The sequence below is a fragment of the Schistocerca piceifrons genome, chromosome 5, assembly GCF_021461385.2.
Source record: "Schistocerca piceifrons isolate TAMUIC-IGC-003096 chromosome 5, iqSchPice1.1, whole genome shotgun sequence".
NCBI lineage: Eukaryota > Metazoa > Arthropoda > Insecta > Orthoptera > Acrididae > Schistocerca > Schistocerca piceifrons.
In genome coordinates, this window is record NC_060142.1 from 650,245,422 (window position 1) to 650,389,600 (window position 144,179).

The 144,179-nt window shown below is 42.6% G+C and overlaps 1 protein-coding gene across 1 annotated transcript; it reads right to left on the minus strand.

The window, feature by feature from the left end:
• Nucleotides 1-19,657: 19,657 nt before the first annotated feature.
• LOC124798681 (ejaculatory bulb-specific protein 3-like) lies at nt 19,658-70,892 on the minus strand. The gene is made up of 3 exons (XM_047262182.1): nt 70,776-70,892; nt 33,033-33,224; nt 19,658-20,899 (listed from the first exon to the last, which is right to left on the minus strand). The coding sequence occupies exons 1-3, from the start codon at nt 70,828-70,830 to the stop codon at nt 20,703-20,705; spliced, it is 444 nt and encodes a 147-aa protein (XP_047118138.1). The 5' UTR covers nt 70,831-70,892; the 3' UTR covers nt 19,658-20,702.
• Nucleotides 70,893-144,179: the final 73,287 nt, after the last annotated feature.

Sequence of the window (144,179 nt, forward strand, 5' to 3'; positions counted from 1 at the left end):
TAAAACCAAAAACTCTAAGATAAATGAAATTCATATTACCTGCAGAAACCAGGAACTGAAAGAATTAGATTGTGTTAAATTTTTAGGAATACATTTGGACCAAAATTTATTCTGGTCTTCACATATAGAATACTTAGCAAATAAGTTAAACAGCCTGACCTTTGCTATGAAGATAGAGATAAGAAAAGTAATTTATCAGAGCTATTTTGAAGTTGTTCTAATTACTTGCAATAAGCTGTTTATTCAGTTGTAGATGTTTGGTTCAAATGGCTCTGAGCACTATGGGACTTAACTTCTAAGGTCATCAGTCCCCTAGAACTTAGAACTACTTAAACCTAACTAACCTAAGGACATCAGAGACACCCATGCCTGAGGCAGGATTCGAACCTGCAACCGTAGCAGTCACACGGTTCCAGACTGTAGTGCCTAGAACCGCACGGCCACCCCTGCTGGCTGTAGATGTTTCTACTTAGTAAGATAATTTAATTATTGTATCTTATCTATATTCTGTCTGTATCTCATATATGTATTCTGCTATGTGAACTATGTGCCACAATATTTTAATTACTTGTAATAAGCTGTATATTCACTTGTAGATATTTCTACTTAGTAACATAATTTAATTATTGTTTGTTACTCATATTCTGTCTGTATCTCTTATATGTATTCTGCAATGTGCAGTATGCACCACCATCATCTCTCATCACACACCACCTTTTTTATATTTTGTCTATATATCCTATATGTATTCTGCTATGTGAGTTATGTACCACTACTGCCATCTCTCGTCATATACCATTTAAACATAATTTTTCAAATTGACTTGTCCTATATCATGATGTGCTTTACTGTACAAATTGTATGATCTACAGGACCAATAGTAAATCAAATCAAATCAAGGTATGGCATTATCTTTTGGGTTAATACAAGCAAAATCATTAGAATATTAAAATTACAAAAAGCAATTGATAGAAATATGTGTAAAGCAATGTTCTTACTCCATAGAAGAATTTATGAATGATGATGTGAAAGTCTGAGCAAGGGAACATCACCTGTAAATTAAGCTTTGCAGTTTTGTGTCAAATAAGTGATTGTAAAAATATGTTCACTACGTAAACGCTGTTGTTATATATTACTTTGTAAGACATGGTTCAAATGGCTCTGAGCACTATGGGACTCAACTGCTGAGGTTATTAGTCCCCTAGAACTTAGAACTAGTTAAACCTAACTAACCTAAGAACATCACAAACATCCATGCCCGAGGCAGGATTCGAACCTGCGACCGTAGCGGTCTTGCGGTTCCAGACTGCAGCGCCTTGAACCGCACGGCCACTTCGGCCGGCTGTAAGACATGTAAACTGGGGTGTTCATATATTGTTTTTGTAATACTGTATATACAAATTGTAATTGTAATGTAAATGTAATGTTGACGAGTCCACAGTACATCAGATCTGTGATTTGGCTTTGTATGTTATGGGATAGTAAGAATTCTGATTCTGATTACTGCCCTGCCCCCCAACTGAAACCCAAACATCATGGCCAAAAGTTCCTTTTCTGAGATCCCATATGTGATATCACGTTTTTTATAATATTCGACTTGTAGATCTTGTTGTCCTCTGGTGCACTACTCCATCTCTCATCTTCTCTTGGAATGGCACAGATCTCACACCAAAATCTGAGCTGGTACAGCCAAAAGGGGAGGGACATGTCTGGCTAGTATATTTTGCTATTACAAAGGAATCCTCATCACACTCAAGTGTCCATTTCCAGGAAACATTTTTCGTTACTAATTTCCACGAATTTGGGGAGTTAATAGAATAATCCCTGTTAAATTTCTTATAGAAATTACACAACCAAATGAAATTTTTCAACTGTTTTTTGCTCATGGGCCTCATCCCCTCTCCAGTGGCCTTGCTCTTGTTCCTGTTAGGCAGTGTTCCTCCTTTTATCAACTGATGGCCTAGAAATGTTAATTTTGTCTGCATAAATTCACATTCACTAAGTCTGAACGTCATTTCCCCGTTCTGCAATGCCTTGAACACCTCTTCTAGCAACAAACAGTGTTCTTGCCTTGTACTGCAAGTGATCAGTATATCGTCTGCATACAATGTAAGCCTTCTCATCAATTCAGACCCAAGTACAAGACTCAGTGCTCTAGTAAACACAGCAACTGGTATCTATAGACCAAATGGAACAACCCTAAACATGTATGCCCTTCCCTCAAATAGGAAAGTTGTGTACTTTCTACTTTCCTTGGACAGTGGCATTTGCGAGAACTCATAGGTCAGATCCATACTTGACATTTGCATTACATTATTAAATTTCAGCAATAACTCATTCAATAACTCATTTATGTTTTCTGTTTGGTCATTTTCTCTTACCATTATTTTATTATTCAGTCTCCTGGCATCTAGCAGAATCTGTACATTTCTGACCTTCTTGTTAACCACTACAATTTGATTATATTAGTCACTCATTCCCCATTATAAAACTTTTCATTTCACCATTTGTTGAATCCTGTCTCTGACTGCTTCTTTGCCCCTCACTGTAATAAGGAAAGGCTTTACCCAAATGATACTATGAGGTGTCACCTTCAATGAATTCACTACCTCACATGGCTTACCTGAAAACAAACATTTATGTTTATGCAAAGGTTCACCCAGCTGAACCCTTAAATCCTCTAGTAAGTACTGCACCTCTTTCATCTTATTATCTATTTGCTCAAATATATCTAAAAACAAAGATGATGTGACTTACCAAATGAAAGTGCTGGCAGGTCGACAGACACACAAACAAACACAAACATACACACAAAATTCAAGCTTTCGCAACAAACTGTTGCTTCATCAGGAAAGAAGGAAGGAGAGGGAAAGACGAAAGGATGTGGGTTTTAAGGGAGAGGGTAAGGAGTCATTCCAATCCCGGGAGCGGAAAGACTTACCTTAGGGGGAAAAAAGGACGGGTATACACTCGTACACACACACATATCCATCCACACATATACAGACACAAGCAGACATATTTAAAGACTGTCTGCTTGTGTCTGTATATGTGTGGATGGATATGTGTGTGTGTACGAGTGTATACCCGTCCTTTTTTCCCCCTAAGGTAAGTCTTTCCGCTCCCGGGATTGGAATGACTCCTTACGCTCTCCCTTAAAACCCACATCCTTTCGTCTTTCCCTCTCCTTCCTTCTTTCCTGATGAGGCAACAGTTTGTTGCGAAAGCTTGAATTTTGTGTGTATGTTTGTGTTTGTTTGTGTGTCTGTCGACCTGCCAGCACTTTCATTTGGTAAGTCACATCATCTTTGTTTTTAGATATATTTTTCCTACGTGGAATGTTTCCCTCTATTATAACCATATCTATTTGCTCACCTGCACATGACTCCTCATACCTTTCATTTTCCTTCTGCAAATGTACCATCACTTCTTCTCCTTTTAATTCCTCTTTAAATTTTATTTCCTTTCTGTACCCCCTTAGCATCAAGACCCAAATTTCTATCCTTAAACCCAGTATCACAATTATACCATATTTATATAGAAAATCCATGCTCAAAATAATATTCATTGACAACCCTGAAAGGATAAAACAGCATGCACTTAAACAACAATTATTTATCACAAACACTAAAATGATCTCCTTTCTGATAGGCTACTGCATGCCACATTTGCAGTCCTGGTCTTTACCACAGCTACAGTCAGCTCCACTAGACTGCTACTCCTTATTTGTTACCAAATGGATTCGGACACAGCTGACCTCAATGTGCTACCTACTCTCTTTATACATCATACATACATCCCAACACCTATTCCCATAATCAGTTTCCATATCCCCTTTAAGTAAATCATTGAACATTTTACTCACCTTCTCACCATTCAATTCCTCTACCTTTCTAGCAACTTTATCAATGAAAATAATCAATTTTTGAAAATATAATGTGCTTGGATAGATACAAAGGTGGCAAGAGAACACACATATAAAAGATATTATAGTTTTCAAGCTTTTAGAGCTGATGGTTGCATCTTCTGGCAGAAGAGTTGATGGGGAAGGGAGAGGGTTGAAGGAAAAGGCCTGATGAAGTTAGGAAAAGGGATAGAGTTCAGAAAAGTTGCCCAGAACCCTGGATCAGGGGAGACTTACAAGACTTACCAGATGGGATTAGAATGAAAGACTGATCGTTGGAGACTGCATGGGATGAGATTTGAAAACCTGAGAGCATAAAGATGGAAGATAGGGTAATACACAAGACAGAGATTACTGTCAAAACATTGTGCATAAGTTAATAAGAACAAAAGCTAAGTGCATTGTGTCTGATAGAAGTGGGAGGAGACAGCAAAAAATAGACAGGTCAGAAAATGAAAGATGTAGAAAACTAAAACTGAGTGAAGAAAGGAATAGTTAATGTGAAGAAATGCTGAGACTGAAGAAATTAATGTAAATTAAGAGGCCAGGTGTTGGCAAAAACTGGGGACATGCTGTAGCTCCAATTCCCATCTGCAGAGTTCTGAGAAACTGTTGTCTGGAGGAAGAATCCAGATGGCATGTGTGGTGAAACAAACACCGAAGTCATGACAGTCATGTTGTAGAGCATGCTCTGCAACCGAACATTGTGTGTTGCCTGCATACAACTTCTGCCAGTGCCTGTTCATCCTAACTGATAACTTGGTTATTTACATAGCAACTCACCATATAGTGGAGATGCTGAGTCACAGATAGGCACAACAAAAAGACTGACACAAAATAAGCTTTTGGCAAACAAGGCCTTTGTTAAAAATAAACACAAGCATACATTCACAGTCACACAAAAGCAACTCACACACATATTGTGATGAAGCAAGCTGGGATGTTTTTACATCCCCTCTTGTTTTGCCATCTGCCTCCTTAAAATTCGTTTTTCACTTTTAACTAATTACCATTAACACACATGAATATAATCTGCATTTTCATAAAAGAAAAAGGTTGGTCCCCAGTTTTAAAGAATGTAACACCAGATCTAATTTTTTGCTTAGTTTTATGTGTGTAATTGATTTTTTAATTTATTTCGACTATTCCTTGTTAGTATCTTTTATTACAGGCTGAGATCAGTAATTGTTTTGTAACTTAATTTCTCTTGTTGACTAATAAACAAATATAAATTCTGTACTAGTTATAAACATTTGGAGGAACAACTAATAGTATTCTTAAAGTATTTATTTGGCTCTATTCAGAAACATATTAGCAAAGCCAGCCTTTAATTAATTCCAAAGTAATTTGGCTAACCCTTGTAGTAGAAGAAACTGTTAAAAAGAACAAATTTGTCAATGTATTCAGTTAATTTAATGGGTTAAGCTTTAATTGTAATTTCTGTAAATTTAACTTCAAACAATGTGTAGTTTCAGTACCTATTATTGTTATACATAAGGGCCCGATTTTTGGTAATGAGACAGTCTGTCCACAGCCGAGTTTCAGACGAGGAATTTGTGTTGATTAGAACAACAATGCGTCAACTTAACAGTGAAATAAGTGTTACACCTGTAGGGTGTGTGTTAAACCAATGATAGTGTCTGCTCCATACGCATCTTGTTATTCTTCAAGAACTGTGTGGTTAGGTTTTTACTGCTCATTGATGTTCAATAGTAAATTATTGTAGCAGTATGTGGATGTTCGCCTGCAACCTATTAATGAGGCTTATCGAAAGTTAAACAATAGTGCGCTGGCCATATAACTGTGTAATATTGGGGCGTTGTGAACAGTGAATGTAAAAGACTGTGAAACGCAACTGTACATCTGTTGGCTACATCATTTACAGTAGACAGTAGTGACACTCCCACACGCCATTTTTCAGCCAGTACATCGATATGGAGGGCAATCAACAAATGAAGAGACAAAGATGGCAAGCATTGTCACAACATGACTGTGACTACATAACAACTGATGCACAACATGTGTCATTTCACATGTGGCTCTCCCTTTGATAGTATTCAGTATGTTTTGCCAGTTACAGGGCTGGTATAGGTGATGGCAGGAAGGTGCATAGGACAAGTCTTACAGTGGGGACGAGCACAGAGGTAAGAGCCATAGGGTATGGGGATGGATGCAGAAGGAATTTAGTGTCTGACAAGGATATTGCAGAAATTTGGAGGGTGACAAAAGCTATTCTACATAGGTGTGGTAGGAAAATTTGCCTGCCACAATGGACCTCATTTTAGGGCATGATTTTAAGAAGTCTTTGCCTTGTCAAAGAAGCTGGTTAACACATTCAAAACCAGGACAATACTAAGTGGCAAGTGATGTACTCCTTGGTTGTTTTTTTGTAGGGATCAATGATATCATGACTGGATGTGATGACCTGGGAAATCTCCTTTTGAACTAGGCTGGTGAGGTAATTATGTCCAGTGAACTCGTGCGCAATGTTTTGGCAGTAATCTCTTTCTTGTATATTATTATATCTGCCAGTTTTAAACTCTCAAGATTTCAAATTTTGTCCAGTGCAGTCCCCAACATTCAGACTTTCCTTCTCATATCCAGTAAATCTCCCATGATCTAGAGTTCTGTACGACTTCTCTGAACCTTACCCCTTTTTCCTAATCCTCACTAATCCTTTTCCTTCATCCTTCTGCCACCGCTTGGTTGAGCAGATTTTTTATCTATCCAATTATATTCCCAAAATATGTCAGGCCATGTGTCTATCGTTCCTTCTTATGCAACCCCCTTGTCATGCTTTTTTGTCTTCTATCTTGTTCAAACTGTCATTTGTTTTCTACCATGGGTACTAGTCCGCTCATTTATTTACCTGTACCACCTATATTACTGAGTCTTTTCTAGTACTGATTTCTGTGTGTTTAGTGGGACAACTGTTATTTACAAATTTGCATTTAACAATTTGTTCATGGTTCACTAGAGTGTAGGGGTACACCCAATCATCTTTCGCCAATTTATTTGTAAATTTGATAGCTATTATCTTCCCCATCCTCCACTTAACTTGCTTATACATAATTCTTTCATGTTTTTTGTGTGTTTGTTTTTCGTGAAACTGCTCTGATCGCCTTTTGCTGTCATCTGCTACATTACTTTATTTGATAAACACAATGAATTATATTTTCTCTTTCTGTTTGTCCAGTTTTTAAAATTTTGTCTTTTTTCATGACTGTCCCAGTCGAATTTCTTTTCCAGTCACAATGTTTTCGTATTGTATAGGTTATGCTTCATGCAAGAAATTCTCGCCCACTCATTACCTCTTTTTAATCCTTGTGTGTTCTCGCACTTTTTGTATGAATTTTTCCAATCCTTTTCCTTGCCTTTCTCTCTTTTCCCACCCTCTGCTTCTCTTTTTTGCCACTCCCATCATCCGTAAGACTCCAAATCCTCCTCTCTTGTCATGATGAACCTCATCACATGTTACTTTTGAAAATATGCTTTTCCATTATCAAACCTAAGGTCCCACATTGCGTTTCTTGAAACCTGCTTGTCCCTGGTAGTTATTCCCAAAGACCTAAAACTAAAAGCTCCTGTTTCTGAATGTAATCCTACTTTACACCAGCCTCTTTTACAGTTTCAAATACAGCAATTTCTTGTCCTATATCCCTCATCTGCCAATTTCCATTCCACCAGACTTCTCTCCTTGTACAAAATCCTTCAGGTATCTGCTCCACATGTTTCCTTGGTATGTATCATCCACCAAGCCAACTACAAACTGTAACAACATGCCAGACTTCACCTCAAAAAGTTACCCCACCTTTTCCAAAATTACCTCAACAGTGGTGCTCCCCTTTGTGTCCCTCTACAGCTCCCTAAACAGCCACACCATCAGCCACTAGTCCCCTCCTACAAACCTAGCTTGATCAACATCCTTCACATCCCTCAGCCTTCACCATTACCTCCCAGACCAGTGATAACTCATGATCACAAGAATCAGTCACAACAGTACAATGTTTTCAACCTCTCATCTACAGCACTCTCCCCTCCTGAAGTACCTGTATTTTTCAAGAGTCTCTCTTTCACTCCTAAACATGCATGTAATCATGCTGCATTAGTGAAGGACCCAGTTTCCTTCACACATAACACCAACTGGAAATATCACTTTGAAACCCAATCTCAGAATCATTGCAACAGCAAACCTGACATTGAGCTCTGTCTCTAGCAATTCTGACAGTGGTTCCAACTTGATCCCACAACCAATACCTCTAAATCATCCCTTTCAAGCCTTCCTCACATGCAGCACTGCTTCACAACCCTTCCTCAGGTCTCTACAACATGACCCTAACGTGTCCTCTGGAGAATTACAGGTTCTTCATTCCCTAAAAGCTGATGTCTCCATCATTAACCTCCCAGAAGACAAGGGATCGACCACTGTGTTATTTGATCGATGGGAGTATGCAAGTGAGGGTCCATGCCAGCTGTCTGACACCTCTATGTACCGCATCTCCCATCAAGATCCCATCCCACTGATTCAAACTGACCCGCAGTTCCTCCTTAAAACCTCAGGGCCCTCATGAGGACTAACACCTCATTCCATAGAACTTCTTACACCATCCGAACAATGCATCTTCACCTTTTACCTCTTTCCAAGATACACAAATCCAATCACCCTGGCTGTCCCATAGTTGCTGACTTCACATCACCCACCAAACGTATACCTGCCTTCGTCGATCGACACCTGCAACACATAGTACAAAGACTTTTCTCTTGTATTAAAGAAACCAATAATTTCCTAGATTGTCTGAAATCTGTGCTCCTCCCACACTAACCACATAGCTTGCTTGTCACCACCAATGTCACCACCGATGCCACCTCCATATATACCAACAAATCCCATGTACATGGTCTATCTGCTGCTAAATATTTCTTCAACCAGTGCCCATCCGGTTCCAAACCTTTGATATCCTAGTTGCTCACCTTAATCAATTTCATACTTACCAACAACCATTTTACCTTTGAGTGGCAGACATCTAAAAAGGTAAGAGGCACAGCTCTGTGTAGATAATCCTCACACCACTGTACTGCATGTGGTGGAGGGTAGCCTGTACAACTACTAGTCATTTTCTTTACTGTTCCACTCACAACTGGAGCAGGGAAAAATGATTGTCTGTATGCCTATGTATGAGACCTAATCTCTTTTATCTTATCTTCATGGTCCTGACATGCAGTGTGTGTTGGCGGCAGTAGAATCATTTGGCAGTCAGCTTCAATGCCAATTCTTTAAATCTTCTGAATAACATTCCTTGAAAAGTATGTGCCTTTCCTCCAGAATCACCTTATGAGATCCCGAAGCATCTCCACAAAACTTACATGTTGTTTGAACCTACAGGTAACAAATTGAGCAGCCACTCTCTGAATTTCTTTGACGACTTCCTTTAATACAACCTGGTTCAGATCCCAGACATTTGGGGAGTACTCAAGAATAGGTTACACTGACATCCTATATGCGATTTCCTTTATAGAAAAACAACACTTACCTAAAATTCTTCCAATTAACTGAAGTCAACCATTTGCCTTCCCTACTAAAGTCCTCACATGCTTGTTCCATTTCATTTCACTTTGAAATATTACACCCAGATATTTAAACAATGTGACTGTGTCAAGCAGGACAATACTAATGCCATACACAAACATTCATCATCATCAGTTATCTGCTAAATTAGTAGGTCCTTTGCCTCTCCATTTTTTGCGATACATTGAGTCCTTCTTAAGGCTGCTGTATGTTGTACCGTCCATCATGTCATCCAGTATCTGGAATCTCTTCCTTCCTTGCTTCCTTTTCCCTTCTACATAACCTTCTAGAACTGTTTTTATCAGTCTGTCATATGCGTTTGTTTTTCCTACTCATTCACATTAACTTTCATTTTTATATGTTTAGAGCTAACTGCTATTCGTCACACCAACTAGAAATTTCCTCTAAGTCATCTGTATCCTCATACAGCCAGTTTACTTTGACATCTTACCATACACCACAGCATCATCAGAAAACAACTGCAGATTGCTGTCCATCCTGCCCAACAAACATTTGTGTGTATAGAGAATAATAGTTGTTTCATCACACTTCCTTGGAGCTTTTCTGATGATCCCCTTGTCTCAGATGAACATTCACCTTCGAGAACAGCACACTGGGTTCTATAACTTAAAAAACCTTTGAGCCACTTGTATATCTGTGAATTTATTCCATATGCTCGCTCCTTCATTACCACCCTGCAATGGGGCACAGTGTGAACTGCGTTCTGGAAATTTGGAAACATGGAATGGATGTGTTGCCCTTCATCCATAGTTTGCAGTATATCATGTGAGAAAAGGGCAAGTTGATTTTCGCACAAGTGATGCTTTCTAAAACCATGCTGTTTCGTGCACATAAGCTTCTGGGTCTCAAGAAAATATATTTAATTATATTCCAATTGAGAATATGTTTAAGGATTCTGCAGCAAACAAATCTTAGGGATAGTGGTATGTAATTTTGCAGGTCCATTCTTTTGCCCTTCTTATGTACAGGAGTCACCTGCGCTTTTTTCCATTTGCTTGGGACTTTATGCTGGGCGAGAGATTCATGATAAATGCAAGCTAGGTGAGGGCCAATTCCATAAAGTATTCTTTGTTAAACCAAATTGGGACTCAGTCTGGACCTGATGACTTATTTGCTTTCAAGTCTTTCAGTTGTTCCTCTACACCTGGGAATCTTATTACAATGCCATCCATGCGGGCATCTGTCTGGTGGTCAGATGATAGTATGTTTGATTCTCCTCCATGAATGAAATTTAAAACTTTGGCTTTTAGTTTGCTGTCTTCAACTACCACACCAGACTGGTCAACAAGGGACTGGATGGATGCCTTAGATCTGCTTAGCAGTTTTACATAGGACCAGAATTTTCTCGGGTTCTCTGCTAGATCTTTTGCTGAGGTGTGATGGCGGTAGCAGTTGTATGCTTCACACATAGATCTTTTCACAGATGCAACCTTTGCTTGTCATCATTTGTGTGTTCTCTTTTGAACTGAGAATGCTACATCCACTGCTTCCTCAGCATTTTCAAAATTTCATTGCTAAACCATAATGAATCTTTTTGATCCTTAATCCACTTACTAGGCACATAACTCTCCAGACCACAATTTGCAATCTGCTTAAACTTTGCCCATAATTCCTCTACATCTACCTTACTGAACTAAGTGATGTCAATTCACTGTCTAAGTGAGATGCTAACAACTGCTTATCTTCTCTTTTTAGCAGAAATACCCTCCTAGCCTTCTCAACAGATTTACTGACTTTTGTACACATAGTTTCTATAATGACATCATGATTGCTAATCCCTGTTTGTATATTGATTTTGTTGATTAAGTCCAGCCTATTTGTAGCTACAATGTCTTAAGATATTTCCATTGCATGTGGGCTGCTGAACTAGCTGCTCAATACAATATTCAGAAAACATGGTCAGAAGTACATTGCAGAATGGTCTGTCTGCAAACCCCCCCCCCCCCCCCCTCCCACACACACACACACACACACACACACACACACACACACACACACACACACACACACACACAGTGAGTCCATAGCCATCCCGGTCCATGCTTGGTAGGTTAAAGTCGCCTGCAACAAGTATTGCATGATCTGGGTATTTACATGTTACTGACTGTAGACTTCCTTTGAATGACTCTAAAATTGTCACAGCAGAATCAAGTGACTGGAAAAATATCCAACCATTAACTTGGTTTTGCTTGCACCTATGATATGTGACCAGATAACTTCAGTGTCACACTCAACTTTGACCTCAGTAGAGACAATATTTTTGTCAACTGCTGTGAACACTCCCTCTCCTATGGCCTTTAATCTGTCTTTCCGATATACATTCGATAACTTGCCAAATATCTCAGATCTCAGAGCTTTGAACTTCGGGTTCCAGCCTGCTGTTGGTCCCAAGAAAAAGTTGAGTGTGGGAAATTTCCTGGAGTGCAGTAAATTTGGGAACCTTTTTATGAATACTTCAACAATTTATTCCTAATATTTTGACAGTGACAGTCGCTTTACTCTGAACATGTTCTGACTTCCCTTGCTGCATATCAACAGATGATTTGATCATTGGAGTGCTTCAAACTACAGCCTAGTCTAAAAACCCTCATGTGTGTTCCACAAGTACCCTGCTACATGCGTAGCTGCTTCCTTTGTGTAGTACACCCCTCACCTATCAAGGGGAGTCCAATAATGTAGGTCTAGAAATATGCAACCAATACCATCACAGAGTTGATGAGGCCTCTGGTTGATACCCTCCACTTGGCTCCAAACCAAAAGATTCTGATTGATTCTCGGAACAAGGCTGTAAATTGTGAGCTCTGCTTGCATCCCGTGCATGAGTCCAGCAGCCCTCACAACTTCCTCTGGCCATCTGTATGAGTTGAGGATGGCTCAGAATCCATATGACATACTTCATTAGTGCCGACATGAGCCACAACTTGTAGACAATTGCACTCTGCATGCTTTTCAGCTGCAGGCAGGGCCACTTCCACATCTTAGATGATGCCTCCCCCCCCCCCTCTACCCCCCTCCCTCTGGCAGATATACCGAGTGCACTTCCACTTTCTTTCTAGCCCTAAGGGTCTCCAAAACACCCTTAATGTTGGAGCTCCTGATAACTGTTAAATCTCTACCCTCACGTGCCTGCTCATAGCCCGCTGAAGCAGGGACCCCCATCTCCACTCACAGGGTGAGTGAGCAAAGCCAGGCAGCCAGTCTCACTTTGGCCCTCTGCCTCGAGCAACACGAACATGTTACCACCCACTAGTCAACCTGCTGTGAGGGTGAATCCACCGTGTTGGGTACACTGGGAGATGCCTTGGCAGCAGAGACCATGGGTGAAACAAGCAAAACCTGAGGCGTACCATGTGATGTGCCAGATTCTCCACCACCACTAAGCCCCGAAGCAGCAGCCTGAAGGTTACTGCCCATAGCTAAAAGTGCATTCAGTTGTTTGCAAACTGTGGCCAGTTCCTCTTTCATCTGCACACAGGAAGTGCCCATCCTAGCAAGTCTAACTGAAGAAGTAAAGTGTAAAAGCAGACAGACTCTTAGATATGCAACTTGCTACCCACCTGTGTCACCAGTCGATGCTGGTGCATTAATGGGCTATGTAGCTAACTATTCAGAAGAAATGAAAACTATGTTACAGATTGAATGAATCTACACTTACAAAAATGCAAGATTAAGATTAAACATCTTAAACAGAAAAACATCCACAAAATTTAAAAATGTACTATGAGGACAACACAGGAAAAGATAAACACTTAATTGCCACTTTGGAGATGTGTATCAGCCGAGATCTGGGGCCTGACTGACTGGCTTACTAAACGAATGGACACTTGTCTCCAAAACAAAACAGATGAGCAACTACTGTGGTACATGCTTAATGAATTTACACTTACAAAAATGTGAGGCTAAACCGCTTAAACAGCCATGAGAACCAGAATGGCTCCCCTGTGCCAAATTTTTCTTAGGTCTCTTGGAGGGTGCTTTCTTGGGATCCATAAGCCTTCAGCCCCTGATTTGATGACATACATTGATATATTGATGACATCTTTCTGGTATGGACTCATAGTGAGGCTGACCATTCAAATTCTTGGAATCTCTAAAGACATTCTCCCAGTTAAATTTCATATGGATCCTGTTCCGAATCCCATGTCACTTTCCTTGATGTTGGTCACATACTCACCAAAGGTCAGCTACGCACTTCCATTGACATTAAACCTACTAATAAAGAGCAGTACTGACATTTTGACAGTCACTATCCTTTCCATGACAGACATTACCTCTCATACAGCCTTGGCATTTGAGGCAAATGTATTTGTTCAGATGTTGACTCCTTAGAGCAATGCATCACAGTTTTCACCTCAGCATTCACTGGACGTGATTACCCCACCAGGCTAGTTCAAAAGCAGATTTCCTGGGCCATCACATACAATTATGGTAGTACTGATCCCTACAAATAACAACTTAGGAGTTCACCACTTGTCACACAGAGTCTTAATCAGTTGTGGTTCTTCAATTTCTCCCAGCATACTTCATCACGAAAGCATTCATGGGTGAACACCCAGATGATAGTGTCCAACAGGTACAATATTTTGGCAAGCAACCACGTTGCCATCATCAGGTGCACTGACGAACTGACTGCCAAAGTATCGGCACTGTATTTCATCTCCTCCCCTCCTCCAGGCATTCGAACGTGGTCCATGCCCAGGTGCAGAGTGTCCAGCATCTGTTCCATTCACGCTTCGCACCCAGGGGCCTGTGCCGGTGCCATCTTCTTAGTATCTCTGCCTGTTCTTGAAGTCAGTTCATGATGGGATGTCTTCTTTCTCCTTTTAATCTGATTCCAAGCGGGTTCCCAGGCCTTCCTAAGAATGTAACTGCTATCTTGATTGATCAGCAGTTCCCGTACTCAAATCTTGATAGATTCTTTAATGACACAATCCCAGTATTTGGACGTCTGTGGCAGAACCTTAGTCTGGTCATAATTCATTCTGTGTAATTCCGAGAGGCAATGTTCAGCAACCACCGAATTGTTAGGTTGCTGCAGTCTAGTGTTCCATTGATGTTCTTGGCAACGATCTTTGGTAGTACACACCATTTGGCCTATGCAAGTGATGCCGCAGGGGATCTGGTAGACTCTGGAAGGATATACTTATTAGCCCTTATGTTCGAAAACGCCCACATTATATTCGCAACTCAGTGGATTTTGTCGGGCGTCTTAGCAACTTCAGACTTCGTGATTCAGACATCCTTGTGAGTTTCGATGTTGTCTCTCTCTTCACAAGGGTGCCTATGCACAAATCCTTGGAACTTATTAATCAGAAATTTGACACAGAGACGACCAACTGTTTTAGGCACATCCTGACATCAACATACTTTCTCTGTGACAGTGGATACTAAGAGCAGACAGAAGTACTACGGAGAGTCCACTTTCACCTATCGTCACCAACTTTTTCATGGAACATTTTGAGGAGGAAGCCCTGAAGACGGACACTGACCTTTACTTACATGCAAACAGCTGCTTTCATCCAGAAGAGGAACAGTGTCCTCAAAACATTGGTTCACAGAGCCCCTAGCCTGTCTGACAATGAGAGCCTTAACCAAGAACTTCAACATCTGAGCTCAGTTTTCTGGAAAAATGGTGACACAGAAAGCAAATTCGAAAAGCACTACGTCCCACACTGACTGTACAACTGGAGGAAACAGAAGAGGAACCTAAACAGGATGGGGGCATAGCATTTATTCTGTTCTGTGACACCTTATTGGAAAAGATAGGTCGAATTCTTCAAAGACATCAAGTGAAGACTGTCTTTTGCCCATCAATTAAGACACAGGCACTGCTTGGTAACCTCAAGGATGAACTAGGACTATGGAAATCCGGAGTCTACTAGATCTCCTGGAAATGTGACATGACTTAGTATGTCAAATGGTGCTTACTACTGAAGATTGTTGCCGAGAACAACAGCATACCAGAAGACAGCAGCCTAACAAGTCAGTGGTTGCTGAACACTGCCTTGGAATTACACAGAAAGAATTATGACCAGACCAAGGTTCTGACACAGATGTCCAAATACTGGGACTGTGTCATTAAAGTATCTATTGAAATTCGAGTACAGGAACTGCTAATCAATTGAGCTACTAGTTACATCCCTAGTAAGGCCTGGGAACCCACTTGGAATATGAATAAAAGGAGACAGATGACATCCCACCACAAACAGACTTCAAGAACAAGCAGAGATATTAAGAAGTGTCCCTGGGCTCTGACTGCAAACAGAACAGATGCTGGAGGCTCTGTGCGCGGACCGTGTTTGGAACACCTGGAGCAGAGGAGGAGATAAAACCTCAGCAGTCAGTTCATAAGTGCAAGTGATGAGGGGAATGTGGTCGCTTGCTGAAACACTGTGCCCTTGAACACTAACACCCGGCTATTCACCTGTGAACTCTTTCATTATTAATCAGTTACTTTGACAAGTCTATGACTTCCTAAAACAATGTCTTGAAATAATGTCCATACTGTCCAACATTATCCCCACCACACCTAGAATAACTTCCCATCACCCTCCCAATCTCTGCAGTATCCTTGTCAGACTCTAAGTTCCTTCAGCACCCATCTCCCTACCCCGTGGCTCCTACCCCTGTGACCATTCCCACTGTAAGACTTGCTCTATGTGTCCTCCTGTCACCACCTATACTAGCCCTGTAACTGGCAAAACATACTGTATACTATCAAAGGGAGAGCCACCTGTGAAACAACATGTCATATAAAAGCTGTCATGTAAACACAGTTTAGCCTTTTACATAAGCGTGACTACCACCAAGTTATCAGTTAGGATGAGTGGTGATAGGCAGAAGGTGCATACTTGGAACACACAGTATCCTGTTGCGGAGCATGCTCAACAAAGTGCCTGTTTCACCACACTTACCATCTGGATTCTTCCCCCAGATACCACTTTCTCAGAACACTGCAAGTGGGAAGTGGCACTACAGCATGTCCTCAGTTCTCGCCACACACCTGGTTTTAATTTACGTTAATTTTTTAGTCTCAGCATTTCTTCACAGTAACTATTCCTTCCTTTACTCTCTTTTAGTTTTCTACATCTTTCATTTTTTGACCTGTCTGTCCCCCCCCCCCCCCCCCTCTATCAGATATGATACACTTAACTTTGTAAGCAATGTGTTAGCAATCTCTGTCATGCGTCTCACCCACTCTTCCACCTTTAAGCCCTCAGGTTTTCAAATCTTGTCTGGTACAGTCCCTAACATCAGTCTTTTGTTCTCTTCCTGTCCAGTAAGTCTGCTCTGAACCTGGGTTCCAGGTAACTTCCAAACTCTACACCTTCTCCTAAATCTTACCAGTCCTTTTCCTGCACCCCTTTTCCTTCCCCTTCAGACCTTCCGCCAGAAGAAGGAGCCACTGGCTTCAAAAGCTTGCAACATTTAATATCTTTTATATGTGTCTTCTCTTGCCACTGCATGGTGAGATTTTTTTTATACCTATAAAATTACATTATATTTTCTACCATCTCTGAATTTTAATATCTCCTGTTCCTCTGGCACCAACACCTGATGCACATTTTCGTGTGACACCCAATCATTTATATTACACTCATGCTCATCCTTCCCCATCCCCTTATGTTAATATAACCACATGATTTCCATCTTCCCTGAACGTAAATGATTTCACTTCATTTACTGAGCAAATCTTATCACACCTAATATCTGCTTCACTACATCCTTCCTTTTCCATTTCATTATTAACCCTTCAAGCCGGTAGCTTCTGGGTGTGTGCCTAGCCTACTGGCTGGCTGGCCCCAGAATGTAGCGTTTCAGTGAAATTGCTCTAGGATGGGAATTACTTGTTCAAATGTTATGAAAATTTCAGGAATTGGAATCAATACATGTTTATTATAATTAAAACATACATTGTCACTTAAAATGAATTTTGAGTGTGGTATATTTTGAAAAATCTTCAAAACGAAGTCCTACACCACAGTCCTTGTACCAGAACGATGTTTCCTTATGTTTCCCCATCTTCTTGCAGCAGACTGCACATCTCTTTGTAGGCTTACTCTTCTTCTCTGTGGGTGGGATCTTCTCAATAAAATGCCTCGCTGTGAGCCTTTCAGGCACAGGAGTTTTTGAAGGTCGCCCACATCGAGGTGAAGTTACATTCTTCCCGTGAATTTCCAGCAATTGTGTCATAAGCAGAAGCCTGAAATTTATATGCGTTTCTTCCGTTGTTTTTTCGCTAGCATTGTAAACAATAAAAGCATTGTGCACTGCAACATTCATCAGCCTTCTAAACATTTTCATATACCACTTTACACCTTCCTTCCTTTCCACGAGAAAAGGTTGTAGTTTCTGATCCTTCAAATCTACACCGCCCATAAAACTATTGTACTCTTTTATGCACTGAGGCTTTCTTACCTCTTTGCCCCTTTTGGTTGCCATAACAACTGCATCATTATGAAATGTAGAAATAAAGGCAACCTGCTTTTTATCCATCCATTTCAGTACCATTATGCCATGTGAATGGGTGTGCTACAAGTTCACCTTTCTTCAGTTTTGCACGTCTCCAGGCATCAGTTACATTCTTCCTATTCAGTCGAAGTGTGCCAGCTACATTCATACCTCTTTCCTTCAAAAAGTGGCACAAAAGGATGCTGTTATAATTGCCCAACCAAAGCATATGGCCTAAGTTGAAAAGAGGCTCAACAAGCTTCACTACAATCTGACTGGTTTTCAGGGTATCTGCAGTAAGAAATTTTGTTTCTATTTCTGTGGAACTGTTGCATAAATAATAAATTGCCATAAATAATCTGTGGAAGATTCGCAGATCTCATAGGACTTTTTACCAAACTTTGCCGATTTTAGAGGTAGACAGGTTTTTATTGCAGCCTTTCTTTCCATATTGTAAGAGATTCATCAACAGAAATGTTTTCTCCCATGTTGTATGTATTTCTAAATGTATCATTCAAGTGTTGAATGATGGAACCCAACTTGAACCATCTGTTACTGCATTCAAATGTATTCATTTCTTCTTACAAAATGAAGGAATCCGCAAAGTAGCTCAAACCTGTCTCGTTGCATACTCTGGTAAAAAATCGGGGTGTTCAAAAGCGGATGCTTGCTGAAATACAACTTTATGGATGGCTTCTGAATAATTCCCATCAACATCTGCGAAAAACATCTTTGCTTGCTGAAATACAACTTTATGGATGGCTTCTGAATAATTCCCATCAACATCTGCGAAAATCATCTTTGTCAGTACCTATCCAGTTACATAGCCTAGAACAAGGTTGTAGAACAGTCTGTTTTTGTATACAATATACAGCATAATTGTATACAATGAGGAAAGAGCTACTTGACTTCTGCAATTCCTGCTTGAAAATATCACTATTGAGAAAATTTAGATGACTGGCATTTGAAGTTGATTACAAAATGATCCTACTGCTGCAAACATACATTTCACATAATGACCATGAAGATAAGCTACAAGAATGTAGGACCCATATGGAGGCATATAGACAGTCATTTTTTCCCTTGAACTATCTGTGAGTGGGACAGGAAAGGAAAGAACTAGTAATCATACATGGTACCCTCTGCCACAGATTGCACAGTGGCTTTGGGAGTATTTATGTATATGTAGAGGGGAAGTGGTAAGCTCTGCACTAATAAAGTGTTGCCAGTGTGAGGAATGGAATGCAGGGGTAATGAACGCCTAGATATGTCATATAATTAAATTTTAAACTATTTTATTGTGTAACAGTAAATACCACTACATCTTTAAAATCACTTATCAAAACACTGCAAAACTGAAAGTAAGTGTGTGAGTTTCTTACCTGTAGCTGCCTGTACAAAATATTTGAGGTGAAGATTTGATAGCTGATGATGCAGTCTGTGTATGCTTTTGGATTGAAAGGGAACTTTGTAGGATTTTTTAAAGTCTGGGTTACAAATGATAATAGGAAGAATACCAGTACCAGTACATTGAAACAAATGTCTAATTTCTTTTTAAACATGTAATTATTTAAACATTTCACAGGTAATAAATATGAAATGCTTTTCTGGAACAATGGATAAATGATTGTAATGTATGCCTGACGTACTTAATTCCTCTATAAATCAAGTGATTTAGACTAGTTGTAAGGGAATTGGATAGTATTATCACTGTGTAAAACTGACATACATCAACTGAATTTTGTATTTTTACTGTAGAAAAATCCCAGTCATGAATACATTCTTTTCATATGAACTACCACAATAAAATGATTTTCAAATTTATGTATATGTATGGTCTTTTCCTTAGAAAGTTGGCCATTTCCATTTCAGAGTAATAAGGACACTAATTGCTAACCTTTAGCTTCTTCAAATATGGCCACAGTACCATCATTTCCCTTAACTGTAAACCAAAATAGCTTTTACACAACCTCATCATATTTTTCAAAGAATTTTACTCTGCTATATCACTGATATACTGTATTAGGATATGTCTAACTACATAGATTCCTAGTTAACTTTTAATCCTGTAAATACAGAAAAAATACAAAGAACTGCATAGTGTTGTGATCTGTAAGTGTCATGCAGTAATATTCCACAACAGATCATTTTATGTTCAGAACAAGCATTACATTATCAGACAACCTTCTAATAGAATATTTACAGCATACAGCACAGCAATGAGCCACAGTTTCAATTTTGTTTACAATGAAAGAGCACTATACTAGTTTCAAATTTACACATTCATCATTTACACTTTATAAAAGGCAATGCAGTGTGTTGCGTTTTGATAAAAGCATAAATGGAACCAAGCCATTTGGGAATGAATGTGTAAATTCAGAACCAGTAATGGTATTTTTCTATAATGTAAACCAAATCTAAATTGTGGCTGATAGCTGCAGTATGCTATAAACATTATGTATCACACAACCGCCACAACTCTCCAAGAATGTCATTACACGACAAAATTAATTACACTAGATTTTTTTAGTTCTAGGAGACTAGCACACAATTCATCACTTTCTTGCCAATGAGTATTCTTTCTGAGAAAAACTATAAGGATCACTGTTTCTTATCAGAAGCGCTGATGCATCTGAAAAGGTAAGTATCAATGTTGTTACAAAAGAATGGGAATTTTCTATTACTTCAAAAGACCTTTTGAATCTTCAAACTGTGATTGATTGGAGTGTTTCCTTTCCTCTTTCACCACTTGTATTTATATTACTTCTCCTCTTCATCATCATCCTCATCATAGCCATATTTTTTGCGGAAGTTGCCTTCTGGGTCATACTTGGCAATAAGTTCATCCCAGTAATTGCGCTTGTTCTCAAGTATCCAGGCCATGACACGGCCTGCTTGTTTCTTCTGAACAGCACTACATTTAGAGCACTCTGTTTGCAGGGCATCTGGAATCGCCGCTGGAAAAATAATAAGAAAAGACATGTATAGCTTCAAAGGGTAATTGCTTTGTTAGTTTATAAAAACATGAGGCAGCACAATTTTTGGAGGAGTGCTGTACATGAGAATGTAACCAACATCATTCCCCTACTATTTTTTTGTTCAGGTGTAATTTTCTTAAATTACTTGAAAACTGGAATGTAGGACATCCAGCAGACACCTATGAAATTGTGAGAACATAACTGAATGATAAGTAGTAATATTATGTAAAGGAGACTCTGTAATTACAATTGTAGGTAACTGTTTTCTTTGAGAACATCAGTGTAATCAAGTATATGTTAAGATGTTTATTAAATTAGCTGAATTAGCACAAATAGGACTACACAGTGTAGCTATCAATACAATGTACAGAGTAAGCTACTATGAACTGCAACATGACAATGCCTCACCAGGAAAGCCTGAAGAATTACATTAGAAGACTCTACGGGGAGGAAATGTATCTGAATATTAGAAAGCTGGGCAAGCTTTGACAAAGGAAGGGGAGACTGCTCAGCTCTCCCTGTTTCCTACTGTGATGCCAAGAAGAGGACATGGCTCCAGTATCTGTTAGAATTAAACATCACATCAATTCCAGAGTGGCCGACAGAATTAAACATCAAGCGAGCTTAGCATTTGTCAGGGAGAGAGTACGTGACATGTGCAACCAACTGATGTGACGACCAGAGAGTTGCTGGTGCGGCCCCTTTTTAAAGCAAATTCTCTAACCAGACAAGACTGGGACCCAGTTGATGGCATGTCCTGGGCCCTAGTGAAGTGCACAAGGAAGAAATCGGTGTCCTGTCAGCTAGCCATGTTTGAACGTCTTAACAACAAGGCATAGCAGAACAAGGATGCTCGCATGCTTGTCAACCTGTGTGAGAAGGATTTCAACACGACCACCTTGAAAGTATTGAGAAAGGGTCTTAATTTTGCAGTTATCCCCGGAAATGTTCTTTTTGTGGCCTTTGTCAGTGCAGTGGAGCAGGTGGCCCTGAAATTTCCTGCCAGTAAGGCTGAATAAGTCCAACGAGAGTCACGTAGGCACTCACTAAAACCAAGGTGCCAAAATCAAACACCCGGTGACGAGAGGTTGGCCCTCAAAAACCTATATGACAGCATTGTGATGTTACCAGCAGATAAGGCAGGTAAGGGAAATACTACCGTTGTCCTACAGAAGGCAGATTATGACAGTAGGGTGTGACAACTTCTGGATGACCTGGCATATAGACCAATAGAAAGGGACCCACAGACAAGGTGGACAAGAAGACCAGGGCTCATCTAAAGAAACCAGCCTTCCAGAAAAGATTATTAAGCAACTAAGGGCTAAAGCACCAGTACCACCCAGACTTTATGGCCTGTTTAGGGTGCTCAAGGAAGGGGTTCCTCTGCATCCAATAATTAGCAATATTGATGCAGCCACCTACCTCACTGCTCAACACTATAACAAGATGCTTTTGCCATATGTGGGGATGTGTGCCCATCACCTTGGCAACTCAGAGGATGTCCTACAATGCCTTAGGCAGCTACAGATCACAGACTCTGACATTATAGTCAGTTTAGACGTGGTTTCCCTCTTCAGCTGATGGGAGAGAAGGTCAGTGGTGCTCTCCTGGACTTATTCAGTCACATATTGACCTTGACGTACTTCTTTTATGGGGGTTAATTCTATGAGCAAACAGAAGGGGTGGCAATGAGCAGCCCTCTCTCACTGGTGATGGCCAATCTCAGTATGGAAAGATTTGAAGAGGAGGCACTTACATCAGCCCCAGATCAACTGAAATGCTTTTTTAGGTATGTGGATGACACCTTTGTCATATGGCCCCATGGGAAGGAAAAGCTCAATGCTTTCTTGGATCAACCTAACCGTGGAACTGGAAATGGACTACTCCCTTTCCTAGCTGTACTAGTTAAAAGGAAGGCAGATGGCACCTTCAGTCACAATGTGTACTGCAAACCCACTCCCACTCACTTGTATGTGCAAGCCAGCAGTTACCACCACCTGCCACGAAAAAGTGGTGTACTCAGAACTCTGGTTCACCATGCACGAACTCTGTCAGATCCTGATAATTTGGCAATGGAGACAGAACATCTACAATCGGTGTTCTACAAAAATGGATACTCTTCTCGAGATGTTCAAAAGACACTGTGTCCTGTTTCCCCACCAGAGATTCCTGAAGAGATACAAGAAGAAATGCAGAAGGTTGCATATTTGCCATATGTTGGGCCGATTTCTGCCAAAATCAAGTCCTCCTACATAATGCAGTGGTAGAATTACTGCCGACAATGCAAGGGGGCCTGGGTTCAATTCCTGGCAGCGGATTGGGTGTTGTGTGTCCTTCATCATCATTTTCAACATCATTGACATGCAAGTCACCAAATTGGCGGTAACTAAAAAGACTTCCAGTACGGTGGCTGAACCGCATAGGGGATATCTCGGCCAATAAATGCCATATGATCATTTCATTTCATTTTTCCTCAAACATAAAATTAAAAGCATATTCCATCCACCCACCAAGATTAAGGGTCTGACAGGGTGTGTGAAAGATGATCTGCATCTAAGAAGCCAGGCATTTACCACGTACCATGTGAATGTGGTATTGCATACATTGGGCAGACAACCATGACCACTGACATTGGGTGCAAAGAGCAGCAAAGGCACACAAGACTGAGACAGGCAACTATTCTATGAAGTATAATGATGCCCAGATTTTAACACAAACATTGAGATACTGGGACAGCATCATTAAAGAATCTATTCAGATAAAAGTCGCAAAGAATCTCATTAACTGGACACTGATTTCCAGCTGAGCTCGGCTTGGAACCCGGCACTCAATCTTCTGAAAAAGCAAAGGTGGAAACATCAAGACCTGAAGGGACAAAGTATCAAGATGGAGTTAGAGATGACAGCCCAGTACAGGTAACAAAGGATGTGCATAAAATGGTACTACAGACAACAGACTCAATACCTAAGGATGTTCTTCTGAGTTGTGAGCAGCAATTTGAACACTGTCGGCCTGAATATAACACTGCAGCCATTCCTGGGAGACAAGGTCTGCAGACGGAGTGTCTAACGTGCCACACCACAGTAATAGAATGCCCTAAATCACAGAAGGACTTAAATGATGACAGTCAGAAGATAGAAAGTCTAGCACAGGTTGTATGTCCTACAGAACTTAATTCAGCAGTATTGACAATGGAGGATAACCACTAAGTACATTCACAGCATTTGGAACAGCCGCAATTGGAAGAAAACACTTTAGCTGCTGCTATTGGTCAGCACACACTACAGATAGCAAGCTGGATGCAGTGTGGACTGCAGAGGGACCACCTAGCACAGCATAGGCATAAATACTGGACTCAGTCCACACTGGAATCAGTATCAGACAGCACCTGAAGAAGACTGTGAGCCACACAATTGAAATATTATCCAGGAAAGATGCGAATAATAGGCAGAAACCCAATTATTCAACATGACAAAGGCTTGCCTGGAAAGTCTGAAGAATTACAGTTTTGGTGTTGTTTTGTTTGTTTATGAAAGTGCCCCTCAGTGACTCTATGGGGCACACCGGTTCCATTTTCCCACAAGACATTGCATTGCTCGTTCATGAATGCCTCACCACAAGCTATTTCATGTGGAATGGTAACTTCTACAAACAGCTGGAAGGTGTCACTATGTTTAGCCCTCTTAGTCCATTGGTGGCCAATCTCTTCATGGAACATTTCGAAGCACAGGCGCTGGACTTAGCACCTTGTAAACCTAATATGTGGTAAATATACATCGATGACACCTTTGTTGTTTGGAGCCATGGGGAGGAACAGCTCAGTGACTTCCTAAGACACTTGAACAGCCTCCATGCCAACATAAAATTTACCAAGGAAGTAGAAAAGGACAAAAAACTACCATTTCTAGATATGCTGGTTACAAGGGATAATGAAAACCCGAGACACAGCATGTATAGAAAACCAACACACAAGGACCGATACCTGCACAAGCTATCAGATCACCACCTGATCCAGAAAAGAGGCATGATTAATGCATTCATAATGCGAGCAAGTTGAATATGTAAGCTGCAGCACCTCAGATATGAAATGCATCTGGAGAGTGTTCTGAGAAGCAACAGGTACTCAAGTTACGTTAGAGTTGTAACTGAGTCAAACACTCAGTGAAGTGATACATCAGAAAAAGATATGCCATACACTCCCAGAGTGACAGACAGAATCAGCCATATATTGTGCAAACATAGTATAAAGGCTGTTTATAAACTGACAAAGAAGGTCTCGTATTGGCAAAGGATAAAAGGGACCCACTTGCAATGCCGGTAATATATCGCATACCATGCACATGTGGAAAAGCCTACTTTGGAATGACAGGGCAATTAATCAGCACCAGGATCACGGAACGTAAGTGACATTGCAAGTTGGGGCAGGTGGAGAAATCGGCTGTGGCAGAGCATGTGTTGTGTGAGACCAACTACATAGTAAAATTTGCCGATGTGTAAGTTCTGGTTATAGAGAAGAGCTGTCACACTCGCTTGTTGAGAGGCTATAGAAACACACAAACATAAGAATAGCTCCAACGACAAAGAAGAAAGACTCAAGATAAATGAAACCTGGCTACCTGTGCTGCAGCGAGCAGCCGTAGAGAAGAGCTATCACACCCGCTTGTTGAGAAGCTATAGAAATACACAAACACGAGAATAGTTTTAACGAGAAAGAAGAAAGCCTCAAGGTAAATGGATTCTGGCTTCTCATGCTGCATCAAATGTCCATTGTTGGTAGCACCACGAAAAAGCCCTTGAACATTGGCGTGCCATGTACATATAGTCTGCGGGTGTGAACTCGGCTCAAGTCTACCACCATCAATAGAGGGTGAAACTTTGATGATCCAGCCACGCATGCTGGCAAAATGTCAGAAAAATCATCAGACAAATGTTGGCTGAAGAACCTGAGACAGAAGCCAACAGGCAGTTTGTCTCAAAAAGGAAACTCTTATCAGTCAGTCTCAAATAGCTTTACTGTTGATGCTACAGTTCATTACATACAAGACATGCTGCAAAACATTAAAGATAATAGTAGTGACAGCAAAGCAAATGCATTAAAAACAGAGATAATCCCATCAGATAACATAATAAAGACAATATGGAATTTAGGGAAGGAAGAGAATAAACATTTTAATGAGCATTAACTGTTATAGAAAATATGTGGTTGCAGGGTTCAGTACATGCTGCCATGGATATAACAGATCAACCATTACAAGTAACTTCAGTGATATGAATATGCCCTTCACTATGCCAGTAGAAGTAATGTCAGCCATAAAATCTGTAAAAACATAACATTCTAGGGGTTATGATAATATATCAACAAAGTTAATTAAAGAGTGTGCTTCTGAGTTTAGTAACATTTTAAGTGATTTGTGTAACAGGTCAATTATCAGAACATTTCCTGAACAGTTGAAAAATGCTGAAGTTAAGCCTTTGTTTAAGAAAGGAGATAAAGAAATACCAAAAAATTTCCATTGAGTTAAACTTTTTCCAGCATTCTCAAAAAATTTAGAAAAGATAATATACCATATGTTTATTAAAGATCTGACAACAAATAATATATTGTCTGAATCACCATTTGGATTTATAAAGGGTTCTGATATTGAGATGGCTATCTACACATTTAACAAGAATGTACTCAATTCACTGGACAATAAATTACAAACTACTGGTATGTTTTGTGATCTGTCAGAGGCATTTGACTATGTAAATCACAGTATTCTGTTGAGTAAATTTGAATATTACTGTGCTCAGAATTGTTAAAAATCCTATATCTCTGACAGAAGACAAAGGATGTCAGTAGGAAAGACAAGTGTACTGAGCCATCAGACCTAGTTACACATGGTGTCCCACAAGATTCAATCTTAAAGATCTTAGTTTTACTTGTGTATGTCACTGACCTATCCTCAGGAACATTGGCAGAAGTCAAGTTCATTTTCTTTGCAATGATGCAAACACTGCAATAAATAATAAATCAAGTGTGGTCTTAGAAATATCATTTAATGAAATTTTTATTGACATTAATAAATAATTCCTTGCCAATTCTTTATCACTAAACAATGAAAAAGCACACTCATTGCAGTTCAGAACTTTCAAGAGGTCTCTGGCCAGGGCGGGCTGATTTTTTCCAACCATTTACAAACTCTAGGGGTTGATCAATGGCGGGATACAAAACAAAAAAGGTCAAATGAACTTACGTCCAGAAATGCATGGTTTCCATGCTAGAGACCATTTATTCAGTCATACTTTGTTACAGAGACTGTGGTCTAATATGTGCTGTACCATGCAGCCACAGTTATAGTATGCATGGTTTCCTCCTAGAGGGTGGTACTGTTCCTCATATGTCATGCTTTCATGCCCTATCCTGCCATAGTAATTCACTTCTCTTGCTGACTCACATTATAGTGGATGTGATACAGCATTGTACACAATGGTTCCGTATTTGAATCAAGAGTTTGCTGACGTGGTGTTTACTTATGGAAAGGCAAATGGCAATGAGTGGCAGGCAGGGGGACCCTATGGACACTAGACTTGGAGGAATATGTGATTAACACTGTGGAAGGTGACCACCATGTCAGTACCAGGTAGTTGGCTGGCCAGTACATGTAAGCCAGACGACTATGTAGTACATCCTTCATGACAACTGCTACTACTCTAATCACTTACAGTGTGTGCAAGGCTTACTAGCAACAGACATGCCACATAGGAAGCAGTTTTGTTACTAGTTTCCTCACCAGGCAAGCATGATTCTGGGATTTGTGTCCTCCATCCTATTCACAGATGAGGCCACCTATATGTGGTGTGGTACCTTCAGCTTCCATAACAGTCATCTGTGGGATGTTATGCAGAACATTCATGGTATGGTGACAGTGAATCATCAGCATCAGTGGAGCCAGAATGTGTGGGCCGGGATAATTGGCGGCCGTATTTTGAGACCACTCTTCCTTCCATGTTGTCTAAGAGACCGGAACTATTGGCATTTCTTGTGGATGACCTAGCCTTCCCCGCTGGAGGAAGGCCATTGATGATTCAGAGGGTTATGTGGCTGCTACATGATGGTGCTCCAGACCACTTTGCCATTAATGTCTGGATGCATCTCAGTCATCTCTTCCCTGATTTATGGATCAGACGAGCGGCTCCAGTTGCATGGCCTGCTCATTCACTGGATCTCAACCCATGCAATTACTGGTTATGGGACCATCTCAGAAGTATCATGTATGCAGAGACCATTACAGATGCAGAGACACTGGGGCAGCATATTCATGCTGCCTTTGACACTGTTCAGATGCAGCATGACCGATGTGAAGTTGTGGGGCAGAACATGCTGCAGCACATACACGTACACATTTAGGAACATTGAAACGATTTTCAGTACATTCAATATATACTATAACTGTGGCTGCATGGTGCATCACATATTAGACCGCAGTCTCTGTAATAATGTATGGTTGAATAAAGGGTGTAAAGGGTCTCTAGTATGGAAACAAAGCATTTCTGGACATAAGTTCATTAGATCTTTTATGTTCCATATCCTCGCATCGATCAATACCTAGAGTTGTGGTAAAAAATCATCCTTTTATGCCTAAAAAACAAACAGATAGAATAAGTTGAGAGTGTAAAATTTTTGCTATTACAACTTGGTAATAAATCAACAGGGAGGTGCATACCACAGAACTGCTGAAGCATCTGAACAGATCTCCACTGAGTATACAAATGTTGTCAGATAAAGGTGATATAAAAATAAAAAATCCAGCTTATTTTGCATACTTTCATTCCATAATGTCACACAGGACTCTTTTTAGGTAACTTATTAAAGCCAAGCTAAAGTTATTATCTGAAAAAAGGTGTAATACAAATTATTTGTGGTGTGAACTGATGGACATACTGCAGAGACATCTTTAAGGAAATGGAGACATGAAGTACTGCTTCCCAATATATTTATTCCTTAACGAAATTTGTAATTTAAAATATCTCTCTTTTCCAAACCAACATCCGAATTCAAGGAATCAGTACCAGAAATAAGAGTAATTTTTACAAAGATTTAGAGTGACTCACTTTGGTCCAGAAATGTGTCCCATAATCAGGAACACACTTTTTCAATAATTTGCTTGCAACCATGAAAAGTTTAAATACCGTATTTACTCGAATCTAAGCCGCACTTTTTTTCTGCTTTTTGTAATCCAAAAACCCGCCTGCGGCTTAGAATCGAGTGCAAAGTAAGCGGAAGTTCTGAAAAATGTTGGTAGGTGCCACCACAACTAACTTCTGCCGTCGAATTATGTAGCGCTACACAGGCATGCTTTGCAGGCACAAAGATAAATACTGGCGACAAAACCTCTGCCTCAGTAAATTAAAAAAAGGTGGAAGACGAGCTTTTTTTTCACCGCCCCGAGTTTCGACCACTGCATTTTCATACATTATCCAATGAAGTAAATACAAATTCCTTATTGTTCATCTTCGAATGTAGCAGCATTTCAACATACTACGAAAATCCAACTGGCAAGATAGTTTGGGATGTTTGTCAATATGGCCAAATCTACATTCTGAATTTTTTCCTACCTGTGACAAGAGATTGTTGCTAATAAGAACTTTTATGAATTGTGAATCGCATGCAGTATTCTTTTCACCATAAGAATAATACCGTACAAATATAAACATTTTGCCATGTATTCTTTCGTGTTTGCTGCTATCTCATTTAAATCCTGTCTGCCTAATAAACTATGAAACTAGAGTAAGACAACAGCAAATGCGGAATAATATACATAGCATGCCATGTTTATATGCGTATTGTTCTTATGCCTAATAGTGATACAGTCAGAAATGAAGCACGACAGTTGACAAGATTTTTAAATCTAAGATTACCAATTTCTGTGCAGAATGTAATGTACTACAGAGGCGTCTGCAAAGATTTTCAACCGGAGAAAAATTTTCGCTATACTCTCGTTCAGAACATCTTCTATCATACGCAGTCTATTATTTGGTTCTTGTTGATCATCATCAAAGAAAGCAGCAGTGTAAGTAACAGCAAATAGCAAGCAGTCTCTTGCCATTGTTTCACTAATGAGACGATTCCTTTTTTTAAATTTTTTTTTTCTTTTTTCTTATTGTAAGCGGCGGTAGCGCGCACAAAAGCAAGCCATGCCGCGAGCGGCGACAGGTCGTAAACACTCACTATCAGAATGCGACGAACAATGCATGACACAGTACAGTAATGCATCTTCGGCTTAGAGTGAAGTAAACATCTATAACAAAGAGAACGGCACTTACCAGATCAAAGAAAAATAAGCAATCAATTCAAACCAGACGAAGCACGTGAAAAAGGAATGGTACCCGAATAAATACGGACGGAGCACCTGACGCATAGCAATGGCTACATGGTAAAGCTTAACTGCTAAGCTTAAGACTCGAACCAAACTACTGTAGCTGTATAGTCATTCATTCGACCTAAATTGTGTCTCATATTACAGTGGACCAACTTTGTTTCGATTTGGATGTGCGGCCTAAAACTTTTCTGTCCCTTGGAATTTCGAGTCTCAAATTTCAGGTGCGGCTTAGATTCGGGAAATTTTTTTTTTCCTTAATTTCGAGTCTCATTTTTCAGTTGTGGCTTAGATTCAAGTGCGGCTTAGATTCGAGTAAATACGGTACTAATAAATGCAAGTTTGAGAGGAGCTTGCAGGAAACTCTTTACTCCACTGGTGAGTTTCTTAGCAGAACCAACTGATGTGTATATGTTAATAACATCAAGTAATACAAGTATTACATGCAATCTGCATTGTGTACAACTTCGGTGCAGTAATGCAATCACTGTATGTAAGTATTGAAAATGATTTCTCTATCTGATGCTGTGTGGCTACAATAGCCTAAGAATTAATTATCATATGCACCTATGTGCATTGAATATTTACTTATTTTGTGACATGTGTTAATACCTTTTAAATGAAAATCTGTATTTTTTTTTTTTTACCTATTCCATATCCATGAGGTCCATTTCACTTGGGATCTGTGGATGGCACATTAGCAGATCTGTTTTTCTTTGTAAATATTTATTGTGTTTCATTGTTTTCTGACACATTCTACATCCTGGAGGTTTTCCTTGCTATGGATCAACTGGAATGAAAGTACATCTAATCTTGAAGCTTTGTAAGTAGGTTTTAGTGAGACAATTGACATCTATCTTTTTAATGTCTTCAAGTTCAGGTTTTTCAAAATTTCTGTGACACTCAGGAGTCATAAAAGTATGTGACCACATGTGCTGCCCTTCTCTGTATACATTCAATATCCCCTGTTAGTTCTTTTTGGTATTAGGTCCACACACTTGAGTAATATTCTAAGACGGGACAGAAACACGATTTGTTTGCAGTCTCCTTTGTAGTCTGACTGCATCTTCCCAGTATCCTGCTGACTAGCTGAAGTCTGCCAACTATCTTACCTCTATCTGAGTCTACATGATCATTCAGTTTCATATCTCTACATGTGCCATTAACCATCCTTTCTTCTGCTAAAGATTTTCCTTACATTTCTTTCTTCATGTTTTCTTTCTAGTAGCTTTTCATTTCATACTCTTAATGTTCACTTGCGTTTTTAACATCCTTGAATGTCACCTATTATATTCCGTTATCACTTTTTTGTAAGTTAGTTTCATAAGACCTTTGAGTATGCTAATCGCAACTGGAGAAATTTAAAGTTTCTGATTTTTCAAGGTACAATGCATAAGTGATTCACTTAACATGTAACTTATACAAAAGGAAGGGTCATGTTGGTTAGCTCACGTAGTTTTCGTCTGACATGTCAGATACTGTTGTACGGAATGGCATAAGGATAAATAAATAAATAAAGAAATGTGTAACAATATTAGAGAAGGAAAGTTGCTACTCACTATAAAGTGGAGATGCTGACACACACACACACACACACACACACACACACACTCGCAAACGCAACTCTCACACATGACTGCAGATTATTTTACTGAGTGGTGGTAATTATTTCTGTTCCTGCACAGAGTTCAGTACTGCTTGTTTTTGCTATGCGTGAATGGCCTTGAGTCTTACACTGTAAAGCATGTATAGTTTTTTTTTTCCCTGATAACACAAGCATCATAATCATGCTCAAGAGATATAAAAAATAGAAAAAAATAATAAATGAAAGATTTGGTAAAATACTGATTCATTCATGATAACTGATCTATTACTTCACTTAAAAGAACAGTTCTTCAATTCTATACAAGACAAGAGATATAAAAATAAAAAGAAAAATAAATGAAAGATTTGGTAAAACACTCATTAATTCATGATAACTGGTCTATCACTAAACTTAAAAGAACAGTTCGTTCAGTTCTATACAAGACTGAATATATCGTCATTAACAACAGTGAATCACAGGGGAAATGAAATATATAAAAATGAATGTTAAACATTCTTGATAGTATGTTTTGATCAGAAGTTGAATTGAAAATTATGTATTATAGATCTTTTTGAACTTTCCAGTTCAGCAACACTTTCTTTGCATATCATTAATAATTTTGTTCATGAAAGGATCACAATGCTGGATTATTTAGCTCACATTCATTCATTAATGTCATAGGGAATAATTTGCTAGAACAATTTTACACACAGACATGAAGTATTAGGCACACATAGCCTCACAACAAGTTTACTTTCTTATGAAATTGTTGTGAAGGACACATCACAATTTGAAAATAACAGTCACATTCATTCATGAATGTAAGACAAGGAACGAAAATGGCCATCACTCTCCACAACCTAAGCTTGATTTTGAGTAGAAATGAGTGAAGTTTGCAGCTGTAATATTTTACCGCATTACTTTGAATTAAAGGCAATAGCAGAACCTGAAAATTATTTTTCAAAACAAACTGGAATCATTTCTGCTCAACAACAATTTTTACTCGATAGGTAATTTTTGGAATGGATGAATGTCTCAAGTAGCCTAATTTTCATTGAGAAACAGTAAAATATTTATAAACCCACTGACGCTTTCCACATCATATCATGCTGTCACGAATATGATGCATGCATGGAGCATGCAAATAACTAAACTAACAATAGCTTACCTTTGAGGAGGCAGCCCTCTTGAGTGCAGGGTCCACGATCCATCAGGCAGTCCATGTAGCTCCTCAGCAGGCGGTCGCTCTTCAGGATGCTGTCAATATCGATGCTGTCATAGCGTGTGGTGTATTTCTTATCATTTGCTGCTATGGAAGAACATCTCTGAGGTGCTGCTGATGTCACAGTCACCATACAGGCTGCAGCAAGGATAAAATGATATGTCAAAACTGAGCCCTCATATACAGTTTGTTTTAGTATCAAACAGTCTGCAGTGATTAAGCTGTAAAACCAACAGTCTGATTCATTTGACCATAATGGTCAAATGTTGACAATAAAATTATACTGAATCATGAACACTAATTCTGCCTTGGAATTTAGAAATAAATTGTAGAGAAAATGCTGGGGAGAAATTTATGTAATGGGGATGTAAATGGAAAATTAGATGATAAGTTAAGGGATAGATAACTTCTGCGATTAAAGTTACTTCCCTAATTCAGAGAACAAGCTGAAGTCAGAAGATGAATTACCATTACCACCTGCTATAGTAAAATCCTCAAGTCTGTTACAGAGAAAATGAAAAACAAGCATTAAGGTAATAAAATAAAACACTTCCAAGAATAAAAAAATGTAATATTATTCAGAATTAAACAGACAGGGACAGTGATCCAAATGAAACTGAGCTTCTAGAAGTCCAATACTGCAACTGGCTATTGTAGTATGTGTCTGCTGGATGAGATAGTTCCTATCATCAAAAACAAGTTGCAACACTGTCATTGACACATTTGTGTGTGCTATTGAATTGTCCTGCAAGAAATAATCTATGTCTATATTTATACTCTGCAAGCTACATTAAAGTAAGTGGCAAAGGGTACTGTGCATACTACTGTAACTTCTCCCATTTGCTTTCTAGTCATGCATGGTTGATGGGAAGAATGATTGTCGGTAAGCCTCTGTGTGGGCTCTAATCCCTCTCCTTTGACATTCAAGATTTCTTTGGAGATAGGAGGAAGCAATATACTCATTGACTCTTCTAGGAATGTACACTCTTGGAGTTTTAGTAGTAAGCCACACCATGAAGCAAAACACCTATCTTGCAGCTATCATCCACAGAAGTTGGCTGAGCATCTCCATGATGTTCACATACTTACTAAATGACCCTGTAACGAAACAGGCTGCTCTTCTATGTTTCTTCTCTGTTTCTCCTACCCATCCCATCTGGTACATATCCCATACTGATGATCAATACATAATTATTGGCCAAATGAAGATTTTGTAAACTATGTCCATTGTGGGTGGACTACACTTCCTGAGGATTCTTCCAATGAATCTCCATCGGACATCTGCAGTACCTGTGATTAGCTTCATGTGACCATTCCAGTTTAAATCACTCTGTATGCATACTCCTGGTTTTTTATGTATGCGAGTGGATCCAATGATTGTTCCACATTGGTATAGTCATACAATAATGGATACAGTATTCCTGCCTATTTATTCACAGTACTAGATGTTTGGCCACACGAAAAGTTATAATATGTGAGCATGAAACATGTTACAAAACTCTATGACAGACGTACATCAAGCGACATAGGCCTATAGTTTCATGCATCTGTTTGATGACCCTTCTTGAAAGTGGAAATGACCTGCACTTTTTCCAATGGTTAGGAACCATTTGCTCCTGCAGTGACCTATAGTAGACTCATGTAAGATGAGATGCAATTCTTTTGCGGCATCATCAGTGTAGAATCACATTTATGTTCAATCAGGTCCAGTGGCCTTTTCTCTGTTAAATGATTTCAGTTGATTTTCCATTCCATGGTCATTTATTTTAACATAGGCCTGTGTCATTTTGATGTTCATGTGAGGATTTAAATGAGGAACCACAATATAATCTTCGTCAGTGAAATAGTTTGGAAAGAAATGTTTAGTTTTTCAGCCTTCTCACTGACATTCTCCATTTCGATACCACTGTTGTCACAGAATGTCTGGACAGTTGGCTTTGATCCATTTACTTATTTAACATAAGATCTAATCCTCTCAAGATCTTCTGTCACAGGATAGACAATTTTACTTTCAAATTTGTGGAATGCATCATTCATGGCTCGACTTACGATAATTTTGATTTCTTTCAGTTTTTGTTTGACGGTGAGGCTCTGGTTATGTTTAAATTTGCTGTAATGCTTACTTTTCTTTCATACCAGCTTTCTAATAAGGCTGTCAAACTGTGGTGGATCTTTCATATCCCTCTGGAACTTTATTTCTTTATTTGTTGCTTATTTAGCCTGATCAGAATAGGGCCTCAAGTCCCTCACTTACATCTGACCAGGATAAACACACAACGAATAAGTAGGAAGGACATAGGGCTTCTGATGCACTTTCTTTACTCTTTAACTTCTAGCCCACTTTGTTTAAATAGTGTGACGCAGGTCATTAATCTTTGAGATGGCATCATAGGAACATGCCCTTGTGTATGATGTCATCATTGTGAGATCACAACCACATCCCTTTCTTTGAAGACATCTTCAGTATAGTAGAAAATTTAAAATTCTAAGAAATTTGAAAAATTTGCTGTATATTTAAAAATATTAAACACACACACACACACACACACACACACACACACACACACACACACACACACACACACACACACCTTGCACGGTTAAAATAATATCCAAGTATAATTACGGACCTCTACAAAAATCAATCAAAATAACTTTATATTGTTTCTAGAAATATTTATGATTTTACACATGTTGCAAGTACATTGAGGCTTTATATTAAATATTTCGACTTCTAAATTATCTGTTATACTTATTAAAATAGATCCAGATCGATTATTGGCACCGTTTAACTAATAACACTCACAACCCACAATAAGCTTTCATGCACTTTGCAAGCACTATAAGGTTCTATATGCAATATTTCCGCATCTAAATTATCTGTACTACTTATAAAAATACATGCAGCGTGCTTACTGGCACTATGTAACTAATAACCTACAACCTATAAAACTAAGCCATAACCTGTAACCCATATGGCCCAACAAGGCAAGAGTATCTACTGCTTGTCTTCATGTTTGCCAAACTCTGCCTTACCAGCAAGGTCACCGGATCTCTCCACAGCTGAGAACATTTGGAGCATTGTGGGCAGGGCCCTCAAACCATCACCAGATTTTGACAATCTAACATGCCAGTTGGAGAGGATTTGGCATGATATTCCACAGGATGACACCCTGCAACTCTATTAATCAATGCCAAGCTGAATAAATGCTTGCAAAAGGGCTAGAGGTGGACCAGCATGTTATTGACATGCTCAATTCATAAAACTCTTTTTCTTGAGTATAAGATCAGCGTCCATCTCCTTTGGATAATTCCGTCATAGTGCAACATGTTTTGTTGTTTAGAGAATAAAAGGAAGACAGAGCAAGCTAAATGGACTGCAGAAGACAATGATGAGAGACGATCTTGGATCACTGTCACATCTTTGAACAATCCAATGATCGTCATTGAACACTGATCATCATCATTGACTACTGACAATCACTGATTGGTCCGATTATCATTATTGATCACTGATCATTAAATCTGTTATGGATTACAGGTTATGTGTTCCCTGAAATGATGAGTAATGATCTTTTGTGGGTAAAGATTGCTTGCATTTTAGATGAGCTAAGTTTCAAACCTAAATTCAGCACCCACTCTGATAAAGGAAGTAAATCAGTGTAGACATACTGTAGTGTTCTGCATAGGTTTGTTGAACTTGCACTTAAGTATAACTGAAGGTCATCGAATATAAGTGATACTCGGAACAGGAGAGAATAGTAGAATAATTGGCACGTCATTGTGTAATGAGTAAGTTGTGGGCCCAGTACTGATCATTGTGGGACCCCTGGTACTACACTGCTCCATTGTGAACCTTTTATTCTCATCATTACATGCTGTTGGCAGGTTGTAAAGATAGGAGTGGGGCTATTGTGCAGCATTTGAAGAAAAAAATACTTTTAAGAGTTTCACAAGTAGAATGTCGGCAGAGTCAAAAGCATTCCTGAAATCCAAAAAGCACAAAATAGTTGCCTCTTGTCTGACAGACTATTTCAGTTACTCACTCACTTTTGTAAGAGCAGTTGTTGTGCTGCCACACTGGTGTTCAGCTAAAAGGTTATTTGATGTTAAGTAATTAATAAGCTATTTGTGAGCTATGTATTCTAAAACCTCATATAATGCTGGTGGACTGCAAGTGGCGTTGTAATCTGAGGCTTGTTTGGTAGATTCCTTCTTGGGTAATGGCTTTACGAGTACTGGCATCCAGGCTGTTGGGAAGATACAAGAGGCCAGAGAATGGATAAAAATGCCCATCAAATTGGAGAGTATTGGATCAGTGAGGAAACTAATCATTTGCACAGTTATGTCTTCGGTCCTGCAGCTGCCAAATGAATTTGTGCAGCTGCGCTCCTGTGCCTTATTTATAATAAGCAGAAATACAGGTCGCAGGGGAAACTGCTATTTCTGGAAGGTGAGGTAAAGGTCTCTGGGAATAACTGGAATTTGTGGGATGAACAGTTTCACACCCTCCCTACCCTATTAAGATGACAGCATCAGTCACGTTGGTGATTAGAGAACCAATGGATTTGTCTAGTTTTGGGAGTAATGGAAGCCATGATTGATTATTGCCTGTCAGCTGTGCACAGTGTAACTTTGATGGCCACTCAGCTCCATGTACAGAACCAGTTCCAATAAAATGTTGTACATTTAATCATTGGGGGCATATGGCTAGGCAATGCCAGGAGCCGAGATAGCTCATGATTAGACGTAATAATCAAGGTAATGTATTTTGTTTTCCTGTCTTGTTTGTGTTAGTTCTCAAAATGAGTATTGTCAAGAACAAAGCTTTGACAGAACCAGAAATGTAATGTTCATCAGAGATGGAAGCAGTATGCATATTGTTAGAAAAGGTAGCACATTTAACAGTGGATAATAATGGAGAGTTGGTACACTCATGATTGTCACAATGTGGTGTAGATTTGTCAGTCAGAAGTTTAACTGCTCCTTTTTCTGGTAGGGCAACCAAGAATGTGCAGGCCTATGTGGGAGACCTTGGAAAACTGGCTGAGATGGAAGGCTTGTCTGATAAGGAGACGAAGAGGGGAAGCTAAAACTTGTATATGGTATGCAGAAGCTTTTAAGGGAGTCACAACATTTGAAGAATTTAAAAAAGGGTTAATTCAGAGATATACAAAACAAACTAGTGCCAGACTCTATAGAGCACAATTAGGGGTAATAACTAAGAGAAATATGGAAACTGTGGAACAATTTGCAGATAGGTTAAGAGAAATTAATGGATGTACCTATGAATTAGGACAGGCTGCTGCAGTTGATGAAATTATTTTGCAAGAAGCTGAGCAGATGGTGCTTGATGCTTTTTTTTAAGACGGTTGCACATGGACATGTCAAGATGTGCATGGGCAGGGGGTGTCCAACAGATTTGCGTACAGTAATGCGGTTGGCTACAGAGTGTGAGGAGACTGATTTGTGACTGGGATGCAGTGTAAATAAGGTAGGAGACGAGGTACTGGCAGAAGTAAGGCTTTGAGGATGGGGTGTGAGTCGTGCTTGGGTAGCTCAGTTGATAGAGCACTCACCCGCGAAAGGCAAAGGGTTCAAGTCTTGGTCCGGCACACAGTTTTAATCTGCCAGGAAGTTTTAAATAGACAGTGTTTACAGGTAGTATAAAATGTTTCAGATGTAGACGAATGGGGCATTTGAGGAGGCTGTAGGATTTGAATAAAGTAAGAGGAATTAATAGTTTTAGAAGTAGAGAACTGGGGAATAATAAGGTATTAAACGTCAGTGGGAACCCCAGATCCACCTACTGTCATTCTCAGTAAGATTGGATGCTACAAAGTCATGTGCAGAGATGGATTGTATGATGAGAGGAATAGTAGGAAAAAACAGTTGCAGGATATTATTGGACACAGGGGTACATGTGTCGGTCGCTAGTAGTGATATGGTGAAATGTAAGCAACAGGATCCACCACGGTACAGGTTGTGTGGGGTGGGTGCTAAAGATGTCACACCAATAGGATCAGTGGACATAGACTTTTGCCTGGATATGGTTCAATGTGAACAATGTATAGAGATTGTGTGACTTGTGATTGAGGGCTATGACACGATTCTAGAATTGTTGTTGTTGTTGTGGTCTTCAGTCCTGAGACTGGTTTGATGCAGCTCTCCATGCTACTCTATCCTGTGCAAGCTTTTTCATCTCCCAGTACCTACTGCAACCTACATCCTTCTGAATCTGCTTAGTGTATTCATCTCTTGGCCTCCCTCTACGATTTTTACCCTCCACGCTGCCCTCCAATACTAAATTGGTGATCCCTTGATGCCTCAGAACATGTCCTACCAACCGATCCCTTGTTGTGCCACAAACTTCTCTTCTCCCCAATCCTATTCAATACTTCCTCATTAGTTATGTGATCTACCCATCTAATCTTCAGCATTCTTCTGTAGCACCACATTTCGAAAGCTTCTATTCTCTTCTTGTCCAAACTATTTATCGTCCATGTTTCACTTCCATACATGGCTACACTCCATACAAATACTTTCAGAAATGACTTCCTGACACTTAAATCTATACTCGATGTTAACAAATTTCTCTTCTTCAGATATGCTTTCCTTGCCATTGCCAGTCTACATTTTATATCCTCTCTACTTCGACCATCATCAGTTATTTTGCTCCCCAAATACCAAAACTCCTTTACTACTTTAAGTGTCTCACTTCCTAATCTAATTCCTTCAGCATCACCCGACTTAATTCGACTACATTCCATTATCCTTGTTTTGCTTTTGTTGATGTTCATCTTATATACTCCTCTCAAGACACTGTCCATTCCATTCAACTGCTCTTCCAAGTCCTTTGCTGTCTCTGACAGAATTACAATGTCATCGGCGAACCTCAAAGTTTTCGTTTCTTCTCCATGAATTTTAATACCTACTCTGAATTTTTCTTTTGTTTCCTTTACTGCTTGCTCAATATACAGATTGAACAACATCGGGGAGAGGCCACAACCCTGTCTTACTCCCTTTCCAACCACTGCTTCCCTTTCATGTCCCTCGACTCTTATAACTGCCATCTGGTTTCTGTACAAATTGTAAATAGCCTTTCGCTCCCTGTATTTTACCCCTGCCACCTTTAGAATTTGAAAGAGAGTATTCCAGTCAACATTGTCAAAAGCTTTCTCTAAGTCTACAAATGCTAAAAACATAGGTTTGCCTTTCCTTAATCATTCTTCTAAGATAAGTCGTAAGGTGAGTATTGCCTCACGTGTTCCAGTGTTTCTACGGAATCCAAATTAGATTTCTTATATCAGCATTGTGCCATAATCAATCTTTGGCAACATCAGATAGGTACTTGATGGAAAAATTTTTTAGTTAGGTGAAGCCATTGCCAGTGCAACAATGTTGCAAGGGGAATCTGTCAAGTGGAAATAATCACACTAAGTCTCAATTCACATGATTGTGTCCCCTTGGGTACTGGGAAATCACTCTTAGCCAGTGTTGAGTCTAGCTTGCCACTAGGATTTTTGTGTGCGGTGGAACCATTAGAAGAGAATGGAGTATTGGATTAGATGGATTGCTTAGTTAAAAGAGGTACTGCATGCATACAAGAAATAAATGGTGAAAGAAGGCACCTATGTCTATAGATAAGTTTAGTGCAGAGGACATAGGATAAATAAAGGGGTTGGTAATCGCTAATGGATATCATGGAGGAAGAAGAACATAACACGAGGGTCATCAGCTATGGACAATTGCCAGATACCATTAAAAATGCATTATGAGGAAAAATGAAGCACCTAGAGGAAAGTAATAGGAAGTAGATGGGAAATTACTTTTGGAATTTAAGAACTTATTTTTTTCCAAAAGCGCCACTACCAGCTAGGGATATTAAACAGCACCACATACCAACAGAAAATGAATCACAGTCTACCGCAAACCATACATAATACTTAGGTACTTACAGCCAATTTTGGAGGAATTTGTCAATCAACAACTGAAAGATGGAATTATTGAAGGAAGTAATAGTGCATGGGGAGCAGGAACAGTCATTGTGCCAAAAAAATCAACAGATGGAACATGAAAATTTAGGTTTTGTGATAATTTAAATAAATCTAAATGTGATGATATAACAGACTCCTACCCTTTGCCAAACATCACAGAAACCTTAGATACTTTACAGCAATGCATTCTAACAATGGATTTGAAGAGTGGTTGTCACCAGATAGAGATTGCACTGCACGATCAGTATAAAACACCATTTTTAGTGCCCTGGGAACACTACCAATTCGGAAGAATACCATTCGGATTAAGAGGTACACCTGCAATGTTTCACAGATTGTTGGATGGAGTACTACCACGGGAAACTCCACATTGCATCCCCCTCAGATTTAGTGGTACAATGGCCCATGAATAGCATGTCAAAAACTGAACACAAATCAAGCATGAAAACAAGAAGAAAGTGTACTGAATTGTGTAGAAAGAAGCAAAATCGAAACAGTGAGCAGTCCAAGCTCAAGATGTATAAAATTAAGCAAACTGCAAGAATCATGGCATTGTGGTTATGCAGTCACGGTGTTGGACTGCAAAGCAGAAGATATGTCTTCAGATCTCTCTCTGGACCCACTTTTTTTCTCACAAAATTATGAACTTCCTGTCCAGTCACTGACATGACTGTACTTCTTCTATAGCCTTGGCAATTGTGATACCATACATTGGTTAAGCAATATGAGAGTTATGTGGCAATAATGTACTACCATCACAAGTAAATGTGATTAATAGTGAGAGTGGGCGAGATGCTGCATAGACCTCTCACAGAAATGGAAAACAACAAATAAACAGGTGTGAACTATGTTACAAAAGGAATTCAAGGGTCAAAACTTCTAAAATGGAAAGCAAGATTCAAAACAAGTGGTACTCGTGTAGAAAATAGGAGATACATACATCTGAATCGCCCTTTCTTACACCTTGCTGTTGCAGCCGAACGGTACACCAAGACACAGACACAAATTTGAATACAGCAAACAGACCCAACAGACAGTTCATAATCCTGTAAAAAAAAAAAAGGGGCGTGGGAGGCCATGAGGGAGATTTGAACACAGATATCCCTCTTCACAGTCCAACACTGTGCTCACACAACCACAAAGCCGTGATTCTTTCAGATCACTCGATGTTGCACATATTGAACTTGGACTGTTCACTATTTTGATTTTGCTTCTTTTTTCACAATGCAGTACACTTTCTTCCTGTTTCATGTTTGACCTGAGTTCAGTGTCTGATGGGCTATCCACTGGCCCATCTTATCACTAAATCAGAGGGGGTGTGATGGGGAGTTTCCCTTAACATAGATCCAAAACCACAGCAATGCTCAGTGTATCTTGATGACGTAATCATTTAAGGGAGTCATATGGGACAGCATGTGCAGCTAGTAAGGGAAGTGTTCCTAAGGTTAAAAGCAGTGAAGTTAACACAGAGTACAGGAAAGTGTAATTTTGTGATGGAAGAGATATCATACTAAGGACATATCATAAGTAAAGATGGAGTTAAGACATATCCAAGATTAATTAGAGCTGTATGTGAATTTCGAATACGACAATGAGTTGCATTCATTCTTAGGAGTCACAAACTATTACCGCTAGTTTGTAAAAGGATTTGTGGATATTGCCAGACCTTTGACACAAGTGTTATAAAAGGATACTAAATTTGTGTGGAGAGAACAGTGCCTGTATGCTTTTGAGGAGTGAAAAGAAGTTTTAACATCTAGTCTGATGTCGGTATTTCTGGACTTTAACATAGAATTTGTTTTATCATGTGATACATCAAACCATGCACTTGGCTGCATGTTGTCACACGAGGTAGAAAAAAAAATTATTCCTCAGTGTAGAAAAAGCTGTTAAGCCTTATTTATGGAATCCCATATTTGAAATGTTATCTGTACGGTAAAAAGTTTAGAGTAATAACAGATAATTCAGCATAATAGTAACAGATCATGTGGCATAGTAGTAATAGATCATACAGCATTAAAATGGTTGTTGGGGTTAAAGGATCCTTGTAGTAAGTTGACACTATGGGCAGTAAGACTAAGTGAATTTTATTTCGAAGTCATGCATAAACCAGGTCAGAAGCATGGAAATGTGGATGGCTTAAGTAAAAAAAGTAGCAGTATTACTTATTGGGGGTGATGAGCATAAGGAATGGCAAGTTGCACAGGAACAGGATGACAGATTTAAGCAGTATTTGAAGAGTCACAATTTTGTATGCGCAATGGGTTGCTATGCGAGAAACCAAGTTCGGACTGCAGGTAGTGTTACCAGTGAAGCTAAGGAACAGAGTGCTACAAGAAGCTCATGATCGTATATTAGCAGGACATGGAGGTCACAGACCTACCAAAGAAGAGTAGCAGAAGGGTATTGGTTAGGAATAGGCAGACAAACATAAATCAGTATGTGCTTGCAGAGGTTACCTGAAGCATTGGTACCATTCAAATTCTTGAGGATTGATGTTTTAGGTCCATTCAGTAAAATACCTGCAGGGAATAAGCATGTACTCACAATCATAGATCATGTTTTTAGATACGTAGAAATAGTCATGATGCCAAACCAGGAGGAAGCAACTTTGTCACAAGCACTTGTGAATAATTGGACACCAAAGTTTGGAGTGACTGAAACAATAATAACAAACCAGGGAATGAACTTCATGTCAGATCTATTCCAGGATTTATATAAGTTACTGAGAATGAGGAAGTTAAGGTTGAGTCCTCTCCATCCACAAGCCAACGGAAGAACTGAAAGAGTACATAGGACAATCAGGAAGATGCTTGGATATGTCACTGACTCACATCACACCAACTGGGATGTTTTTTTAAGTACGTCGTCTCTGCCTACAACTCAAAACAGCATACGAATACAGGATTATCACCATATGACATAATATATGGTCATAAAATGCCATCACCATTTGACACATTGAAAATGAAGAAAGAGAAGAATGGAGTGTCTGTTAAGGAATTTGTCAGAGATTAAGAAAATCTGGAATAGAGTACAGAGGGCAAATACACAAGCACTGGAGAAACAGGAAGAAGTAGTGGGCCATACTGCAACAATGCCACAGTATATGGTTGGTCAGTGGGTGATGCTATTGACTATGTATATGCTGAAGAGAAAGACACAAGCTTTTTGCAAAGTACCAGGGGCCAGACCAAGTGATAGAGACTATGTTGCCACTAAATGTCAGAATTCAGTTGTTGATGATAATGACAACTGTGCATGTAGGGTGGTTGAAACATTTTCAAGTCCGGAAGTTGTTCCAGCAATAGAAGATGCCAACTGGAAAGAGACAGTGAGAAGAAAGGTATCAGAAGATAAACAAGACATTATGAATGAAGTGGTAATGAGGAACCCAAATGGATTAAGACCTAGGAGATACTCATTTAACATTTTTTAAGATTAGGTATAGATTTATTTTAATTAGTGTAAGCAACTGCAGAGCAGCAATGAATTTAAGGGGGAGGAAAGTAATAGGTATTTCTGCCCATAGGTGAGGTTCAGACAAGGCAAGATGATTCAGTTCATAGCAGGGCTACTGATCTTTGTCAGGGTGGAAATGTTACAGGGCCAGCCCTAGAAGGGGGAGCACCGCTCACCAAGCAGGAAGAAGTAGTGATTAATAGTCATTGGTGGGTGATCGAGGTATTATTCAGTGCTTGGGAGATGCAAAATGAGGTGAGAAGATCGGAAGAAGCTTTCAACAAATTCCGTCAGGGAACAGAAAGGCACAGGATACTCAAAGGAAGTGTCAGGGTACATGGGAGAGGACACTGAGTTTATGAGAAGTTAAGGAGTGAGTGGGTCCAGGTATTGGAAGTTATTCCACATACATGAAGGAAGACGGTTTGGACTGCTGCTGGATGTTGGCTTATGAAAACAATATTTGGCACTGCTGATGAGGAAGACATTCAAAGGGTGATTGTCACACTAAGCAGATTGCGAGTTTAGAGAAGGACATACTGAATGACACACAACTGCTACAGCAACTAACTGGAGAAGTAATGCGGTGTGCCAGAACTGCAGGACAGGCAGTTAATCAGATTATCAGGGAACTACAAACCAAAGTAGAAGTCTTAGATAGGGAAGCAGTAATGATAGAATGGTTGCAGTCTGTATTAGATAGTGTTTGGGAAGCAGGAGGGAAAGTAACAGAACTGCAGGAGCCTATGCAGCAGGCTCTAAGAGGTCAGCTAGGGCAAAGCTTGTTGTCACCAGAGTTGTATTTAGAAGATATGAGGAAGATATAGAGGGAAATACTGTGAGCGTTGGGGTTGGTTTTAGAACCTAAATACACAAATTTACCTTTTTATTTCAAGGCAGCCACAGTATCAGTGAGAACTGATGAAATGAAAGTTTCCATTTCTGTAATTATAGCAGTAGCAGGGAAATGAGCATTTTACAAGTGCTACATAGTTAATGCGTATCTTGTCAAGTGGGGGATATTGAAGAAATTTGTAAGAGTAAAAACACAGTGACTATTATTAACTGCAAAATACAAGGGAAGATATGTGGAAATGGAGGAAGCAGTTACAAAAATGCTACCGAAGGGAAATCACAATCTGTCCATGTATGGTAATAAGAGAGAGGTGAGATTTGTGTGCAGTGAAATTGCTAATGGGACAAATGGAGGGAAGAGAATGCAATAAAGAAGTGATCGAGCTGCAGCTGTACTTTCAGCAGGTTGAAGTGCCATGGTTGAACTCCACCTTTGACAAGATGGTAGTAATAGCGTGTTGTTTCAAGCATGGGAAGCTCACGTCAGCAATGAGGCTAGATTTAAACGGGAGTGGTTGGTCATTAAATGCAACAGTATGTGAGACAAGGGGGCCTACTTTCCATCTGCCCACTACAATTTCAGGGACAACTCACCTGAATATTTCGCAACCAAATTTGTGTTGGTCAGAGGAACCCATGGAAGTGCTACATGCTGCAAATCTAACCATGTTAAATCAAACTCTAGGGATGGAATTAATGCAGTCTGTAAACATGCTTCTGAACCAGCAGGAGGGACGAGTCTCCCTGGAAAAATTATTGCAGCATACAAAATTTATATCAGGAGCATCAGTACGGGAAAGAGACAACGTTGACTACTGCCATACCAACCACTGTGTCAACACTTGTTCTGCTGAGCATAGTCCTTGTTTTGTTTCATAGGAGACAAAGCACAAGACTGGATTTGGACCCAGATGTCATTCAGATTCCAGTGGATTGGATACCCAGAGTATAAAAGCAAAAGAAGGGGCTAGTATTAAGGGCAATTGATTCATTTTAGCTTGTAAGTTTGGGGTAAAAGGAAATTATTTTGCAAGAAGCCTAGTAATAAAATAAGTTTCATGGTGTTTGAGTTAAGGAGCAGGGCAAGGAGCCCTGTAGAAATATGTAAGATTAAATGATAGGGTTATGGAAACCAAGTACTAGAATAATTCTTCAGAAGTGAAACAGGAACTCTAAAGGATAATCTAGTTTGCTCGACTCAAAGGATGGGGCCTTGATAAAAAGGAGGGCAATGTAGAGTATTGACTGTATTTGGTTAAAAAGTATGCCAGAGAGGAAGTGAGTTGCAACAGAGACAGACAAAGGTTGTCATGCGTTATGAAGCAAAACAAAGCCTACAAGCATTGCGAAGCAGAACCAGCTTATCGGGGTATGGCAACAGCCAACACAGCAATACGCTAGCAGAAGGATGGAAACCTTTCCTCACTTGCCACCACGGAAGTGTTTCAAGTATGTGTCTTAAGACGGGGTCCGCTGTTTGTCTACGGGACAAGGCAGCCTGCCCTGAGCCAGGAGAGAGCTGCCGCCGGGGCAGAGAGCCGCCCGCTCGCTGGGGGGAGGTCACGACCGCCTCCGTAGTATTGTCGAGTGCGCTGCCACACTCATCGTGGTCGCAGGCGGAGATGTCACTGACAGGGGCGTTCGAGTATGCTCAGTTTACACTAGCAAGTTATTGCAGCAATTTACTTGCGCGGAGGAACTTGCCGCGCAATTTGCGAGTGTAAACATATCGCCAAGTCGACTTGCGACTGTAGCAATTTATTGCCAAAGTGACTTGCTGCACGTTTTTCGCTTCCAGTCTGAACACCACGTAAGAAGTATCTGCAAGTAACTTGCAGCTTTTAGGATTTATTTCTATTTCCTGCAAGTAGGAAGCGCAAGTTATGGTAATTATGTCGTCTGCATAACACTCGTATTTGACATTTTACTTAATGCGGTGACTTAATTTTATGTAACCATCTTACGTATTATATATGCAAACAAATTTCAGAAATGGAGGAGAAACGGGAATGGATGAAGCAGGATACAGAACATTTTACTGAAGCTGTGGAGAGCTACCCCAAAATACAGAACGTGCATAACCGAGACTTCAAGGATAAAGTGAAGAAGATGAGCGCATTAAATGAAATTTCGTCGATATTCGACACATCTATAAAAGAAGTACATAGAAAGTAGTATAACTTGAAGACACAACCACTTTGCCACCTGCATCCACTCACTTGTTGTTTTAGGAGTCTAGAAAAAGACGATGTGTAATTATTACATGTTCTATTTACTTAGCTTGTCACTTTCCATTTCATGAGCATTAGAAAAAAAAACATTTTTATAAGCATATCATTCTGTAAACTGCAGTTTATTTCAATAAAAATTTAATTTCATTGTTGTGTTTTCACATACCTTCAAATAATTTTCCCTTTTCAAGGCGTTAAAAATGGCTCTACGTACATCGGGTACGATCAGAGAAATCGTGCTGACGGGAATATGAAACAAGTACATTAGGGACTTGTATGAGTCTCCTACAAAGAACAGATTTCAAAATTCAAACTTTTTTTGGTTATATGTTTCACATAAATAAATGAAATGCCTATTTTATTCGTAGCTCACCGGTAGCTATAAATCATAGAGTGACTAGCAAACGTTCCCTTGCTGAAATAGCAGTACCGAAGTTTGTGTCTCGTTTTGATATGGCGCTATTAACATCAACAAATACTCCAAATCATTTGAGGGCATTCTGAAAAAGTATCCATGCTCTCGATACTAAGTTCTTGCAAAAGGTTATTACAGGCACCATTTTGCGATTTTCTCATTATCTACTCTCTAACCCAAATACTTCTCTTTTTCTTTTTCACGTTTTGCATTACAATTACAATAGCTGCAGCATACCTCACCCGCCTACTTCTCATTTTACACTTCGGCTGACACTCGTAGTGGTACTGAAAGCGTATGTAAACAGTATCAGCAAGTTGTTGATGCAAGTTTCTTGCCAAAGAACTTGCGGAAGAATCTTGCTTAATTCTTGCGCTGCTGTGTAAACACAGGTGCAAGCAGCTAGCAATAACTTCTGCAAGCGACTTGCTAGTGTAAACCCAGCTTAACGCCAAGCTCGGCCCCGCTCTTTTCGCTGTCACCAATGTCTGACGTCTATTGTTTTGCATGAGAGGCAAATGGACGCCTTCACCAAACTGTTCCGGACATACTACGGCTAAGGGCTGGAATAAAGAAGCCAGTTAAACAAAGGTACTGTCGTTTTGACGTCTCCTTTGACTCTCTGTGGGGTGACAATCTATTGGTCATCTAACAATATGTATCACTGAATGTACCTTCAAAATGAGGTTAGGTTACATTGTATGACACACAGTTCAGGAGAGATGATGTCATGAATATTGAGATGCGTGAAAAACTAGCTTTTGCCTAAAAGCTAAATAGCTTGTAAGACGGGATTTCATAAACTAAGTCTATTTAAAAACTTCAGAAATCATCATGACCAATAATAGTTTGACAATAATGGCGAAATGCCTGACAATTACCTTATAAGTAGCAATAATGGCTGAGTACCAGATTAACAAATTCTTTCAGTTTCAAAGTTGCATTAACATTTAATAACCACAGCATATTTATGGATTGCACGTGGAGAATAATAATTATTGTTTGGAGGATAAGGAGGCTTTTATAACTGACAAGCAAAACATGGGATTTTTGCAAACTCGGACTAACGTCCACGAGCCTAACCCTGGTATTGCACTTCACGCTATGCTTGCGAATTTCACCTTGAATTCCATCTTCAAGCGTAATTAAGCCATCTAAATCTCTTCTGGCCATATAAATGAAATCATTCCTTGAGTGTGGTAAGATCTGCTATCACCGACATGAGGGCAGCGTGACACGTCTTCCGTCTCAAAGCTCTCAACCAACACTACTAAAATTTTACTTTCGGAGACAGACCTCGTCTCACAACAATGCTTAGAATCGCGATCCCGTGTTTCGCCCTCAGATTGTTACTATAGAAATCTGAGTGCTTATTTATTTCCGTAGAGAACTGCAGAATCTTATACAATGCAAAGAATAGCCTTAAGTTGTCTATATTGTTTCCGAAACTCAATCTAATCAATATTTAATCAATGTAATGGAGAGTTCTGACACGCTCCTTAGAATGTAATTAAAGAGGAACTTGAGAATGGCTTTCTCACGGGCATATAGTCTCATTATTCCGTGGGCTAAAGTTACTGGTTCAGATGCCTCTGAGAACCATGGGACTTAACTTCGGAGGTCATCAGTGCCCTAGAACTTAGAACTAGACTATATGTCACTCACTGTTCGTAATGAGAGCACTTAGCGACTTGCAACAAGCAAACGTTTCCTAAATTTTCTCTCACTTATACAGTTATATAAGTCAAATTTTTAACATACAACTCATTTCTAAAGTAACCGGTAAACCCCCATTTATTTGAAGAATCGAATTCCTGTCTAGAAACAGCTTGATAAGTCTGATTTACAAATGAGTTAATGTGTTAAATATTTGACATTAAGTATGCTGTAGCTAGAAAAAGTTTAGGAAACGTTTGACGTTGTGCTTAAAGTTTGTTGTAAGTCACTAAGTGCTCTTATTATTAAACACTGGATAAACATAGTCTGCGTAATTTGCGCCCCATTTTACGTAAAACCTAGTTTTTCACTATCTAAATTTTTATAATGTCATATCTCCTGAACTGTGAGCTGTAAAATCGGATCATTGTGCAGGCACACCCAGTGGTATATGTGGATACTGTCTGCAAACTGTGTCGCGGATAGAATGGTTCAAATGGCTCAGAGACCTATGGGACTTACATCTACATCTACATCTAACTTCTGAGGTCATCAGTCCCCTAGAACTTAGAAATACTTAAACCCAACTAACCGAAGGACATCACACACATCCATGCCCGAGGCAGGATTCGAACCTGCGACCTTAGCGGTCGCGCGGTTCCAGACTGAAGCGCCTAGAACCGCTCGGCCACTCCGGCCGGCGTCGCGGATAGAGTTGTTACCGTAGTAAAGAAGTAAAACAGCACGCATAATACTGTCGTTTTACTGCATCAACAGTCGAAATGTAGTGAGCGATAAACTTTGTTTCTGTTCATCAGTTTCTGGGTGTGTCAGCGAGAGATAGTTTCGAAAATTTTTGCAATTATGTGTAAAGTTTGTTGGAAGTGGCTAAGTGCTCTCATTCTGAGATACTGGATGAATTAAGTCCTGGCATTCGCGCGCCGTCAGTTAGGGTTGCCTCGATACAAACCACAGTTTCCAGCTGTAAAACTTGTCTTCTTGTGTCAGAGTTTTAACGTAATATTACACCACTTAATAAGTAGATTACGACAGTATTTAAAATACTTTAATCAGCCAGTAATTACGCGAAATACTGAAAATCAAATTTTTGTTGCCCCTGGAAGCTGAAATTAGTCAACCTGCAAATGGTCCTGGGTACCGTGCCCCGGGTTCCGCGATTGTCGGTTAGTAACAAAGACCAGACGTTTGAAGCTGTATTTTGCACTAGAGTTCGACTGTATAAAGAATCTGTGGTTTGCTGGTTTGTTTCAAAATGATGACAAAAGGCGGATTAGAAACAAAAGAAAGCAAAAAATGAGTCGCCAAGTGACGCACTTCCTATATGGCTTAGTGCAGAGAGGGAGAGTGCTATACTGACTTCAGGCGCAATACTGTAGGAAAAAGTGGTAACTTTAAACAAGAAGTTTTCTAATGGTGGACCCAACTTGACAACAAACAGGACTGCTTTCAAAGCTGTGAAGGCTGATACAAAATACGGCGGATGTCAGTAACTGGTGGAAACCTTTCACAGCATACTGTGGCTGAGCAAAATTTTATAAATGAATTCAAAATCTAACTGTCCTAGCCAAGTTGACTTCAGATTAAAGTTTCGGAATTTTTGAATTATCCAGATATTCCATAATCCGGATTACCTATGGTTCTATTTAGTCCAGACAAACGAATTTCCGCTGTACGCGAGACTGCTCCCTTCCTCCCAGTGGTTGCGTCGCAGCATTATGCATGATAAACTTATTTCCTGTTGGTCAATCATTTCGCCCCCTTTGGTACCACTCACACGCTGATGTTGCGCTCTTTGACGTCGATGAGACATACTGGCCGTTGCTTTGCCATTTTCACTTTGTCTGGTTGCTCATCATTGGCTGAGTTGGCTTCAGCCGACTCTCGGTGAAGAATATTACATGAACCACAATTTTTAAATAGTGGTTCATAGTCAATACTCCTTTAGTTGATCACTAATATCTTAACTCGTTCCCTGATGACATTTCCTTGGGTTTGTTAATGTGAATTTTGAGGCTTCTGTACCAATATTGCCCACGACTGGCCGTAGAATCGCTTAATAACTTGTGTACATTCTGAACACAACCAGCTACACTTCGCTTAATACCTTGTGTACATTCTGAACACAACCAGCTACACTTCTGGAGCATTGTGCACAAATGATTCATCTAGGGGATCTCTGCAGCTTTCAGTGCTCTATGTCTTTAGTTATTCCAATCTGATATGTTCACCACATTCGATGATCTTACACTCCCATACGAGTCATACAAGTGTTTTACAAACATTTCTCTTACTGACGAATTGCCATTTCTCATTGACCCACCAACGAAGCGCAGCCTTACCCGCGACTGAAACTACTGAATTTGTTCCAATCAAACGCGTTCTGTCTTGCAGTTATTACTCACTAATCGTTTATTCAGGGAAGGAATACGTTTTAAGGTCCCATAATTGGCATGTCTTTACAGTCTCATGTGTTTCCAAATACTTGCACAACTTCTCGAATGTCTAGAATTTTGTCGAGACCTAGCAACCTTATCGTTATATGTTTTTGTCGGATAGCACATCATCGTAGACAGAGAACAACAGTTATTCTCTGTTTTCCTGTTGCAGAGCATAAAGCTTGTGACCTTTCCCAGTCATTGAGATTACATTTCAACTCCTGATATCTACGGTGAACAAGAGGAAAAAATTCCCTCACAAATTCCATGCACAATTAGGTATGGACGGGCCCAACCGCACTAGGAAAATAAATGAATTACGTTTTCAATAGTAAATCAACAAGAAATGAAACCATAGTATGTAATACTACTATTCAAATGGTTTATTCATTGCAGAAATGGACAATCCTTGAAACCTATGGCATGCTTTGTGGGCAGCAAAGCATCCAGATATGTGTCTCCCCTCCTTCCCCCCATGAGAACAATACAAAAAAGAGAACAAATAACCTGCACTGAAGCTGCAATACCGCATATGCTCATTTATAACGGAAATACAACTCTCACAACAACACTACATAAGGTTTAATACGGGAGTGACCGTGCTCGATTGTTATCTGCATCCATTGTCTACGCAGAGTATTGTGAAACTCATTTAAAGTTCGTGGAAAGGGAACAAAGGCAATCACTCGTTCGTCGTTAGTATGCCCGCGTGTATTCCATATCACTGCTGCCCTCTTTATTCCTCGAATAGTGTACTCCCACCAGTCCTGAACGGCTACACGTGAGGCTATTATTACGGCTGACATGAGAAGAATTACACCTATTTCACTGTAAGGGATTTAAACCAATGTGCGCCAGTCGTTTCGGAAAGTTAAACTCCTTTCTTGAATCGTCGTGCGCGTTGAGAATCGCAGTGATGGCATGCTGATGTCATAAGCCAATACCTGGAAGATTATGAGGTTACTTGAGAAAACATATATAGCAGCGATAGTGCTTTTATTCCTGATGGAAGGGATGGAGGTCTTCCTCGGAAATTTAAGTGATAAATCGCTATTGTGGTGACTAACACTGAGAGACTTTTTACTGTAAGAAAGGAGACTGCAGCAGCTGACAGGCCCGGATCTAGGGGTGGGGGGCAAACCGGGGTATCTGCCCCGGGCGGCAATTTCAGGGGGTGCCAAATTCATATTCTCGGAAAAAAGAGAGAGAGAGAGAAACAACCTTCCTCCACAAAGCGCCTAGCATCCAGCGCACGTTGGACTATCGATTATTCTTATGATTTTGAAACGTATCCTTGTGGTTTTTGAACACATTTTAAGTTGATTTCTGAATGAATCATAAGTTGATTTTTGAATGCGTGCATAGTGTACGTGATGCCCCTGCCAGGGGAAAGGGGACAGGGCTACATAAGCTGAGCCGAATAAACCCGACCGGGTGAATGCCAATCGCTGTTTGTTTATGTGATTGATAGGGTATGCGAATGATCAGTGTTATTATAATTATTAGCGACATCCATAGATTCAGATTACCTGTATGGAAATAACCGACTAACAAGAATAACAGGTGAGAAAGATTACATATTATCTTTTCGGTGTATCGAGCAAATGAAATTATGACAGAAAATTTTTGCCAGATCGCTGCACTATTAAGGTACAGTTCTACAATCCCGGTTAGCATAGCAGCCGCTGAAGTTCTAGTCTCTAAATAGTGCGGAAAAAGCGTTGTACGAACACGTAATAACGCCTAACCGAAATTTTGACAATAGCAGAATAGTTACAGAATTAGTGATGACAAGATTTATTGTTAGAACGAGGAAGGAGGAGAAACGTGGACATCACGCAAATTATATGGGAGAATATGACGGTTCCAAATTTATATAAAAATTTCGCACTATGACTTTTCGATCCCATATGTTTCATATATGAATGAAACGCGAAACTATTTCCTAACGTAAAACTTTTGACTTGCAATAGGCCCAATAGGCATTTGATATTGGTAATTTGTGAATTATATTCCGTCGTGTTAGTTACGTAAATGAGGTAGATGAAAAATGACCAAAACAGTCTCGCTTATTTGGCGTGTGTTACGACTGCCGGAATATTAGAAAGGCCCATTTCGTTTTATCTAGCAGACAGTGACAAAATAGACATAATCAGATCGAGAAACCACACCAGTCTATGGTGCTATTCGTATTAACACTTTTTCATTATTAGGCAACGTTATTTTGATTTTTCATGTAACAAAACGTTTGACGAACTTTGGTGAGGTAACAGATTCTTTCGCAGAAAAGAAAGCACGCCGTATAAAGCTGTAGCAAGATTAGAGAGAAAAAAATAGTGGGACCTAAGGATTAAAGAAATGTGTACTGTCTTGCTTCTCTCTTGTCTTTACTGGTTTTATGTTTCCTGTATTTAATTTTATGTCACACAAAACAGAGCGTTTTAGCTAACAGGCAGTAAAGAGTGCAGATTTTCTGAAGAGTTCTTATTCTGTCGGTCACAAAAAAATCCACCCAGTATTAAATGTGAGTTCTTTTTTGAGGGAGGTAGGATGTCAAACCGGCCGACTGGGAACAGCAGAGGCAACACAGGACTTCCATTACAAAATATACACGTTTGAATTCCCCAGAGCGAAATACCGTGACGTGCAGTAGAAGAATGCTATGTGGAGATGCGTGGCACTGTACTTTGGCACACTTCAGACCAAAAAACATATCTTACATTTCCTCGAACGTATATATTTTATGTATCAAACTCTTCAGAGATGTACGCTGCAAAATGAACATATTTTTGAAAAATTGCTTTTTCTTTAAATTTTTGACGTCCTGTCTCAAGCGCTCGTGGGGCGGGAGGTGACACTAACAAGGTTTTTTCGCGGTTTGGAAATATCGTAGATCCGGGGCTGGCAACAGATATCGCATTCCCAAGGATTTGAAAAGCAGCCGACGTACGCGGCTCGGAATGCATGCAGTGACAAGTATAACATGAGGTATTCTAGGCCTTACACTGAATTTCTAGGCAGCGGTGTTTGGCTCCCGGTTTAATAAGTTGTTTTGTACAATGGTCGAAATGGCTAGCAGCTGAGTCGTGACAATGGAGTGTAGAAAACTCGGAACGAAGTGAGATAGCAGAAGTTTCAGTGTCAGACTTAGGTGTTCATTTGGTTGTGCAAGAACTTCCAGTTAACACAATATGTCTGTCGAATCTCCGTGGAGTTCCAGTGTGTAACATCAACCACTAATGAAAGGTCCATTCCCTGGGTATGTAGTACGTTTTCCCTTTTCTTTTACATTTGTTTACTGCCAACTCCAGAATATGAACGACTTACATCACCCCGGATGCTTGTACTGTATGCTAGAACAGGAGATTCAAAGTCAGTTTCGTGTTACCCTTTTAATAACGCCATGTTTACGTGAATGATACACTGTGATTCTTTTTTCAACAGGTCTTGAGGTGTGGAAATGGATTAGAGAATAAAAATATTGGGTGCTATATAATAAAGACGTAGGCCTACTGCTGGTCGAAATGGAAAAATAGGTTTCGTGATGTGATCATCTCCCTGCCTGGTTCGTAAAGATTGTGAATATTCCAGCTAATTAATTTTGTTGTTATTTAATGTATCTTTACTAGTGAACTATAGACGATGATTTTTTTCTGTTTCATGAGCGATGCAGAAAGGAGCTGGCGACAGTGGGAGTCTTCGGCCTCCCAGTCAGCCATTGCAGCCACTGGACGTGTTCGCCTCATGTTGGACGACCACAGGGACGGAACAATTTGCCGGGAGCGTCAAATTCTCGCTGTGCTGATTTTTCAGAAATAAATAATGACTTAATAAATTATAAATTTGCTTTGTATAGGATCAGTCTGTATGAGTCTGTATCACGAACTGTAACTGTACAGTCGGATTACATGTATGCTGTATTCACATGCTTGTTCAAATGGCTCTGAGCACTATGGGACTCAACTGCTGAGGTTATTAGTCCCCTAGAACTTAGAACTAGTTAAACCTAACTAACCTAAGGACACCACAAACATCCATGCCCGAGGCAGGATTCGAACCTGCGACCGTAGCGGTCTTGCGGTTCCAGACTGCAGCGCCTTTAACCGCACGGCCACCTCGGCCGGCTCACATGCTTTAAGATATCTCGTTGAAGCTACGTTACAATCTTCTGTACAAGAAGATAAAAATAAAATGCTGTGAAGTGTTTTAAAATTTTCTTAAGATTTTGAGTTGTATTTTTTAGAAGTGTGTGGATCTGAACTTCCTGAAAGAGTATAAGTAACTTCAATCTTCAATATATGAATGAAAAGTTAAGTGTAATTTCAAGCAGTTGATAGCAAAAGTTCTCCCAAATATTTCACGGAAGTTTTAGAAAACTAGGGTAAGGGAGAGTGATTTAATGTGAATTAACTTAAACTAGTATGAAGAGCCGAATTTTTAACTAATCAACTAAGCTTCAGTTGTGCACTTATTTAAATATATCGAGGTAAATAAATGTCTTTTGGAACAGAGTTTAATATACCGTGCGAGGTCCAAACATACGGCTAAGAGAAGCAACCATACTGACTTACCGATCAACTTTGAGACCTCTGGTGAATTTATCTTTGTGGTACCCATATATTATTAACTGCGAATTTTAAATTAGTCATTTAATATTAAATCCATTATATTTTCGGATAAAAACAGGAATTTTCCGTAAAAATATGTACTAAAATTGTAAATCAAATCTCTAAGTTATTAGTATTGTAACACTCATAATGTAAACATTTAAGGCTTCCGCGGCAGGTGTCAAGATGGTTAAAATTTTTCTGGGTGTCGTACCGCGTCATTGTACAAAATACTTTAAAATGTTGTTGTTGTTGTGGTCTTCAGTCCTGAGATTGGTTTGATGCAGCTCTCCATGTGCAAGCCTCTTCATCTCCCAGTACCTACTGCAGCCTACATCCTTCTGAATCTGCTTAGTGTATTCATTTCTTGGTCTCCCTCTACGATTTTTACCCTCCACGCTGCCCTCCAGTACTAAATTGGTGATCCCTTGACGCCTGAGAACATGTCCTACCAACCGATCCCTTCTTCTAATCAAGTTGTGCCACAAACTCCTCTTCTCCCCAATTCTAATCAATACCTCCTCATTAGTTATGTGATCTACCCATCTAATCTTCAGCATTTTTCTGTGGCACCACATTTCGAAAGCTTCTATTCTCTTCTGGTCTAAACTATTTATCGTCCATGTTTCACTTCCATACATGGCTACACTCCATACAAATACTTTCAAAAACTACTTCCTGACACTTAAATCTATACTCGATGTTAACAAATTTCTCTTCTTCAGAAACGCTTTCCTTGCCATTGCCAGTCTACATTTTATATCCTCTCTACTTCGACCATCATTAGTTATTTTGCTCCCCAAATAGCAAAACTCCTTTACTACTTTAAGTGTCTCATTTCCTAATCTAATTCCCGCAGCGTCGCCCGACTTAATTCGACTACATTCCATTATCCTCGTTTTGCTTTTGTTGATGTTCATCTTATACCCTCCTTTCAAGACACTGTCCATTCCGTTCAACTGCTCTTCCAAGTCCTTTGCTGTCTCTGACAGAATTACAATGTCATCGGCGAACCTCAAAGTTAACTTTAAAATATAAACCATTAAACAGACGTTTCGGCCGCATTATAAAGACCATCCTCAGGGCAAGCTCTTGCCCTGAGGAAGGCATTGCAATACGGCCAAAACGCCTGTTTATATTTCTAAGTGTTTTATACAATGACGCCGTACAACACCCAGAAAAATTTTAATTATTAAATGAACAATTTCATAGAAAAATGTAAAAACAGAACGAAAATCTTCCATCTCATTAGCATTAGTGGAAAAGAGCAAAGTAATACCTATTGTGGTCGATTTTTAAATACCATTCCAAGAAACCAAACAAAAATGAGAGTTACACAAGTACTACAGTTATTATGTAACAATTCCATGGAAATGATCCTGCAGTGTAAATATTCAATGTGGAAGAATAAATAGGAAAATGGTTCAAATGGCTCTGAGCACTATGGGAGGTCATTAGGCCCCTAGAACTTAGAAACCTAACTAACCTAAGGACATCACACACATCCATGCCCGAGGCAGGATTCGAACCTGCGACCGTAGGAGTCGCGCGGTTCCGGACTGAGCGCCTAGAACCGGTACGTTTATGACAACGTTTAAACAATTACTGAATTTGAAATATGCGATTGAGGCCAAAGATATATGGCACGTATTTACATTAAGTCACGCTGTATGCACAAAATATTAAAATTCTCTCGTAAACACGTATATCGTGCCGCTTTCAAATTTTCACATAGACACTGTGAAGAGGAACACAAACAGGAAGGCAAGCAGAGAGAATGGGATGGAGAGAGTGTGAGGGTATGAGGCACAGAGGGGGAGGGGGGGGGATGGAGAGAGGTGGGAGTGAGAGAGAGAGAGAGAGAGAGAGAGAGAGAGAGAGAGAGCGAGAGAGTGTAGCCTGTGAACCTTGACACCCAACCGCAGCGTAAGTACAGTCTCCTTGTCCTCGTTGGGTGGCTGTTTTTTCTCATCTTTGCGCAACCTGGCCGTAAAGTAGCACGGCCAGGCGCCAAACAGAATGAAGTACAGTACATCTCATGTGCTGTCTGCGGTCGGGGCGGGGTATTTCGCTGGTTTTTCTTGCGTTTCACCGGCGAAGTTGCGTGATACCATTACCCTCCACAACTGCTGTTAATTTGGAATCGAGATCACAGCCGGAAGCTGTATCTATCCTTAGTAATAAAGCAGTGGCGAGGCGTGAGGTATTCGTATCTGTAATCGCTTTTAAAAAATTGTTAAAAATAACAGTACTGTTGTTCTAATTATTATAATTGTTATTGTCATTGTTATTTTTATGATGTTTTTGTTTACGATCATCCAAGTCACAGTATTGTTGTGTAATTATTGTTATATTATTGTTTACGATTATTCATTACTGCGTCGCTTCACGCCCGAATAATACACCAAATAATGCCGTGTATTGTCAATTAAAGCGCAAGGCCAAACCTCCTAAAGTTTATGAGCGATACCGGATACTCGAAAAATACCAGTTATTGTATCTACTTGAACAAGGATGATATTAAAAGTTTTAGTACTCAATATTTTATTTATATTTAAGGTCAGTCGAAAACTCCAGTCACGGAGTCATAGAATGATGCTTGTTGTTCCACGGTTTTGAGCAGTCGTTTTTGGTTCAAATGGGTCTGAGTACTATGGGACTTAACATCTGAGGTCATAAGTCCCCTAGAACTTAGAACTACTTAAACCTAACTAACCTAAGGACATCACACACATCCATGCCCGAGGCAGGATTCGAACCTGCGACCGCAGCGGTCACGCGGCTCCAGACTGAAGCGCCTAGAACCGCACGGCCACACCGGCCGGCCAGTCGTTTTTCAACGGACAACAAAGCAAGGTGAGAAAATCTGGTTTGCGGATGCTTATTACGAAGATAAGTTTTGTTTCTATTCAGCGCCGGAAATGACCTTTCTGTCGAAGCACTGGCTGCAGGAACGATTAAAATTAATTTCATTTGTTTTGATGCTTCGGGTACTGTTACATTGAGATCATAGGGGGTGAGACACTGACTTTCTCTAGATACGAAATACGAAAGCAACAGTACGATTTTTGTCTCTTTTCAACCACATAGCCATCTGTAAGAGGAGTGCCAAGATTCTTGAAAATAAGAGGAGTGCCAAGATTCTTGAAAATGTCTGACATAATTTTTAGTTACTGTATTTGAATGCATAAGATTTGGTGTAGGCTGTCCCTCTTTGATCAAGTCACTTTTCCTCTCCAAACTAAGTCCTCCAAATGAATGTGTCCACAGACTTCCCAGCACACATTTACAATCTGATATGTCTGTATCTTTTGCGGTGCCCGCTACTTCGTCCATATTGCTTCAGCAACTCAACATCACACTTACCCAGAAACTAATCTAAAATCATTAAAAATGTACCTGTTCACTGAAACTAAAGTGAATAAATAATAATAAGTACTAGAACACTATGAAACGTTAAAACATGTACCTTGATTTATAACTGAACACTTTGAGCCCTTTAGCGAGCGAAAGAATAAAACGCGTGTCTTTAGCACGGCTAGAGAATCGTAGATGCTACACGATTATCAACTGCCTTCAACAGCTGTACTGCCTTCGTTCTCTTTCTAGAGCTGAAGCGAGAGAGGGGATGGACCTTGCAGTGGGATGCGCCCCTTCCATTAATCGCTGTTGCTGGGAAGTTACAGGAGCGTAGAATGTAGCCGACCAGTCTCTATGGCCTTCCAAACTGGCGTATGTGAAACTAACGGACGTTAACATCTTAAATGTCCCTGGGTTAACTGTGCATTTTGAAAGTATGAAGCATGCATGCAACAGAAACTATAGATAAAATATACAATGATGAGCCGAAACATGACCACTGCCCATGTCGAGGTTGTATGCTGTCTGATGGTGCTAGGGGCACGTGACGCGATAACAGAAGTATACGAGCGGAGAAGAGACGAATGGGGAATCTTTCTAGGGACGATAAGTGGCGCAAACGCGGAAATCCGCCCACTTAGGCGAGTTTGACAAAGGCCAAGTCATTGCGGCCCACTGCCTGGGAGCGAGCATCTCGGAAACGGCGAAGCTGGTCGGCTGTTCGCGTGCTACTGTCGTCAGCATCCGTGGAAAGTCGTTGAAAAATGCTGAAATCAAGAGTAGGAAACAAGAAGTTGGAGGCCCACACCTCATCAAAGAACTCAAGGATCGGAGGCTGCCCCGCTCTCTAAGGCAGGATAGGCGGAGATTTGTGGCAGATATGACGTCAGAGTACAGTGCTGGCGCAGGCACAGGTGTTTTGGAGCTCACCTTCCAGCGCACAGTGTTCAACGCGGTGTTCCGCAGTACAGGATGCCTACGTGTTCCCCGATGTTGGACCGCGTATCAGTGGAATCTTGTTGTCCGTTCGGATGAATCCCGATTATTGTTAAACCAGGTCGATGGTCGTTGTGCAAATACGCGGTCATCCAGGCGAACGGATGCTCGAAACATGCAGCGCGCCTCGGACGAAGGCAAGTGGGAGCTGCAGAACGTTATGGGGGACATTCAACTGGGCTTCCATAATACTTGTGGTAGCAATCGAAGGCGCCACGACAGCTGTGGACTACGTGAACATTATTGGGAACCACCGGTTACCCCTGTCCGCAGCTCGTGGTCGTGCGGTAGCGTTCTCGCTTCTCACGCCCGGGTTCCCGGGTTCGATTCCCGGCGGGGTCAGGGCTTTTCTCTGCCTCATGATGACTGGGTGTTGTGTGATGTCCTTAGGTTAGTTAAGTTTAAGTAGTTCTAAGTTCTAGGGGACTGATGACCATAGCTGTTAAGTCCCATAGTGCTCAGAGCCATTAGAACCGGTTACCCCTTAAGCTTGATGTCTTCCCAAACAACGATGACATCACCCAGCAGGATAAATGTCCGTGTTACGAGGCCAGAATCGTACTGCAATGGTTTGAAGAGCATGACAGTGAACTCACGTTGATGTCTTGGCCATCAAATTCGGCTCATCCGCAAGTGCTGAAACTCAACTGGGACGCTATGGGGCGCCAGATGCGCACCCACAAACCAACCGCCCGTGAGTTACGGGAAGTTGTCCTGCGCGTAGCCATCTGGTGCCACAAACCACTGGAAACCTGTCAAGTACTTGTCAAGTCCATGGCACGCAGAATCACTGCTGAATTGCGTTCCAGAGGTGGAAAAACGCGCTTTTTAGTAGGTGGTCATAATGTTTTGGCTCATCAGTGTATACCAAGAATGTTTAAATGTAAAGAAAAGCGTATTATCAGTAACTGTAGTCGGCGATTACAGCAGTTACTAGCGCGCCTCCCCCCTGTAATACTGTCATTACCCTGGTCGTAACTGTGGTTTCCGATGTTCCGGCTCTTAACAAAAATTCGCTGCAAGGAGGGAGGGGGTGAAGAAGAGAGAGAGAGGGGGGGGGGGAGGGGGAAGTAGTGCAGGGATCCAGGGAGGAATAGAAAACTCTGCACGAAAGCTTTGACAGTGCCGTGTTTATAACTTATACTGTGCGAGTATTTCGTCGTACACACATGAGCAATTAGTTACTGCTACTGTGTCTGTAGGGCAGTAAATGCTCTCGACATCACACCGAACGGAGTAGTTCAGTATCTCACGTAACCAGAGTGTCACCTGATCTTGTGCTTGCCCTAGGTGTGACAGTCGATATTAACGCATATGGTGACGGTCGGATCGTGGATGATGATGGTGATGTTGGTTTATGGGACGCTCAACAACGTGGTTATCAGCGCCCGTACAGATTCCAATCCTTCTATTTCCAGTCTCGCCACTACCCGAATGATAACGTGGACAACAGAGACACTCAGTTCCCGGGCGGAGAAAATCCCCGACCCCACCAGGAATCGAACCCGGGACCCCGTGATCCAGAGGCACTAATGCTAGCAGCTAGACCACGAGCTGCGTGCTCGGATCGTGGATGCTCGATGTTGTGACTTGGCAAGACAGCCAAGCCACTAGGAGAGGAAGCCGAAAGGCACGCGTTTAAGCTCACGCAGGCTGGCGTGAGGTCTGGAACAGTTAAAGGATTTGAGTCTAGCAAATAAAGTACGTAGCTGTTGGAATACTTAACTTTAATCCATAATTGGTGAACATCGGTCTGACTGTACAGGCATCACAAGATTAACAGCAAATGACGTAGCTGAAGGCTATACTAACTATCGTCTCGGCAAATGAGAGCGTAATTTGTCAGTGAACCATATCTAGCAAAGTCGTCTGTACAACTGGGGCGAGTGCTAGGACGTCTCTCTAGACCTGCCGTGTGGCGGCGCTCGGTCTGCAATCACTGACAGTGGCGACACGCGGGTCCGACGTATACTAAGGGACCGCGGCCGATTTAAAGGCTACCACCTAGCAAGTGTGGTGTCTGGCGGTGACACCACACTCGACGCGTGGCGTGTACTGTGAGTACCACGACTGGGGGAAGAAAAATGCCGCTTTAAGAGTTAGCTGCCGAAGGCTACAATTTGTTGCCTCTAGGGGTTACTGTCGATTATAGCGTGTTATAACAACGGATAAATGGGCAGCAGAAAATCTCTCACCAGTTCGACACTGGACAACAACAACTGGTTAGCAGCTATTGCATCCAAAACCATCTTCACCTCCAGAAAATCCAGCACACCTGTCAGGCTGTAGCAATGTATTTCATTGTATTAACAGACTTGGCAGGCAGAGTATCTCGCAGCAGCGTTTCCTAAAACGATTAAGGTGAACGTGGGCGCGGTTCTATCGAAGAAATAAACAATTCCATTAAAATAACAAAAAGTCTGTTACCGAGTTCCGTGTCTAATGACGTCTTCGGCAACTGTTACCTTTCTTACTTTTCTCGTGTGATGCCTGGTGGGAAAAAAGTATACTGACTGATGAGCCGAAACATTATGACCACTGCCCACGGCGAGATACAATGTCACCGCGTCGCGTTGCGGCTACGTGACGCGGTAAGTAAGGTACATAAGGGGAGTTAGCGGCTAATGGGGAGTCATTCTAGAGACGATATGAGAAGCACATGGGGAAATCCGCTGACACAGCGACAGTGACAAGCGGCGCTTTGGAACGACCTCCTCGGTAACAGCGAAGCTCGTCGGCTGTTCACGTGCTGCTGTCCTGAACACGTAGGGAAAGTGGTTGATCGATAGAGAAACCACGACTACGTGACAAGGTGTTCCACGCCCACGACTCATTATCGAACATGGGAGATTGGAAACTTGCCCGCTACGTAAAGCAGGATAAGTGGCTATCTGTAGCAGATCGGACGGCATATTAAAATGCTAGTATTTGTACAACTATTTTCGGAGTACACCCTTCAGGTCACATTTTTGAATACGGGGAACCTTAGCAAATAGCACCTACGTGTTCCCATCTTCACGCCACAGCACTGCCAATTACGATTTCAGTGGGCGTGGGATCTTCGAGACTGGAGCGTGGATTAGTGGAAACGTGTCGCTTGCTCCGATGAGTCTCGTCTCTTGTTACAGTACATCGATGGCCGTGTCCGGATACGCCATCATCCAGTTGCACAGCGCCGCGGGCTCAAGACTTATGGGGAAGTACGAAGTTTAGCAGACATTCGCCTGGGATTTCGTGGGGACCTGTGGTAATCGAAGGCACCATGGGAGTTAAGCACAGAGAGGGTGTTAAAACTTTGTTGTAGTTTCACTACTTTCACGAAAAAGCCTATAATGCTACTGTACTGTAGAGCTCGTCTCTTCCATTAGTCGACAGTGGACTTTGCTGCTAAACTTCCCACTTGCGGTCTCACTCTACACTGAGGTGACACAAGTCAATGGATACGCGTGGGACCCCCTTTTGCCCGGTGTAGTGCAGCAACTCGACCTGGGACGGACTCAACAAATCGCTGGAAATCCCCTGCAGAAATATTGACCCATATAGCCGTCCATAATTGTGAAAGTGTTGCCGGTGCAGAATTTTGTGCATGAACTGACCTCTCGATTATGTCCCATAAATGTTCGGTGAGATATACGTCGGACGATGTTGATGACCAAATAATTCGCTCGAACTGTCCAGACTGTTCTTCAGACCAATCGCGAACATGTGGCCGAGGGACATGGCGCATTATCATCAAAATCTCATCGTTGTTTGGGAACATGAAATCCATGGACGGCTGCAGATGGCCTCCAGATAGTTCAGTTGGACCAGAGCACCCGGTCCATTCCATGAAACCACAGCCCACACCATTACTGAGCCACCACCAGCTTGCACGGTGCCTTATTGACAACATGGGTCCATGGCTTCGTGGGTCTGCACCACACTAGAACCCTACCATCAGCTCTTGCCAACTGAAATCGGGACTCATCTGACCAGGACACGGTTTTCCAGTCGTCTAGGGTCCAATCAATATGGCGGCGAGCCCAGGAGAGACGCTGCAGGCGATTTTGTGTTGTAAGCAAAAGGCACTAGCGTCGTTCGTCTGCTGCCAAATTTCGTCGCACCGTCGTAACTAATACGTTCGTCATATGTCCCACACTGATTTCTGTAGTTATTTCACGCAGTGTTGCTCGTCTGTCAGCACTGACAACTCAACGCGAACGCCTCTACTCTCAGTCGTTTAGTACAAGCCGTCGGCCACTGCGTTGTCCACGGAGAGAGGTAATGCCTGATATTTGGTGTTCTCGGCACACTCTTGACACTGTGGTCTCGGAATATCGAATTCCATAACGATTTTCGAAATGTAATGTCTCATGTGTCTAAGTCCAACAACCATTCCGCGTTCATAGTCTGTTAATTCCTGTCGTTCGGCCATAACCACGTTAGAAGCCTTTTCACGTGATTCATCTGAGTACAAATGACAGCTCCGCTAATGCCCTGCCCTTTTATACCTTATGTATGCAACACTACCGCCATCTGTATATGTCCATATCCCTATCCCGACTTCCGTAACCTCAGTGTAAGCAGCAAATACGGAAACCTTAGGATAAAATTGATAGGCGTTACAACTTTCTTTTCCGTCTGATGATCTCTTAATAACATATATCAGCACCTGGGAGTAACAGCGAAACTCACTTTAAAACTATTTTTATAATGTCTATTTAATTTATGCAGCATTACATAAAAAACTGATTGAGAACGGTTGTGTTCTAGGACGTAACAGACAGCGTTACTCGAGTCTCGAACAGCATGCAAATCGTGAGCGAGTGCCAATGAACGTCATTGCATCAGTGATCGGCACGTGGCAGCAGCGCCGCGCTAGCCGCGACCTCGAACTAATCACACAGCTGGCGAACGTCCAGGTGTGGTGAGGCTGTGGCGTCCAACACCTTGCCGCCTACTCGTGATTCCACCGTTCTCCAAACATTTTCCATAGATAATCAGTGGCTCGTGAAGCGTCGATCAGCTTCATCGTTTCCGAGATGCGCTTTCCAGGACGCCGGGATATAACAATCTGCCCTTGTCAAAGTTGCTTATGTCATGTGGATTTCGCCACTTGCGGACCGTATCGTAGCTGCAATAATTCCTTATTCGTTCCTCCACCGTTTGCACACTTTTCTTATTGCGGCACGCGCCTGCAACTCCACCAGACGGCATCCAATGTCACAGTAGACAGCGGTCACGATGCATTGGCACATCATTGTAAGTCCACAATCTTAACCACTTCTCCATCCCGCTCGACAACTTCCAGTATCTTTGTACCGCGGAGGCATTACACCCAACAGTTTATTTCTCTAGAGTATTATTTTCATTATAAACACTCGACAAACACCGTGACTGCAAGACAACTTCATGAGTAGTATCTGATACCTTTCTGGATAACGACTATATCACTCATGATACAAAGTAATATGTCATGGAATATTAACAACTGAAGCAGAGAAAATATTACGAAAAACAGGGGATGAGAAATAAAACGAAACTAACACAATTCATACGTAATACTATGCTAGTGATAGTTTCAGATGTAGCTGTTCGAATTCTGGGGATGGGAGAAGTTTTCAGCACTAGTATTTCGCCCTCCAGAGGGAAAAGCAGTAACTTATCGCTTCTGATAACAAAACTGTACAACATCATCTTGACGAATATCTCAGACCTCTCCACAATGTCTCATCCAGTGGCAGAGTATGACGGTAATGGTGATCCATCTGACGGAAGTTGACATTTATCTCAGTGGCGTTGTACGGGAAGAGGTGGCTTCCTTTGCTACTGATTTAAGTCCCGTTCCTTTCTTTCAGTTCTATAATCATCCGCAACACACTAGCATGGCACTACACTACACAAGCACTCACGATAGTGATTCACACGATAATGTTTCACTGTTTCACATCTTATTCACCATCGATAGGTGAGATGCAGACAGCGTTGAATCGTTGTAGTGGGATGTTTCACATTATTATGATCAGTAATGGGTACAACAATTGAATCAGACCAGCCAAATCGTTAGCAAAGCTGTTGACACTTACGGGACAGGATCCTATAACTACTAACTAATTAGGGAAAGGAGCTCGATTATCCGTATCAGTTGCTGCTCGCTACTTGCTACACACTTTCCATCCTACCAGGAAGTTAGTGTTCAGGAAAATGCCCCATATTAGCTATATTATGCAGCCCTCCAAGGAAATGCTATTTGGGTAATTTCCCCATACTTTATATTCCATACTTTATGTAAGAGAAAAAATCGAAATGATCGTATGGCATTATTGGCCAGGAGACCACATCTGCTCTAGTCTTTCTATTTGACGCCTCTTCGGTAACTTCCACATCTTTGTTATGAAGGTGAGATGGGAGTGTTAGTACAACACAAACACCGAGTACTCGAACAACAACAATATATATATATATATATATATATATATATATATATATATATATATATATATATATCCTACGTGGACAGGAATCGAAGCCGGGACCCCCCTAATCTAGAGGCAACGATGGTAACTACTTTCTTTCGTTTTTCAACTAACTAGACCAGGAGCTGCAGTGAAAGAGTATTTGCCACGCAGGGGCTGATGTTCAATGTCTCGTTGAGATCTAGTTCCTCAGGGGCGAAGAAATATGGCAAATGGCCGACTACCAGGGAAGGACCATCTTGCTGGGGTAGGAAGCGTCTGTTGCCACTTTTTCGCATTTGCGAATTAGATTTAAATTTTTAAAAACTCCACCTTCTGCTAAAGGAATCGATTGCGCAGGAGGAACTGTTCGTAAAATGATTTGAGCTAATGTCGGACATAGGTAGGGTGAACAAGTGGAGCGAAGAAGGGTAGCTACGGGTTAGAATCCTGTCAACATCAAGGCGCAGAACACTAGCTTTGACAAAAAATGCAGTTGGGCAATCGGTCGTCTAAGGAGCCACCTAGGCTATCAGCTAGAATGGTTAAAGGATGTGAACGAAAGTAAAAACGGTCTAAAGAGGATATGAACCCCATTCCTTCAAATACCATTCTACAGGATGAAGTGGACCTTCACCGACAAAATTTCGTTGGTTGTTCAGGAATATTTGATGAGTATCTTGGTGTAATAGACCCGTGGTTTCCTGCTGCTGGTTACAGTTTAAGTGCATTTCGTTTTATTTCTTAGCTCTGTTTATCTTTGAACCAGTACTGCATTGAATATATTTGCACAATAAACGAAATGTGGACGGTTTGCCCTTTGTGTCTTGTTTGCAGATAAACAGATTAACTCGTTCTGTTCTCTCACGCTACGTGCTGTTGACAACAGTAATCCCTCCATTGCACTTCGCCTCTCAAGCTTGTCTCCAGTACTGCACGGTTCTGTCTTAGGTTTGTTTTTCAGGCAGCGCGAGTTACGGACTACGTTGACAGAGATACACGGTAGTACGGACAGCTTTAATGGTGAAGGGTTGGCCGATATACATCTTCTGCGTGATATCGATAGCTACGATGCCACGGCGTAGGTTGGCACTACGATATCGACCGACGATAGCGCCCTCTAGCAGGCGCTGTCCAGACCTACGAGCTCCGCTCCAGATTATCCCCACTTTGATCAAGAGCAGACAGCCGGGACACTTCGCTTCAGCTTCACTTTAAATACTTTGCTCTACTTACGACGGGTTTAAGGCTTCGCACCTCATTACAAAGTTATGTATGCCCTGTTTATATTCATGCACCAGTAAACCACTTTTACTTTCTTGCAGTACCGACGTGTATTACCTTTTGCTGCTCCTACACACTTCCTTCATTCGGCCAACCTATCAGTTTTCAGGAGCAGACCCACGCACCGCCTTCCAGCCGGGTTACAAAATTCTGTATGGGATCACTGAATGCGGTAGAAGTGTAACATCTGAGCTGAGCTGTTGCAGAAGCAATGGCATCTTCAACTTCCGCAGCTCTTCATAAGTAAACTTATCAATACTGCTGTGTAACTCAGTTACCGTACAGGTAAAACTGCCGAGAAGACAGACCCTGACACAGCCTAGCAGTACTGAATACAGGTTTTGAGGCGAAGAGTGGAGTATTACCGCTGTCAACACCAAATACCGTCAGTGGATGGAACAAGTTTGTTTCCAGACAAGAAGCGCAGCCCATTCCGTCAACATCTGCTGATATTTCGAGTAACGAGCTATCGGAGAGCACGGGTGCAGTACACCAAAATACTCAGAACACACTTCGAAAATTTGCCGGTGGAGTTCTCCCCCCCGTAGTTGTAGAATTTTAGAACATGTTTGTTGGTCGAGTATCATGTCGTTTCTGGAAACCCAGAATCTGCTGTGTAGGAATCAACATGGATTCCGGAAACAGCGATCGTGTGAGACTCAACTCGCTTTATTTGTTCATGAGACCCAGAAAATATTAGATACAGGCTCCCAGGTAGATGCTATTTTCCTTGACTTCCGGAAGGCGTTCGATACAGTTCCGCACTGTCGCCTGATAAAGTAAGAGCCTACGGAATATCAGACCAGCTGTGTGGCTGGATTGAAGAGTTTTTAGCAAAAAGAACACAGCATGCTGTTATCAATGGAGAGACGTCTACAGACGTTAAAGTAACCTCTGGCGTGCCACAGGGGAGTGTTATGGGACCATTGCTTTTCACAATATATATAAATGACCTAGTAGATAGTGTCGGAAGTTCCATGCGGCTTTTCGCGGATGATGCTGTAGTATACAGAGAAGTTGCAGCATTAGAAAATTGTAGCGAAATACAGGAAGATCTGCAGCGGATAGGCACTTGGTGCAGGGAGTGGCCACTGACCCTTAACATAGACAAATGTAATGTATTGCGAATACATAGAGAGAAGGATCCTTTATTGTATGATTATATGATAGCGGAACAAACACTGGTAGCAATTACTTCCGTAAAATATCTGGAAGTATGCGTGCGAAACGATTTGAAGTGGAATGATCATACAAAATTGATTGTTGGTAAGGCGGGTACCAGGTTGAGATTCATTGGGAGAGTCCTTAGAAAATGTTGTCCATCAACAAAGGAGGTGGCTTAAAAACACTCGTTCGACCTATACTTGAGTATTGCTCATCAGTGTGGGATCGGGTTGACGGAGGAGATAGAGAAGATCCAAAGAAGAGCGGCGCGTTTCGTCACAGGGTTATTTGGTAACCGTGATAGCGTTACGGAGATGTTTAGCAAACTCAAGTGGCAGACTCTGCAAGAGAGGCGCTCTGCATCGCGGTGTAGCTTGCTCGCTATACTGCTTCCCCCTACTTATACCTCCCGAGGAGATCACGAGTGTAAAATTAGAGAGATTCGAGCGCGCACGGAGGCTTTCAGACAGTCGCTCTTCCCGCGAACCATACGCGACTGGAACAGTAAAGGGAGGTAATGACAGTGGCACGTAAAGTGCCCTCCGCCACACACCGTTGGGTGGCTTGCGGAGTATAAATGTAGATGTAGATGTAGATGTAGTGTCTTAGCCACTGTTCCACATCGCTCCGTGCAATACTTGTCAACCTGTTACTACCGCTGTTCTGTCGTTGGTCCATGTCGCTCGATCGTCTTCAGTGCGGAGGTAGAGTGGTGAAGCGGTAGCGCGAGTACTCGGAGGAGAGCGAGTTAGCGATGAGGAGGCAACCTTACCGGCGACGGCGAGGAGAGCGGCGACGGCGGCGGCGCTGTGGCGGCAGAGCGGCATGCTGGAAGGCTCCTGGGGCACTGGTGGGTGGCTGCGGCGCGGCGGGCGCCCAGCCCGGGCCGTGCTCAGGGTCGCCGAGTCTCTCTCTCTCTTCCTTCTCTCTGCCTTCGCTCCTCCTGGCGCCTGAATTCTTTTTATTCCTGTTGTTGTTTGCCACGAGAGAGGGCTCGTGCATGTCGATGGGACGGATCACAGCACAGTTGTCCACCCACAGAATGCCAACGTTAGTAGGGCTGCATCACTTTTGCTGCATTAGTGGCTTGCATTCCCGTTTATGAGAAGATAACAGATGCGAAGGAACTGCTCTTTCCGTACAAACGTCTGAATAGATATCGGCAGATGTCTGTGGCTCTTGCCGAATGACGTAGGGGAGTTCTAGCGAAGATAATTGCGGATATCCTCTGATCTTGCCAGGACACAACATATCTGTATATCTGGAATTTGTTGGTATGCGTTTTTGGATAGTCAATGTTTGTGAAGAAGCAACATTGTTGATGTAGGTACATTTTTTAAGTTACTTTCAAAATCAAAAGTGTTATTACATGCAGCATGACCAAGATCAATGGAGAGATGAATCGCCGGCCGCTGTGGCTGAGCGGTTCTAGGTACTTCAGTCTGGAACCACGCTGCTGCTACGGTCGCAGGTTCGAATCCTGCCTCGGGCATGGATGTGTGTGATGTCCTTAGGTTAGTTAGGTTTAATTAGTTCTAAGTCGATGGGACTGATGACCTCAGATGTTAAGTCCCATAGTGCTTAGAGCCATTTGAAACATTAGAGAGATGAATCCATAAGAAACGTATATTGGGTGTCCCAGGGGGATTGTCACTAGACAGGGATATGACAGCAACGATCGTTAGAAGCAAAGATGTCTAGTAAATATGGGCTCTAAAATGCATAACTTTAAAAATGGCTCTGAGCACTATGGGACTTAACTTCTGAGGTCATCAGTCCCCTAGAACTTAGAACTACTTAAAACTAACTAACCCTAGGACATCACACACATCCATGCCCGAGGCAGGATTCGAACCTGCGACCGTAGCGGTCGCGTGGTTCCATACTGTAGCGCCTAGAACCGCTCGACCACCCCGGCCGGCCTTACCTTTAAGAGCTATGAGGACATCTTCTTTGATGCTGTGAAACAAATCTCTTCTATTACATGAAACCATCAACTGTGCAAGGGAAAAAGGCAATTAAATTTTGTGAGTAATCGGGACTCGAAACCGGAATTTCCGCTTTAAGCTAGTGGCCTCCTTAACCGCTTCGGCTATCCGTGCACGGCCGGCCGGGGTGGCCGAGCGGTTCTAGGCGCTACAGTCTGGAGCCGCGGGATCGCTACGGTCGCAGGTTCGAATCCTGCCTCCTACTTTGGCAAGAGGTAGTGTGTGCCGAAATTAGAGAATAATGTCTAGTAAACTTGGGCTCCATAAAGTGCGTATTATGACCTCTTGCTCAATAGACGAGATGCGTTTCATAGTAGTGAAGATGAGCAAGTGCTCATAGCTCTTCAGGTATGCACTTTCGAACCCACGTTTATTGGACATTTTGTGCTTGTTTTGTCCGTATTACCACCTCTCAAATTATGGAACGCAAAGAGCTTGCTGTAGAAGAGATTTGTTTCACGGTAATGAAGATGAACAGCTCTTAAGGAACACATTTTAGAGCCCACGTTTACTAGACTTTTCTGCTTTGAATTATCGTTCCTGTTATATTCCTGAGTACTGACCATTCCTTATGGAACACCCTGTACGAAGGGTGTGTGATAATTAACATCGCGAACTGAAATGAATGAATCTTTACGAAACTGTAGAAGCAGAAACTTCGCAGTAAACTTGAGTCCGCTTACAAGCAGTGTGTGAGATAACTGTGGTCACAAATCACGACTTACTTTAGCCTGGCATATTACCATAGTTACGATAAACACACTGACGGAAAAAAATCGCAGCTCCAAAAAAATTAATGTTCAGTAATGAAATTTCGAGAATACATTTGTGTACATAACGTCACTGTTTAATGTAAGCTCAAGAGAAACGACTGCAAATATTAAATGCGGGTACGTTAATAACCGGTGTAACCACCAGAATGTAAATTACAAGCATGCAAGCGTGTATGCATTGTGTTGTACAGGCGCCTCATGTCAGTTTGTGGGATGGAGTTCCACGTCTGTTCCACTTGGTCGGTCAGTACAGGGACGGTTAATACTGTTTTTGGATGATGCTGAAGTTGTCGTCCGATGATGTCGCATATGTGCTCGATGGGAGGTAGATCTGGTGATCGAGCAGACCAAGGCAACATGTCGATACTCTGTAGAGCATGTTGGGTTACAAAAGCGGTATGTTGAGGGTGGGGGGCTTATCTTGTTGGAAAACACCCCATGGAATACTGTTTATGAATGACAGCACGACAGGTAGAATCACCAGACTGACGTACAAATTTGCAGTCAGTGTGTGTGGGATAATCACAAGAGTACTGCCGTCATATGAAATGGCACCCCAGACCAGGTGTAGGTCCAGAGTGTCTAGCGTGCAGTTAGGTTGATTCTAGGTCCTTAACTGGCCTCCTTCTAACCAACACACGCCCACCTCTGGCACTGGGGCAGAGCCAGCTTTCATCAGAAAACAGAAAACACCTCCACCCTGCCCTCCAGTGAGCTCTCGATTGTGTTTAGTGAAATGCACGCTATAGGCGTCTGACTCGGAGCTGTCTTTGAAGTAACCAAAATGGTTCAAATGGCTCTGAGCACTATGGGACGTAACAGCTGAGGTCATCAGTCCCCTAGAATTTAGAACTACTTAAACCTAACTAACCTAAGGACATCACGCACATCCATGCCCGAGGCAGGATTCGAACCTGCGACCGTAGCAGTCGCGCGGCTCCGGACTGAGCGCCTAGAACCGCTAGACCACCGCGGCCGGCCCTTGAAGTAACCGACTCATTATTTCACTGTAGTGCCAACTGCTGCTCAGATTGCTTCTGCAGATGCAATACGATGCTCCGTGGCCATACGCCGAACACGATGGTCTTCCCTCTCGGCAGTGCCGAGTGACGGTCCAGAGCACGGTCTTCTTGCTACCGTATATTCCTGCGACTACCGCCGTCAGCAATCATGTACAGTGGCTAAATCCCTGCCAAGTCTTTCTTCAGTATCGTATAAAGAACATACAGCTTTTCATAGTCCTATTACACGACCTCGTTCAAACTCAGTAAGGTGTTGATAATGGCATCTCTGTAACTTAAAGGCATTCTTGACTAGCATCAACTCACCATGTCCAATCTCGAAGATAACTAACAATTACGACCGTTACAACGTGTGTTTAAATCAAACCTGAACAGCATTCTCGTTGTGGTGCTATTAGCGCCACTCTTTTGCGTATGGTGCGAAATCTGAAGTGACATCAGTCGGATGTAGAAACACACCTACCAACTTTATTTTATGTCGCACAATTTCTTCTTGAGTTGCTACTTTTTCCGTCTGTTCATATTTGCTATGTTCACTTTTTGATAAATTTCTATCCAGTTTGGATTACCTGAAAAAGAAATGAAATTCTCCTTTACTTGGCATGATTGTAAATTTGGGAGCCCCAGTTCAACGGCCGGCCGGAGTGGCCGAGCGGTTCTAGGCGCTACAGTCTGGAACCGCGCGACCGCTACGGTCGCAGGTTCGAGTCCTGCCTCGGGCATGGATGTGTGTGATGTCCTTAGGTTAGTTAGCTTTAAGTAGTTCTAAGTTCTAAGGGACTGATGACCTCAGAAGTTAAGTCCCGTAGTGCTCAGAGCCATTTGAACGCAGTTCAACGTGAGAATACGGTTCAGGAATCGTCTCATAAGTGAAGAGACAGCATTTCCATCGGTCAAGTTTGAATAAATGGAGTAGCGAATTGTTCAGTCTTGTCAGGCCTTACGAAATGATCTGGAAGTGACTGAAAGGATTCGTAACTCGCAGCAGGGACGAGTGCTGCATTGTATCCAAATTCGAATACGGTACGTGAAACACCTTCCTTCAACAATTGTGCTGTCCAGTCGTGTTTCGGTGTGCTAGTGCACATACAGCAGCTTGCGCATACGTTTCACGCCAGTCTTTAGTGGTATGACCTTCAGTGCCGTCCAAAAGGCACCGGAGGGAGTATTTATTTTTATTATTCGGCCGTCAGAAATGGCTAGGGGCCGTGCTCGTTGTGTGCAGACACAAGCTTAATTGGCCTTTGTCCGGAAACAACCATAAGCTGCATAGGTCACGGTCGACGGGCTTCAAGCTGCCTCACTAACGAGGACAGGGCAACTGCCACAGCCCGGTTTCTCGGGAACTTCGCTCGGTGAAAGAGGAGTGGAAGTCTAGGCTTAGCCGCACACACTCAATCGCTTCTGAGAAAACGACGGTCAAAATTTTCGAGGTACTTGACGCGCCTTTTATAGCGCGGTGAAATCAGACTAAATGATTGTTCTGTTGTTAGCTTCGCGTCTTTTTAATTTTGGCCCCATATTCGAAACCCAATTATTTTTTCATTTATTTTATTTTATTTTTATTGTTTTCATTTATCTACCCAAGTTAGTAGAAGGTTACTATACAGATGTTTCTTATGAAATTATGGGATACAAGAACGTTATAGTAATTGTCAAATTGCAACTGGATTTTACAGTAAGTGTCACACATTTATTACATAACATAAACTGATCAACCAGGATATTATGACCAACGACCTAATATCGACATAAAGCCGTCCAGGTGATAGAGAAGCGTCACGTGGCGAGTATAAAGGCACATTTGCATGCCGAGCGTGAGTTTCCTCGGAAACGCGAAATATTAATTAAATAAATAATCAGTGACAAATAAATAAAGCCTATGGCACACAACTGCAGCGCTGTGTCGCTGATAAAACAAAAGCACAATTACGTTACTCTTATGTTTGATTAAGAAAGAGAGAGCTCTGGTTGAAGTGGTGCGAGAAGCACGTATTTTATTTTATTGTCTGGCACACCGCCATATTTCATGTTATAGAAGAATACTGCGAGTTGCAACCACACTAGGCACTCGATTCTGTAAAGAATTTATATTTATAAAAGTAAGTAGGATTATGAACTGTAGGCTTATTCATTGAATATATCTGATTTAACTAACTGTGTAACTTTTTTATGTTTAGTAGACAATCACCTCTGTACGACGTATTGGCATGGCTGGCAAATTATTGTAATATTGAGATTTAGATTATGAGTCCGCACCTACCGCAGCAGTCTTTGGAAACGATTTAATTACGAAGTCCGATTATTCAGTTTTATTTCACGGTCAACTACGAGTAACATTGCCTTTACGAAAAAGCCATTGTCAAGCGTCTGATAACGAATAATCAAACGTCCACGTTCCAGATAAGCAAGCACAATTGCATTCACAATCACCATCATACAGATAGAATAATTAACATATTTAAAATAACAATATATTTTTATTTATTTATTTTATTTATTTTATATTGGCGACTGCGTGTCGGACTTGTTATTTTGTCATTTGTTACATTGTTCTCTTTGTTTCATGTAAAAAATCAACTTTCTGGACCTAGACGTCAATGTATGAGAGATAACAAAATCTGAAGATATTTGCCAATTCTGAAATTCTGCGGGAAGACGCAATGAAACTTCCAGCAAAATAAGGTAAGACGCAGCATCTTTGCATTGGTAGGCTTGACCAGACGTATAATTCAGTGTATTAGCTTTTCAGTAAATTCTGTAGTGTTTCTTTTCTGCATAACAGTTTCAGTGATAAATTTCATTCTCAGTACTTTTCCCTAAACAATAACGTATGCAACAATACCAATACACGAGTGTACAATATGGCCGACTTCTGTACGATATCATGTAACATGGCCAGCAGCCATTACCAATAATCTCAAATTCAGTTTATATTTTTAAATTAACAGACAGCCATTGTTGCTACGAGCGATTCATGCTCAACTACATTTTATTTTAAAATCAGTGTCAAAAATTTTCTTGAAACATATATCACGTGTGGCATGGTAATAACTAGAAAACAATACGCAAAAATGGAACAGCAAGGACGTACTATTCAGACGCAATCCGACTCGGACGTGAGACAAGTGTTAGAAAATGACTTTACGACAGCAACCGGTAGTGACGATTCATCAAATATTGACGCAAGTGTTGACGAAAATTTTGACGATAGGCCGTCCACTACAAAAATTTCAAAATCTCAATCAGAGCCCATGTTAATGCATGACGTCACGTCTAATGACGCGGCGGGGGCAGAGACCTTGCAAACGGTAAACATTGCCGACATGTTACAAATGCTAATGAAACAAAACGCCGAAAACATGGCAACCTTAAAGGCACAATTAGAGACACAAAATGAACAGTTAAAAACACAAAATGACGAAATCAAATCTGATCTCATAGCAATCAAGATAGGTAATGACACTTTATGTAAGCGTGTGGAACTTATAGACGCCACACTGACCAAACAGATGACCGAACTCAGTACTAAATTTTCCCAGCTCAATACGAGACAAGAAAAGACTACAACTGACGTAGCACTTTTACAGACACAAGTAAAAAACCTTAATGTCACGTGTGAAGTTCTTACTGAACAAATTCAAACATATCCTTCAGTACATGACAATCTTGAAAAACGAATTACTGACGTACAGAATAAATTTGACAATGTTGAACAACACCTGACTGACATCTTACAATCAGATGCCACAGCTCATTTTCAAAATATTAATAAAGAATTTCATGATTGGGTTGAGAACAAAGACAAACATTTTGATAGATGCTTACGTGAAAATTTACCAACAATTGTGCACGACTCCGTAGCGCAATACATTACTAATAACAAACAGTTGATCAGTGACGCAGTACAATCCGTCACTGCACCCATGAGACAATTCACCGATCAACTACAGTCTGAATGTAACGAAAATATCAGTCAAAATGTACAGTTCAGAAACCAATATACATTCGAGTATGATACACACATTCCGCACACGAAAATACACAAGAACAAAACACACCACGACTACAACACATACCACGATGTGGAAACACAAACACAAGCTATTATCATGGTAAACCACAGCAACATTATCGTAATTACTCGCCAGCTGAACATACCAGTAATTACAGTGGAATAAATCCATATCACAATGCGAAGGAAGATGAAAGCTTAATGAAACACAGGCAATTTCAGATTTTTATCCCAGAAAAACGAACCATTCATCCGGTGATTTTTCTTAAATCTTTTAGTAACGCATTTCCACGCACTTGGAGTGACCGGAAAAAGATTTCATATATTGTCGGTTACATCCAAGGCGATGCAGCTGTCTGGGCATACAGTCAAGCTGACGTATGTACCACGTACAGTGAGTTTGAGCGTGCTTTTCTGAACAAATTCTGGTCGCAATCCGTCCAGGAGCGACTCAGAAAACAAATTTTAGAACCTGAAACTTTTAACAGTAAAAATGGTAACTTACGCAGATATTTTGAAAAATACTTGAACATGGGACATTTTTTAGACGAACCAGTCGCAACGCGTGATATACTCCGAGCGTTGAAGGCCAAATTGCCTTTCAACATTAAAGAAAAACTCCTACATATCCCGGATGACGATTCAGATTATTTTTTAACAGCTTTAGATTCGGTTGACATGTTACTTGAAGATCAGCGCTTCGCGCGGCAAAACAGCAGCCACAATGTTTACACTAGTGGTATGCAAAACATGCAGGCTTGCCAACACAATTCTGGCGCGCCCACAGTTGGATACGCGGTACAACAAAAACAGCAAACTCACATGCCGACTCAGTACGGAAATCAAAATCAACACGCGTATTCCAATACAAACAATAGTTACAACAGTAATAACATTTCATGCGGCAATCCATACAAAAGGCACCGCGGTAATAACTACAACGGTAACAACGGATACAAAGGTAATAACAAAAACACAAACAGAAATAGAAATAATAATAACTACGAGCCAAGACTGCATCAAGGTTGGACTCGTAACGATCAGTACTTTCATTCAAACTCTGCTTTACCACAGCAGCCACCAGGTCAAAATTGGAGCATACCTTACGACCGACAGGTAAGTTATAATGCGCAACAGCAACAACAACCGCAAAAGTTTGGAGATCATAATAGGCAATATCCGAATGTGAATATAATAGAAATGACACCTGATGCACAACCTCAATCTGTGTCACTACCTAGTACAAATGCTAATCCAACAAACTAGAAACAGTCACTACTTTGCCCCAGGTCGTGGCTGAAGAATTCTTGGGGGGCGACTTCAATGTTAATCAGTTATTTGACACCACACTTGAACAACAGAATAATGATATGCCGAGTAATTCTAAACAAAAACTACCTGTTTTATTTATAAGATACAACCACAATAACAATATATCAGATGAACTTTTACAAGACAGTACACAATGTCGTTTAAACACAAATGAAATTGTTTTAGCATCTACTACTGGTGTAGTAGGTGGGATTCCAACTACTATTATCCTAGATACAGGTGCAGCTGTAAGCGTTTTGTCTTTTAATTTCTATAAAAAGATGTGTGAATTGGAACCTGTGCCTGAGTTTCCTGCCCAAAACTGTAAAATAACTACTGCACTAGGTAATAAGTCATGTAGGGTTACGAAGCAAGTTTTTGTAAACGTTAAAATAGGTAATGGAACCGTACAATGGCCATTCCTGGTTGTACAAAACCTTGTGACAAATTGCATATTAGGAATAGATATTATGAGCGAGAAGGACTGCATTATAGACTTCTCCAAAGGTAAATGTATTTTAAATGATAAAGGCAGTGTAATTATTATTGATTTGGACAGGAGAACTCTAAAGCATGGCAAACACTGTACAGGGTACAAGGTTCAGTTAGTACTTGACAATGACATTCAAGACATGCAAACACACTCATCTGACACAGAGCTAATGGACTTGAAAACATTGCTTGATCATAAGATAAGTGAAGCTACAGCTCTCAGTGTACATGAACGTATAAAACTACAGGAAGTGTTATCCAAATATTTACAAGTTTTTACCAAACGATTAGGTGTTATCAACACGTATGTGTACAAGATTGAAGCTAAGCCTCACAAGATCTTCTACCATAAGACATATAACTTACCGTTATCTCAACGACCTGCTGTGCGGCAAGAATTAAAACAAATGTTAGACTGGAAGGTCATTGAACCATCCACCTCACCTTATTGTGAACACGTTGACACTCTTCAAAGAATTTTAGAAAAATTTGCACAAGCTGGAGTCACAGCCAACCTAAGAAAATCAAAATTTGGTTGCAGTGAGATAAAGTATTTAGGACATATCATTAATTCACAGGGCATACGTCCGGATCCCAGTAAATTAGATGCTATCAGAAACTTTCCTAGCCCTCGAACTAAAAAGCAGTTAAAATCATTCCTTGGGCTATGTTCATTTTTCAGACGTTTTTTGCCACAACCACTTTTGAACAGTAAACATCTGCTAAATCTACTCAGAAAGAATCAAGTTTGGATCTGGTCGGAACAGTGCCAGAATGACTTTAATACAATTAAACATGCTTTAGTGAATGCTAACATATTGAGCCATCCAGGTTTCAATTTAGATTTTTGTATGATTTGTGACGCTTCACGTACTGGCTTGGGCTGTTGCTTATTTCAAGTTGTAAAGAATAAAGAGGAGGAACAGATAAGAATTATTGGGTTTGCGAGTCGCACTCTAACTGAATGTGAGCGTACATACTCCACTACTGAGTTAGAAACACCTTCCATAGTATGGGCATTCAAGAAATTCAATTATTATTTATTTGGAAAACATACGGTAATTTACACCGATCACCAGGCCCTGACATTTTTGTTAACTTGTAAACTTGTACATCCTAGACTATCACGATGGGCAGTTACACTTCAGAACTACTCTTTTGAAATTAAGTACATAAGAGGTAAGGACAACACCATTGCAGACACTTTGTCTAGACTTCCACAAGGTATGAATGATACCAACAGTGACTTAGAAAATATAAATGACTACAGGATTCTCTTAATGCAAGACAAGCAGTATCACCAATATTATATTGATATGTGCAGAAACATGGCTGAATTACAAAAATCTGATCCTCACTGGTATAAGATAATAACATTACTGGTAGAAAAACACAATCATCCTTTGACTAAGTATTACAAGTTACACAATGATGTGTTATTTTACCGCCGACATCCAAATGCTACTAACTGGTGTGTATGCATTCCCAAAGAGTCTGAACGTAATCTAATTTGGCACACACACTTAGTTTGGGGTCATTATGGGACGAAAAAGTGTTTGGCAAAGCTCAGTACATACTGTTATTTTAGCAATATGAGAAGAAAAATTTACAGGGAACTAAAAACATGTGTCATATGTCAAAAATCAAAACCTCAGAATTTATCCACAAAAACAGATTTACATTCTATTTTACCTAGTAAACCCCTGGAAATTCTGTGTACTGACATCAGTGGACCGCATCCAGCAAGCTCTGGAGGCGTCAAATATATCTTAGCTTTTTACGATATATTTTCTAAACATGTAAAACTTTATGCTTTAAAATCCGCCACTGCAAATGCTATAATACGAAGATTCTCAAGTGATTACCTGACGCACGTGGGAAAACCTAAAGCAATTCTGTCAGATAATGCAGCATACTACTCTGGGTACAAATGGAGAAATTTCTTGAAGGACAATAACATTAAAAGTATATTTATTTCGAGGTTTAGTCCACAATGTAACGCGACTGAGAGACTTTTCCGAGAATTAAATCGTTTCATGAGGACCTATATTTCATCAAAACATACTAATTGGGTGTCCTACCTAAGTCTTTTCGAAGACGTACACAATAACTTAAATATTTACGATACGAATTACACACCTAACGAGATCATGTTCAATTGCAAACAGAACGATCAGTGGATAGAACCATTACCTAAGTTGTCAGACAAGGAAATCACACCTGAACAGAAAATAAAAGAAGTATTGACTACATTGACACATCACGCACAAATATGAAACAAACATCACAGAAATATAATAAAAAGAAAACAAAAATTCGAGGTAGGAATGCTTGTACTACTTCGTACTCATCATAAATCTGTAGCACTCAAACGACGCAACGCTAAGTGGCGTCTGCTATATGAAGGACCTTATATAACTGTTAACATACCGCATCCTGGTGCGTATCTGTTACAACAACCTAGAACTAACAAAATTATTGGGCTATACGCACACCGAGATCTTAGAGCATTTCATGCTGAATAATGTCAAGGTCATACCCATCAAAATATTGCTAAGCAACTCGAAAAACTCTGTTGTTACAACACAGATAATAAGTAGTATAGAAATTTTCATTTCAGCGGTTCCAGTGACGCAGTTGAAGACAGAAGAACTCTTCTTTCAGCGCGCGCCTCCACCTGAAAGACGGAATATTAAAGTAAAATTTATGATTACGTAGCAGTGGATGACATATTAATTTTTCACGGAACATTTGTTACTGAAGGTACCACTGACTTGGTGTGACACCTGACGAACTGACAGACGTCATCTGTGAAGCGATCTTTTACTTTGAGAAATAGATTAGACACACATCTCTCAACACGAAAAGCATCTATCAGTAGTCAAGGCCACACAGACACTCTACACACACGCACAAAACGCGAGGAATCGAACATTTTCTCTCTCTTACTATTTTGAATATTTATTGAGTAGTGAAAACGCCTGGTCTTGCCTACTGATGTAATGAATGTTGTGTCTAACCTATCTTAATTTCAGATGACATCACAAAAAACATCGATAATATCCCAGCAAAACCGCTAAAGAGGATGTAAATATCTGCAATTCATGTAATCAAATGTGACACAATGTAATAACCTATAGCGATGTAATGATGATGTAAACATGTTTATGTGCAACTATATTATGTTTATGCTAAGAAAATATGTGACGTGTGTATGTATAATTACTTATTTTTTTAACTGATGTATAGTGCAACTGTTACTATGTAAAAATTTGAACAAAACGAGTGCCAAAAAGACATTGCATAGTGAACCACTGTTCACGGACATTAACGAACATTACTAACTCTGCAACTACGCGGAAACCTATGTGAAAGAAACTGTTAATGCCATTCATTATGCAGCGTATCTATGTAAACGCGATGAACGATTTCCTTGATTAATAACTACGAACATTTAGGTGAGCTATATTCAGCAAAAAAACTGAAAATGTGAAGTGCATAATTCGTGCATCGTCTAGTGATATTACTACAGTACCCAACTTCAAGATGTTAACTGGATTAAATTGCCACAAAGTGCCTGTCCAGAAAACAACACGACGGGTGGAAGAATTTTGGTTGGAACTTCAGGGAATGAAATGTTCTCGAAATGTGACGGACACTCTTACCTGGACTGTCCAAGGATCGACGCCAGCTATGTGCCGTCCGAGGTTCTGCAACCAAGCTTCCACGGAATGTAAAAAACGAACTGCACGTGGACCAATTACTCGACGGGTCACGTCTGATCTGTAATAAGCAATGCTTTTAGTCACAACGAACTGCATCACTACGACTATAATGGAAATGAGAAATGGACACGCTTATGTATTAATCACGTTGTTATACAACGATGTTACTGTGATCAAAAAACTTTACCACGACGATACTAACCTGTAAAAAATTATTGTGCAGCGGATGAATATGAACTGTAATAACGACACGATGTGTATAGGTCAACGCACCTGAAAAATACGAACATTTTTCTTTGAAGTATTTCAAAACAATACTATGTAACTAAGAACATTCAACAATCTAAGTTGTATTGTGTTATAACAAATATTGCAAATTTAAAACTAAGTTACCTGTCATAGAATGTAGTCTTCATATGTAATCTTGGTTGAATATTTTCTTTGTGCAACGACTGAAAAACGCGCGCACACGAACAATATGAACTGCAATACTATGCCGCGTGATCTAACTGTACGATATAACGGCAGTGCCGCAGTTACACAGACGCTTCTGCGCATGCGCGCACTCTATCTGCGAACATTAGAACTTTTACGGCGCACCCGCGTCATACAAATTTTGTATATAATGTGTATAATGTGTAATATAAGTCATGTAAATAGTTGTAGATAACTTAGATTTTCTTGTGCCTTTAGGTGAATTGCTCGCCTGCAGGTGTGTCCTTTCGCCTCGCAATTCAGGGGGCAATATAAAGGCACATTTGCATGCCGAGCGTGAGTTTCCTCGGAAACGCGAAATATTAATTAAATAAATAATCAGTGACAAATAAATAAAGCCTATGGCACACAACTGCAGCGCTGTGTCGCTGATAAAACAAAAGCACAATTACGTTACTCTTATGTTTGATTAAGAAAGAGAGAGCTCTGGTTGAAGTGGTGCGAGAAGCACGTATTTTATTTTATTGTCTGGCACACCGCCATATTTCATGTTGTAGAAGAATACTGCGAGTTGCAACCACACTAGGCACTCGATTCTGTAAAGAATTTATATTTATAAAAGTAAGTAGGATTATGAACTGTAGGCTTATTCATTGAATATATCTGATTTAACTAACTGTGTAACTTTTTTATGTTTAGTAGACAATCACCTCTGTACGACATATTGGCATGGCTGGCAAATTATTGTAATATTGAGATTTAGATTATGAGTCCGCACCTACCGCAGCAGTCTTTGGAAACGATTTAATTACGAAGTCCGATTATTCAGTTTTATTTCACGGTCAACTACGAGTAACATTGCCTTTACGAAAAAGCCATTGTCAAGCGTCTGATAACGAATAATCAAACGTCCACGTTCCAGATAAGCAAACACAATTGCATTCACAATCACCATCATACAGATAGAATAATTAACATATTTAAAATAACAACAACATATATTTTTTTATTTATTTTATTTATTTTATACGAGGAACGATTTATAGAGACATGCACGGTGCATGCAGCATCAGCGAGGGTGCCGTCCGTGTGTAGAATGGGGACGGCGCACGATCTGTCTGAGTTTGACCGAGGGAAGATTGTGACGACCCGGTGGCACGGCACGGGTCTTTCGGAAACCGCACGACTTGTCCTGTGTTCGGGGAGTGCTGTGGTGAGTGCCCTCAACACATGGCGAAACCCAGGTGAAATCACGTCCAGACGTCTTGAGGTTCAAATGGTTCAAATGGCTCTGAGCACTATGGGAGTTAACATCTATGGTCATCAGTCCCCTAGAACTTAGAACTGCGTAAACCTAACAAACCTAAGGACATCACACAACACCCAGTCATCACGAGGCAGAGAAAATCCCTGACTTCGCCGGGAATCGAACCCGGGAACTCGGGCGTAGGAAGCGAGAACGCTACCGCACGACCACGAGCTGCGGACGTCTTGAGGTTGGGCAGCTACTCCTGATTACAGACGTCGGACATCGTAGGCTAGGCGGTCTGGTAAAACAGGACCGGCAGCGAACTGTGGTGGAAGTAACATCAGTCTTTAATGCTGGCCAGAGCACAAGTGTGTCTGAACACACTGTGCACCGAACACTCCTGACGGTAGGCCTACGCTGCCGAGTACCCATGCATCTAACGCGCTGCTTCCCGAGCGGGAAGGCGTGCCGGTCCCCGGCACGAATCCACCTGGCGGATCTGTGTCGAGGTCCGGTGTGCTGGCCAGCCTGTGCACGGTTTTTAAGACAGTTTTCCATCTGCCTCAGAGAATGCAGGCTGGTTCCCCCTATTCCGTCTCAATTACACTTCGTTGGTCATTGCTGCGCAAACACTGTCTCCACGTACGCGTACACCATAATTACTCTACCACCCAAACATTTGGGGTTACACTCGTCTGGTATGAGACGTTCACGGAGGGGGGTGGAGGTGCGGAGGGGTCTACTGGGGTTCGAACCGCACAATAACCCTGGGTTCTGTGTGGGACGGCGGTGAGGTGGGTGACTGCTGTGGCCTGCTGTGGGGTTGTAGAATACTGAGGGCTACGACGGGACGAAGCCTCTCTGTCATTTCTAGGTCCCTGGTTGAGTATACAATACTACCACGCATGTGCCAATTTTAACATACGACAGCGGCAACTACGACTGAAATGGACATGTGACCATCAGCACTTGACGATGGCGCAATGGCAGAGCGTAGCATGGTCTGATGAACCCCCATACTTTCTTCTTCACGCCGACATGAGGGCACGGATACCTCCTCTTCCACGAGAACAGCTTCTTGGCACCTCTACTGAGGGACGGAGACAAGCTGGCGGCGGCTCCATTGTGCTCTGGGAAGCATTCACGTGGGCATCATTGGGTCCAGTGGAGCTCGTGCAAGGCACCCTGACGGCCAAGAAGTATTGTACACTGGTTGCAGACCACTTACATCCCTTTATGACGTCATGTTTCCCGACGGCAGTGGCATTTTTCAGCAAGATAATGCGCCGTGTCACAAGGCCAGGATTGTGAGGCAGTGGTTCGAGAAACACACTGTCAAGTTCCAGTTGATGTGCTGGCCCTTCTGCTCGCCGTATCTGAGCACGATCGAACACATCTGGAATGTGACTGAACGTGGAGTTCGAACTCATCGCCCTCCTCTCGGAAATTACGGGAATTAGGTGATTTGTGTGTGCAGATGTGGTGCCAACTTTCTCCAGTGACCTACCAAGGCCTCACTGCTTCCATGCCAAGAACTGTCGCCGCTGTTATCCGTGTTAGAGGTGGACATACAGGCTGTTAGGTAGCTGGTCACAATGCTCCGGCTGACCAGTGTACATGTTTATGGCGTGTTGAGGGGTTACAATGTTTTTAAATTCTCACAATCTGGTATTTAATTCTCATATTAATGCTTATATTTTATTCATGTGTTTTTCTTCATGAAGATTTGGTGCATTCCAGTGGATAATGCCGGTCGTAGAAACATTCCAAACACAGATATTCCGAACACCACGAGCATCACGCGAAAGCAGGTTTGCCACAGAAACATTTCTTGGTATAAATCTCACTCTGGAAGGAAAGATATCGGGCGTGTGCAATAATTTCGCGGCAGACAGTGCATAACGGATCTTTTTTTCCGAAAAATGGGGCTTACAACTGATTATGAATCGCCGGCCGAGCGGTTCTAGGCGCTTCAGTCTGGAACCACGCGACCGCTACGGTCGCGGGTTCGGATCCTGCCTCGGGCATGGATGTGTGTGATGTCCTTAGGTTAGGTAGGTTTAATTAGTTCTAAGTTCTAGGGGACTGATGACCTGAGATGTTAAGACCAATAGTGCTCAGAGCCATTTGAACCCTCTGATTATGAATGAAGATACACCACAGGAATTTCACCAAAAACCATGTCAAATACTTTCCTCTTTTTTTAAATTCATTCATCTGACGTACGATTAGCAGACGAATAAGTACTGCATTATGTAAATCTATATCGGAAAATATTCGTGTAGTAATCTTCTACAACATGGGTGTACAAATGAAAAACAAAAATATAAATAATAATCGGGTTTCGAACACGGTTCGCAAAATTAAAAAGTCGCGCAGCTAAGCAGAGAAACGTGTTTGCTTATTTTGACCACTCTTTCAGTGAAAGAAGTTTGTGGGAGATCGGGATTACTTATCTTTCCGTGTTCTACTCGTAAGCTGCAGCAACTTTGCGGCACCACTGGCGAACACTGCGACACACTGGCAACATCGATGACACTGCGTCTTCAGAAGCGCAACATATGACCGATTTGTCCCCACCGGAGGGAGAGTGGCGGACAGTGGTGGGCTCGCGTATCTCTGGGCGGAGGGCGAAAGTCGGAACTGGCGGCGCGACTGCTCCCTTAACGCCTAGGCGACAGGTATGCGGAGCTACTCAGTGTCGAGATAATACATCATATCCAGCACGGGGTGTATCGCCTGTTTGGCCATTGCACAACCACATAGGTTGGGTTCGTTTGTCATTCGGAACTACAAAGTTAGGCGGTTAGTGAAGTCTTTCAAGGAAATAGCAGACAGATCAAGGGAGAAGGGTTCTGAGGCCATCCTCGGTTCCTTTACACAGTTGGCTGAACAAGTGAGGGCAGCTGGCCTCGCTTGCAGAGTGGACACACGGATCTCTCTTATTATTTTGCAGCATCGTATCCAGAAACGATAGCTGGCATTCGGTTAGTTGCCGAGAAGAAGAACTAATTCAGAGGCTCAGACGATTCTGCATCGATCTTGGGTGCAAATTTCTCGACCTACACAATCGGATGGTGAACTGTGGCGCCCCACTCAATAACTTAGGTTTGTTGTTGTTGTTGTGGTCTTCAGTCCTGAGACTGGTTTGATGCAGCTCTCCATGCTACTCTATCCTGTGCAATCTTCTTCATCTCCCAGTACCTACTGCAACCTACATCCTTCTGAATCTGCTTAGTGTATTGATCTCTTGGTCTCCCTCTACGATTTTTACCCTCCACGCTGCCCTCCAATGCTAAATTTGTGATCCCTTGATGCTTCAAAACATGTCCTACCAACCGATCCCTTCTTCTAGTCAAGTTGTGCCACAAACTTCTCTTCTCCAAAATCCTATTCAATACCTCCTCATTAGTTACGTGATCTACCCACCTTATCTTCGGCATTCTTCTGTAGCACCACATTTCGAAAGCTTCTATTCTCTTCTTGTCCAAACTGGTTATCGTCCATGTTTCACTTCCACACATGGCTACACTCCATACAAATACTTTCAGAAACGACTTCCTGACACTTAAATCTATACTCGATGTTAACAAATTTCTCTTCTTCAGAAACGATTTCCTTGCCATTGCCAGTCTACATTTTATATTCTCTTTACTTCGACCATCATCAGTTATTTTACTCCCTAAATAGCAAAACTCCTTTACTACTTTAAGTGTCTCATTTCCTAATCTAATTCCCTCAGCATCACCCGATATAATTTGACTACATTCCATTATCCTCGTTTTACTTTTGCTGATGTTCATCTTATATCCTCCTTTCAAGACACTGTCCATTCCGTTCAACTGCTCTTCCAAGTCCTTTGCTGTCTCTGTCAGAATTACAATGTCATCGGCGAACCTCAAAGTTTTTACTTCTTCTCCATGAATTTTAATACCTACTCCGAATTTTTCTTTTGTTTCCTTTACTGCTTGCTCAATATACAGATTGAATAACATCGGGGAGAGGCTACAACCCTGTCTCACTCCTTTCCCAACCACTGCTTCCCTTTCATGCCCCTCGACTCTTATAACTGCCATCTGGTTTCTGTACAAATTGTAAATAGCCTTTCGCTCCCTGTATTTTACCCCTGCCACCTTCAGAATTTGAAAGAGAGTATTCCAGTTAACGTTGTCAAAAGCTTTCTCTAAGTCTACAAATGCTAGAAACGTAGGTTTGCCTTTTCTTAATCTTTCTTCTAAGATAAGTCGTAAGGTTAGTATTGCCTCACGTGTTCCAACATTTCTACGGAATCCAAACTGATCTTCCCCGAGGTCCGCTTCTACCAGTTTTTCCATTCGTCTGTAAAGAATTCGCGTTAGTACTTTGCAGCTGTGACTTATTAAACTGATAGTTCGGTAATTTTCACATCTGTTAACACCTGCTTTCTTTGGGATTGGAATTATTATATTCTTCTTGAAGTCTGTGGGTATTTCGCCTGTCTCATACATCTTGCTCACCAGATGATAGAGTTTTGTCATGACTGGCTCTCCCAAGGCCATCAGTAGTTCTAAAGGAATGTTGTCTACTCCCGGGGACTTGTTTCGACTCAGGTCTTTCAGTGCTCTTTCAAACTCTTCACGCAGTATCTTATCTCCCATTTCTTCTTCATCTACATCCTCTTCCATTTCCATAATATTGTCCTCAAGTACATCGCCCTTGTATAAACCCTCTATATACTCCTCCCACCTTTCTGCCTTCCCTTCTTTGCTTAGAACTGGTTTGCCATCTGAGCTCTTGATATTCATACAAGTGGTTCTCTTCTCTCCAAAGGTCTCTTTAATTTTCCTGTAGGCAGTAAAAGGGAAGCGGTTACACGGGCAGCACAGTTAGTGTGATTTGCACAGTGGGGTGTTTAAGTCGGGGCAACCCCTCCTTAGGGGCGGTGATGAAGTGCCAACCGAGAAGGAAGAAAGATCACCTACATAACGTTCATATGTCAATTTTCGTCTTTATGGTCGGAAAGAGAAAATGGTAGTATGATTTTCTGGAGGAGTGTCCATGGTAAGGGCTCCAAATTAGAGTACTTACTAAAGGTAATAGAGCCAGCGTTGTATTAGGGTCAGAAAACTGTTGAAACGAGAAGTGAATAACAACCACGTTCAAAATACAGATTGGAATGTTTGCCGCAAGACTATACTACAAGTCAGTAGTTCAAAATGGCTCTGAGCACTATGGGACTTATCATCTGAGGCCATCAGTCCCCTAGAACTTAGAACTACTTAAACCTAACTAACTTAAGGACATAATACACATCCGTGCCCGAGGCAGGATTCGGCCACTCCGGCCGGCAAGTCAGTAGTGAAGAAGTGCTTATTGATATAAGAAATCTAATTAAAGTTTTAAGAGAACCCGAATGTGAAATAATCTGGGTAAAGGTAAGCACCAAAGGTGTGTCAAACTTGGTAATAGGCTGCTTTTATAAGCCCCCCCCCCTGCCCCCCGTCGCCCCCCCCCCCACTCCCTGAGAAACGGTAGTTACAGAGACAACTTAGAGAAGATCGAAAGCAAGTTTTCTGACCATGTCACAGTAATAGGGGCAGGCTATCAGTTTGCCAGCTATAGAATGAGAGAGTCGTGCTATTAGAACTGGTATCAGAGTCAGGTATTCGTGTGAGATTCATCTGAATGTCTTCTCTGAAAATTACTTTCGAGCAAGTAAAGGCGAGGTTTTGAATCATGTAATGTATATGTGGACGTCGGTGATCATAAAGCTACTGTAGCATCACTGACTACAGGTGTTACACGACATTTTAAGGAAAAAAGATAAATATTTTTGACTACCAGGAGTGATAGGAAACAAAATGACTTCAGTATCAAACATTCAGCTCTGAGGACGGAGACGTAAGGCAAAAATGGAGGACATTCAGAGGCTCTGTACCATTCACCTTAGACCTGCACGCGCCGAGCAAGGTTGTGAGAGACGGCAAAGACCAAACATGGTACAAGAGTTATGTTACAATGTTGCTACGAAAGCAAATGCCGCTTCATTACATATTAAAGCGAAGTGGAAGTCTAGTTGACAAACAAAAGCTGAAAGAAGCTTACAAGAGCTTAGTGAGGACAACGCGAGAACCATTCAGCGAATTGAAAAGCAAAAAATTTGCCTAGCAATCCGACTAAAATTCCTAAGAAGTTTGGTTTGATGTAAAGGCAGTAGGTGGACCGCAGTCATCTATTCAGTCGCTCAGTGACTGTAATGGTACCGAAACGGAAGACGAGCGTAAGAAGGCCGAAGTATTTCGAAATTGGTTTACTACCCAGGATCGTAACATCGTCCTTCCTTTCAATCTTCGTACGAATATCGAAATGGCAGATATTGAAATAACAGACCGTGGAATAGAAAAATAACTACAGTCGCTTAGTAGTGGAAAAGCTTCAGGACCATATGATACATCTATAAGATTCTACAATGATTATGGGAGAGAACTTGCTCTCTTTCTAGCAGCAGTTTCTCGTAGTTTACTGCAGCAACGAAGGGTACCTAGCATCTGGAAGAAAGCGCACGTCATTCTCATTATCAAGAAGGTTGCCGACGATGCTGTGGTGTTCAGTAAGGTGTCGAAGTTGAATGATTGTTGGAAGCTACAGGACGACTTAGACAAAATTTGTGGTTGGTCTGATGAATGGCAGCTAGCTCTAAATACGGAAAAATGTAAGTTAATGCGGATGAATAGGAAGAAAAAACCTGTAATGTTCGGATACAGTATTACTAGTGTTCTGATTGACATAGTCAAATCGTTTAAGTGTCTGGGCGTAACGTTGCAGATCGATGTGAAATCGAACGAGCACGTGAGAACTGTGGTAGGGAACACGAATGGTCGACTTCGGTTTACTGGGAGAATTTTGGGAAAGAATGGTTCACCTGTAAAGGAGAACGCATATAGGAAGTTGGTGCGACCTGTTCTTGATTACTATTCGAGTGTTTGGGATCCGTACCACGTCGGATTGAAGGAAGACATCGAAACAATTCAGAGGCGGACTGCTAGATTTGTTGCCGGTAGGTTCGAACAATAAGTAAATGTTACGAAGATGCTTTGGGAGCTCAAATGGAAATCTCCGGAGGGAAGGCGACGTTCTTTTCGAGAAACACTGTTGAGGAAATTTAGAGAACCGAAATCTAAACGCCGGCCGCGGTAACCGAACTGTTCTAGACGCTTCAGTCCGGAGCCGCGCAACTGCTACGGTCGCAGGTTCGAATCCTGCCTCGTGCATGGATGTGTGTGATGTCCTTAGGTTAGTTAGGTTTAAGTAGTTCTAAGTTCTAGGCGACTGATGACCTCAGATGTTAAGTGCCATAGTGCTCAGAGCCATCTGAACCATTTATTTGAAATCTGAAGCTGATAGTCGAACGATTCTACTACCGCCAACATACATTGCGTGTAAGGACCACGAAGATAAGATACAAGAAAAATAGGGCTCATATGGAGGCGTATATAAATTTGTGGAACAGGAAAGGAAATGACTAATGGTGGTACAGGGTACCCTCCGCCATGTGCCGTGCGGTGGCTTACAGAGTATCTATGCAGATGTAGATGTAGATATATGCATACAATTATGAATCTATATATCTTACGTCAGCCAGTTGTAGCATTATGTAACATGTTTTATGCCCAAAATTATTACATTTTTTGAGAATGAAAATCTCTTCTATAAAAGTCAACATGGGTTCTGCAGACAAAAATCTTTCTAACCACAGTTCGCTCTGTTCTTCCGCAAGATTAAGAGTGTCGCTGACAAATACGACCAACTTAATGGAGTGTTTCAGAGTTTCGGAAGTCATTCAATACAATTGCGCACTGCCGTTTAGTGAAAAAAAACGAGCTTTCCAAGTATCGATCCAGATTTTGTGACTAGATTCAGCACTTTCTAAGAGAGAGAACTCTATGTGTTTCTCTTAGTGGAATGAAATTGACAAATGTAAATGTCTCAGAATGAATTTACACTCTGCAGCAGAGTGTGCGCTGATTTGAAACTTTATGGCGGATTGAAACTGTGCGCCGGACTGGGACTCGAATCTCGGACTTCTGCCTTCCGTGGACAAGTGCTCTACCGACTGAGGTATCCACGTCTCACGAGCGGTCTCCACAGCTTTACTTCCGCCAGTACCTCGTCTCCTACGTTCCAAACTTCACAGAAGTTCTTCTCTTCGAAGAGTGCTGGTCCCACAACGTACGCAGGAGAACTTTATAAAGTTTGGAAGGTAGGAAATGAGGTACTAGTGAAAGTAGAACTGTGAGGGCGGCTATTGAGTTGTGGTCGGATAGCTCGGTCAGTAAAGCATTCAGCCGCGAAAAGTAAAGGTCCCAGTTTCAAATCCCACGCGACACACTGTTTTAAACTGCTATGAAGTTTCAGATGTAAAAGTAATTACTGGAGTACTCCATGGGAGTGTTATAGGGCCATTACTGTTTACAATTCATATATGAAAGATCTAGCAGCTAACGTCAGAAACTCGATGAGGCGTTTTGCAGACGATGCTATTGTTTACGAGAAATAAAGCCTCTGGCGTAATATAAGAAGACTTGTCGAGAATCCATGATTCGTCTGGTGACTGACAGCTGACACTAAACGTGCCATATTGAGCGTAAATAGGCGACGAGATCCATCACTGCTCTGGCCGAAGCTCGTGGTCTAGCGTTACTGCCTCTGGATCATGGAGTCCCGGGTTCGATTCCCGGCCGGGTTGGGAATTTTCTGTGCCCAGGGACTGGGTGTTTGTGTTGTCCTCAACGTTTCATCATCATCATTGTGGTGTCACCGCCAGACACCACACTTGCTAGGTGGTACCTTTTAAATCGGCCGCGGTCCGCTAGTATACGACGGACCCGCGTGTCGCCACTGTCAGTAATTGCAAACCGAGCGCCGCCACACGGCAGGTCTAGAGAGACTTACTAGCACTCGCCCGAGTTGTACAGCCGACGTTGCTAGCCATGGTTCACTGAGAATTACGCTCTCAATTGCCGAGACGATAGTTAGCATAGCCTTCAGCTAAGTCAATTGCTACGACCTAGCAAGGCGCCATTTATCCTTTGCTATGTATCTAATGAAGCATGTACAGTAACAAGACCAATGTTCACCAATTGTGGATTAAAGTTAAGTATTCCAGCAGCTACGTACTTTTCTTTATAGCATTCATTACGTATCCTGTTTCAGACCTCACGCCAGCCTGCGTGAGTTTAAGCGCGTGCCTTTCGGTTACCCGTCACTGTGGATTGGCTGTCTTGCCAGTCCACAACATTTTTGGCGACGACGATTTAACGGTCGTATTGCACTAATTTACTTTTCATGGCTTCGCCACAATCTCCAGATGTACTGTCCGAATTTTATCGCTTGCAAAATCAGCAGACGCAGGCGTTATTGGATGCCCTTGGACAGCTCGTCCAGGGTCAACGTGCAATGCAAAACGATGCGGCAGCCGCCGCTTCACAACTACCGCACCCACAACATGCAGTTGCACCACCGTTTCGTCCATTTGATGCGAAAATGGAAACCTGGACGGAGTGGTCACGCCAATTTGGATTTCATCTCGCCGCCTACAGAATTCAAGGTAACGAGCGGCAGCCTCACTTATTGGCGTGTGTAGGGGTGCAGACGTACCGTGTGATAATGAAATTATTTCCCCGACGCGACGTAGCAACTCTGTCCTACGACGAAATTTTGTCTGCTTTAGATGCCTATTTCAAGGAAACAGTCAATGTAGTTGCAAAACGGTATACGTTCTTTCGTACAAAACGTACGGCCGGTCAAACTAATCGGGAGTGGGTTGCAACTTTGCAAGGCCTTACCAGGGATTGTGCTTTTGAGTGTGAATGTGGACTCCCTTATTCAGATACTATGGTACGTGATGCAATTGCACAGAACGTTTCGGATGTTCGTATAAGGGAACAGATTTTGAAACTAGTCAATCCCTCCCTTCAACAAGTGATAGACATATTGGATAGGCAAGACACACTTGACTTTGCTCAGGAATCGTTTGAAACTTCGCCAGCTGTGTGTCACATTAACTGGCCCGCCGGCCGAGCTGCACGGAACTCTAAACGGCCCTCGCGCACGTGTCCCGCGCCAGCAAGCAAATGCAGTGAAATCATGCCCGCGGTGTGCTACTAGACATTCGTGTGATAATTGCCCGTCACGCCAAGCTGTTTGCTTTTTCAGTAATAAAAAAGGACATGTTCAGAGTGTTTGCCAGAAAAAGCTCAAAACGGACACTAAAAACCATTCCAGGCCCTTTGCTTCGCGCCAGAATCGAACCACGAATACTCTGGCTCGTGAACCTTCGCCCATGGACATTCATGTAGTTAATTCCTCTCCGCCCAGTGACACTCTCTCTAACAGTGACGGTGTTCGTCCCACAAAAAGTGTGCGTCGACGTCGCCGGAAATCACGTCAATTAGCAAGTGATTCTGTACCAGTGTCTGTTCAAATTGCACAAAACAGTCGCTCTTGTCGTCAACAGGACAATAAACTTTTTGTGGACTTGGACATTCATGGCAACGTGATCCCATTCCAGCTCGATACCGGCGCTGCAGTTTCATTGCTCAATAAAGACACGTACAAACAACTGGGCACACCCCCGTTGCGTGCCGCAAATGTTACGCTAACTACATCTTCAGGTCACAAGATCCCTGTGTTAGGACAGTGCAGCCTTCTTACAACATACAAGGGACAAACAAAACTTGTGTCATTTTACGTACTTCGTTCTTCTGCTGCAGTGAACTTGTTTGGTTTAGATTTATTTCAATTGTTTAACTTGTCTATAGTCAATCAGGTCCTAACAGTGAACCAGACTGTGCCTTCAGCCAGTGTTTCTCGTCTATGTGAAGAATTTGCAGACATTTTTGCACCGGGCCTTGGTTGCGCTAAGAACTATGAAGCACATTTGGAACTGAAAGTAAACGCACAACCGAAATTTTTCAGAGCGCGCAATTTTCCCCACGCATTGCGTGATGAGGTCGCAAGAACGTTACACGATTTGGAATCACAAGGTGTAATTGAACGTGAGCAGGCTTCTCTCTGGGCCTCACCCTTAGTAATCTTGCCAAAACCTTCCGGAAAATTGAGACTTTATGTGGACTTCAAGGCAACAGTGAATCCACAACTAGTGATTGCAACTTATCCTTTACCCCGCCCGGAAGATCTTTTTGACAAACTGTGCCCGGGTAAATATTTTTCTAAGTTGGACCTCGCAGATGCGTACTTGCAAATACCGGTGGACGAAGAATCCCAGCGCGTATTGATGGTTAACACCCATCTTGGTTTGGATCGATTCAAAAGACTGCCATTCGGGTGTGCATCCGCCCCTGCATTGTTTCAGCAATATCTGCAAACTGTTTGTGCCTCGGTCCGTACTGCAGCAAACTATCTGGACGATATTGTGATCTCCGGAAAGACGGAAGAAGAACATTTAGCCAACCTCCGAACATTATTTCAGGTCTTGCGACAAAATGGTCTTCGCTTGCGGAAGGACAAATGTGTGTTTTTTGCTCGTGACATGTAATCAATGCCCATGGCATACATCCGAGTCCAGAGCACCTCCGTGCCATACAAGAATTTGAAGCAGCTACAGAGTGTGTTGGGAAAAATTAATTATTACCATCGTTATGTTCCCCATACCTCTTCCATTTCAGCTCCGCTTCATCGCTTACGCAGTAAAGGTGTTCCGTTCGTCTGGTCGACGGATTGCGAACGCGACTTTCGCCAGTTGAAATCGGCGTTGCTTTCTAATACTTGCCTTACGCCATTCGATCCCCAGAAACCCCTTTTGTTGATGGTAGATGCATCGGATTTCGGGATCGGTGCTGTGCTTGCGCACAAAGATGGTTCGCATGATCGCCCTATTGCCTTTGCGTCCAAATTGCTCTCGTCAACGCAAAGAAATTATTCACAGATCGAGAAAGATGCTTTGGCTCTCGTATTTGGTGTTGCAAAGTTTCATGATTTCTTGTATGGTCGTCACTTTACCATCATCACAGACCACAAACCTTTGACATCGCTTTTTCATCCGACCAAGCCTGTACCTCCACGTACAGCGCAGAAATTCATTCGCTGGTCTATTTTCCTCTCGCAGTACCGCTACGATATCTTGTATCGGTCCTCTGCTAAGCACGGAAACGCCGATGCGTTGTCCCGTTTGCCTGTTGCTGAGGATAGAGCATTCGATTCTTCCGAACTTGCTTGCATGTTCATTGATGCGGAAACCGATGACGTGGTCGAATCGTTTCCGATTGATTTTCGTCGTGTAGCTACAGCCACAGCTGCTGACCCAGTCCTTGCTACAGTTTCGCGTTTTGTTGCTACGCAATGGCCCTTGTCAAAGTCCCGGATCGAGGATCCGTTGGTTCGCCGATTTTTTGCTCACAAGGAGAGACTTTTCGTTCGACGTGGTGTTTTGCTGTTGCGTTCTGATAATGATCAGTCCAGGGTCGTGGTCCCACGTTCGTTACAGTCCTCTGTCTTACGGCTTCTCCACCAAGGACATTGGGGTATAGTGCGAACGAAACAACTTGCTCGTCAGCACTGGACATGGTTCGGAATCGATGCTGCGATTACGAAAATGTGCTCTTCTTGCATGGCGTGTGCCGAACAACAATCCGCACCACCGCGGAAATTCTTTGCATGGCCAAAAGCCACTTCCCCTCGGCAACGCTTACACATCGATTTTGCTGGTCCCTTCTGGAATGCTCGGTGGTTGGTTGTGGTGGATTCCTTCAGTAATTTTCCTTTTGTTGTAAGGATGTCTTCCACGACGTCATCTGCCACCATCCAAGCCTTATCCGCTATCTTTTGCATTGAAGGTCTTCCACAGACTATTGTTTCCGACAATGGCCCACAATTCATGGCCGCAGAATTTCAGTCATTCTGCAAGGCCAATGGTATTCAACATCTGACATCCGCGCCATTTTCGCCCCAGTCAAACGGTGCCGCTGAACGTTTGGTCCGGACTTTCAAGTCCCAGATGTTGAAGTTGAAAGAGTCGCATTCTCGGGAGGACGCGTTGTTGCTCTTTTTGTCTTCGTATCGCTCTCAGCCCCGCGATGGTCGCTCGCCGGCTGAGTTGCTTCACGGCCGTCCTCATCGAACCTTAATGTCTTTGTTGCATCCGCCACATCAGGTTCCTGTGCAGCGGCAGACGCCTGCTTTTGCTCCAGGCGACGTTGTATACTATCGCAACTATCGAGGTTCACGGCGTTGGCTCGCAGGGCGCATTCTTCGCTGCCTCGGCCGCGCTATGTATTTGGTTTTGGGGGCCTCTGGTGAGGTGCGTCGGCATCTCAATCAGCTGCGCCTCTGTCGTCGCTCGGGTTCTGCCGCTCCCAGTCTGCTTTCAGCGACGGTGCCGTCCGGTCAGCGCCCTGGGGACCCATCTACTGGCTCGCCTCATCCCCAGGTGTTACCGACGCTGCCTTCCATTTTGCCCCATGGCGACGCGCCGCCGCCGCCGCCGCCGCCGCCGCCGCCGCCGCCTGTTCTCCCGCCAGGCGCCTCCCTGGGTCACGCGCCGCCGATCGCTTCCCATGACCAGCTGTCCTCCGCCATGGAACTCTTGCCCACTCCGGACCAGATGTCGTCTTCGCCGGTCGGGTGCTCCGACTCGATGGAGGTCGACCCTTCGGCCCCTCCTGACTATCTACGGGCGCATACACCTCATGTTGGCGTGCACCCTGGACTAGGTTTTCAGGCGTTTCCTAGCTCCCCTCGGACCGAATGGCAGGGTGCGGGTGGCACAGCCTCGCCTGTTGTTAGGCTCCCCACCTCGTCGCATACGTCAACATGGGGTCCTCCCCACGGCGGGCGGAAGCCTTATGCCACAACCGTACGCCGATTTGCGGGGGAGGAATGTGGTGTCACCGCCAGACACCACACTTGCTAGGTGGTACCTTTTAAATCGGCCGTGGTCCGCTAGTATACGACGGACCCGCGTGTCGCCACTGTCAGTAATTGCAGACCGAGCGCCGCCACACGGCAGGTCTAGAGAGACTTACTAGCACTCGCCCGAGTTGTACAGCCGACGTTGCTAGCCATGGTTCACTGAGAATTACGCTCTCAATTGCCGAGACGATAGTTAGCATAGCCTTCAGCTAAGTCAATTGCTACCACCTAGCAAGGCGCCATTTATCCTTTGCTATGTATCTAATGAAGCATGTACAGTAACAAGACCAATGTTCACCAATTGTGGATTAAAGTTAAGTATTCCAGCAGCTACGTACTTTTCTTTATAGCATTCATTACGTATCCTGTTTCAGACCTCACGCCAGCCTGCGTGAGTTTAAGCGCGTGCCTTTCGGTTACCCGTCACTGTGGATTGGCTGTCTTGCCAGTCCACAACAATCATCATCATCATCATTCGCGACAGTGGCTAGATTGTACTGTGAAAGAAAGTGGCATGTGTAAAAATTGTGACTTTGTCTGGGCACTGATGACCGCGCGGTTGAGCGCCCCACAAACCAATCATCATCATCATCATCATCACCGCTCTACTGCGCTGTTGGCGAAAACTCGCTCTAAACAGTGTCAACCGCAAAATACCTAGGAGTAAGCGTCTGGAGCCATCTAAGCTGGAATAACCTCACAACTTTAGCTGTAGGAAAATCAGATACCAGGCTGAGATTCACTGGAAGAATGGTAGGAAAATGTTATTCACCGACGAAAGAAATGGCTCTAAAAACACTTGTTCGATCGGTTCTTGAGCACAGTACTTCAGACTGGGACCGTTATCAAGTAGGATTAACAGAAGAGATGGAGAAGATACAACGAAGTGCTGCACGTTTCTTCACGGGATGGTATAGTCGGCCCGAGAACGTTACGGATATGTTCAAAAAACTCCTGTGGCAGACGCTACAAGAGAAGCGTTGTGTATCACGGAGAGACTTGTAATTTAGAGATTTAGAGAGCGTGAAGCTGAAGAAGAGTCAGGTAACATATTACTTCCTCCAACATGTCTTAGTCGTAAGCCTTTAGTGTGACCGAAACGAGTGTAAGCAAGTTTTTCATGGGAGTTGTATCAGCACTCACCGTGGAGCATCAGAATGAATCATCTTCACCTGAAGCTAGCACGAACTGTTGGTTGTAACTCATAATTTTGTCAAATTTACTTATATATGATGATTCTTCAGCTCCCCCTACCGCTGTCGTTTTATGCAACCCGTAATGTTATACCCGGCCTTCATAGACCAAGTGCGAAATTTTCATATTCTCACGCTCGCTGCCCGCGAACTATTAATCCTCCCAAAAAAAGGAACAACATCTTTCTGTAGGAAATTTAATGTAATTATATTTTTTACTGAGATTGTTTTCGGTAGAGACCGTAGTTTCGGAGTTACTAAAGAAAAACGAACAAAAGTCCCGTCAAATGCAGCCCCCACCGGTCAGGATTTCCAGTATGTTGTTCATGACGCAGCTTCCTACCACTGTCCAAAAATTGGCGGCTGGACGAACTAATTCCCACATTCGACTCTTCCCTGTCTTCATTGAGTGGCCTTATTATGCCACTGGCTTTGTAGAGCCCTTACAAACTGTAAAACTTACCTAATTTTCTGTAAATTTTACCTAATAGTTTCGTGAGTTTTAACAGCATAAAATAAACAATTACATCGCTGTATAAGTGTGGCCCTCTGACTAAGAAACTACTATGCTTACAAGGGTTAAGTTTGGATCGAACTGTCAACGTAATCAGTTTTAGCGTAACGTTTACAAATGTCGTTTTTCGTCGATTATCCTCACAGGCACGTTTAAATTGATAATGTTAACGAAGTAGCTGACTGCTGGTGGCGTAATAGCGCAAGAACAGAGACCAAACCAAGATGCAATATCGGGAATAGTTCGAGTAGTCGGAAATTTTTCTGCAGTGGTAGCAAGGAGCGACACAAACAACATACCAGAAATCCCGACTTGTGACGCATGTGTGAGGGAGGAGGTGCGTTTGAAGGTCACATTTGTACATTTTTCTTGAATAACTGAAAAACCGTGGCCTCCAGCGAAAACGTATCCTAGTAGAAAATTCTACTGCATTAAATTTCTTACAAAAAAGTCCTCGTTTTTTGTGTAAGACGAATACACTGAAGAACCAAACAAATTGGTACACCTGCCTAATATCGTGTATGGCCCCCGGGAGCACGCAAAAGTGCCGCAACACGACGTGGCATGCACTGGACTAATGTCTGAAGCAGTGCTGGAGGGAACTGACACCATGAATGCTGCAGGGCTGTCCATAAATCTGTAAGAGTACGAGGGGTGGAGATATCTTCCGAACAGCACGTTGCAAAGCATCCCAGATATGCTCAAAATAATGTTCATGTCTGGGGACTTTCGTGGCCAGCAGGAGTGTTTAAACTCAGAAGAGTGTTCCTGGAACCACTCTGTAGCAATTATGGACGTCGCACTGTCGCACTGTCTTGCTGGAATTGCCCAAATCTGTCGGAATTCACAATGGACATCAATAGATGCAGGTGATCAGACAGGATGCTTGCGTACGTGTCACCTGTCAAGTCGTATCTAGACGTATCAGCACATATCACTCCAACTTCACGCGCCCCACACCATTACAGAGCATCCACCAGCTCGAACAGTTCCCTGCTGACATGCAGCGTCCATGGATTCATGACGTTGTCGCGGTACCCGTACACGTCCATCCGCTCGATACAATGTGAAACAAAACTTGTTCGAGCAGTCAACGTGCTTCCAGCCATCAACAGTCCAATGTCGGTGTCGACGGGCCTAGGCGAGGCGTTAAGCTTTCTGTCGTGCAGTCGTCAACGGTACACGAGTGGGCCTTCGGCTCCGAAAGCCCATACCGATGATGTTTCGTTGAATGGGACGCACGCTGACACTTGCTCATGGAACGGCATTGAACTATGCAGCAATTTGCGGAACGGTTGCACTTCCGTCACGCTGAACAGTTCTCTTCTGTCGTCATCGGTCGCGTTCTTGCAGGAACTTTTTCCGGCAGCAGCGATCTCGCAGATTTGATGTTTTACCGCATTGCTAATATTCACGGTATACTCGTGAAATGGTCGTACGGGAAAATCCTCACTTCATCGCTACCTCGGAGATGCTGTGTCTCGTCGTTCGTGCACCGAGTGTAACACCACGTTCGAACTCACTTAAATCTTGATAACCTGCCATTCTAGCGGCCGCAACCGTTCTAACAACTGCACCGCAGACACGTTATCTTATATAGGCGTTATCTTATATAGGCCGTATTCTGCCTGTTTACGTGCTGGTATCTCTGTATTTCATTACGCATGCCTATAACAGTTTTTTTGGCGCTTCAGTGTAGCTTGCGCGTAGCATAAAACGACAGCGGTAAGGGCAGCTGAATCATCCTGCGTTTATATGGTTCTATTTCTTAAGGGAAGGTTTACTATCTTTTGATACAAAAAATTGATTTTTTTTTAAAATTGAATTTTTGGATCCATAAAAGTGTTTAGAATCCACCCCTGAGACGGTTTTTCCGAATACGGAACGGAATTGTTTGTTATTCGCTGTTGAACACAAAAATGAACCAGCCTGAAATCGGCCTTTTCCACGCACCAGTTTTTTTCTTTCGGAGGAATAATTATTGTACTGGTGCTTGGGAGCAAACACACGAAATTCAAATGGAAGTTTGAACGCGTGTGTTTGGAAGTTAGCTCCCAAGCATTTGCATTCTGGTGCGAAGACTGTGGAGGTTGCGACTTTCTTGGCAGTGAGCAGCTTCAACGAAGGGTATTCAGCAATTCTGAAGACCATGACAATGATCAACGTCACCCTGGGACTCTATTCGACGCAGTTCTCCAAGCATTAGGACGACCACCGGATGCAAGCGGCCGAAAACCGCTTGTCACCGGCCGTACCAGCGGCTCTGGAGCAGCGCAGGATGGTCCAGATAGAGCAGAACGCCCTTTATGAGGAAGGACTAGTTTATGGACCCGGAACAGAAGATTGAAAGTACGTTGCATAATATTGCATTTATATGTAGTCAAAACTTTAAACGCGTTTTTCTCGAAATAACGTTTATTTTATCGCGCTGTATGGTAACTTCAAACCACCTGAACCGATTGGCATTATTCTTTGTTTCCGACGAAGCTAACTAAATTTTCTAGTAGGTGTACCACTTTTATTCCGATCCATCAACTATAAATATTTTTACTTGGCCGACGAAGTCGAAAAATCGATGAAAAAACCCTATTTTTTTCAAATGGCAGCCATTTTGTTTACTACGATCCAAATAACTTAAGCGAGGTAAAACTTCTAAAGAATCTCATATAATTCGCTAACGTCAACTCACTTTTGATTTCAGACGAGCCGGCTGACCTGTCACATACTGCGCGTGGAGGTCTACATCGAAATTTTGTTTCGTTCTGACGGCACTTCCGCCTTTGCTCTTCGACATTTACGGTCAAAAAAATTCTAGTATGGAGAGGAAATACCAATAAACATTTTAACCAAATCTGACATTGATATCGTAACACATCCTGAGAGAAAAGTTCTCAAAGAACTTGCTTTTTTCGGGCCAAAGACAGTAAGCCTCCCCTTAAGATTTCCCTCTGACAAGAACACCTTGACAGCCGATAGGTGGTATACATGATGCCAACTTTAGTGTGAATAGTGCCAGTGTAAGTTCTTGATAACGGGCTGTCTCCAAACAGCGGTGGGGTAACAAATAATTTTTACGCAGCTCAAAGATGTTGTTTTTGACAATGGCGTTCGTCACGTATTTGTGATCTCAGTAGATTGATGTCGCACTTCACCAAGCCACAGGGTGGTCGCGGAGCTTTCCAAAAACAGGCGGAACGGCGAGTGCAGAAACTCTATTGGCTACCCTATCTTCCATTTTTACTTAATTCATTTTATCTGAATATTTTCTTCATCATCATAGTGGTCTACATCCTTCTCTTTCGACATTTTATACTGAGAATTTCCTTTTACTACTTTTCACACATCTTCTGTTCCAGGAAAAACATATTTTAAATAAAACTGTCAGCAGCCACCGCAGGTCGGCCACAGTTAAACATTTCGCCAATGTAGGAAGATCACTGCGCTTCATAAAACAATATTTCATGCAAATGAAATTGCATCCGCATGGGGAACTCACGGAACTCGGGTTTTACTGGAAAATATGCGGGCTATAACACACAAGTACTAACAAACTTTCAGAACATATTTGTCACACATAGAACAAGAAGGTGAGGCACTTATAATGGGAGGAGGAAACGAAATGACACGGGGTGTGCGTCATTATTTCAGTGATTACAAATTCGAGTCAAATTTGCAAACAACTTGGCAGTGTGATCCCATGTGCCTTCGTTAGTGCGATGAAACGTCTACTGATTTGTTTATGTGACCCTCAAATTTTTAGTTAAGCAAGAGCCGATGAGCATTTGTCTCAGGAGAAAAGTTGATGTACAGAGTGAGTGTCTCGCAAGCGTTACTGATTCGTTCCAGTAGTCTCCAAGATGATTTGAAATCACAATTAGCATTGTCAAAATATCCACGGGTGTGCTGCCGGTCTATAGTGTCCAACGGGCACAATATTTCGGCGATCATACATGTCGCCATCATCAGGTGAACTGACGGACTGAGCTCCTGTGAACGTGCCGGCACGGAGATCCGTACGCTATGGCTGCTCAGAGGGAACTGGGTTCGGTCGCTCGCTCGCTAGAAAGTCACGGACCTCCTCAGTCCGGAGCTGGTGGAGGCTAAGCAGCGTTGCTGCTGTTCCTCCTAACTCCTCTATTTTCGAATTGGGTCCCCTATTTTCTTGGATCTTCTCCTGGGAGCGCCTCTGACTAGAGAGGCGCTCTATGTAGCCTATTAGCGTCCTAATAAGTCGGCGAAATCACGATTTCGTAGACAGAATTGGATGATATCCTCCTTGGTGAGATTTTCTCCGAGTTTTTCCAACTCGAGGAATTCCTGGTAGGATGAGTGCTGTGCTATTTCCGGACGCACCTCCCCGGGCGTCGCGCCCAGTTCTAGGACTGCAAAGATGTATTCCCAGTCCTTGGGCGTGAAGACCGGGTGGTGGTTGATGATGTTCAGGTCCTTCCTCGATACCAGTCCTCTGAGGAACTTGTTGCTCCTGACTGGTCCGTAGGGCTGGTGAGGAAGGGCCGGTTTCGTCCTGTCGGGTGGCGTGAAAGGATAGGGGTTGTCTAGGTGCGGGTATGTCCCGTCACGAAGAGACGCGGCGACCTTCTGCAGCACTGGCTGCACGCTGCCCGCCTTAGGGAGCGGCAGCCATCCAGCCTCCACTGCAGCAAGTGGTGGTGTCTCAGTGTGCGCCTCCTCGTCGTATGCCCGCGGCTCGACCTCCCCGTCGGGAGGGAGAGCAGGCTGCTCCACCTCGATGTCCATGGGAGCCACTGCGACGCCCGTTTCATCAACTGGCGGCGCAGGTGGCTCCGTCTGGGTGGAGGCGTCGACCCCCACTGGCCGACTCGCAGTGGAGCTGGCGTTGGTGGCAGACGTCTTCTTGAGGACCCGCAGCTCCTCACGCAGCTGTTGCAGCTGGCGGTGAACAGCCACGAGTTCCTCCCTCATGGCGGCCCTTTCGGCCGCAAGGGCGGTGTGGAAGACGGTCAGTGCGTCGTCCGTGGTGGCTTCGCGACGGCATGGTCCACCGTCCCCACGGGAGCGGGGGGGTGGGACGTCCGTCTCGACGCCAGGTACCTCGGCAGGGCGTGGGGCGGCCATCCTGCTTCTGTAGCCCCGTACGTAAGCGCAGCTGCGCGAGTTTGCGGCGTGGGCACCGCCGCAGTTCACGCACTTGGCAGCCGCGTCGCGGGGCTTGGTGCAGTTGCGTGTGTCGTGTGCCTCGGCACACTTTAGACACGCAAAAGTGCCCCTGCACACTTTAGCGATGTGCCCCATCCTCTGGCACTTGAAGCATTGCTGCTCCGTGCTCTTCTTCTTCTTGTGGCGCCGACTGCGTCCGCGGTCCGTCCCGATCGCATCGACCAGGAGTTCCAGCGCGGCCGCAATCTTGCTGCCCCTCCTGCGTCCAGCCATGTTCGCTCGTCTGCGTGTAGAGATGCGTGCGCGCCGGCGTCTCCAGCGCGTCTCTGCTCTGCCTCTCTCTTCGTCGTCTGGGTTCGGTCGCGGCGGCGGCCGATTTAAATACCCTCCGCCCGCGGCGCGCTCCCTCCGCCGTCCGCGCCCCGCGCCACGGTCACGCGGTGGAACAGATTGCAACGGCGTCTGAGATGACGTCGGAGTGATGGCTCTGTCCGCCGTGGTCGTCACAACTATACGTTTGCTCGATTCACTCTTTATTAACCCGATCGCTGGTTCCCAAGCCTTGCTAAGATTATAGCCACAGTCACGGTTTATGAGGTCGTCATTGGTGCGAATTTCGATGGCCTCTCTAACAACGCTGTCCCAGTATCTCGACGTCTATACCAGAATCCTCGTGCGGTCATACTCCATGGCGTGATTTTCCGACAAACAATGTTCAGCGGCCGCCGACTTGCTCGGATACATCAGTCGAGTGTGCCTCTGGTGTTCACGGCATCGATCCTCGACGGTACGCATCGTCTGACCAATATACGAATTGCCGCATTGACACGGAATCTGGTACACGCCGGCCTTCCTTAAACCGAGGTCATCTTTGGCGCTCCCCACCAGTGCACGAGTTTTATTTGGAGGACAAAACACAGTTCCGACCCGGTGTTTCTTCAGAATGCGGGCGATTTTCCCCGAGAGTGCGCCTGTGTGCATGGAGAACTTCGAGGAGGAAGCCCTGTCGTCATCTGTATGGAAACCTACTTGCTTTTTCCGTTACGTGGACGACACGTTCGTCATCTGGCCACATGGTATGGATAAACTCCTTGACTTCCTTACACATCTAAACTCCATACACCCCAGCATCAAATTCACTATGGAGACTGAAACGGAGGGTAAATTACCTTTCCTTGACGTCTTGGTCAAGAGAAGGGCTGACGGCACCCTAGGTCATGGGGTGTATCGGAAGACAACGCACACTGATCTGTATCTGCACGCAGACAGCTGCCACCACCCTTCACAGAGGAATGGGGTACTTAAAACTCTAGTACATAGGGCGCGCACTATCTCTGACGCAGAGAGTCTACCCCAGGAATTGGAACATCTGAGAACTGTATTTCGAAAAAATGGGTACTCAGAGTGGCAGATTCAACGTGCTCTCCGCCCAACCACTACAGCACAACCTGTTGAGATGGATGAAGTCACGAGGGAGGAGGTAGGCACTGCATTTATTCCATACACAGGCGCACTCTCGGGGAAAATCGCCCGCATTCTGAAGAAACACCGGGTCGGAACTGTGTTTTGTCCTCCAAATAAAACTCGTGCACTGGTGGGGAGCGCCAAAGATGACCTCGGTTTAAGGAAGGCCGGCGTGTACCAGATTCCGTGTCAATGCGGCAATTCGTATATTGGTCAGACGATGCGTACCGTCGAGGATCGATGCCGTGAACACCAGAGGCACACTCGACTGATGTATCCGAGCAAGTCGGCGGCCGCTGAACATTGTTTGTCGGAAAATCACGCCATGGAGTATGACCGCACGAGGATTCTGGTATAGACGTCGAGATACTGGGACAGCGTTGTTAGAGAGGCCATCGAAATTCGCACCAATGACGACCTCATAAACCGTGACTGTGGCTATAATCTTAGCAAGGCTTGGGAACCAGCGATCGGGTTAATAAAGAGTGAATCGAGCAAACGTATAGTTGTGACGACCACGGCGGACAGAGCCATCACTCCGACGTCATCTCAGACGCCGTTGCAATCTGTTCCACCGCGCGACCGTGGCGCGGGGCGCGGACGGCGGAGGGAGCGCGCCGCGGGCGGAGGGTATTTAAATCGGCCGCCGCCGCGACCGAACCCAGTTCCCTCTGAGCAGCCATAGCGTACGGATCTCCGTGCCGGCACGTTCACAGGAGCTCAGTCCGTCAGTTCACCTGATGATGGCGACATGTATGATCGCCGAAATATTGTGCCCGTTGGACACTATAGACCGGCAGCACACCCGTGGATATTTTGACTATCAAATACGCCGGGAGAAACTCAAGAATCACAATTAGCATTGTCCACTGAATCAAATTCTGTCATAAGTGTCGTAATATTTAAAATATTAGTCTGTTTTAACAATTGGACCTCGATAACTCACATGTGAAAGTTGTTATAGCCTAGAGGGGTCGTCAATGTGAAACAACCAAGAGAGGAAAAAAATTAAATGATTGTGCGGCATTGTTAACTGGGAGGCTCCATCCGGGGAAATTCGGACGCCGGGTTACAAGTTTTATTTCAGTCTACATCACACTGGCCGACTTGCATGTCAGAGATGAGGATGAAATGATGATGAGTACAACAGAACACCCAGTCCACGAGCGGAGAAAATCTCCAACCCCGCCAGGGATCGAAGCCGGGCCCGCTGCATGGTACGCAAGCACGTTACCATCCAGCTAAGCACTCGGACAACAACCGAGAAATAAGCCATGAGCAAAGTGCGCCAGGTGCGAGATACTGCACAGAACTTCCGTCCCATGCGCACCTCGGATAACTTCTTCTTGTTGCATTGGCTCCTCTCTGTCTCAAGCTGTCTGAAATTGAAAAGCTCAGTCATCGGGCGCTTTTCGATGTTACTCATAAAGTATCACCAGCGGTTGCATTGCAGTCGTCACGATCAGATGAGACTTCTCGTCTCTTTGTGTTTTATAGAATGAACAATAGTTTTGCTTAATAACGACATATTTCATACATTACTGTCGGCAGTTTTTGTCTTGTTTCAAATTCATCACAACTGTTTTTCCTTTCATGTTACCACAATCCTTGTTTTACAGTCTCATTACAACTGCTTTCCCTTCAAGTAATCAGAATTTGGAATCGAACTTGGACTGCGATGGTTCTCTTGTTTAATTGTCTTCGCGGCTTTTGAGTCATATTTTTCGGTTTGGTTTTTGTAGTTTGAAACTACGAGTATGTGTTTTTCGCAGTATATGAAATTTAATTACAAAACGCGGACATTCACATGCAGTGCTATGTTGTCTTTTCATTTGCGTTACTATTTATTAGATGTGGTGCCACTGCAAGCATAAAGGAAAACTGTTTTTAAGTTATAATACTACAATGAATGTTATTTACTGATAATGTTAAAAGCGTCTGGCGGCGCTAAAAACGCGGATCGCTCCTAGTGAATGAGTTTTTTAGTTTGCAGTTTGCTTAAGGCGGAGAAACAAAAATACCTTTGACAGCTACAGAAGAGGAGAACCGTCAACGTATTTTCCCCTGCTCTTCATTTATGAGATTCGATTTGCAGTCGGCGCATTTAGATATTACTCGTAACCACGTTTTTGACCCAAATCGTAGCTACAGGAATGAAAACAAGTCAGTGGCCTGCACTAGGTATTTCTGCTACCAGTCAATGTAATGGCAGCCGACGACACTGCGTCTTGAAGGGTGAGCTTCTCTTGTGCCAACCAGCTCAAGAAGCACGTCGGTTGAGGAAACGTAGTCTGCTTGTCGCTAGTCTGATTCGGGCCAAGGCTTCTGCTTCATTTCTCCGACGCACTGTTTTAACCTGTCTTAGCAAATCCCCGTCCTCCCCGATAGCTGAGTGGTCAGCGCGGCGGTCCGCCACGCCAAAGGGCCTGGGTTCGATTCCCGTCTGGGTCGGCGAGTTTCTCCGCTTATGGACTGTGTGTTACGTTGTCCTCATTATCGTTTCATCATCATCAGTGGAAGGCAACGGGAAACCACCACTGGAACCACTTCCCTAGACGTTCATGCGGTGGACCTCTCTGACATGAGAAGACCTGCCGTAAGACAGAACACAAAGTTAAGCAGTCCCCAATCACTTACAGCTCGCGTTTTTGCTCGTCTCCGACCAGCGAGCTTAACCCCTCCAGTAGGTGTTGCTATGATAAATAATAAATAAAGGCATATTCGCGAATTTTTTAGTGATGTCAGTTATTTGGGGGGTTGATATTTTTTCCCAGTCGCATCTATCTGTCAAAATGGTGTTATGTCGATGGAAGTTTCCAAATCGCGCATCCTCTGTAGAGTCCCTATCTTCAGAGATAGAGTGGAAGATTGGTCCAATGTCAACCTACCTACTTTTCCAATCGAAATGGCGTCCTCATGGTACCAAGTCGTTCATAGCCTTCTCCCCACTAACGTTCGACTTTTTCGCACTGGACTTAGAGAGACAGACCGATGCAGTCATTACCACGAAATATGTTATCGGTTGGTCGCCTGCAGACGCAGGCATGGAGTTGGCTCCACCGACAATAATGGCCTTTCTTGCCAGAATGACGGAGCGGCAGTCTCCAGTGAGATTCTCCTGCGTCACAATTCAGCCATCTTTGCCAGAACGAAGAACAAAACTGTTACGTGGCTTGTCAGGCAATATGTTCATTACGTGGTGGAGAGCGGGCATCACCCAGACCCTTGTGCCTTTTACCAGTATATGGTTACGGCCCATTGGACATGGCAACGGATGCCACGTTATAGTGAGCTTTTTGCGAATACGTTGTACCTGGTATGTAATCGTCAATGAGTTAGATTGAAGTGTGGAACCCCTTTTTTGTTCGAAAGTTTCATTCTTGTTACCTGGCATTTGGTAAACGTGACCAGAAAAAAGTGTTAACTGGTATTTTTCGTAATTTCACTGTGATCGATTTTCAGGTGTATTTTTAGGAAGTTTCTTTAATTTTTGTCGCCCTGTTTGTCTTTTTTTGTTGAATTAATAAAAATAAACGAGAACTGTTTCCTTTTTAAGTGGCAGAAACCAGGTAGAATTAAGTCCAATTTTGTTTCTTTACTTTTGAGAAGTAAGTTGTAAGATTTGGACAAAAAATAAACAAAGATAAAAAATAAAGACCAGTAGCATCATCACAGTAACAGGCGGGGAAGCGGGGTGAGGGAGGCATCGTGGCCAGCCTCGGTATTCCATCCCTGCCCAGCTTGTCTCCACATAGCCTGAAGCCGACTGGGTAATACGACTTGTACTGCTGGAAGAGTGTGGGTTGCATTTCGGAAATGTCGGATCCTGTTAGATCAGCGGCATAGTGACTGTGATCCATCGATTAGTCCCACAGTGTACCTACCTCCACTGTTGAAGGTCAAAAATTAGGCTCTCAAAAGGGATTTTACTAGTTTTACTGCTGATATTTCACTCTGCTGACTGACGAGTTTGCTGACCACTGGTGTAATCTATAGGAAAATGTTACAGAAGTGCTCGGAAGGAGGGTGATATAGTTCCCGCTAAACCCTATTGGGTAAATTTAGAGTATGTTTATTCGAAGACATGTTTGCGACCTTTACGCTGCCACCAATTCCCAGGCCCTCATGTTCTCCCAACCTAACAACGCAAAGCCTTCATTTGTGGGGGCGTTTTAAAGCACGTGTGTACCGAACAAGAGTTCAAACTGTAGTCTTCTTGAAACTTCCTGGCAGATTAAAATTGTGTGCCCGACCGAGACTCGAACTCGGGACCTTTGCCTTCCGCGGGCAAGTGCTCTACCAAAGGTCCCGAGTTCGAGTCTCGGTCGGGCACACAGTTTTAATCTGCCAGGAAGTTTCATATCAGCGCACACTCCGCTGCAGAGTGAAAACATCTCATTCTTGTAGTCTTCTTGCCCGTATTGTGGAACGCCCTCAAACGGTGACGAATACTGCACGGATGCATCAGCGCATCCCAGTTTCAGTGTGAAGACGGTCTGATACAAGTAAAAGTTCTAACGGAGGTTCTTTTTAACGTTTCATGTTGAAGTATTGGCATAAGAGCCAACACCGTGTTGCTAGAGGAGGCCGAAATGCACGCTTTTAAGCTCACGCAGATTGGCGTGAGGTCTGTAACAGGTCAGAGAAATAAGACTAGCAAAACAGGAGGTACTGGTAGAATACTTAACTTTAATCCACAATCGGTGTACATCTCTCTTGACTGTACATAATTTCCATTTCAACATACACTGGTAATGGCGCCTTGCTAGGTCGTAGCAAATGACGTAGCTGAAGGCTATGCTAACTATCGTCTCGGCAAATGAGAGCGTATTTGTCAGTGAACCATTGCTATTAACGTCGGCTGTACAACTGGGGCGAGTGCCAGGACGTCTCTCTAGACCTGCCGTGTGGTGGCGCTCGGTCTGCAATCACTGACAGTGGCGACACGCGGGTCCGACGTATACTAACGGACCGCGGCCGATTTAAAGGCTACCACCTACCAAGTGTGGTGTCTGGCGGTGACACCACACATGTGATACAGAGTCTCGAGATGTGTGCTTACACTTACTAATTCTGTACATTTAGCGTGATTTGAGTAGTACAGACGGTTTTGGTAAATGAATTCTAACATTTATTACAAATGTGTTCTGAAAATTGTCCATGTCTTTGTTGTGCTCTGCATGTAACACAACTGAAAATATTCATCTTACCTGAGAATATATAAGGTTGTACAATTACGAAAAGTTTGTGATGTCTTGAAATGTTACTAGAAGTGCGCCATTTTGCAGAAAGTAGAATCTAAACTAAAGAACTGATCTGCAAAAAAAAAACTTTATCGAGGAAGGCCTCGCAGCAAGGCCCGAAAAGACTCCAAGGAGGCCCACGCCCTTCTGTGCGGAACCAGAGCAAACAGCATACGTATCCGGTCTACCAGACACCTGAATCCAGGTCAGGAATCCGAAGGCCACGTAAAAAAGCTGCAGTCCATTCTTCGGCGGGTCTTGCCTTCACACACAGTCGGAATTAGTCAAACGCTAGTGACGTGGTTTGTTGTGGTACCACTCTCAAGAAACAGTCTGTTTTGCCACAGTGTACACTCGAGTTATATTTGTAGAGGCAGCCAAGTAGTAACGTAGGTCTCACTTAGGCATATTCTGGGCTGGTATCATCTACGGTTGTCGGATGCATCTGAGGTCTATCGGGAGTAATTTGACGGATGTGCAGAATCGAAATAGAGTTCTCCAACCTAGCCTACTGATCGTACCTGTAGTCAAGCATTTAACGATGGTTTTGTTTTGTACGAGCACGCCCTGCTTATCTCATAGGCGTCTTCAACTAGGATGCGGGAATCAACAGAACGGAACAACCTGCGGTGTCTCTTAACATGACTCGTATTGAGTGTGCCTGGGACTAGTTGAAAGTTGCAGTGCTACGTTACATGCACTGTTAAATCTTGCCCAGTCATCGAATATGGGGTCTCTAGGAGACCTACTTTCTCGGATCGCTAGACAACGTTCAAACAAATCATGGTAATGAGTTTTATTACAAAATGAAATTTACAGTGCAAGGCTCCCTTCATTTTCCTTATTGTTTTCTTTTTCTTTCACGTAAAGTTTCTTGTACACCATCTAATTAAAAGTATCCGGACAACTATTAGAGGACAATAATATGTGGTGTATCCACTCTCCACCTTTATGACGGCTTGTACTGTGTTCAGAACACGTTAATTGATGTGTCAGAATTTCTGTGGAGGAATGGCCGCACTCTCTTCCTCGAGAGCCGAAACCGGAGATGGTATTGATGTTGGACATTGGGGTCATGAGCGAAGTGAGCGTTCTAACTAATCCCAAAGGCGTTCCATTGGATTCAGGCCGGGACTCTGGGAGGCCAGTCGATTTCAGGAATGTTGTTTTACACAAAGCAGTACGCCGCAGATGATGCTTTTGACAGCGTGTACTGTCATGCTGAAACAATCATCGTTTCCAGTCTGTTCCTCTACCTCTATTGTGCCAATTACACAATGCCTTAAAATGTGTCCATTCCCTTCCGCATTTAGCTTATGTTCTTGACAGCAATAAGGGAAACATAGCATAACCACGGAAACACCCTGGAACTGTAACACCACTTCTCCGGACTTCAACTGTTGGCGCTAATGATGGCAAGTAACGTTTTCGAGACATTCGCCAAACTCAAACCCTTCCGACGAATTACAAATAATTTGTTTTCAGTCTTTACGCCACCTCAAGTGTCTCTTAGCATTGAGTACAGAAATGTGTGGCTCAGGAGGAAGTGCTCTATCACTGTAGGCCTACCCCATTCTTTTTCTTCTCCCTGCATACAGACACTGTTCGAGCTGGACTCCTGGTAGCACTTTGTAACTCACGAGGGTTTCCTTCCGCTGATTTCATACGATATTTTACAGCCACCCTCTGAAAGGCTCAATGGTCTCTGTCCGTTAGTGCATGCCTTGTCTTGGTATAGCTGCCGGCCGCTGTAACCGAGCGGTTCTAGGCGCTTCAATCCGGAACCACACCGCTGCTTACGGTCGCAGGTTCGAATCCTGCCTCGGGCATGGATGTGTGTGATGTCCTTAGGTTAGTTAGGTTTACGTAGTTCTAAGTCTAGGGGACTGATACCTCAGGTGTTAAGTCCCATAGTGTTTAGAGCCTTTTGAACCATTTGGTATAGCTGTGGTTGTTTTTTTACAGTTTCCACTTCACAATCACATCACCAACAGCCTTCTTGGGCAGCTTTAAAAGGATTGAAATATATTGGTAGGTCCACCTCTCGTGGCATCTCGAGATCTATTCTTCATTACAAAGAGGTGTCTGGATACTTCTGGTCGGATAGTGCACATCGTGCGGCTAATAAAAGTGGTCCGGACGAGTGGATACGTTTGGACGTGAATGTATGCATACAACCACACTCTGTGACGTGCACACCATGTGTACGCTCGCCTCGTCAGCCACACCGCTTCAAAGCATAGTGCGGGCTGTGTCATTTGTCAGTGTGAGTGGAGCAGTGTAAAGGGCACGATACTCACAGAGGAGCAGAGGGTGTTCGTTGTGGAAAGTTAGGCGACAACAAAATTGTGGAAGTGGTGTGGTCAGTTGTTTGCTGAGAAGTTTAATGGTATCGAAGAGTGCCATGCAACCCTTACTCCGAAGATGGCGTCAGACGGGATATGAGTTGAACAAGTCAAGAAACAATCCGAGACATGCCCGCACACCAGAAACTGTGGCTGCAGCTCACCAGAAAATGCTTCAGTGTCCTATAGGATCAACCTGACGCCTGTCGCAAGAGGGCGTCATATCACATCGATCATGAGGACGAGTACTCCACCTGGATCTGCACGTGCATCCTTACCGAGTGTGTGATGTTCATGCATTAAAACCGGCAGACGCCCCAAAGCGCCTCCAGTTTGGTGAGTGACTGTTCACTGAGATAACAATGAACGGCTTGGACGCGGATCTGTTCTTTATGTCTGATGAAGCCTGGTTTCACCTGAATGATTATTTCAACTCACAGAATCACAGCTTTTGGGCAGCGGAGAATCCGCATGATTTCCACGAAACACCATTGCATGATTAGAAGGTTGGGGTTTGGTGTGCAGTGTCTGCTCGCCGCATTATTGCTCCCATCTTCTTTCGTCAGGCGCTGAGTTCCGCGCGTTACATTGCCAACGTTTTGAAACATTTTTGGCGGTATTAACGGAGGAGGAAAAGACCTACAGTTACTTCCAATAGAACGGAGCAACTGCCCATTTAGCCGGCCAAAACGTGGAGCATATTATCACAATCTTCATGCCTGACAGAGTTGTTAGCGGAAGTCGGTCTGGTCGCGGGCCTAGCTGGCCACCCAGGTCCTTGATCAATCAGTGTGCTATTGCCTTTTCTGGGGAGCCCTCAAGTCTAAGGTACATCGCAACACCCAGCAAAGTTTCCAAGAACTACAGCAGAACATTTCAGATCAGATTGCAGCAATTCCAGCAGTCTAGCTTTGATCCGCCTTCAGCAGCTTGCTGAAAAGGGCTTAAAAGGCCATGAGGTTAATGTTGCTCAGTTTCAACATCTGCTATAGTCAGGTTAGTACTGTATTTCCTTCCCTCTTCTGTGTGTCTTTGTATCCTGGAACGCTATTCTCCGGGTCACTTTTATTTGCCCCATTCTATACCGGGTGTTTACTTAATATCATCTCTGACCCCGGTAGCTGAATGGTCAGCGTGACGGATTGTCATTCCTCTAGGGCCCGGTTCGATTCCCGGCTCTCTGCCTCGTGATGGCTGGGTGTTGTCTGATGTCCTTAGGTTAGTTAGGTTTAAGTAGTTCTAAGTTCTAGGGGACTGATGACCATAGATGTTAAGTCCCATAGTGCTCAGAGCCATTTGGACCATTTTTTGGATTCCCGGCTGGGTCGGGGACGTTTCTCCGCCCAGGGAATGGGTGTTGTGCTGCCCTCATCATCATTCTATCATCCTCATCGACTGCAGGTCGCCGAAGTGGCGTCAGATTGAAAGACCGGCACCCGGCGAACGGTCTGCCCGACGGGGGGCCCTGACCATGCGATTAAATTAAAAAAACTTACGATAGTGAAAAATTTGACAGGACATAAAGGATGCTCCACTGAACAATTTGAGATGGGGAAACTGTGGTCTGAGGAGCCAGCTTAAGGAGATGGTTCAAAATAGCTCTGAGCGCTATGGGACTTAGCATCAGAGGTCATCAGTCCCCTAGAACCTAGAACTACTTAAATCTAACTAACCTAAGGACATCACACACAGCCATGCCTGAGGCAGGATTCGAACCTGCGACCGTAGCGGTCGCGCGGTTCCAGACTGAAGCGCCTAGAACCGCTCGGCCACACTGGCCGGCGCTTAACGAGATAATAGGAATAAAATCACAGTACTGTGTACTTTTTTATTTACATTAGTAAACTGAAGATACCATCACTGACAAAGTGAACATACCATTTGCACTATATCTTACAAAATGTGCTGAAACTGATGGCCATCAACCTCAATGCAAGCATGACATCAGCGAACAGGATTCTGACGCACCCTGATATATATAGGAAATAATCAAGGGGATTCAGGACAGGAGGCCTTCCAGGCCATGGAATAGGGCCTCCCCTTCCAATCCAGCGAACAGGAAGTAATTCCTAATAATCAAGCTCGTCATCCATGTTTCCTTGCAGGAAATAAAGGATGTACACGTAAATAAATAGTACAGTACGTGTAAACTTGTACACGTGTTAGTTGTAAATAAGCTGGAAAACAATGATGTCAGACAAAGCGGTAGACAAGTTTACTTCCATATATCCTTAAGCTGGCTTCTTCGCCCCTAAGTCCCCTACCTCAAATTGTTCACTGGAGCATTTTGTATGTACTGTTACATTTTTGCACGCTCTTACGGAAACACTGTGTATATGCAATTTCATAAGGCTAATTTCTCCATTCACTGCTGTACTTGAATCTAAGCACGCAGACGTGCAGCTGGTGCAAAACGTCTATTGCACAGTATATTTGCTAATTACAAAATCTGGAGCATCAGTCTCGTTTCTTTGTCAATTGCCTTATACGCAGCCCGCATCTCGTGGTCGTGCGGTAGCGTTCTCGCTTCCCACGCCCGGGTTCCCGGGTTCGATTCCCGGCGGGGTCAGGGATTTTCTCTGCCTCGTGATGGCTGGGTGTTGTGTGCTGTCCTTAGGTTAGTTAGGTTTAAGTAGTTCTAAGTTCTAGGGGACTTATGACCACAGCAGTTGAGTCCCATAGTGCTCAGAGCCATTTGAACCATTTGTACGCAACGTTTTTCGGCACAAGAACACGTCTCCAAAAATCTTTTCGTCCATTAGCATTGAGATGATCGACTTTGATAAAACTTTGAGTGATACAATTCAAGATCGGAAAACAGATACGCGACGTCAAATAGTTACTTAAATCACACCGGCAACTTCATTTGTTTTTAGTCAGCTGCAAGTGCAGACTGTCAGAATCGCATTGGTGACCGTCAGTATAAGCTCTTGAAAGTGTATCTCGATATTTTGCAGCTGTCTTACGCAGCAGTGTCGGTACGACTGGAAGCGAACGTCTCCCAAACGCCTACATCTAGCGTTCGCTACGCTTTCTCCACTCTCACGCGTCACTCCTGCGCCTCCCGCCGTTCAGCTGTTTAACGGTGCCCCTGTTTAACGTGCTCGCGCACGGCAGTACCGAAATGTGCACACGACTACCGTGGCGATACGCTTGTGGGTGACGCTGCCTTGGCCATGTTCCCAGTTCACGCGCCGGTCCCACAGTGTTGAAGCTGCAAGGACGTTCGCGGAACGCTGCAACGAGTCACCCGACTTGTTTCGTAACGCAGCGCACTTCGCAGACGTGGCTCGGACACAATGCCAAGACCGCAGACCTTGCGTTGCTCCTTTTCTAGCCAGTGTTGTATTTTTCCACCTCATGTTCTACTGACAGAGCTTCCAAGGAACTGTTTCCGTTTACCGAGGAATCGCCTTAGATACGGTGTTCACAAAATTACTTAAGCAGTAGAACTACGCGCGTTCCAAGGAGCTCTTAAGATAACACGTTGAGTTCCCCAGAGCTGTTTCCATTTTCCGAGGAATCGTCTTATTTTTCCTCGTGGTGGATTTCACAAAATTACGCAAGCAGTAGAACTGTGCCCGTTCCAAGGAGCTCTTAAGACAACACGTTTCTAGTGCACAGCTGATGTATTTATAGAACAGGCAGGCGAAGATCAGAAATATTCGAAAGAATCTAGTACTGAGTAAGAATACTGTCTTGTAGATGAATTTCACTTACGAAATGTTCCTGGGTTATCTGCCGAGTGGCACTGTCGTCTCCAACAAATTTCCTACTCGGCGTCTTCCGACGCTTGAAGATGACGAGCAGGAATCTCGTTGAAACGTTGCTCCCACACTCTGTTGATAACCTGAGAAGATTTCGTCAGTGCATTATTTGTTGCTTATTCTTAAGCAACGTAATTATTACTATTAGGTAGTAGTAGTAATAATAGTAGTAGTAGTGGTAGTAGTAGCACTACTTTTACTCGCCGGTGGGTCACGTTGGCAAGGACATTGGACATGTCATGGTATTACACATGAAAAGGAATGAAAAAAACATAATTCGTATACACAAGCATTTACATACTTACAGGTCCAGTTTGTCGAGTAAGCAACAGCCGTTGCTTTATTCGCAGTAACCGTCCCGGCGTGTGCCTGAAGTAACTTAGGGTGGCCTCGGACCACCAAAATCAATATGGACGGATGCGGATTACAGTCCCCTTCTTTTTAGTGTATGTGCTGTTTTGTTTATATATTCTTGCGAAAAAGTTATTTAGTAATCTAAAAACTAGTGCTGCATTGTTCATTCCATTCTCAGCACCAATCACTGCACATACTCATACGATAATGTTTAGTCTCCGTTTTATTTTCTGCAACTTTCCACTTGCTGAAAAACTGAGTCGGCATCCGTCGGTAATGAGTGAGACGTTGAGCTCACAGACAGGACAAGATCTCAGTATCATCCACTTCGAAACCTTGGTGTAAGGTTTTCCAGAAAAAGAAACATTACTGAGCGGAAGAACAGTGCCAAAATACGGCTGTAGTTTATTTTTATTGACTTTTATTACATTTTTTATATAAAACCCTCACATTGAATTATCTTAGTAATTAATCCCTCAACAGAATATACTTCTTAAGAGTTATTTTTGACTGCCTTTTTTAAATAAATCTGTTTTATTAGTCACTTTTGTTTCCAAATGATAGTTAAGTGTCCCGTTCTTCCTCGATAAATTTGAGTTCAGTCTGAATGTTCTTCCATGGTCACTGATAGAGCTGTCTGTGCAGTAATTATTAAGGTTTTTTATGCATAACTGATTGATGAATGTACCACATAGTGCCTGAAAATCGCCAATAATTTGAACAAGTCTATACAATGAGCTCGATTATTGTTATCTTACTGTCATTTTCAATATCTTCACAACTGTTTCATATTTTGTGCATTTGTTTGCAAATAGAATTCTGTACCCAAGAATTTTGGGTATTAACGAATAATACTGTATGTAACTAAAACGCAGTGGTTGCTGCTCACTCATGACAGAACTCTAAGGGCATTTTTATACATTAATATGTTTTTGTTATGACATGCGTTTCGCGGAGACTTAGCCTCGTTTGAGCTAATTGTTACATCTGCTCTTTGTATTACATGTGCGAGGTTTGACTGGAACCTGTCGTTAACTGCGCCTCTTATTCCTAGCTTCTTCTGTCTCTAAGCTGGTCGTAGGTTGTGTTCAAAAAATGAACAGCATAGAGATAGAAGTGATGACACTTTCTGTAGGACCTGGCCGTCATTTTTCCGGACAATGCTCAAGCACATACAGTGCAAGCTGTTACTGATTTGTTTTACTGATGGGGTTGCTATGTGCTATACCACGTACTGCACTCCGCTGATTTAAACCCTCGTGAGTTCAGCTCTATTTCTAAACTGAAGGAAACGCTTCACGGCATTCGCTTCAGAACTGTAACAAATTCGTCAGGCAATAGACCGCGCCGCTCGAACGTCAACACCACTGGCACTGCTAAGAGTATCCTACGACTTCCACATCGCTGGCAACGGGTTATACACAATGCTGGTGACTACTCTGAAGGTCAGTAAAACTTTGAAACACATATCTATTTTGTACGAGCTGTAAATAAATAGTTGCCACTATTAAAGTTCCAACCCTCATATGTACGTGTGTATTGCTATCCCATGACTTTTGTCACCTCAGTATATGTAGATACAGAAGATCTTTTAAAATATTTTTATATGAGAACAACTTATATTTCATGTTTTCCACAATAATGTGTATTATGTTTTTGACGGACGGAATGTATGTTCTAATGGCAAAAAGATATATTTTATGAAAAATAATTACAGTTTCACATTTTTCAGACTTGTTTACTGTACTAGCACTGTAAAATCTTGCTTCTTGCGAAATTTCATGATTCTACGTCGCTATGACGTTGAAATCTGGTTTCGCAGGGCAGAGCGGATCAGGTTGTGGAAAGGGGCCAAGGTCAGTTACTGTTAGTTACACAAGAACACATACAACTTTATTCCTCAAACCAATGCACAGTTTTCTCTTTAAAACAACAAAGATCAAATCACGGCTGAGGGCCCAAGTAAATTCTCCAGAATAAGTTTAAATGATTGCTTTTAAAACACCAGGATTTAGAGTAACGACTGAAGGCCTTACTTAAGTAAAATTACAATATCTTCTCAGCTAAAAGCCGAAATAATATTTCAGATCAGCTAAGGAAATTCTTTAAAAGCCAAGCATTTGCAAATTCTGGCTAAAGGCCACATGAAGGAAAATTCAAGTTAATTTTCGACTGAAAGCCCAATTTAAAAAATTTCTTTACATAAAAAAGAGTGACTTTAAAGATAAGCTTTTACACAGTACAACAGAAAAACGTCTTAAGAAAGCTTGAAGTTTCTTGTCAGCTGAAGGCCCAAACAATTACTCAAGAATTATTAAAGACAACCTTAAGATAAATATTTATAGAACACGGCTGAAGGCCGTTTCAAGAATTCAAGCTAATTAAAGAGAAAACATACAGACAAGGATTTACGTATTAAACCCACATATTTTGAAACAAACGCGGCTGAAGGCCTAAATACAGAGCAACAAGAATTTTCAATGAAACGTGGCTGAAGGCCTAATCTTAAAGTTGTTATGAAGTTCGGCTGAAAGCCGTATAGTAAACATAAAACAAACAATATTAATACACGACTGAAAGCCTGGCACAGTACCTGCGACCAAATAAAATGACAATCACAAGCAACAAACAGTGGTGCTCAGAAGTGTTCCAAGGGTCGGCCTGGGGAGGAGACTCTAACCACAGTTTAGGTGAGACAGACAGCCAAGCGTAACACTAAACAATCGGGTTGCAGCATGACCTACCGACAGCTGACGAACCAACCAACTGCCTAATCAATTCCCTTCCACCAGACCAACAGCACGACAACCAAAGGTGTCAGTGAAGACGAGGATCGCAGTAGGATTGTGTCTTAATAATAATTGGTGTATAAACACAGTCAAGGCACAAAAAACACTCAAAGAGATAAAGAGAACAAGACCAAGCTGTCGAACTGCACCGTGCCGGACAGCATCAACACAGCGAGGAAAACACACTGCCGCAAAACTACGCTAACGACCAGGGCAGGTAACCGGAAAGTTAATGGCCACAAGGCAGAAGATACCGCTGGTGCACTTCACTAATAAATTGTAATCATTTCAAAGGTTAAACACCATACAGGGAGACGGCTGCAAAATTCTCCGACTCCAACACACTATCAGGTTGCTGCTTGCAGGGACAGCTCTCGCGTCCGTCGGATGGGCGTAATTTAATATATTATTTACCACAAAAATTTATTGCTGATGGTGATTGTTGCCGACTTACGTGGTGGGCCTTAATGAAACTGATATTTCATTTAATTTTGATTTACAATTAAATGCATTTGTGAAGTTCTGTTTTTTAACAATATTAAACATGAGTGGAAATTATTTTTTACGTTAATGATCGTTAGACTCACTGAATCTTAAAGCATCAACATATAAGTTGAACAATGGAATAAACTTTTTATATTAATTTCCTCGGCTAGTCAGTTCACTTTAAAGCAAGAAATCTTTAGTTATTAAGTAGAATTGCGGCCCACACACGCGCGAGAGTATCTCTTCTTACCTCCGTTAGGCGTTTACCATTACATTGTAGTCGGAGTCCTGGCTCTGGCTCTCGGCTGTAGTACTGAAAATAAGAATCTTAAAGCTATGTATTTTCTGCAACGTCGGGCGGCTGTGGAGAAAAATGAAAATTACACTCCTGGAAATGGAAAAAAGAACACATTGACACCGGTGTGTCAGATCCACCATACTTGCTCCGGTCACTGCGAGAGGGCTGTACAAGCAATGATCACACGCACGGCACAGCGGACACACCAGGAACCGCGGTGTTGGCTGTCGAATGGCGCTAGCTGCGCAGCATTTGTGCACCGCCGCCGTCAGTGTCAGCCAGTTTGCCGTGGCATACGGAGCTCCATCGCAGTCTTTAACACTGGTAGCATGCCGCGATAGCGTGGACGTGAACCGTATGTGCAGTTGACGGACTTCGAGCGAGGGCGTATAGTGGGCATCCGGGAGGCCGGGTGGACGTACCGCCGAATTGCTCAACACGTGGGGCGTGAGGTCTCCACAGTACATCGATGTTGTCGCCAGTGGTCGGCGGAAGGTGCACGTGCCCGTCGACCTGGGACCTGACCGCAGTGATGCACGGATGCACGCCAAGACCGTAGGATCCTACGCAGTGCCGTAGGGGACCGCACCGCCACTTCCCAGCAAATTAGGGACACTGTTGCTCCTGGGGTATCGGCGAGGACCATTCGCAACCGTCTCCATGAAGCTGGGCTACGGTCCCGCACACCGTTAGGCCGTCTTCCGCTCACGCCCCAACATCGTGCAGCCCGCCTCCAGTGGTGTCGCGACAGGCGTGAATGGAGGGACGAATGGAGACGTGTCGTCTTCAGCGATGAGAGTCGCTTCTGCCTTGGTGCCATTGATGGTCGTATGCGTGTTTGGCGCCGTGCAGGTGAGCGCCAGAATCAGGACTGCATACGACCGAGGCACACAGGGCCAACACCCGGCATCATGGTGTGGGGAGCGATCTCCTACACTGGCCTTACACCACTGGTGATCGTCGAGGGGACACTGAATAGTGCACGGTACGTCCAAACCGTCATCGAACCCATCGTTCTATCATTCCTAGACCGGCAAGGGAACTTGCTGTTCCAACAGGACAGTGCACGTCAGCATGTATCCCGTGCCACCCAACGTGCTCTAGAAGGTGTAAGTCAACTACCCTGGCCAGCAAGATCTCCGGATCTGTCCCCCATTGAGCATGTTTGGGACTGGATGAAGCGTCGTCTCACGCGGTCTGCACGTCCAGCACGAACGCTGGTCCAACTGAGGTGCCAGGTGGAAATGGCATGGCAAGCCGTTCCACAGGACTACATCCAGCATCTCTACGATGGTCTCCATGGGAGAATAGCAGCTTGGATTGCTGCGAAAGGTGGATATACACTGTACTAGTGCCGACATTGTGCATGCTCTGTTGCCTGTGTCTATGTGCCTGTGGTTCTGTCAGTGTGATCATGTGATGTATCTCACCCCAGGAATGTGTCAATAAAGTTTCCCCTTCCTGGGACAATGAATTCACGGTGTTCTTATTTCAATTTCCAGGAGTGTATGTTAATAGCGGGCGAGTTTTTCGCTTCCGCTAATTTTTTTATAAGTTAGTATCGCCACCTAATGGCGTCGTTGGCTGCATCGGCCGCTGCGATTGTTGAACTGTAAATTACTCGAATGCAGGTTAATCCAAAGGAAGGCGGACGTGAAATCGTGATCACCTCTTACAAATTAAAAGTGAACAATGATATTAAATCAATATATTATCTGCTTACTTAGTACAAATATGCTTACATTCGCCAGCACTCGCAAGATGTCCGTCTACACGCAACAAAGACAAGAGAAGAAGTGAAGACGTCTAAAAAATTAACGAAAGATCGTATCTTGTCGTCTCTTTAGATCATTTTGTTATATTTCTTTGCCCTCGATACTTAGACAGAGAAATTATTATAATACGGATGCATGAGAGAAATGTATATTATTCAATTTTTAAATGTCTCTTCTTTATAAATACTGTTTTTTAATTCTTTTCTTACTATTTTGCTGGTGACGCTATACAGCCCAGGATGCAACAACCAGCAATCAACGAAGAGATGTCACAACGGTTGAGATTTCATGAAAGGTTCCCTGATTACTCGGCTCCAGTACGGCAGTGGGCGGTGAACTTGGCAGTTCTCGCAGCTAGTGATACATAACTCCAGCCGCACGCGCACCCCACCAGCGGCCCCAGCCTAATCACACGCCGCAGAGACTTCCTCACTGCTCCGCCGCAACCGACCAAACTGCCACACACACCATGACACGGAAATATAACTGCCACACCAAAGAAGTTCCAACAGTACTAGCATCGACAAACGCTGCTGCTGCCACTGACAGAGGCAAGTGAGCAGCTCATTCAGAAGTAACTGAGGGAGGAATAAGACACCACTCGATGGTGACAAAATGCCCAAAAGGAAAAACGGCATTAACGCGGGCCGACCACGGCTCGGACGTATAAATTTTAATTTTTTAAATCGCTAAGGCCTATAGATCATAGTCATCATCATCATCAGTTATCTGCTATATTAGCAGGTCCTTTGCCTCTCCATTTTCTGCGATCCACTGCTTCCTTCTTAAGGCTGCTGTATGTTGTACCGTCCATAATGTCATCCAGTATCTGGAATCTCTTCCTTCATCGCTTCCTTTTCCCTTCTACATAACCTTCTAAAACTGTTTTTATCAGTCCGTCATTCTTTCTTAATATATGCCCAATCCAATTTCTTTTTCTTCTCTTTATTACATCTAGTAACTGCCTTTTCTCTCCCACTCTTCTCAGTACCTCTTCATTTTTTACTCTGTCCATCCAACTTATTCTTTCCATCTTCCGCCATGTCCAGATCTCAAAAGCCTCCAGCCTTTCTCTGTCTTTTTTCCTCATAGTCCATGTTTCAGCGCCATATAGAAGAACACTCCATACAAGACATTTTATGAGTCTCTTTCTGAGTTCTCTGTCCAGACCGCTGCAGAAGATTCTCCTTTTCTTATAAAACGCCTCTTTTGCCATTGCTATCCTTGTTTTAATTTCTGTGGTGCACTTCCAGTCGGTGTCTATCCTGCTTCCAAGATACTTAAAATTTTGCACCTGTTCTAGTGTTTCTCCATTCAGCACAACTTTTATTTCCTTATTTCCTCCTATTGCCAATACTTTTGTATTATTTGTGTTAATTTTCATTCCATATTTTTTTCCGTTAGTTGCAATGGTGTCCACCAAATCCTGTAATTCTTCTTCCCCTGTGGCTAGAAGGACCATGTCATCAGCAAATCTCAAGCACCCTACTCTTCTTCCTCCAATTTCTACTCCTTTGTGGTCAATCATATTTTCCAAGTACAGGTTGAAAAGAGTAGGTGATAAACAGCATCCTTGTCTTACTCCTTTCCCTAGTCTGATCCAGTTTGTACTTTCTCCTCTCACTTTAACTGAAACTTTTTGATTAAGGTACAATGAGTTTATAAGTCTTCTGGTTTTCCAGTCCACTCTCTTTTCCCTCATAATAGTCGCCAGCTTGTCCCAAACCACATTCTCAAATGCCTTTTCTAAATCGATGAAGCACATATATAGGTCTCTTCCTTTTTCAATAAACCTTTCTCCCACGATTCGTAGGAGCCCTATTGCATCTCTGGTGCCCGTATTCCGTCTAAAGGCAAACTGCTCCTCGCCGAGATTCTCCTCTATTACTTTTTCAAGTCTTTTATTAATTATTCTTAACATCACTTTGGCTGCATGTGAAATGAGGCTGATTGTCCTGTGCTCGCTGCATTTCTTGGTTCCTTGTTTTTTCGGTAATGGAATCATTACTGTTGTCAAAAAGTCCTCAGGCCATTCACCACTGTCATATGTTTTATTACATAACCTCAATATTTCTCTTATTCCATTGTGGTTCAAGCATTTTAGTATTTCTCCCGGTATTGTATCTGTACCTACTGCTTTGCCATTTTTCATTGCAGCAATGGCAGACTTTACTTCTTCCATTATGATGGTCGGTCCTTTCTCTTCATCACTTACACTGTTGTGTGATTCAAGTTCCAGAGTTCCTGGTTTGCTATTTGTGTCATATAGCTCTTTTATATATTCTTCCCATCTCTGGAGGACATCGTCACGATCTTTGTACACTACCTCTTCGTCTTTGCTCAAAATTTCCATAGTAGCACTTCCTGCTCTGTTTTGTTCCCATGTCATAGTCTTTACTCTGTTGTATAGTAAGTCGTATCTTCCCTTCCTGTCCAGTTCTTCAATTTCATCACATTACTCTTTTAGCCATTTTTTCCTAGCCTGCTCTGTTTCTCTTCGCAGTTCGTTATTTAACCTTCAGTATATCTTTCTTGCATCTTCAGTGTTCTTGTTTTTCAATTTTCTTCTCTCCTCCATCTTGGAAATCATTTCTTGTGTGACCCATGGTTTTTTTGACTTTTCCCTTTTACATATCATATATTTTGCTGTCCTGCTTTAATGATTCCTTCTTTCAGCATATTCCAGTACTCGTTGGCATTATCAGGTGCTTCTTTGTCTCGTAATGTGTTTAGAAAGTCCCGAGACAGCATTTCTGTAATTTGTTCTTTGTTGGACCTTATCTTCTCTAGATCCCATTTCTTAACCATTGTCGCCTTTTTCAGTTTTTTCATTCTTATTTCTATTTCTGCCATAAGTAAGTTGTGGTCACTATTAATATCTGCACCTGGTAATGTGTGCACCTTCTTGATTCCATTCCTGTATCTTTCTTCTACCAGTATAAAATCGATTTGGTTTCTATATTTATCCCCTGGTGATTTCCAAGTGTAGAGCCTCCTCTAATGGTTCTTGAACCATGTGTTTGCCGCTATCAGCTGCCTTTCCCTGCAGAAGTCAATTAACCATTCACCTCTGTCATTTCTCTTTCCAAGACCATGACTGCCTACTATGTTTCCCTCTTTCCCTTCTCCCACAATGGCGTTCCAGTCTCCCATTACTATTTTGCAGCATTTTTTATTTTTGTCCATTATTCTCTCTATTACATTGTACGTTTCCTCTACAATTTGGTCATCATGTTCTGAAGTTGGCATATACACCTGGACAATCAGTAAATCTTTTTGTGCTCCTTTCAGCCTTACACCAATAACCCGGTCATTTGCATAGTCTACATATTCCACACATTTAGCCAATTCCTTTGTCATAATCATTTCTACTCCATTAATTCCTTTTACTTCTCCTCCTGAGTAGTAGAATACATATTCATCTGACTGCAACTCACCATGTCCATTCCATCTTACCTCAGCAACTCCTACGAGGTCCATATGATTCTTTTCCATCTCTCTTTTAAGGTTTTCTAGTTTTCCTGCTTGTACCAGAGTTCTGACATTCCAGGTACCAATTCTCGTTTTGATTTTTTGCCTCCTTTCAAGTTGTCCCCCCCCCCCCCCCCCCCCGGAGATCCGAATGGGGGACTATTTTACATCCGGACACTGATTTAACATGAGAGGAAGCCATTTTTTGTGCATAAAATGGAGACTGCATTATGCAGGGAAGATAATAGACCATAGTACGTGACATAAAATTAAAGTTGATATTTCTATCCATTCTTGAGAAAAAGAGTTCTTTACAGGCTTTTTCGAAAATATTTGAAAAGATTGCGTTCAAGCGTTTCCTTAAGCAGCTGACTGCAAATATTTTGTTGTCCAAGTCACAGTTTGGATTTCTTAAGGGTTCTGATACAGAAATCTATTTACACTTACAGTGAGAATGCACTTAATTCATTAGATAACAAATTAGAGGCTAGTGGCACTTTCTGTGACCCGTCAAAAGCCTTTGACTGTGTGAATCACAGCATTCTCTTAAGTAAATTAGAATATTATGATGTCACCGTCAGTGATGCGAAATGGTTTGAGTCTTACCTAACTAACAGGAAACAAAGAATGTCGTTGCGAAATACATGTGCAGTAAGCAGTCAGTCTTCAACTGACTGGGAATTAATAGCGTGTAGTGTTCCTTTAGGTTCCAACATGGATCCGTTGCTTTTTCTTGTATACATTAATGACCTCTCGTCTGTTACATTGCCAGATGCTAAGTTTGTTTTGTTTGCAGATGATACGAACATTGCAATAAGTAGCAAGTGAAGTACAGATTCAGAAATAGCTATTAATCAAATATTCACTGACATTGATATATGGTTTAAAGCTAATTCATTTTCATTAAACTTTGAGAACTTGTAATACTTTCTCAGAAAATTATTTTGAACAATTAGTTCAGGAGCCCACTCGAAGCAAAAATGGTTGCGAAAGCATACTTGACCTCTTAGCAACAAATAATCCTGGACAAATAGGAAGTATCATGATGAATACAGGGGTTAGCGACCACAAGCCGGTTGCTGCTAGGCTGAATACCGTAACACCCACAACCATCAAAAAGAAACGCAAAGTACATCTATTCAAAAAAGATGATAAAAAATGCTCTTAACGCCTTTTTAAGAGACAGTTTTCACTCCTTCCGAACTGATCACGTAAGCATAGAAAAGATACGGAAACATTTCAAAGAGATACAATGGACGGCAATTGAGAGGTATATACCACATAAATTAATAAGTGATGGTACTGATCCCCAACGGTACACAAAACGGGTCAGAACGCTGTCGCAGAATCAACGAAAAAAGTATGCCAAATTTAAAAGAATTCAAAATCCCCAAGAGTGGCAAAGTTTTGCAAAAGTACGAAATATAGCGCGTGCTTCAACGCGTGATGCTTTTAATAATTTCTACAATGAAACTCTGTCTCGGAATCTGTCACAAAACCCAAAGAGATCCTGGTCATATACTCACATCAAAAAAAGTTTTGCATCACGCCGGTTCCCAGAAATCCTGATGATAGATATTGATTGTGGATATTGTATCACAGACACAGTCCCTTCGACTGTTCAGAGATGTCACCAAACCCGCCCTAAGATGTAAGCAACCATGCATGAGCAGCGCCTGTTAGACGGAGGGGGTCCGACAGCCGATCAGTTCCAGTCATTCCACCAGAAAGGAGGTACACGGCTTGCGTTGTCTGTAGTTCAGCCATGCCTAGAGGGTCAGCATCCCGGTTCGATGGCATCCGCATTGTTACTTTGTGCCAGGGAGGGTTCTCAACAAGGGAAGTGTCCAGGCGTCTCGGAGTGAACCAAAGCGATGCTGCTCGGACATGGAGGAGACACAGAGAGACAGGAACTGTCGATGACATACCTCACTCAGGCTGCTCAAGGGCTACTACTGGTGACCGCTACCTACGGATTATGGCTCGGAGGAACACTGAAGCAACGCCACCAGTTGAATAATGCTTTTCATGCAGCCACAGGACATAGTGTTATGACTCAAATTGTGCGCAATAGTGTGGATGATGGGCAACTTCACTCCCGACGTCCATGGCGAGGTTCATCTTCGCAACCACGACACCGGGCAGCGCGGTACAGATGGGCCCAACACCATGCCAAATGGAACGCTCAGGGTTGGCATCACGTTCTCTTCACCGATGAGTGTCGCATATGCCTTCAACCTAACAATCGTCGGAGACATGTTTGGAGGCAACCCGATCAGGCTGAACGCCTTAGACACACTGTCTAGCGAATCCAGCCAAGTGGAGGTTCCCTGCTGTCTTGGGATGGCATTATGTGGGGCCGACGTACGCCACTGGTGGTCATGGAAGACGCCGCAACGGCTGTACAATACGTGTATACCATCCTCCGTCCGATAGTGCAACCATATCATTAACATATTGGCGAGGCATCCGTCTTCATGGACGACAATTCGCGCCCCCATCGAGTTTATCTTGTGAATGACTCCTTTCATGATAATGACATCCGTCGACTAGAGTGGCCAGCATATTCTTCAGACATGAACCCTATCGAGCATGCCTGGGATACATTGAAAAGAGCTGTTTATGGACGACGTGATCCACCAACCACTCTGAGGGATCTACGCCGAATCGCCGTTGAGGAATGGTACCAACAGTGTATTTATGACTGCCACGACGAATAGAGGCATGCATCATTGCAAGAGGACGTGCTACTGGGTCTTAGAGCTACCGGTGGTTACAGGAATCTGGACCACCACATCTGAAGGTCTCGGTGTATGGTTGTACAACATGCAATGTGTTGTTTTCATGAGATATAAAAAGGGCGGAAACGATGTTTATTTTGATCTCCATTCCAATTTTCTGTACAGGTTCCAGAACTCTCGGAACCGAGGTGATGCAAAACTTTTATAAATGTGTGTATAAAGCACACCAGTGGCAAGACGCAATCAATACGTTCACTGCGCGATAACAACGGTGAAGTCACTGATGACAGTGCCACTAAAGCAGAGTTATTAAACACGGTTTTCCGAAACTCCTTCACCAAAGAAGACGAAGTAAATATTCGTGAATTCCAATCAAGAACAACTGTCAAGATGAGAAACATGGAAGTAGGTATCCTCGGTGTAGCAAAGCAGCTTAACTCACTTAATAAAAGCAAGGCCCCCGGTCTATATTGTATACCAGTCAGGTTCCTCTCAGAGTATGCTGATAGAATAGCTCCATATTTAGCAGTTATATACAACCGCTCACTCACAGAAAGATCCGTACCTAAAGACTGGAAAATTGTTCAAGTCACACAAATACCCAAAAAGGGAAGTAGGAGTAATCCGCTGAATTTCAGGACCATATCACTAACGTCGATTTGCGGTTAGGGTTTTGGAACATATACTGTATTCGAACATCATGGAGCACCTCGAAGGAAACGATTTATTGACACATAGTCAGCACGGATTCATGAAGTATCGTTCTTGCGAATCACAACTAGCTCTTTATACTCTTGAAGTAATGAGTGCTATCGACAGGGGATGTCAAATTGATTCCATATTTTTAGATTTCCAGAAGGCTTTCGACACAGTTCCTCACAAGCGTCTTCTAACCAAACTGCGTGCCTATGGAATATCACCTCAGTTGTGCTATTTGATTCGTGATTTCCTGCCAGGAAAGTCACAGCTCATAGTAATAGACGGAAAGTCATCGAGTAAAACAGAATAATATCCGTCGTTCCCCAAGTAAGTGTTATAGGCCCTCTATTGTTCCTGATCTATATTAACGGCATAGGAGACAATCTGAGTAGCCACCTTAGATTGTTTGCAGATGATGCTGTCACTTACCATCTTGTAAAGTCATCAGATGACAAAAAAGAATTGCAAAATGATTTAGATAATATATCTGTACGGTGCGAAAAGTAGCAATTGATTCTGAATAAAGAAAAGGGTGAAGTTATTCACATGAGTACTAACAGAAATCCGCTAAATTTCGATTACGCGACAAGTCACTCTAATCGGAAGGCTGAAAATTCAACTAAATGCTTAGGGATTGCAATTACAAATAACCTAAATTGGAACTATCACATAGATATTGTTGTGGCTACGGGAAACCAAAGACTGCGATCGATTTGCAGAACACTTAGAAAGTGCAACAGATCTACTAAAGAGACTGCTGGCATTACACTTGTCCGCCCTACTCTGGAGTACTGCTGTGCGGTATGGGATCCGCATCAGGTGGGACTGGCAGATGACATCGGAAAAGTTCAAAGAAGGGCGTCTCGTTTTGTACTATCGCGAAATAGGGGAGATAGTGCCACAGACACGATACGTGGATTGGAGTGGCAATCATTAAAATAGAGGCGTTTTCGTTGTGACAGGATCTTCTCATGAAATTTCGATCACCAATTTTCTCCTCCGATTGCGAAAACATTGTGCTGGCACCCACCTACATAGGGAGAAATGATCATCACGATAAAATAAGAGAAACGAGGGCTCGCACAGAAAAACTTAAGTTCCCGTTTTCCCCAGCGGCGTTCGAAAGTGGAACGGTAGAGAGACAGCTTGAAGGTGGTTCATTGAACCTTCTGCCAGGCACTTAATTGTGAAAAGCAGAGTAATCATATAGATGTAGATGTAGATGCAGATGTAAGGGATTTCCTTTCAGCATGTTTATAACACACGAAGACATGCAGATCGATGAGGTTGACAGTGTTAAATTTCTGGGATTACAACTCGATAATAAATTTATTTGGGAAGAGCCTACCACAGAATTAGTGAAGCGCCTAAAGAAGTCTGTACTTGCAGTGGGTATGATCTCAGATGTAAGAGATATAAATGTAAAATAATCTTGCATGCTTTGCATACTTTCTTTCTATTATGTCATACCGGATCATATTCTGGAGTAACTCATGAAACCGAGAAAAAGTTTTTAGCGTGTAAAAGCGTGTAGTAAGAATCATTTGTGATGTAATTTCAAGGACATCATGTAGAAATCTGTTCAAGGAATTCTGTATTCTAACCACTGCTTCTCAGTATATTTGTTCCTTAATGAAATTTGTTGCAAGTAATATATCTCTATTTCCAGCCAATAGCGTCAATACTAGGAATAAGAACAATCTACCTAAAGACCTAAAATCACTTACCTTGGTCGAAAAAGGGTCTAATACTCAGGAACACACATTTTCAATAAATTGATAGCAACCATTAAAAATTTGGTTTCAGACAGTGTACGGTTTAAACAGAGTTTGAAAGACTTTTTGATAGGTAACCCCTTCTACTCCAGAGATGAATATCTAAAGAAGGACTGTTAAAGAAGCTTAAGTAAAACTGTCAGTTAGATTTCAGGTTAGACAGCACTTGGTCACAACAGTCAAAGTTAGGTATTTTGTGTATGATAGTATTTTGTGTATGAAAATGCATAACAATGTTTCATCCTGACAGTGAATTAATTCTGTAAATATTAGCAGTTCCAGTTTACTGTAATGTATTCACCTATTTTGAGAATCTCCTGACAAATGATCAGGGTAGTAAGTATTATATTCAAATGTTTTTCTTTTTTTATGTTATACTTTCTGACATTCCACTCCCACGAAAATCTCATTTTTGGGTGTGTGGAACGAAAACTGAATATAATCTAATCTTACCTCTGCGGCACAGATAGACAGACAGGCGGTCATCAACGTCATCCTATAAGGGTTCCGTTTTTCAGACTTTGGGGCGGCCGACCGTTGTGGCCGAGCGGTTCTAGGCGCTTCAGTCTGGAAACGCGCGACCGCTACGGTCGCAGGTTCGAATCTTGCCTCGGGCATGGATGTGTGTGATGTCCTTAGGTTAGTTAGGTTTAAGTAGTTCTAAGTTCTAGGGGACTGATGACCTCAGATGTTAAGTCCCATAGTGCTCAGAGCCATTTGAATTTGGGGTCGGAGCACTAAAATTGAGAAACTTCACCGAACAGATGATTATAGGGTTAGCGACAACAGCAAGTGTTGAAAAGGGCCTCTGTTGTGAACAGGAAGGTAGACGATAGGGCGAAGAACAACATGTTCTCTTTTGTGGGACCTTCTAAGACACGCTTTCTCGCCGACGCCTGAACAACGCACTTGGCTTTCACGAAACAGGTGCGCGCCCCCACAGTAAAGCCATCCCACCACCCTCTCCCACTAACATTGTCAGATTAGACCCAGTGATGATGCGGGGCACAGCCAAGGAACAGGAACAGAAAAAGAATGGTAACTAATTTGTAGTAAAACTGATACCAGTTTATTTAAATAGTTTGGTTTTCTTTGTAACAGAGGATCGCTGACATTAAACTGTGCACACGGGGTGAATCACGTAAAACTTGCACCTCAAACATTACGGAAACGGAAAGTGCTATTGATGTGCGGTTTTCACAGAATGGGTTGGTAGTCAGACGCTTGTATTTTTAGCCAATCTATAGATTTTAATAATACTTAGAAAACGTATTTTTTGTGCAAACACGCACTTTTTAAATGGAACAATGCCTAAGTAAATGTAGGCTAGATTAGAATGTTAGTGGTGTTTGTTGCACGGTTCTAGTTCGAGTCGTGTACGACATTTCGTATTTTGAAAATTTCTCACGCCGGAACTTGTTTGTACCATTCAACTACTAGGTACGATACGGTAATGTTTGCTTCAGTGTGCTTGTGTGTTTCTTGAGTGCATTTCGACTTGGGTACTCACTTACTGTATGACAGTCCACGCAGTAGGTCGTCAGTGGATGATGGGATTTACCAATGCAGAAAAAGCCGACATGCTCATTATGTATGGAGAGTGTAGGGAGACTTCATACGGTGTATGCAGCAAGGTATCCCAACAGACGTCAACCATTTGGCCACTATTTATCAATCTCTTCAGTCAGTTACGTGACAGTGTAACACCTAGACAACGTAACAGAAGGAAACAAGTGGCGACAGAAGAGGGGGAAATACATGTTCTTGCTGCTCTTGCAGTTGATCCGCACGTTAGCTCCCGTGCAATCACACGAGGTAGTGCCATTAGTAAGGCAAGTGTCCTACGTATTCTCAAACGACATACGTTCCGTCCTGATCACATCTCTCTCCATCAAGAGCTGCATGTAAACGATTATGTTCATAGAGTGAACTTCTGTACATGGGCACTAAGGCACAATATTCCAGATGTATCACGTATCTTGTTTAATGATGACCGCGCGGGATTAGCCGAGCGGTCTAGGGCGCTGCAGTCACGGACTGTGCGGCTGGTCCCGGCGGAGGTTCGAGTCGTCCCTCGGCCATGGGTGTGTGTGTTTGTCCGTAGGATAATTTAGGTTAAGTAGTGCGTAAGCTTAGGGCCTGATGACCTTAGCAGTTAAGTCCCTTAAGATTTCACATACATTTGAACATTTGTTTAATGATGAAGCACATTTACCAACCATGGCGAGGTAAACCTCCGAAACGTGTAGTACTGATCTGTTGATGATTCCCGTTGGCTTCGTCAGGTGGAATGAACATCAACGTCCAAGGGGTGTAAACGTGTGGTGTGGGATAGTGAAACATCAGCTCACAGGCCCGTTTCTTAATGACGGAATAGTGAACGCGCGCAGACCATCCTCCACGAAAGCTAAAAGACGTTTCTCAGCAGACTAGGAGAGACATGTGGTTGTAACATGACTACTGTCCTGCCCATAGTGTACGAAGTTTCCAATTCGTTGGGCTGGACGCAGAGGACATGTAATGGTTCAAATGGCTCTGAGCACTATGGGACTTAACATCTGTGGTCATCAGTCCCCTAGAACTTAGAACTACTTAAACCTAACTAACCTAAGGACATCACACACATCCATGCCCGAGGCAGGATTCGAACCTGCGACCGTAGCAGTCGCGCGGTTCCGGACTGCGCGCCTAGAACCACTAGACCACCGCGGCCGGCGAGGACATGTACCTTGGCCAGCCGGTTCCCCAGATTTGACTCATGTAGACTTTTTACTGTGGGGAAAGCTGAAAGACGCTGTTACATAGACATTGTGTTGTGGTCTTCAGTCTTGAGACTGGTTTGATGCAGCTCTCCATGCTACTCTATCCTGTGCAAGCTTTTTCGTCTCCCAGTACCTACTGTAACCTACATCCTTCTGAATCTGCTTAGTGTATTCATCTCTTGGTCTCCCTCTACGATTTTTACCCTCCACGCTGCCCTCCAATACTAAATTGGTGATTCCTTGATGCCTCAGAACACGTCGTACCAACCGATCCCTTCTTCTGGTCAAGTTGTGCCACAAACTTCTCCCCAATCCTATTCAATACTTCCTCATTAGTTATGTGATCTACCCATCTAATCTTCAGCATTCTTCTGTAGCACCACATTTCGAAAGCTTCTATTCTCTTCTTGTCCAAACTATTTATCGTCCATGTTTCACGTCCATACATAGCTACACTCCATACAAATACTTTCAGAAATGACTTCCTGACACTTAAATCTATACTCGATGTTAACAAATTTCTCTTCTTCAGAAACGCTTTCCTTGCCATTGCCAGTCTACATTTTATATCCTCTCTACTTCGACCATCATCAGTTACTTTGCTCCCCAAATAGCAAAACTCCGTTACTACTTTAAGTGTCTCATTTCCTAATCTAATTCCCTCAGCATCACCCCACTTAATTATACTACATTCCGTTATCCTTGTTTTGATTTTGTTGATGTTCATCTTATATCCTCCTTTCAAGAAACTGTCCATTCCGTTCAACTGCTCTTCCAAGTCCTTTGCTGTCTCTGACAGAATTACAATGTCATCGGCGAACCTCAAAGTTTTTATTTCTTCTCCATGAATTTTAATACCTACTCCGAACTTTTCTTTTGTTTCCTTTACTGCTTGCTCAATATACAGATTGAACAACATCGGGGAGAGGCTACAACTCTGACTTACTCCCTTCGCAACCACTGCTTTCCTTTCACGTCCCTCGACTCTTATAACTGCCATCTGGTTTCTGTACAAATTGTAAATAGCCTTTCGCTCCCTGTATTTTACACCTGCCACCTTTAGAATTTGAAAGAGAGTATTTCAGTCAACATTGTCAAAAGCTTTCTCTTAGTCTACAAATGCTAGAAACGTAGGTTTGCCTTTCCTTAATCTTTCTTCTAAGATAAGTCGTAAGGTCAGTATTGCCTCACGTGTTCCAGTGTTTCTACGGAATCCAAACTGATCTTCCCCGAGGTTTGCTTCTACTAGTTTTTCCATTCGTTTGTAAAGATTTCGTGTTAGTATTTTGCAGCTGTGACTTATTAAACTGATAGTTCGGTAATTTTCATATCTGTCAACACCTGCTTTCTTTGGGATTGGAATTATTATATTCTTCTTGAAGTCTGAGGGTATTTCGCCTGTTTCATACATCTTGCTCACCAGAAGATAGAGTTTTGTCAGGACTGGCTCTCCCAAGGCCGTCAGTAGTTCCAATGGAATGTTGTCTACTCCGGGGGCCTTGTTTCGACTCAGGTCTTTCAGTGCTCTGTCAAACTTTTCACGCAGTATCATATCTCCCATTTCATCTTCATCTGCCGTGCGGTTAAAGGCGCTGCAGTCTGGAACCGCAAGACCGCTACGGTCGCAGGTTCGAATCCTGCCTCGGGCATGGATGTTTGTGATGTCCTTAGGTTAGTTAGGTTTAACTAGTTCTAAGTTCTAGGGGACTAATGACCTCAGCAGTTGAGTCCCATAGTGCTCAGAGCCATTTGAACCATCATCTTCATCTACATCCTCTTCCATTTCCATAATAGTGTCTTCAAGTACATCGCCCTTGTATAGACCCTCTATATACTCCTTCCACCTTTCTGGTTTCCCTTCTTTGCTTAGAACTGGGTTTCCATCTGAGCTCTTGATATTCATACAAGTCGTTCTCTTATCTCCAAAGGTCTCTTTAATTTTCCTGTAGGCAGTATCTATCTTATCCCTAGAGAGGTAGGCCTCTACATCCTTACATTTGTCCTCTAGCCATCCCTGCTTAGCCATTTTGCACTTCCTGTCGATCTCATTTTTGAGGCGTTTGTATTCCTTTTTGCCTGTTTCATTTACTGCATTTTTATATTTTCTCCTTTCATCAATTAAATTCAATATTTCTTCTGTTACCCAAGGATTTCTACTAGCCCTCGTCTTTTTACCTACTTGATCCTCTGCTGCCTTCGCTATTTCATCCCTTAAAGCTACCCATTCTTCTTCTACTGTATTTCTTTCCCCCATTCCTGTCAATTGTTCCCTTATGCTCTCCCTGAAACTCTGTACAACCTCTGGTTCTTTCAGTTTATCCAGGTCCCATCTCCTTAAATTCCCACCTTTTTGCAGTTTTTTCAGTTTTAATCTACAGGTCAGGCATATACATAGACATATCATGTACATAGACTTATCAATTACAAATGATGATATGCTGAAATGCTAGCATCTGTGCAGCAGTCGTTCCGTAAGAGACTGGAAGCGTGTACTGCCGCCGCCGGTTTTCATTTTGAACGCAACTTGTGATGGTCAGGTTAGAATCCACATAATTAGTGCATACACTTGTGTTGTTCTTTAGTGTGTGCTACAGCTGTTATTGTACAAATGTCGGTGTGAGAGCTTTTCAGAATACGATATTTCGTAAACGACTCGAACTAGAATCCTGCGTCGAACACCACTGATTTACTTTTAATTTGTTAAAAATGTATGTTTGCACAAAAATGCATTTTCTAAGTATTATTAAAATCTGTTTACTACCAATTCACTCTGTGAAAAACGCACGTCAATAGCACTTTTCATTTTCACAATACTTGCAGTGCAAGGTTTAGATGATTCACCTTCTATTCTGTTCAGTTGCATTGTTTGCGGCCACGGATATCCTACCAATTTATAAAACAACATCTAGATATAGTACACGATACATTTATAGCTTGCAAGATTTTTGAATACGTCTCAAAAAACCCTTTCCGCTGCTGGGCAGTAAATCCTTTACTGAACGTCTGTTCTGAAGTAAATTTATTATGCGGAATAGGGACTGACATATAGTATCAGAAACTGCTTTAATAGCATTCTATGAGTCCTGGAGCCTCTTTGTAAGATGACTATAGTCCAGTAGGGAAACAGACTGTTTCAAATAATTTTTAGGCATTTTTCAGCAGAAACGTATGGCTTTGGATGATGTTTTGGGCAAGAGTTATGAAAGTTATAATGAAATGAACACCCGTTACAGGCGTTGACATACGTCAACGGGTACAGATGAAATTGGGTGCCCCGACCGGGACTCGAACCCGGGATCTCCTGCTTGCATGGCAGACACTCTATCCATTTTTTTTTTTTTTTTTTTTTTTTTTTTTTTTTTTTTTTTTTTTTTAGGAAGGAAATTAAACATCTGCTCCAATTTGTAATGAGAATAGAATGAACAAGGTATATATCATTTCTAGGCTGCCGTTGCGCAATATAAGAAATGAAATGTCTTCTTGAGTATTTTTTTTATTTGGGCCAATTAGTAAACAGAATTTTTTTTTATGGTGCACAAAGGACTATCACTTCATAGTTGAAGGAAAGTTGCTCCGCTGCTCTGCGAGAGAAGGGAAATGTGAAAACGAAAATGGGAAAGAAAAAAAAATGCCTTCTGCATTGGTGAGCATCTGAATAGTATCGTAAATTCCGACAAGAACTGAAGTCCCAGGAACCAAATAGGATTCATAGATACAGGTCACTGGCAACCTCTGCTATCCGAAATATTATATTTGAAGCATTTTGAGCTACCGAGGACACAGAGGATAGTGCGACTGCAGGGATTTATTTCTGGCACGCCTCCTGCGAAACCCACGTTCTCAACGTATTGTCCCGCACTACATTCGTAGCGCCCCCGCCCATTATACTCATTAAGGCCGGTTCCCACTAGAGCGCGGCAGCGCGGCGTGCGGCAACGGCAGCGGCAAGCGTTTTCCGCTTTGACGCGGCGGCTCGCGGAATTGGCGTTCCCATCAGGAAGCGGCAGACGCTAGCGGTAGCCAACGACGGACAGCCACTGAGGTGCGGGGCGGGACCCACTGAAACGCCCGGTGCGTTTGAATAACTATATCTTACACCTACATGAAGGAAAGACGAAGTTGGGTGAAGACATACCAATTTTTCATTTTCTGTACAATGTACTCCTTCACATATTTCATTATTCGTGTTTTCTCATTTCGACATAAACAGGTTTCATGACTACCGTTCATGATTGTTCACTATCTCCTACACATTGAAACAATGTACGATAAAAGAGATTATTCATATAGTTAAGCGAGACAAAAATTTAAAATGTGATACGGTAGCAGGTACACGGAAACAGTAAGAACACAAAGGCTAGGTGGAAGGGATGAAAGTGGAAGCCACCTATTAGAATTTCCCATAGAGCATAATGTAATCATCGCCAGCACCTTGCTTGAGAATCACGAAAGAATAATACATATTTGGAACAAAGTTTTCGAAACCAGATTTTAAATTGTAAGGCATTTCCTGGTGCAGACGCAAAACCTGACTGAAGACTGTCAATAGCAAGAAAAAAAGCGTTCTGAAAAAGAAAATTTGTTCACATCGAATATAAATTCTAATGGTTGGATACTATTTTGCAAAAGGTATCTGCGTGGAGTGCGGCCTTGTATGTAAGTGAAATGTGGACGATGAACAGTTCTGTCAAGAAGACAATGGACGATTTCAAAACGTGGTGATCAATAAGAATGCTGAAGATTAGACGAGGATCATGTGACTAAAGAAGAGGTACGGAATTAAATAGAGGAGGAAGAGGAAATTACGGCACAACTCTGACGACAATAGGGGTTAGTTGACAGGACGTATTATGGGGCGTCAAAGAGTGAGGACAGAGGGGTTAGGTGATAGTATTCTGATAATAATCATATGTTGAAATACTATTCTACTATTTTATCTATTAATGTAAGCAGTGAATTTACTCTTCCATGCACTCCTCCACAAAACATTTAAATCAAAACTCAAATCAGCTGAACACCAAATCTTTCAACCACTGTCCGACAAATACTGGATTCACTTTCAACTTTCTATAACTATCACTGGCTAGCCACACACACATACAGATATAAGGAGAACAAAAATAAACAAAACATTAGTTTTCAGCATATAATTATGCAGGTAGGCAACATGTACATAAACAAACCAGACAGGAAGGGATATGAGGTGAACACACTGTACTTACGACTTCAAATCAGGGTTTTCGGTAAAACGTCTACAGCTAGTAGCAGAAGAAAAAAGAGCGAACATGAAAATGCGCTTATGTTCCATAATCTAAGTTTTAGTTCAACCTCCAGCATGTGACCAGGTGAGGGGAAATGTATGTGTCCGCCGGCCGGAGTGGCCGAGCGGTTCTAAGCGCTACAGTCTGGAACCGCGCGACCACTACGGTCGCAGGTTCGAATCCTGCGTCGGGCATGGATGTGTGTGATGTCCTTAGGTTAGTTAGGTTTAAGTAGTTCTAAGTTCTAGGGGACTGATGACCTCCGAAGTTAAGTCCCATAGTGCTCAGAGCCATTTGAACCATTTTTGTATATGTCCGCCAAAAACTCGATTCACTGTAAGTAATCAGTCATTCACGTAAAAAAAAAGATAACTGTTTTATAATCTGCATGTATCACATATCAAAACAAAACTGAATCATTCTAGATTCCTTAAAGTAAATGATCCCTTAAAGTAAAAGGCGAAACGCGTCTTGAATCAGTAAAGTACACTGGATAAAGAAATAAAAGTTTCTTACTTACCAAAGGAAATAATCAGTAGCTGTAGATATTTAGTAAATTACATCTTATGACATACCAGCAAATTAGTTTCGGTTTAACTTCTCATTCCACATGCTATTAAATGCTGTTTAAAAAAATTCATCTATCCCTTCTGAAAAACTGTAGATACTTTCATATCTCAGTAGATAAACAGATTTAGGATATTTATCATGCGATGAAATACATGACTTTTCACAAGTTATCATTTGAAAAAAAAAAAAAAAAAAAAAAAAAAAAAAAAAAAAAAAAAAAAAGTTTCGATTTCTTGAACCGTTGACGAAATTTGCGGTTGATAAAACCACATGGTTTACGACGAGCAGGACGAAGTACCGGTCGCGTCGTGAGCAACCCGCGCGCGGTCACGGCACAGCCCGTCCGCCGACATATCATTCAATATCTCGAGAACGGTGATAGCTATCGATCTGCTCTCAGCTTTAAAAACAATTTCGATATGTTGACTAAATTTCATATGCAATAATGTATTACCTAAAATGAACTGTACGCAAAGTCCACGCAATGCGTTTTTACCTCTGCACACTCATTAAAATTTCGTGTAAAGGTTTACGTAAATGCGATACAGCAAGTAACCACGACGAATAACGAAAAGAAATTCGGTCCTTTGTCGAGAGAAGATATCAGGCTGTCACATGCCCAAGAATCAAATTTTTCTGCCGAATAGTTTCCTTGGAATCGGATGATGAGTATTTCATAGCTGCCGCCGCGTCCGCGCCAGCGGTTCGGCGAAAGTTCGTGTGGCCCGGGGTCACGCTCAGCGCGTTCTGTGATTGGCGGCGCGGACCTGGAGCGCGGCACGCGGCAGCGGAAGCGGTTCGGCATGGTCAAACCGCGACGCAGAGCCGGCTGCGCCGTGCCGCTGACGCCGTTTCCATGGCAACCACGCCGCTGACGCGCGGTTTTGACATGTCGGGACATGTCCGAAAGAACAGATACCATCTTAGTATATATGTATAGTAATGGAAGTGTTGTGGCTGCCCGATACTTAATCTTTTGCTGAACGTCGTGCCTCAGGTAAATTTATTACACAGAGTAAGTGTAAAAAGCATTCGACTGCTTAGTGTGTCATAAGCCCCTTTAACAATAATCTGTTGTCTCGTCGGTAAGGTAAGTATAGTACTCATAGGGAAATCGACTATTCGCCAGTAACAACCCACATGTCATCGTTCATCCTAGCCTAAGGTACTCGCAACTGTTTAATTACCTACCCCTGCTGCAGTATATTTTGTTTCATACCCAAAGCATATATTGAACCACTCTTGAAATTAAAATCCCAGCTGGATACGTAACTAACACAAAGGAAACGTTCTCTAAGGCCGGGATGTGATAAGATACAGAATATTTGATTTTGCTGGCGAAAGTGTTCCTGTTATATTTTATATCGAAAATGTGAACTGAACAGACAGTCAAGAATTCTTCCCTCACATGACAGGCTGATATTTGAACTATGAAATATTTATCTAATTATTTATTTTTCAGCAGAACAGCGACGCTCGAGTGTTGTCGTATGCCCTACACAAACACACACACACACACACACACACACACACACGCTGAAGCGATATTACAAACAGAATAAAACAGAGAGTTAAATATGAGGAAAGAGTTTCGCGGCCGGGAATACTGCGTTATTAGCGACCTCTGGCGGACATTGAAGCGCCGTGCAACCGGACGAGCCGGCCGCGCCCTCGTCTGTTGACAAGAGCCGCTTTTCGCGCCGCTCTGGTGCGTTGCTCACATTACATACGCGGTACACGTTTGCTGAGTGGCAGGCAGCTGTCGGGTGTTATTCACGCCGCGTTCCGCGAACCCGCCACTTTGTATTACGTCCGAAGGTACTGTGTGCGAACCTAACGGAGGGAAAGCAGCCACCATCGCCCCCCCCCCCCCTCTCCCCACTCCCTTCTCCCAGCTGGTACAGTTCGACGACGTATCCCGCTGCGCTTTCTCCCCTCAATGCCAATATCCGTACGCTCAGTAAAACGTGAGTGATTGGCGTGTTCGTCTTGTGCGTATCACGGTGCAGCTGGAAGTTTCCTATAGGTACTAAAACCACTTTCCATATAGTATGTGGAAACGCTGACGAGCGTTCAGTGCAAATTAGGAAACACAGCTTACGACAAAACTTCACGGGGTGGTGACCGACGTCCGAGAATGTGAAACTTCCTGGCAGATTAAAACTGTGTGCCGGACCGAGACTCGAACTCGGGACCTTTGCCTTTCGCGGGCAAGTGCTCTACCAATTGAGGTACCCAAGCACGACTCACGCCCCGTCCTCACAGCTTTACTTCTGCCAGTACCTCGTCTCTTACCTTCCACACTTTACAGAAGCTCTCCTGCGAACCTTGCAGAACTAGCACTCCTTAAAGAAAGGATATTACGGAGATATGGCTTAGCCACGGCCTCGGGGATGTTTCCAGAATGAGATTTTCACTCTGCAGCGGAGTGTGTGCTGATATGAAACTTCCTGGCACATTAAAACTGTGTGCCGGACCGAGACTCGACTTCGGTACCTTTGCCTTTCGTGAAAATCTCATTCTGGAAACATCCCCGAGGCTGTGGCCAAGCCATGTCTCCGCAATATCCTTTCTTTCAGGAGTGCTAGTTCTACGAGGTTTGCAGGAGAGCT

Coding starts and splice junctions, on each gene's coding strand:
- LOC124798681 (XM_047262182.1), bottom strand. CDS start 70,830: ATGCCGCTCTGCCGCCACAGCGCCGCCGCCGTCGCCGCTCTCCTCGCC. Junction 33,225..70,775: donor CGCTCTCCTCGCCGTCGCCG/GTAAGGTTGCCT, acceptor TCCTTGCTGCAG/CCTGTATGGTGACTGTGACA. Junction 20,900..33,032: donor AGAGGGCTGCCTCCTCAAAG/GTAAGCTATTGT, acceptor TTATTTTTCCAG/CGGCGATTCCAGATGCCCTG.